The sequence below is a fragment of the Helicoverpa zea genome, chromosome 28 (genome assembly GCF_022581195.2).
Source record: "Helicoverpa zea isolate HzStark_Cry1AcR chromosome 28, ilHelZeax1.1, whole genome shotgun sequence".
In the NCBI taxonomy this organism is placed as follows: domain Eukaryota; kingdom Metazoa; phylum Arthropoda; class Insecta; order Lepidoptera; family Noctuidae; genus Helicoverpa; species Helicoverpa zea.
In genome coordinates this window covers 4,794,794-4,931,036 of record NC_061479.1, presented here as the reverse complement: position 1 = coordinate 4,931,036, position 136,243 = coordinate 4,794,794, and the positions used below count along the sequence as shown (strand labels likewise).

General features: G+C 36.5%; 3 protein-coding genes and 1 non-coding gene across 4 annotated transcripts; 2 read left to right on the top strand and 2 right to left on the bottom strand.

The window, feature by feature from the left end:
* Positions 1 to 4,769: 4,769 nt before the first annotated feature.
* Positions 4,770 to 14,573, top strand: LOC124643648 (trypsin-like). The gene is made up of 7 exons (XM_047182666.1): positions 4,770 to 4,908; positions 7,811 to 8,055; positions 10,798 to 10,905; positions 11,423 to 11,543; positions 12,239 to 12,391; positions 13,058 to 13,186; positions 13,748 to 14,573. Exons 1-7 carry the CDS (start codon positions 4,770 to 4,772, stop codon positions 13,957 to 13,959), a joined length of 1,107 nt encoding a protein of 368 aa, XP_047038622.1. The 3' UTR covers positions 13,960 to 14,573.
* Positions 14,574 to 41,891: 27,318 nt separating this feature from the next.
* Trnar-ucg lies at positions 41,892 to 41,964 on the bottom strand. Its single transcript has one exon. It is a non-coding gene; the product is annotated as a tRNA-Arg (tRNA).
* Positions 41,965 to 51,902: 9,938 nt separating this feature from the next.
* On the top strand, positions 51,903 to 122,844 carry LOC124643668 (scavenger receptor class B member 1-like). Its single transcript, XM_047182700.1, has 10 exons — positions 51,903 to 52,517; positions 103,325 to 103,416; positions 103,905 to 104,068; positions 105,328 to 105,472; positions 115,860 to 116,060; positions 116,833 to 117,060; positions 117,382 to 117,496; positions 119,304 to 119,454; positions 119,868 to 120,009; positions 120,379 to 122,844. Exons 1-10 carry the CDS (start codon positions 52,262 to 52,264, stop codon positions 120,964 to 120,966), a joined length of 2,082 nt encoding a protein of 693 aa, XP_047038656.1. The 5' UTR covers positions 51,903 to 52,261; the 3' UTR covers positions 120,967 to 122,844.
* Positions 122,845 to 122,884: 40 nt separating this feature from the next.
* On the bottom strand, positions 122,885 to 135,080 carry LOC124643670 (putative fatty acyl-CoA reductase CG5065). The gene is made up of 13 exons (XM_047182702.1): positions 134,990 to 135,080; positions 134,449 to 134,579; positions 133,733 to 133,820; positions 132,453 to 132,525; positions 130,089 to 130,179; positions 129,287 to 129,432; positions 128,677 to 128,786; positions 128,034 to 128,117; positions 126,632 to 126,740; positions 125,447 to 125,624; positions 124,734 to 124,804; positions 123,928 to 124,185; positions 122,885 to 123,391 (listed from the first exon to the last, which is right to left on the bottom strand). Exons 1-13 carry the CDS (start codon positions 135,078 to 135,080, stop codon positions 123,283 to 123,285), a joined length of 1,539 nt encoding a protein of 512 aa, XP_047038658.1. The 3' UTR covers positions 122,885 to 123,282.
* Between the last annotated feature and the right edge of the window lie 1,163 nt (positions 135,081 to 136,243).

Below are 136,243 nucleotides of genomic sequence, written 5' to 3'. Positions count from 1 at the left end.
CTCTCACCGGTGCATACGGGAAGGTTCGAAAAGTTTACTTTAGCCCTGGTACACTGTGGGTTCCAGAAGGAACATGGTGGGTTCCAGTCAGTAAGAGTCTGACACTCCCTCACACTGCACCCACAGCGTGACGGACTTGTGTTTTTTCTGGAACCTTGAATCCATGATTCAGGGCCACAGCAACTTTTTGTTAAAATCTCGCAGCTCCAGAATTTGGCCTTTAAGACGTTGGAAGTTTTAGACGAAGTAACTATTAAGGTAATCTGTGGTATTAGGCTTAGATCAACCACTTACCTTTTTTATCGACGTCAAAAATCATCAAATGACCCCTCCCGCTGTGGGTTAGCAGCAGTGAGGAAGTGTCAGACTCTTACTGACTAAAAACCGTCGTGTTCCGTCGTAGGCCTTTTATGTACCAGGGCCGTTGTAACTCTTTCGAACAATCCCGCAGCCCCCCTGCAGGCCTTGGCCCTGCTGGGCCCCGCTGGAGTATGAATCACTTACCTTAACTTGACTATAAATAGGCCGATAAGATAATGATTAACATCATTAATCGTCAAACCGTTATAAATAAGTCATGTAAGGTCCACTATTAATATAACAATGGACCGGTATTGACATACTGACATTTAGAAGATGACTCTGTGACCGTAATTTAACATAACTGTCAATATTATGCTAATAGTGAGACAGTTTTCATGCAGTCGGTTAGTCTAAAGGCTATGGATTGGATTGTGTTATGGGTGCTAAGAAAACTGATAAACTACGTAGGTATATACTAACATCGACCCAAAGGCGATCTTATAAAGGTCGCCGGAAGAGGCTGGATGCAGGTCGCCTCCAACAGGTATCTGTGGAGATCTAAGGGGGATGCCTATGTTCAGCAGTGGACGTCCTATGGCTGAGATGATGATGATGATGGTATACTAACATCTTATTTTCAAAATTAATCATGTACCTAAACAGCAATATGCGTTGGTTTGTTTACCCTAAAAGAATCTACTGAATCTATCATAAAAAATAGTCTGAAAACCATTCTAACCGATTTATTGTGTTTGGGTCACTGTCGAAGAGTTCAGATAGGCAGTCGCTCTATGTAACTTACTTGCATCTGTGTAAACTGAAAGCCAACTCCAAGATTAGTTGGAAAAAGTTGCACACCAAAGTCTGAGTTGTGCTACATTTAAAATTATTATTTTATTTGAATATCTGTAAGTGTGTGTGTATAAACCCATTACATTTGATTACACGTAAGTACGTGACGGCCTTATTTTTTATGTCTCATAAGTTACTAAGACCAAATTATTAGGAAATCGACTTTGATCATCGTTTTTCCTTGTGAGTAGGGTTTAAGGTTTCTAAAACTAGGCTAGGTCGACAATAATCTAGGTTCTGCCCTGATATTGTTTCTATGAATGAAATACCTCGTCCTACTTGTTACAATGTCATCTAATTAGTTGGTAATTATAAATATTACGGTGATAAAACTTCAGATCGTAGATAAGTAACCAATAATATAATCGAAATACGTCTAGAACCTGCGCGCACTGCGGAATTAAACTATGGGCGTTCAATCATCGGCACGAATCTTGAGCGCTGACCTTCACCTGCGCAGAAGTGATTTATTAGCAAAGAACCAATCCCGAGTGACGGCTATGACGCGATGCGCTGCGGGCCAATCACCGCTTTATCCCGCCCCGCGTCTCACTTCATACCACAAAAGGGACCCAATAAATCACTTCTGCGCAGGTGTAGGTCAGCGCTCAAGATTCGTGCCGATGATTATAATATGTAATCGTGAATCCAAGCAAAATCCTCTTAAAAAAGCAAGTTCAATATTGTTTATGTTATTGAATTCAGGTTGATAAACCAGCAGTTTTCAAACCTCAAAATGACAAAGATGTTCTCCAAAACTCCCATTTTTACGCCCGTGGGAGATTTACTTAAAATCTCCCATCCTTGTCCTTGGTCCTTGTATAAATGACCATAAGTATTATTATTGTCATACGGACGTCCTCCTTGTTTCAGAAGCCACAAATTTAGGCAAAGGAATTAGACCCTAACAGACAGACACGTGTTGCTGGGGAGTTTGTTGCGCCATTTCTTCTTCCCAGCAAAAACACATAGGAAGTGGTGAAGGGCGGGCGTTTTGGGGGCTGTCTTTTGTTTTTGACGTTCAAAAAGTGCAGCCTAATAATCAGCCTAATTTGAATAAACGTTTTTGAGTTTAAGTAACTGTTTTGTGCAAAGGAACAGAACACCATGCCTAGTCAGAATCTATAGGTAACGTCTGACTCAAATTAAGATGGGAACTTTGGGAAACAACTAATAGTATTAATAAACTATTGTCTTCACTTCATGTTTAAACAAATGGCCTTAACAATATATTATGGGTCAAAGTTACGTTCGCAGATAATATGCAAATGTTCAATAAACTGTTTAACTGGGTCAAATATATACAGGTATGTAATCTGGTTACAACTAGATTCTGTGTACTGAAATCTATTAATTTATTTAACTAGAAAATAGTGTGTATAAAGTAAGAACTGCCTCGTTGGTCTAGCTGTCGCAAGTGCGGCTGCTGAGCACGAGGTCTCGGGTTCGATTCCCGAGTCGGGCCGAAATCGCTTTGTGGGTTTTAGAAGACTTTCACATAGCAGCCCGGAGCCTGGAAGGTGGTGATTGATACACCCGTGCATCGGAGAGCACGTAAATGTCGGTCCTGCGCCTGATCTCTTTCCGGTCGTGTCGGATTGCCGTCCCATCGGGCTATGAGAGTTAAGGAATAGTGAGTGCACCTGTGTCTGCGCAAATGCTCGTGCACTATAATATGTCCTGCGCAGTTGGCTAATCTCCTTACATGAGAACAGCCGCCGTAGCCGATAATCGGCTAGGAGAACATCATCATCATAAAGTAAGAGTGTATGTTTGTAACTCATGAAAATAAGTGTTTTTTTTTGACACTATAGCCCAAGTTCTTCTTCTTCCTCTTGCCCTGTTCCCAATTTTATTTAGGGTCGGCGCAATATGTCATCCTCTTCCATTTTCCCCTGTCACTCGTCATACTGACACTCCCTTCCTATTCATGTCATCTTTCAGGCAATCAAGCCAAGTTTTCTTAGGTCTTCCTCTTCCTCTCCATCCATCTACATTCATACTTAGCACACACTTTGTTACATGCGTAGGTATCGTCCCTCCTCATTACATGCCCATACCATGACAATCTCCTACTCTCTCTATAGCCAAAATAAATAGCTTTTTAAAGAAAAACGTACGTCAGGTTTTGCCTTTGCGTGGCTGATATTTGAAGCTTACATTAAATCTTTACGATTTAAAACATATGTGAACATTCAGTCTAGCCTTTTCCCAACAAAGCTATAGTCGGTTTCCAGTTTACCAAGTTGTGGTTGAAGACCACTGTTTTATTTGAACATTTCAACTCATTTATGTATGAATAGCACATTGATTTTCACGGATTGACTGCCTGTTTGACATCCCCTAAACCTAACTGGGTTAAGTCATCATACTCATCATCATCTCAGCCATAGGACGTCCACTGCTGAACATAGGCCTCCCCCTACCTAACTGAGTTAAGTATGGACACTATATTGTTTTCACGGTGTGACGGCCTATCTGACGTCCCCAACCCAGTAACTTATAGTAAACACTAGCTTTTGCCCGCGACTTCGTTCGCGTGGAATAGTGACTTCCGGCAGATTTTTGGTTTTACCCACATAGTTCCCGATCTCGCGGGATTTTTGAGAAGTTCCCGCTCCCGCAGGATGAATTAAAACAATAACATGAACCGAACACGTGTAATGACACCATTGCGCGATTAACGCCATCTATCTACGGAGCATAGGAACAGCTCGACATTTGACCAATAGATGGCACTGTATGTCCGTAATAAATTTTATTTTTTATTTTTATTTTTTGTAATAAAAACTATCCTATGTCCTTTCTCAAGTTTCAAACTATGTCTGTACCAAATTTCACACAAATCGGTTCAGTAGTTTAGGCGTGAAGAAAAGACAGACAGACAGACAGAAAGACAGACAGACAGACAGACAGAGTTACTTTCGCATTTATAATATTAGTTTGGATTTGGATTGCCATTCATAATTTATGAATGGAAACTACAAACTACATGTAAATATTTCACACACGAAATTACGGAACAATGTAGTTAGTTATCAGGAAAAATACTACTCAGTTAATTACTAGGTTTTGTGTTATCCTAAATAGTTAGTAGATAATGAAGATTTGTTAATCGATTTTGTGATTTTCCATGGCGTTACATGGGCATTTTTTGTGTGTTATTATGTGTTTCAAAATAATATTTGCCCGGTAACTGTGATGAGGTGGTCAGATAGGCAGTCGCTCCATTTGTAACACTGATATAGTTATCGGCAATAAATTACTTCTGCGCAGGCGAAGGTCAGCGCTCAAGATTCGTGCCGATGATTATAATTAGGTGCATCCCATTAGGTTAGATCCCAACATCATAGGATATGGTATACAGATAAGTTTGAAAAGAACAATTTTATGTAATTTTTTTTATAAAATATCTATGTATGTAATATTTTAAAAGTATTTAAGCAATACCTACGTTGAAAAAATAGGTAACTCTCAACATTTTCTCTGACTAATATAAAAAGTACACCGCTTCACCTTTGCTGAGTCCGCAACACCTTAAGGACCTTACCTGCCCAAGCGCCGGGGAAGCTGGTGAGTCACTCTTGAAGGAGCTTACAGCCCTGGTCAACCTTATGCTCGCCGGCAAGGTGGACGAGGCCGTCATCGACGTCTTGTATGGAGCGAACCTCTGCGCCCTACGCAAGAGGGATGGTGGCATTCGTCCAATTGCCGTAGGGACTACTTACCGTCGCACGGTAGCCAAGATTTGCTGTAAATTTTGTAGTGAGGGTGTTTCGGAAAAATTTCAGCCCCTTCAGCTGGGTTACGGCTCAAGAGGGGGCTGCGAGGCTGCCGTGCACGCGTTATCGACCTATTTAAATTGTGGCAAAGGAGAGGTCATTATGAAGGTTGACATAAAGAATGCCTTTAATTCAGTCAATAGGGACACCTTGCTGGCAGAAACGAAAAAAGAGTTACCCCAAATTTACAGTTTTATTTGGCAATGCTACAGACATCCATCTAAATTACTATATCAGGACAACCTTCTGGAATCTTCTGTTGGCTGTCAGCAGGGTGACCCACTCGGGCCTGTGATTTTCAGTTTAGCCATAAACCCTATAATTCGGCAGCTAAATTCGGAATTTAACGTTTGGTATCTTGATGACGGAACCTTGGGGGGCAAAGTAGATACAGTACTTGGTGATTTTTCTTTTCTCCAAAACAAATTTCAAGAAATAGGTCTAAATTTAAATTACTCCAAATGCGAACTTTTTGTACCGGACAATACTGACAGACAAGACACACTTTCAAAATTCAATGCAATAGCCCCGGATATTAAATTAATTGATAAGGACTCTCTTTGTCTCCTTGGTTCCCCAATATATGAAAATTCATTTTCGAATTTTATTCAGGACAAAATACAAAATTTCAATCATATTTCGGAAAGGCTGCTCCAAATTAACATGCACTCAGCCATCACAATCATTAGATATTGTTGTTTTGGCCCAAAATTAACATACTATTTGCGCGCTTCCACTCTATGGAAGCACACAAACCTTTTGGAACAACTTGACAAAATTATTAGACACACATTAACATCAATTTTAAATGTGGCCTTGGACGACCGAGCCTGGATTCAGGCTACTCTTCCCGTTCGCATGGGAGGGCTTGGCGTCCGCAAAATTTCAAGTATTAGCCTACCGGCCTTTATATCCTCCGTCCATGGTACTGAGCAATTGACCAGGAAAATTCTTCCTATCACACTGGCCAATTGCGAGGTACCATGTCTGACTGAGGCTGTAGAGGCTTGGAAAATCACCTGCCCGAATACTGATCCACCCGTCAACCCGTCCTCCCAGAGACAGTGGGATGAGCCGCTCTGCAGAGTTATACGGAATAATCTGCTAAATACGTCAATTTCTTCTGCAGAGCGAGCGCGCCTTCTGGCTGTGGGCGAATGGGAGTCGGGTCTATGGCTTCTGGCACTTCCGTCGTCAAACATAGGCACATTGTTTGACGACACCACTTTCCGGCTTGCTGTTTGCTTGCGTTTGGGTGCTCCGTGCTGCTTGAAACCCTCGGGCCGTGGGGTCCAAGTGCTCATCTGCTTTTTAAAGATCTGGCAAAGCGACTTGCTGACACTTCAAGTGACCCAAAGGCTGGTTTTTATTTTGGTCAAAAATTAAGCATTGCCATCCAACGTGGCAATGCTGCCAGCCTCTTGGGTACACTCCCGGTGGGCAGCGATGAGGAGTTTTTTGATGCCATTTTTTAGTTGTATATATGTATAAATAAGGCTTTTTTTTACGTCATGTAAATATGTACATAAACTGAACCCAACAATAAAATAAAAGTAGAGCTATGTTAATCTGATATACCCAGCTTTAATATTATTTCCAAGTTTAATCAACATCCATCAATTCATAAATATCCTTACAAACTTTATATTTTTACTTACTTTTACTTTTGCATTTATAATATCAGTAAGATTTGCCACACCTTGTAAAACACTGATACTCAGCTGCATCCGGTTAGACTGGAAGCCGATCCCAACATAGTTGGGAAAAAGCTCGGAGAATGATTATGATTTACTACAATAAAATGCCTTAAAATCCAAACAAAAGTCGCAGTAACTACTAGTGTTATTAATATTAACGGTAATACAGTTTTCAGCACGAACTGTAAGAATGTCATTACATACATTACTGAAGTACTGCACGACGACATTGAACGAACGAACACACATACGGGATTTGTTTTGAGAGATGTGTCTTGAGATAAATAATGTTAGAACCTTTTTAAGTTAAAAGGAGTATCTACTAATTGACCGGTATAATCCTAAATTATTTTGTGAATCCTCAAATACCTAAATCTGTTTACCTATATGAACATTTTTATTATTAACCATTTGGCTCTTTAATGATACCACTATAAGGCATGGTTTCTTCTCATACACATGGAAAAGGAATATAGGAATGAGCGTTAATTACCACGCTTGCAAAGGAAGATTTCAACATTCTTAAGAAGTTTCCTTCACAATGTTGTCTGTGGTGTCCATGATACACTTAGCATACTTTAAATTAGTTCTTTAAATACATATGTAATAATTATAACTTAAGAAAAGATACATTGGTACTTGCCTGAGCTGGAGTCGAACCCACACGCTCTTAATTTTAGCTATTACTTTTTCTACTCGAATGTATGTAAAGTCGAAGAACCTCTTTAAATGTGACCTAACATACAAACAAAAAAAACACAAGCCATTCAAAACAGCATGCACAAATTGCATGCATAAATCTATACACTGACCCATTAAACAATACACAAAAGACACAATGACTTAGCATCTTATACGTCCTTTCATTTAAATAAAAATACAAAAGATGCATCTTCGGATCGATCTAGTAACCCACTTTACCGTGTATGTCACTCACGGCATTGTAACCCGAGCCTTTGCCAATGCATATATTAAAAAAAATAAAAACGGACCAGTAATGTCTCATTTAGTTTTGGGCTTTCATCATGAGCACACGTCTCTGAATTTAATTTTCGATTTATTTATTTTAAAAAACTGTGACTTTATAAAAAAGTTTACGCTTTGAAAGTTACAGATATTATTAATATTTTTTTTAACAAAAGATGTTGTCATACATTTTTTCTTTCTATTTCTTAATAAGTGCTATTAATTGTGAATATTTTTTGAATAGAGTCAATCACTATGAGTATTACAAAAATAGGACAAGACCATCGAAGGCTTTTACTAGTTTCTCAACGAATTATTTCAGTCAGAATTCAGTGCAAACTTCAGGTAAAACTGAAAAAGTGCTTTGTGGTACAAGAACAGTGGATTTTAACCCGAGAAGAACTGGCAAGATTGTTGGAGGTACTGAAACGCCCTATGGAGCTTTTCCGTGGCAAGTAAGTATTTTATAATCTGCATTTTTTTCTGAAAAATTTCCCGGGATTATCTACCATACAGCCATTTTTAGGGTACCGTAGTCAAAGGGTAAAACGTGACCCTATTGTTTTCGCTCCTCTGTTCGTCCGTCCGTCCGTCAGTCATTAGGCTGTATCTCATGAACCGTGATAGTTAGAGAGCTGAAATTTTCACAGATTATGTATTTTTGTTGCCGCTATAACAAAAAATACTGAAAACTAGAATTAAATAAATATTTTGGGGGGCTCTTATACAACAAACGTGATTTTTTTGCTCATTTTCCGAATAATGGCACGGGACCCTCGTGCGCAATTCCAACACGCACGTGGCCAGTTTTTCAAAGTGTCATTTGTGAGTCACGGTGCCAAGGGTTTTATGAAAGAAAACCTTTGTCAAATTCTGCACATATCTGGAATAGGCGGCTACTGAAAAAAACTTCTTCAAAGCGTTTGTTTACCAACGTCAAATAAGACAAAATCTAAAACGCTCATTCTTTACCACCTTCTGTCTTTGCTGGAAAGAAAAACTGGGGGAACTTAGCAGCCACAAATTCTGACTTCGAGACTTTATATTTGTTTTGCTAGCTTTTGATAACTGTTTTCCGTTATCTATTATTCCTCCTTCTTTGTCTCGGTTTATATTGAGAAGATTTTCATTCACTTGTAACATAGACAGAAACATTAATTTGTCGAAGTTGATGACCAATTTTAAAGTTAAGCAAAAATGGAATGAAATCAAAGCCTATTTACACTGCGATACGAATAACGAGTAATTTATGGATATCACCATTTTATCTCCATTTTTCGTGAAAAAAAACCTACGTCACTTAGGTATCTTGATAATGGAGTCTTTGAAAGGGTTAGGGTGCGTCCCCATCTGGCGAATGCGCCGCGAATGCGCAGCACGCGAGCCGATCGCGAGCTGTCCGCGAGCTGCGCGCGTGCAGTCACTGCAATAGTTCGGTGCGCCTCTTTAGCGCAACTCACGCAAGGCTCGTATAGAGCGCGCGAGCGGCGCGCGATCTGCGCGCAATCAGTTCTCGCCCTTACAGTTCCGTATATTGGCTCAGTACTATCGAAGATGACAAACGTCGCGCGCCGCCTGCGCGCCGCTCGCGTGCGGCGCTTAGGTCGCGCGCGAGCTGCGCGCGGGCGGCGCAGAAGCAGCGCACGAACAAAAATGCACGCGCGCAGCTCGCGGACAGCTCGCGATCGGCTCGTGTGCTGCGCATTCGCGGCGCATTCGCCAGATATGGACGCACCCTTACAGTATTCATCGTTTTCTGTGTCTAAGAAGATCTTAGATACTGTCCTGTCTTTCGTGTTCCCGGCGTTCCCTTCAGAGAAAATAGATCGATAGTGCAACTACGTTTATCGTCAAGATTTAATTAGATGGTAAAATGTTAATAAATCTCCTTATACGAAGGGTTTCAGTAATATTTTATAAGACGTATTTGGTAACTTATGTAGCTTCCGCAATCAGTTTCATCCTCGTTCTGTGGGAACTCCTCTTCGCATGCGGATAAAAAATACCCAATACTCAATCCTTTATTTGCATTCCATATGTTATACAGGTGGTATTCTTATGAAGCCTAGACTAGCTTTTGTCTTGTAGTAAATAGTCTAGCCTTTGTCGATAAATGGGCTGTGTCGGTCGTTCTTAGGGCTGATTTTCAGTCTAGTTTTTGGTAAAATGGTTTTGGTATTGATATTGAAAGTTTTCAAGTCCAAGAAACAAATAAGCGAATATTTCAGTAGACATTCGCTCTATTTATCGCATCTCGTTGGTTTTCATAATATGGAAAAAGTTAGATGAACATTATCCTCCGAGCCTTTTCCCGATCATGTTGGGGTCGGCTTTCAGTCTAACCGGATTCAGCTGAGTACCAGTGCTTTACAAGAAGCGACTGCCTATCTGACCTCCTCAACCCAGTTACCCGGGCCACCCGATACCCCTTGGTTAGACTGGTGTCAGACTTTACCCACTAGGCCACCACGACTTAACAAAAAAAAAAAAAAAGTTAGATGATGAATAAAAGTAAATATTGAATCGTCAGACTGTAACAGAACATTAAATAATAATTAAGTATTCAGTAAAACCTACATTACGCTTTACAAAAACGAAAACAGTTCGAAAACAGATGCGAGATGACATATTACATAACCTAACCTCCATTTTCCCGCGCAAAGAGGCCGCAAATGTCACGATGACAGTTATTGTTACGTTCGGAAATGAATGGCGCGCAATTATGTCAACTTTCACTTTTCGTAATGAGGATTTCATGGTGGTTATTGAACGTTGCATTTGTCAATGGGTCTTTAATTTGTTTAGGCTTTTTAATATTGAATTAGGTGATGATCTTGCAAAATGATGTAGTTACTTTCACTGTTGAGAATTGAATGCGTTTTGTTATTCCAAATTATGATGAACTTAGATTTTATGGCCGTAGTTTTTAGGCACTTCTTTTTTTATGTAAACGAAACTTCCGGTGATGATTGAGATGGTTTTGAAAACACTCTAACACTAAGGCTTCTTCGATGATTAAATCTGCAGCCCACAAGATAAGAAGGATCATCAACCTAGCTATTTTGGGGTCGACTTCCAGTCTTACTGAATGCAGTTGAGAACCAGTGACTTTACGATAACGCACACAATGATGAAGAAGTAATTTTAACATTAGTAGTTAAACAATTTCTAATATTCTTATACCTATTTGTTTTCAGGTTGAAATCCAGATGCTAGATGTGGACAAGTTGACGTTCGAGCATCACTGTGGCGGCGCTGTCATCGCCGAGCGCCTCGTGCTCTCTGCTGCACATTGCTTTGACAAAGTATGTTGCCTTTTGTCTTAAATTAAATCTAAATAATTACTATTATGTTTGAGTAGGCATTTAACTAAAGGTTGACAATCTGGATAGGACTTGGTTCTTCCACAAGTAGATAAATATTACGCTGACGCTATGCTGACATCAGAGCGGCAAAAAAAAAGTTTTAATCTAATGATGATTGGACGAGCTAATCTCAGGAATTGCCAGTCCGTTTTGAAGAAATCTCAAACTTATCGAGTAAGAAGTCGCGAGTAAAATCACTTGAAACAGCTTGTGTATACTGATATGCCATATTCTTTGACACCTTTTTTTCTTAAAGATACTACACAAACTACTACACTACGTCCTAAGTACTATTAATGCGTACATAAACTAGACTGTGTCCCGAGGGAATTTTTCACACCCGGATAAAAAAATCTTAGAAGAAAGGTGCGCGGAGTAGTACCCGCAGGACAGTGTAAACCGCTGATGGAAGCTAATATCCTAAACTTTCTTAAAAACACACGCTTCTCAATTCCAGCAACCTCTAAACCTGGAGCATATACGTATTGTGGTGGGAGAGCATCGGCTGAAGATCCAAGACAAACACGAGCATCGGTTCCTGGCGGAGAAGGTGGTTAGACATCCTGACTTCAGGAAAGGTGAGCTTTGTTATCTATCCGGTATAATTTGCTATCCAATTTTCTGCTATTATAGTTAATAAACGCAAAAGATTGTCTGTATCCATGTTTGTTCCTCTTTCACGCAAAAACAGCTGGATGGAAATGGGTTTGATGTTTGGCAGTAGGTAGGTAATTCATTAATCATCATCATCATCATCATCATCATCAGCCTATAGCAGTCCACTGCTGGACATAGGCCTCTCCAAGTGCACGCCACTGAGATCGATTTTCGGCTGCTCGCATCCAGCTCCTGCCAGCCGTCTTGCGCAAGTCATCATTCCACCGTGCCTGAGGACGTCCTACACTACGTTTGCCGAAATTAATTAGTTATTATTATAATAATTATTTGTTAATTAATTAATTCATTAATAAATCAATGCAAATAACCAGAAATCTATTGCAATATTGTTTTAAGCAGTAGTTTATTTGTTAAGTGTTTAACTTGGGGGAGGTCCTTCCCGCACATGGATAAATTTTTTTTTTTTTTTATATACCACTTATGCTCTATTAAGTAGGTACTAAGTACTCAGGCAAAAGCTAGTGCTTACTTACTTACTAATATAAAGCTGAAGAGTCGGTTTCGTCTTTATTTGCTTAAATACGCTAATCTCAGTTTTAGGAAACTTGTTACTTTTGAAAAAGCTTGTCAAATAATTCCTCTCCTCCACTTACAGATGGTCCTCACAGCAACGACATAGCAATCATCCTCGTCTCCCGCTCAGGGTCGGGCGTGCAGTTCAACTCTCATGTCCGGCCTATATGCTTGCCTGATGATGGAGTGACGGCTGGGAAGTGGTGTGCTGTCAGTGGATGGGGGTATCAGGCTGGTGAGATTTTTTATAATATAATCATACATAACATAATTATTGATTTACCACCCCATTACTTTTTTGATTTACTTAATTTTTTCGGCTCTTTATTGCCAAAAGACGTTATCACACGACACCGCGCAAAACGCGTATTGCTGTGTCAACAAGCCAGGCAAAAGCAACGCTTAAAACCGAAAGGCGATGTTTGTGTGTAAGCGGATTTCATAGAGAGGCAATATGGGATTATTAGATTTCTACCACAGAGGTTCGCGTTGCCGTACGCGTGTGTGAATTATCTGAATAGCCTTTAATAAGTTGTAACAGAATTAGCAATCAAACCTTTTAAGAACAAATAATATTATTTCTTTATAATTAAAGATAGAAATATGCTTTAATTTCTATTGAATTTATGTTGTTTCTTGCGTTTTTCGGTTAACGTTTTTCCGTCCGTCTTGACACTGAAAGGGGAAAATATGGGGAACTTATCTACATAGATTATTCACTAGTTGTTCCCTCCGATCAAGTCCACTTCTCGAACTATTTTTAGGTTTTACCCGTGTAGATAATTTAATTTAAATCAGTTCAGTTCAGTGTTTTGACTTGAATGTGCGACAGACAGACTTGCCTTTGCACTTTTAATGTTAGTAGAGTTATATCTCAATATTATTTTTTTCCTATTTTCAGAGAACACAGAGAATTTTGCACCAACTTTAAGAGCGGCGGCTGTACCAGTTCTGGACCTCACAACGTGCAGGAAGAATCAGGTCCTCGGTGGAAGACAGCAGGCGATTTTAGACTCTATGATATGCGCAGGTAAGTCTAAAATACAGTACCCATTATATAACTTTATCACTTCGAAGTAGCTCCTAATAATAAAGCTCTTGCCAAATAACTGCCGTTCTAAAGTCATCCATTTGATGCCTTGTGTATGAGTTCATACATTTTAAATGTTGTACATTCACTAGCTGCCATCTCTCATCATCTTCAGAGCGGTAATGTTATATAACTAGAGCTGCGCAAGAAGCAGCTGGTAAAATTGTTTTAAAAACGCTCTTGGGTACCATGCTTGTAAATACCTAACTACTGTGGATTTCACATAGCAATTAACAAAAGTTGTGATAAGACAAATCGTTGCTATGAAATTATTGACAGGATTTATAAAAAGATCATCTGTATTTATCAACCTAGCCTTTTTACCCGAGTATTTATGTTTGGGATGGCTTCCAGTTTACCAGTGTATTACAAGAAGTGATTATCTGACCTCCGCAAGTCAGTTACGTGTGCAATCCTAAACCTATTTCCTTCGGTAAAGTTAGCTGTCAGATTTTTAGATGCCAAAAATATTTTATTGACTGTGTGTATTTTTGATTTCAGGTATCCTATCAGGCGGTGTAGACGCCTGCCGAGGAGATTCAGGAGGCCCCCTGGCCTGCATGACGGCAAACAGATGGCAGCTTCACGGGGTGGTCTCTTGGGGCTCCGGGTGTGCCAGGAGGGCTCGACCTGGGGTCTATACGAGGGTAGCCTCGTATGTAGACTGGATTAGAAGAACGGCGGCTAGCTTGGGTCATAAGATTGGGTATTAGGTGTCTTCTGAAGGATTATTATGGAAATTGGGTGAGAATTTGCCTGCAGCTGTCTCCAGGGTATTTTTTGATACTGTACTAAATTTCATGTCGACTGGTAAAAAACCTAGGTTTTCAATGAAAGATTAACATATACAAAAAAGCGGATTTTCAGATATTATTTGGATCGTAATCAATCTAGAAATGGCAAAAAAATGACTGATTTGTTTTCAGTTTTTATTGATAATTTATTTACGTTTGTATCACAATTTTATAATGGTGTTTTCTAATTTATTCAGTGTTGTTTTGATAACAAAAATATTTATTTTATTTAGGCTACATAACTGTTTGTGCCGTACAAATACACAGTAGATAAAAATAGTTGAACATATAATAAAATCAATTATAAAAATAAAAAATGTTATGTAGCGTAAGCCAGTTGAAAAAAAAAAGAATATATTGACTTCATTCATCAAAATCAGCTTAGTTCTGATTGAGGATCAAACATGGACCGCTAAAATCATCCACCACTTTATTTCTGTCACAGTTGGCTAAAACGTAAGACGTAAGACAATACACATTTTTAAATACATAGGTATGCCCTATTTAATTAGAGCCCAAACCATTGTTACTATAATAAGGCTAATTATATTCTATTATAGAAGATAATAGTTACCATAATTTAAGTTTAATGCCAAAGGTTAGTAACTATACCTATAATAATAATTAATTGTAATAGTTCGTAAGAAATAAGGTAACTGATTATTAAAGTTACGTACATTAAATTATTACGACAAAAAGTTGTTTTATTAATTCGTTTGTTAATTATGGAAATCATGAGTTCATTGCGTGGTGTGTCAAGCTGTTTTTGAGGTAAGTTTGTGGATGGGTGACTAATAGAGCCAATGTTAAAGATTATAAAATTTATATTACCGACTAGCTTCCGCCAGCGGCTTCGCCCGCGTGGTATGTTGATAAAAAGTAGCCTATGTGTTAATCCAGGGTATCACCTGTCTTCATACCAAATTTCAATCAAATCGGTCCAGCCGTTTTTGCGTGATTGAATAACAAACATACATCCATACATTCTCACAAACTTTCACATTTATAATATAAGTAGGATTGATCCGTTGTTTTGCCGTTAGAGACATAAAATGTCACAATCTTCATTAGCAAAACAATAGATCGGTTCTAGAAATCAACTGTAAGTAGACTAACCAAATATTCCTTCAGTGTGCGGCACTGTGACGCATACAAATATATCTTCTGGTGTACTCGGTCTAGCAAACAGTAACAAACTGTGTGCGAATATTTCTAAAATGTCCGCGTAATAGCAACTTTTTCGTCATTTTGAATCTCGCTGTTAAAGGGCCTCGTACAATTTTAATTACAGTTAAATCTAAAGGTACTTCTACACTTATATTCTAAAGTGGAAAAAAATAATATTTGTTGGTTTCTTTCCAATGGAATAACTTAAAGAAATTTCACTTTTGTAAGCTACACTCGTTCCGACTAAAGCTAGAGGTATAATTTTATCCTATATATATTACAGACAGTAGTTCCCACGGGACGCGGGTGAAACCGCAGGAAAATAGGTGATTTTATAAAAATAGTGTCCTATTTAATCTATTTGTAGACTATCTGACAAACGACATCTAGCCTCTTCTCTTCCGTTAGTATATGCTATATTCGAATGACACTGATAGATAAATGGGTATTTGACTAGGTCAAAAATAATTTCATTGTCATATTCATTTAGTAAGTAATCTTCTAAGTCGTGGTGGCCTAGTGGGTAAAGAGCCAACCTCTCGAGTATGAGTGTGGGTTAGGTTCCTGGTCAGGCAAGTACCAATACAACTTTTACCAAGTTTATATGTACTTTTTAAATCCTATTTTATCTTGGACTCCAATTACTGGGTTTTGGAGGCCACGTTAAACTGTAGGACCCGGCTTTCATTGAACATCCTTGGCAGTCGTTACGGGTAGTTAGAAGCCAGTAAGTCTGACACCAGTCTTACTTTGGGGTATTGGGTTGCCCGGGTAACTGGGCTGAGCAGGTCAGATAGGGCAGTCGCTCCTAGTAAAACACTGGTACACAGCTGCATCCGGTTAGACTGGAAGCCGACCCCAACATATGTAGTTGGGAAATGGCTCGGAGGATGATGATAAGTCATGCCACGACGACTTAGTGCGTTTAGTCAGTAAGGACACCTATTCGAGTTCAATTCGTTTGATCGCGTTCGTAGGAGTAAATTCATGCAAACCTACGTTGATCGCACAATTGCCTTCTATCAGGAGATTATTCTATGAAAATGAGACAGTTAAAACCATTCAAAAGACCCACCACAGTTGACCACAATATTGTATTATGTACGTTTTATCTTATCCTCGTTCGTTGCAATTCTTCCTGAACGGGTCACGTGTCAGTCGGCCATTTTAAACATTAATTACACACTTTATATAGATAAATAAATAGTTATTGAGAACGGAATTACACAACAGACAAAAATACGAATGCTGTTATTATCAATGTTTCCTCTTTTGATGGGTTAAATAGAGTAACCATAACTATATCAGCTGTAGCGGTTCCCCTCGATTATACTAGGGAATTGTTTCTCGCTCCTGGATAAAAAGTAGCCTATGAATGGTCTTCTTCCTCCCGCCCTTTTCCCAATTTTACTTGGGATCGGCGCAATATGTCATTCTCTACCATTTTTCACAGGCTTTCAGCTATATATACTTGGCGACTGTATATTCGGCTTTCAACATAATTCTCAGACAGCGACTATTTATCTGCTCTTTCTTGAGGTGTCCGATGACTAGCAAAACCAAATTTGGCCTATTTTATCAACACAAATATGATAAAGAGGAAACAGATGTTTGTTTGTACAATCAAGGCTCCGAAACTACTATATTTCACTGTTGGAAAGATACACTCTTCCCGAGTAACATAGGCTAGGTATTACTGTACTCTATCCACGGAAGCAAGAGCTAAAAGGTAAACAAAGAATGACACTTTTTCAAGATGGCGGTATAACCCGACCGATGACAAAACGTCACATTTTTGTGTAAAATGTTCGCAGTATCTGTGATTTTGTCATCGGTCGGGTTATACCGCCATCTTGAAAAAGTGTCATTCTTTGTTTACCTTTTAGCTCTTGCTTCCGTGGATAGAGTATTAGTATCCGCCAACGGCTTCGCCCGCGTCGAGTTCGGTTGTAGGTATCACGTTTCCAAGAGAACTCTTGAAAAGTCCGGGATAAAAACTATCCTATGTTCTTTCTTATGGTCAACTCTATCTCTGTTCCAAATTTTATTAACATCAGTTCAGTGGTTTAGACGTGAAAGCGTAACAGACAGATAGACAGACAGAGTTACGTTCGCATTTATAATATATATTAGTCTTAATATTCTATTGACGGTAAGTAAGTACGCATAAGTTAGATAACTTTACTCAATTAAGTCTAATCTAATTAAGTAATTAAAAGAATATTTCATTAATAACAACGATTAATTAGGTTCTACTAATATTTACATAATCGTCAACAATAAACATAATAATTGGTACTTAGTGGAATTTTGTGTACTTTTTTGTGATATGTTATAATCTATAAATATTTGACCTCCTACAATCTAAAGGTACTAATATTATAAAGCTAAAGAGTTTGTTTGTTTGTTTGCTTGAACGCGCTAATCTCAGGAACTACTGGTCCTGATTTGAAAAATTCTTGCAGTGTAGATAGCCTATTTATCGAGGAAGGCTATATTTAGGCTACTTTTTACTCAGGTTCGTGCAGAGGTTCCCACGGGACGCGGGTGAAACCGCTGGCAGAAGTTAGTGATAGATAATGTTGTACTTACAGCCATTCACTAGTTATTTCACTCAATTTTGCCTGCATTTTGAGGGAACTAATTCACGATAAAACCTCCAGAAACAAAATAGTACTCTTTTTAGTTTTTTTTTTTTAATCTTTTAACTGAAGGATTTTGTTGAAGAAAAAATGGTGTCATACTTGGCATTGTAGTATCAAACTACATACCTGCCTAGATAAAAAGCCAGCCTACCTCGATAAATGGGTTATCTGACAGTGAAATATTTTTTCAAATTCTTTCACTGTTGGATGATATACCTACTCTCCTCAGGTGACATTCGGCTATATTTTATCCGGGCACAGGCGGGGAAGTTAGTTACTTCGGGAAGCGGTGAAACTGCGTCCAAAATTAAGTCTATAATAATATAATAAGAAGGAAACTTTTTGTTGGTCTGTATCCCAAAGGCTCCAAATCGTTCAATCGTGCACTATCCCTGAGTAACATGGCTATATTTTATCCGAGTTCTGAACGGAGTTCTTTTCTAAACCAGGTGAAAACGCAGCTAAACAACTAAGGGCCTTACTACAAAAACTTTAAACCCTGTTTTACACTTGTCTAATAAAATTTTAGCTGCAAAATGAACCATATGTCAACGTCATAATTTGACATTTTTTTAGACAAGGCATAAACTGACGTTTAAAAGTTTTTGTGGTAAGACGGTAAAAGTCTACATTTTACCCAAGTTCTGTAACTCTTTCCTTCATATACCGAGTGAAACCGAGTTCACAGCTAGTATATAACAAAAACAGAACTCGTATACTTAAACGAAGACACACAATGTTCGCTCCCGATACTCAGTTACGTCAGTGCACCTATGACATTTGTAATCTCGCCTCACGTGTCAGTCGGACACTCACTGGGAATGTAAAACGTGCACCGTGAACTTTTGTAGAGACTGTTTGTTGTGAAGGTGTTGAGAAAACCGGTCAAGTGTGAGTTGGTTCGCTCACGGCTAAATAGTCGGCTGAGAATTGACCCGAGCGATGGAAAAATACACTATTTAGGGTTCCGTACCCAAAGGGTAAAACGGGACACTATTGTTTTCGCTCCTCTGTCCGTCCGTCCATCCGTCCGTCTGTCACCAGGCTGTATCTCATGAACCGTGATAGTTAGACAGCTGAAACTTTCACAGATGATGTATTATTGCTGCCCCTATAACAACAAATACTGAAAACTAGAACCCTTCTTGCGCGAGTCCGACTCGCACTTGGCCGGTTTTGTTAAAGAAAATCTTGATTGCAATCAAAGCTTTCAGTCAGTCTGATACCGGCTAAATACCTGATCTTTGTAATGTGCGTACTACCATTCCTCTTCATACTGATTTATGAACCCAAACAAACTATCGGCCGACTAAAAGTTTTTCAGGGTCGCTGAATCGGCTAAAAACGTCACGTTTGTTGTACGGAAAAAAAATGCTAAAATGCTTTAATTTTAGCTGTCTTCTAGTTTTCAATATTTGTTGTTATAGTGGCAATAATACATCATATGTGAACAGGTCCAACTATGATGGTTTTTGAGTTACAGCCTTGTGACAAATTTACAGCGAAGTAACAGGGTATTGTTTCAGAAGGCATATCATTTGAACAGTTTGGCAGTTATTACTGGTAGTTAGAAGACAAAATGTCTGACAAAAAGTCTTACGAAGAGATATCGGATCGCCCGCGGCATTGTTTTGAGGAGGTCAGATAGCCAGTCGCTCCATGTAAAACACTGGTACTCAGCTGCATCCAGTTAGACTGGAAGCCGACCCCAACATAGTTGAGAAAAGGCTAGGCAGATGATGATACTACATGTTATTCTTAAAAAAGATAAAAGAACATAATGTTGTTTTTCTTTTATCTTTATTTACTTCAAAGAACATGTGTAAATCCTCGTGCTTTAAGCAAAGATAACTAATAATGTTTCTTTTTTATAAGCACATAAATAATTATTTTAATTGGTGTGATTGCTTGAACTAATTATTGATAAGAGCTATTTGTTCCTTGTAAAAAACCTATTTATAAAAGTGGTAATTATTCTAGTTATTTATAGGTGATTGATGTGTCTTCGCCTCAGTAAGTGAATTTCATCGGTTCAGTTAGGTACCGTAAGGAAGGTAGGACAGACACCTTGTAGGTCAAGCGACGTATGGTAGGCGTGATCAGTTACTAGAACTAACGAGACGTTATGGTTCCTTGTCAAATCAAAACCAATCAAATCAAAATTCATAAAATTGGATTACTTCTGAAATACTACGACATTACAATGCCAAAAAAAGCAGTGCATATTAGCTATTTCCCGTCTACTGTAATTCCAATCGATTATATACGTATTTTATGTCCTCCTCCTGAAGTATGGAACAAATGCAAAACAACACCTTGTATGTACCTATAGTTCGGCCATTCAGAGAATGCGTTCCTGACACGTCGCGATTGAACTGACGACGTAATAACATTCATTGATTATTGATATAATAATGTTGTTTTAATGCTCCTCAATTGTTAAAACGGTAAACAACCAGCAAAAATATTTTTATCGTAACTGCAACGCCATTGCAAAGTTACGTCGTCAGTTCAATCGCGACGTGTCAGGAACGCATTCTCTGAATGGCCGAACTATAGTAAATTAGCAATCTATTACACAAATAATTAAAGAGCAATCAATTAAAATACATAATATATGTTTGCTTATACCTAACTTAAACTTACTAATTTATATTTATTATTGTTTGCGTCAGCAGTTTTATTTACACACTGTAAGTAGGTCTTCCGTGTGGTCAAAAGACAAACTTTGCAGAAAATTACAAACACTTTTTTCTGCATTTTAACTAGGTTAGGATGTAAATACTTTGTTTGTTCGTTCTCTATGGGTTCCGAATCTTCAGAACTGATTAAAAAATATATTTACTGTTGGAAAGCTACACTCTTCTTGAGTAACATAGGCTATATCATATTTAAGTCAACATTGAATCTAGTCCTGTATAATATTTTATCCCTATTATTTCTATTCTACTTCTAATACTAGATATATTTACAAACAATCAAGAATAAAAATAAAAAAGAGGACTAGAAAATAACAAAACAAAACCATTATTTCTATTATATTTCATCCCACTACGGGCAATAGTTCCCACGGGCCACGAGTGAAACCGCGGGAAAACAGCTAGTCATCAATTTTTTTAACTAGGTTGCTGTGCCCTAATAAAATCCATAATTGTATTGAAGCTTTAAGCCTTGTATTATCATCATCATCATCATCATCAGCCTATCGCAGTCCACTGCTGGACATAGGCCTCTCCAAGTGCACGCCACTGAGATCGATTTTCGGCTGCTCGCATCCAGCTCCTGCCAGCCGTCTTGCGCTAGTCATCACTCCGCCGTGCCTGAGGACGTCCTACACTACGTCTGCCGAGGCGTGGTCTCCACTCTAGAACTCGTTTACCCCAACGGTTACCGGTTCTTGTATACCATCTGTATGTACACTTTATGGAATGCAAATAATAATCATGTGCTGAATGTAAATAATAATATGAATGTGTTACAAACTCCAAAACGAACAAACAAACAAAATAGAACAACAAACATATATTATTATTTATTTAACATGCTTACATATATGCGTTGCACCCAACTTTGATACAGATATGAATTTAATAGTCCGCCCGCCGTTCCCTCGATATATCGTCTCATAATTATTCCAGAGACTCTGATAATAATTATTGTACGAAAATAATTACTGTAGAGACGTTTATTATTCTAGAGTTAATTTCGCATTATTATTGGTTAAGTGGTGATTATTGTGGACAATGACTGTTGTTAGTGGTGATCTGGAATTTAATTGTTTTTGTGAAGAGTATGTATTTTTTTTTGTTTTCTTCTTTAGTAGATATGTAGTCGCCGGCTTTTACAAGAAGTTTGTTTGTAGTTGTAGTAACAATATGGTTCATTTGGTTTAATTGTTCGCAAATTGCGCTTATGAAATAATTAAGTATATTTTTCGCAAAACCCCTAAGCTTCAGATATATTTTTCAAATTACAAACATTTACTTATAAAAAGCAATACCTTTTTTTTTAACGGCGTCAAAAATCATCAAATGACCCCTCCCGCTGTGGGTTAGCAGCGGTGAGGGAGTGTCAGACTCTTACTGACTAAAAACCGTCGTGTTCCGTCATAGGCCTTTTATGTACCAGGGCCGCGGTATCTCTTTCGAACAACCCGCAGCCCCGGCAGGCCTTGGCCCTGCTGGGCCCCGCTGGGGTTGCTGACATCTCTTTGAGGAGTGCGGGAACAACGCGCGCCGTCGACACGGGTCTGTCGTCTAAGCAGACAGAGAGACGATGAGCCACCCGAACTCACCGCCCACAGACCCACGCCTACGGTGGCCGGGAGTCATCACGCAACACCCGGCGCCCATGGTGTCTACCTGGTCCAGCGCGGCGGCCGGGATGAGAGGTGCGAACTCTCTGGCGTTCCGCCTCCTCCTTCTCGAGCATGACCGCTTCGCAGAAGGAGGCGACGGCATCCCATTCCCTCTCGCCCCGGACCATGGCCTGAACCAGGGCCGGACGCGAGAGGTCGCCGCCGCCCAAAGCCTCGACGAGGACCCGGCGGTGCCCTTCCCACGCGGGGCACACCTGGACTGTGTGGTCCACCGTGTCCTCGGGAAAAAAGCAATACCTGGGCCTCACCTGGGTCAGCCTAGGTGATGGAGTAGGTATAAAAATAGGTTCAATTATTCGGAAATATGCACTTAAAATTAGTATTTTTTTACCAAAACGTGCAAGCATCGGATTAAGTTACAAACATTTATAAAAAGCAATACCTTACGTGGGGGTCAGGCCTAGTGATGTTACCTATAGAAAAATAAATTACTAAATTTACTGAACTATACAGTAAATATAGATATTTATACTAGTAAATCCCCCTTGCTTTGCTAGGAAGCGTGTCGTCATTAAATTATTGTAAATAATTTGACTTGAATAAGTTCCAATGTTTTTGCTTAATTTAGCTTTATTTCTTTGGATTTTTTAAATTACTTACTAGGTAGGTGTTCTGAGTGGTTTTACCCGCATCCCGAGAGAACTATCTACTTCTCGTACCAGGATAACACAACATTGGTTTTCTATTTGTAAACAGATTAAGAAACAAACCCACATTATTTTATTAGCATAGAAAGAAGATATGTACCTACCCAAACTATTCTTACAAATCACACTATTCATTGATGAAAACCGCATGAACATCAGTTTAATAATATGGTAATTTAAAATGATGAAGATAATATTATTAATTGCTTTCTATAAATAATGAAAGACGTGAATGCATATTATCTACTCATATACCTTGTTAATGCATGTGTATTGTGAAAACTGATCTTTTGACCCTATTTTATCTACCACCAACTGCATCGGAGAGCACGTAAATGTCGGTCCTGCGCCTGATCTCTCCGGTCGTGTCGGATTGCCGTACCATCCCGCTATGAGAGTGAAGGAATAGTGAGTGCACCTGTGTCCAAGCAAATGCTTGTGCACTATAATATGTCCTGTGCAGCTAGCTGATCTCCTTATATGAGAACAGCCGCCGTAGCCGATAATCGGCTAGGAGGACACCATCATCATGTACCAACTACATAGATGTTTCATGCAGTTCCAGTGTACCGGGGGAACTACTGCCCGTTCCGGGATAAAATATAGCCTATGTTACTTGGGAAGAGTGTAGCTTTCCAACAGTCAAAGAAGTTTTCTCGAACAACAACAGTCAAATAAGTCAAAATCGGTTCAGTAGTTTCGAAGGTTTTAGGGTACAAACAGACAAATAAGGTTTCCTCTTTATTAAATGATTAACTTAATAAATTAATAAACATTCAAGGCTACAGTCAGGAATATTAGCTTTACTATCGGCCTATTTTTAAGATTTTTGAGAGGATTTAGGACCGATTTTTTAATCCCCAGAGAACTTTTATCTAAAGGATATGTTTGACGTATTGCCAGCTTATGTGTATAAAATATGCCAAACCGCCTTTATTCTTTACAATCAAGAAGTCCAGCTAATGACTGAGAAATTGACCCTAAAAAGTTATAGTTTTGTTCCATATTAAACTTTCATGTAGGTAAGTAAGTCAACATTAAAAAAATATTTAGTCATTAAGTTCAAAAAACATAAACTACTTTTGAAATGAGATAATAGTTAATTGCCCGATGTAAAGCGGGTCGTGTGCAATTTGTATTAAAAATGATATAGGTTTATCTTTTTAACCGTGTAAATGTTTATTTTTATTACCTATATTTAAGCTATCACTCGCTTCTCGTGAAATTAGGTACGGTAGACTGTACATCAGTGGTAACTGTCATGCACTTTAACTCAATTGTAATAAGTGCGATTTTCCTATAAAACTGTTACCACTGACCTGAAGTTGACCGTACGTGCTCCGCAAACCCATTAAAAGTATAGTAAAGTCTTCACACTCCCGGTCCAAAGTATAGCTTAAAGCTTTCTTCGATAAATGGGGTTACTATCATAGAAAGGATTATATGGATGCCAGCAGGTCAACTTACCCGAATCTGTAAAATTTTGCCAATCAAACATAAGCCTTCCACTATTTGTGATAAGGTTGAAAATCTGTAGAAGAAGTTTGACAGATTGAGGTAGGTTGATGCCAGTATGAATAGGTCCAGTTGTCCACCATCATCATCAGTAGTTCCCGATATTGGCGCGTTCAGTCAAACTCTTCTGCTACACTTTAGTAAGATTGGTTGTCAGACTTTTCCCTAGATTACTTGCACACTGCAAACTATACTAAACAGTCGGCCAACAGTTGAATATACGCCGGCGCCGGTTGATCATTTTTTTTTTAGGAAAAACTTGATTCCATTCAAAGTTTTCAGTCGTTCTGATACCGGCTAAATACCTGATCTTTGTACTGTGCACGCTACCATTCATCTTCATACTGATTTATGAGCCCAAACAAACTATCGGCCGACTAAAAGTTTACAGTTTGCCACGAGCATAACAATAAATCATATCTTATTATATACCTATTTAATTTAAAATAGATTACTTTAAAGTACGTCATAAAATATAATGTGGTAGGCAGAAGCAGAAAATAGCTTTCTTATTAGGTATACTATACCTACGTAGATAGAATGCATTATCTCATAGAAACATTGTCTGAGGTCAGAGTGTTGATATGACTATACATGCTATCATCTGTACTAATAATATTAAATTAAAAATGACTCTGTCTGTTTGTTTTAATGTTTGTTACATACCAAGATAATCTAGAGATATAGACCGTATGCAAATAATTATTCATATCGTTCCAATGGTTCCTGAGATTAGAAGAAAGAAGAAAGAAAAAAAGAAAATTAATTCACGCGTGTTACAAATGGACAAAAAAAACAAAATAAAAACAATAAATTTGACATAAAAAGACGAATTGCTATAAGAAACACAACATGAGAAGAAGGTACATTAAGGTTCATATTAGCGATTTTAAACCAATGTACAAAGAAGCTTTATAAATTAGTAGGTATAGGTAAACTAGCTGTTTCCCCCTGGTTTGGCCCGCTTCCCGTGGTAACCACTGCCCGTATCCAGATAATATACCCAATATAGCCTATGTTACTTGGGAAGAGTGTAGTTTCCAATAGTGAATGAATTTTTCGTTCAGTAGTTTCGCAGCCTTTACAAACAAACAGTAAAATGTTTCCTCTGTATTAAATTCCATCTCAATATTTTAACGTGAAACAATATGACAAACATACGTACCAACATCCTTAGAAATTCAAGCATTTATAATATTAGTAAGATTATTACTGGATAGTTAGGAATTTAATATACCTATTAATTAAACAATTTTCCTGCTTAGCTAATACCGTATATTCGATTCATCATTCATTTGCCGACCACCACTGATGCTAAAAATATTATAAAAAATTATATCATTCGCGGGTATTTCTACAAAATAACTATTTAAGTACAGTTTGGGTGAAGTTAGTGTGAAGAGAAACATGGTATTTTGGTTTGTTATAGTTAAATAAATAAATAATAGTTTAAACTAGTGTTAAAGATGGATTTTAAATAACTTTTTCTGTTATTGTGTAAATTATTAATGGAGATAGTTTGTGAATCCATTATTTGACACGTACCTAAGTAAATAATTTGCTTAGTTTTAATGATGTTCGGCGTGTGTTTATATTGAAAGAATTTGTTAGTATGAGTAATTATTGCGTGCTTTAGTAATAAGTATAAATGGGTCTGCCAGGTAAACATTTTGTAGAATATTATCTACCTAATAGCGTGTCTATAAACAGTATGTTATTCTTTTTGTTGCGCTTTCACTTCAAAACTATTGAACCGATTGAAATGTTTTTTTTAAACTGACAGCCCAGAGATCCTGAGAAAGGTCATAGGACATATCTACACTCTTTTTATTCTGGTATGGGAAGATGGTCCCTAGGGACGAAGGTGGAATAGCTTAGAACCCCTAAGTAGCATGTACCTCCCTAAGTAAAATATACATTTTGGGTACCTTTTATCCTGGTAATCCGGACTGAATTCTATTGTCTACGCAGTCAAAACCACAGTCAAAAACTAGTTCCTACCATTAAAATTTTAAGTATATACTTGGAGCATTATTTTAGATCCTGGTATTTTTGCCTAGTAACGAACAAAGGGTTATTTTTTGCAGTTTTTGAGTTGCAAAGAATTTTATAATCGGTTCTAATATCTATAATTTTTGAAAGTCTAGTCAGTTTTTGTTAGACTAAATTGGCAAGACAAAGAACCAGATTTTGAAAATAATAGGTTGCTCATGATATCGTCAGTCTACCGAATTTTAAGGTACTATAATTTCAAAAAGTTAAAATAAACTTATACCTATATATTTATACAACTTAAAACTAATAAATTGCATAGGTAAACAATTGCTCCTCGTCGCTGTCACTGGGTAATATACATATACTTACCCAAAAGGCTGGCATCAAAGGTACAATTAGCAACAAAAGTCTACTAACACATATCTTTGACAGATTGGTCTTAATTTGACAAGGAGCCCGAATATCTGGTTAGTTCTAGTAACTGATCACGCCTACCGTACGTTGCTTGACCTACAAGAAGGCGCCTGACCTACCTTCCTTATGGCATCTCCGCTATCTTTCCTTCCTCTGTGGTTCTATCTAATTAGAGATTTACAGCCTTACTTATAAACGTGAATTAAATAAAAGTAATACTTAAGGGCGGTTTAAAAAAATTCTTACTTATAAACGTTGCTTAAGCATGTCTTAACTAACATTTAATCACTACTTAAAGTCTTAAGTAGTGATTAGTTAAAATGTTGCTTAGAAGGTGATTAGAGATTTTATAAGTAAGGGGGTTCATGTCGGCGTGACTGCAGCAACATATTAGGTACCAGGGACAGTCAATTATGAAAGCAAAACAGATATTATCATCAAAGTTTTAGAAATAAACTTTTACGCAACATTTACAAGCGTGTTGTGAAAGAATTTAACTAATAACGTCTTTGGGACTGGTTTTTGAGCGTTTATTTTTGGATCTGAACCTAAATTTATGCCCAAAGTTGTAAAATTTTTCGAAGGCCAGGTTTTATTGCTAACAAGTACTAAAACGCTGTCCTTTAAGAGTGCACACTGCAAACTTTTAATCAGCCGATATTTTGTTTGGACTCATAAATCAGTATGAAGATGAATGGTAGTACGCACATTACAAAGATCAGTATCAGACCGACTGAAAACTTTGATTGGAATGAAGACTTGCATAAAAAAAATTGCCAACAATTGGGTCGGCCAACTGTTTAGTCTGCAATGTGCTGATACTCTTATTTCAACTTTTAAACACATCTTCTGCATAAAAGGTGAGGGACTCTGATGACCACAAAAGACATTAAAGCATAAAGCTTAGTAGGTAAATAACAGGGCTTCCTGCGGTTTTGTCAGTTTTATAGAAGAATATTTGAAGTGCCTCTGATCTACGGGAATCTTTCTATGCGTGCCTAATATTTTAAGCTGAGAAGAGTTTGTTTGAACGCGCTAACCTTGGGAACCGGTCCAATCATCCACCGAGCCTTTTTCCCAACTATGTTGGGGTCGGCTTCCAGTTTAAGCTAAGGAAAGTGGTCCAATGTGAAAAAAAAAATTCTGTGTTAGATGAGCCATTTATCGAGGAAGGCTTCTATTCATCCGGATATGTGAAGTTAGAAGCTAGTTTAAAATTTACAATCAATAAACGCCTTTAGAAACTGTCATATCAATGAATGGCTTGAAGGTGTTTAATGAAAACATTACGTAGGTAATGTTACAAATGAAAAAAAAGTAATTTGGTATATCTGTGTTACAATCACACTTAAAACGGCCGAAGCCATTGATATGAATTTGTCACAGGGATATGAACGTATTGTGATAGGTAGGTACGTTCCCTGTAGACAGATAGGATACATTTTGTCCGGGTGCAGGAAGTTGTTTTTAATATAATTCTAATTATTCTATTTTGTTTCAGGTATCTTACGCAGAGTGCAGAAAAAACAATAATATTTTTCATAAATAATAGTATGACATGAGTACTATTCAATTAATAATAATACCAAGTACCAAACTAGAGAGAACTTACTGATATAATATATTATTATATTGTATTCCATTTTAATTAAATATTATCTATTTTAATATAAATTCATTTTATGTTATACCGATATTCTTAGTGATTGTTAAAATATATTGCTATTATTTTAAAATAAGAAGAAAAAAGGCGAATCAAGATATTCAACATGTATACTTTCAATCGTGAGTATTATTTTTTTACTATTATTTTAATAATCATCTGAAGTTGGCTATTAGTGTCTACACAATAGTAACAAGTCAGATATAAACACTATAATATCAGATATGCGTTTTATTGCTTTGCACTAATAGCCAAGTTCAGAGTGACAAAGTTATTTGAAAAGTCATGAAAGTGTGTTCAAAAAAAAAAAAAAAGTTTTTCGCAAAATATTTTAGAATAAGTATACCTATATGTATATTTTCTTCAACTAAGTACCTAACTTCAGTCGAAAAAAAAAACTATAACTAATTTCATTATTTTAGTTTTAGTTCTTTCTATAATTTTGCAAATATTGTAATAGGCTTCTGTTGTTCACGTCCAATAACTTTGGTGTTTCGAACTGAAATACTAGTGATTTCACGAAGTTATAAGAAGCCAAATATCGATCTCAGTGGCGTGCACTTGGAGAGGCCTATGTCCAGCAGTGGACTGCGATAGGCTGATGATGATATAAGACAGATACCTACATGATGTCTCATACATAATAGTCCGGTCAATTCAGACATAAAAGTTGTGGTCAAATAAAAAAAAATCCCGGAAAGTCAATTTTTGGTGGAGAGCTCGGGTTTACCATTACGAAAAAAAAATAAAAGTCCCCATCGATCCCGTGTGCGTCAAAAGTTATTCGAGGTCATATATCAAAATTTTACGTTTTATGTTTTTTTTTCGAAATTATATTTTGACCGGACTAATAAGCTATGTGTTTTTGCTATATTTTGAAGGTTTTATAGTGGCTATAACCTACTTCAAAGTAGCAAACTTATTTGACAAGCGCTTTACATTATACATTTTATATAACGTGTCACAAAGGGCAATAAAAATACACTCGCAAAATGGAAAGTGAGTAGGTAAGTAAGTACCTTATAATAATGGTTTCCGCATAATATATAAGTGTTATTATTATCCTGACAGATTCTGCAGTCAAATCAAAATATTTAAATGCGTTATTTTATTAGCTCTGTTTTTTACAAATAGCCAAAGTATATTTTCTACGACTTTCAACTTCAAAATTCATTAAAATACAATAGCAAAATTAACCAATTTTCAAAAGATTTTTTCCTACCATCTTCTAGAAACTTTACATAGGTATGCATAGGAACTGCTTTGCATTATGCAATTCACATACTAATCTTTTATGCAGTTAAGAGCTATAAATTTTCAAAGGAAAACAACAATTTTTGTTCTAACTAACATGATAGTCAAATGCACCAAAAAACGGCCAATAAGTTTATGGCAGTAGTAATACTATGTTATTCTATAGAAAACATATATCAAAAGACCAAATTCGTTGTCGGTTAAAAGGAGGTATGTTATCTCTTACCTCGCCCATTAATTGCTTGGAAGTCCGGAATCTCCAATGACGCACGCACTGGGATGGCGAACGGCATGGAATATTTCGAACCAAAGGTTTCCAAAGTAATTTTTGTCTTAAAGGAACCTCTTTTGAAAAGAATGGTGTTTATGTTGGTTAAACGTCATAGGTATGCAAAAAACAGATTGGGTGAATCAGACTTGAGCACGCAATGTTCTGCATTATTACGTATCTGTAAAATGGCAAATAAAATCATGTTTGTTGTATGGGAGCTTCCTGATAAAAAATAAATAAAATAAAATAATGCATATTGACAAAAAGTAACTGATAATCAAATGAACATATCCTACCCATGCTGGTTTGAATCTATCCTAGTTTTTAGTATTTGTTGTTATAGCGGCAACAATACCTAATACTAACATCGTCTATGATTTAAACTGTCTATTAAGCTGACTTTTCACTATTTACATCCTGAGATATAATATTTATGATGAGATACAGTTTGACGAGATACTGGTAACAGATAGGCAGCGACTTTATCCCGGATCCCGTTTTTCCCTTTGGGTATGGAATCCTAAAAAGGATGAACCCTCATTTTTGTGTCACTTCAACGTGGACCCTATTTAACCAAAGTTCTTTAAACCAGTGATGACTTTGGAAATTGAACATGAAAATTCATAATAAACAGTTGTTTAAGATAGCTCTTCGCTAAAACTGTCGTTGGACATAGGCCTTATAGTCTCCTGTGGACCTACGGGGGTTCACCTGGATCACTTTGGGAACCACTGCCTTATAGGGTCAACGTTACTTTTGATTTACATTCCTGATAAAAAAAAACAACAGTTAATTTTGTAACGCAAAACTGGTTGTTATTTTAACTTCCGAAATGCATTTTTATGAAAGTAGACTTTTTTCGTTCCGGTTTGATTAATGGCTTTTCAATACAGTTTAGTTCAGCTTTTATGGATAGTACTTAATTATATACGAACCTTGCCAGTCATTACGGCTAGTCAGAAACCAGTAAGTCTGACACCAGTCTAACCAAGGGGTATTGGGTTGCCCGGGTAACTGGGTTGAGGGAGTCAGATAGGGCAGTCGCTCCTTGTAAAACACTGGTACTCAGCTGCATCCGGTTAGACTGGAAGCCGACCCCAACATAGTTGGGAAAAGGCTCGGGGGATGATTGTTAGGAAGCTACATTATTCCCGAGTAACATAAACTATATTTATTTCTCTGATCCATGGGTGCTTTAATTGGGTATATTCAATCTTTAAAAAAACCTCTAAAAGAAAAAAAAAAGAAAAATTTCCATCCAACCTCTTTTTAACAACGTCATCACAAATTATATGTCCAATTTTTATTGACCTCTGCAACTTTAGAAGTGTTTGAAGAATGGAGATTATTTTACACTGGTAGTTATAAGAAAGATATTTTTGCGAAAAGATTTCTATTTTTAAACCTTTGTGAATGCTCGAGTTATTTTTAGGATTCTGTTTATTTTGGCATTGAAGAAAGAATAAAAAGAAATATCAAGACCGAGTGGAACTCACGTTAAAAGGGACCCGTACACTAACATTGTAAAGCTGAAGAGTTAGTTTGAACGCGATAATCTTAGAAAGTACTGGATCTATTTGATAATCTTGCCGTGTACGTAACAGTGTGATCGATAAATGCATGAGTGAGCAATAACTATTTTGTGCGATCTCTCGATTTGCGTTCATGGAAGCCCTAGTTAGATGCTGCGGGTTGTTCGACGCTGCGGGTTGTTCGCGCGAGTTACCGCGGCCCTGGTACATAAAAGGCCTACGACGGAACACGACGGTTTTTAGTCAGTAAGAGTCTGACACTCCCTCACCGCTGCTAACCCACAGCGGGAGGGGTCATTTGATGATTTTTGACGTAGTTAAAAAAAAGAGTATTCTTTATAGAGTAAAACATTTCAAACGCACAATTTTATTAGGAACTGTTTTCTCGCGGTGTCTCTCTCATCCTGTGGGAACGAGTGCCCGTATCAAGATAAAATATTACGGGCCTTACTACAAAAACTTTAAACCCTGTTTTACACTTGTCTAATAAAATTTTGGCTGCAAAATGAACCATATGTCAACGTCATAATTTGACATTTTTTTAGACAAGGCATAAACTGACGTTTAAAAGTTTTTGTGGTAAGACGGTCTATGTCTATGATACTCGGGAAGAGTGTAGCTTTCCAACAGAGGAGATTAGAGAAATATATTTTTTGTTTTTAGTTTATTTTTCTAGTTTTACCTTTCACCCGAATTTATAGGAAAGTAAATAACAAAAATCACCAATAAACCAAAAAAAATAAAATAAATCACTAACTTTAATTAATACTTAAAAACAATACGGAACTACAAATTGTCGTATTTTACGTCAAGACATTAATGACGCACTCTTACGCAGCTGGTATAACTTGACCCTGTTTCAAACCGCATTGCAAAACTACAGGGCTCAATATAAATTGGTTTTCTTGTATGGGAAATATGAAACATAAAATGTATGTTTTAAGAATCGCTCTCATAACAGGTTAGGTGTTGTTTACAATATAAACAAGTTAATCTATACCTACTAATGTTTAAAGAGGAAATTTTTGTTTGTTTGTTTGTACACTAAACGCTCTGAAACTACTGAACCGATGTGAAGAATACGTTCACTATTAGAAAGCTACACTCTTTGTGCTGAACATGGGCTATGTTCTACCCGGGTGCGGGAAGAAGTTTTCCTGGGACGCGGGTGAAACCGCGCTAAAACAGCTAGTTTATACTAAGTATCTATTCTTCTAAAATATTTTTTTGTTTCTCCGAAACGGGCTCCGAAACTACTGTTCAGATTTGAAAAAATCTTTCACTGTTGGAAAGCTACAGTCTTCCCGAGTAACATAGGCTATATTTTATCCCCCTACGGGCAGTAGTTTCCACGGGAGGCGAGTGAAACCACGAGAAAACGGCTAGTAGGGTAAAATACCTAAGTGACACTAGTGACTCATAGAAAATCTAGGTATTTTACAGATATTATTTCTTGGATTGGAATAATACGGTGTTTGAGGGGCAATTATTTTCCATTCATAAAGTATTTAAGTAGATCTATTTATGTCGGGTTTTTCATAGATTTTTAATTGTTCGCGTTAAATATAATTGGTCACCTTCGGGATTAAACCGCAATGGTATATAGTGTGATGACTATATCATTGTAAGTAATTTAATTATCATATCTTTGACGGTATACCTTCCAAGTAAATCGTCAGCCTAGCCTTTTCCCAACTGATGATGATGATTTCTACCTAGCTGATTATCGGCGGCGACTGCTGCCATATGGAGATCAGTCAGCTGCGCAGGACATATTTTTGTGCTCAAGTATTTGCGTAGATACGGGTACAACATTTTCCAACTATGTTGGGGTCGGCTTCCAGTCTCACCGCATGCAGCTGAGTACCAGTGTTTTATAAGGAGCGGCTGTCTATCTGACCTCCTCAACCCAGTTACCCTGGCAACCCAATACCCCTTGGTTAGACTGGTTGTCACACTTCTGGCTTCTGACTACCCGTAGCGTCTACCAAAGATGTTCAAATGACAGCCGGGACCCACCAATTTATCGTGCCTTCCGAAACACGGAAGAACTCGTCATGATAAGATGGTCACTCATCCGCGGACCGACCATACCAAGCATTGCTTAACCTTATGATCGATTTATCCACGCAGAATTAGACTTATTTATATCTAGGAATATAAAAGTCTAAATAACATGCATTCAACACATTTACATGGAGAGGTAAAAGATAAAATTATAGTTATCTAGTCATTTTCCCGAGGTTACATCGCGTCGCGTGGGAACTCAAAATCATATCAAAAGTAATTTATTCTAATTAGGCTGCAAAACAGCACTTTTCAAACGTCAGAAAACAAAAGACAGCCACCAAAACGCCCACCCTTCACCACTTCCTATGTGTTTTCTCTACTACTTGTACCGGGATAAAATATAGCCTATGTTACTCGGGAAGAGTGTAGCTTCCAACAGTGAAAGAATTTTTCTAATCGGTTCCGTAGCTACGGGGCCTTTAGGTAGGGCTGCCATCCGTCCGGGTTTCCCCGGATTTGTTCTCGTTTCGAGACCGTCCGGGGACCGTCCGGGCGGGGTTTCAAAAAGTGTCCGGGGAAAACCCGGACACTTTCCATGTAAGGAAGCACCTCATTGAATTTAAGTATAAATTAATAGTAAATGGATTACAAATAAGGTATTATTTTGTTTAAAAAAATCGCACTCTTTCGTGAAAAAAATGCGATTTACGCCAAATGTCCGGGTTTTTTTAATATTTGTCCGGGTTTGACGAAATTCGAGATGGCAGCCCTACCTTTAGGGTATAAACAAACTTACAGTTCTTTTGTTAGTTTACTACAAAAGTATAGATAAATAACATGCATTGGACATTGACATAATGAAATAAAAGATAAAATTAACTTTACAGTTAATTACTTAACCGTATTACATAATGACGTGTAACTTCAACATACTTAACATACATAAGAATAATCTTTACTCAGTGCATAGTTTAACTATTACGAAGAGCACACTGCAAACTTTTAGTCGGCCGATAGAATGTTTGAGCTCATAAATCAGTATGAAGATGAATGGTAGTACGCACATTACAAAGATCAGGTATTTAGCCGGTATCACACTGACTGAAGACTTTGATTGGAATCAAGATTTTCTTTAAAAAAATCCGATGGCTGGGTCAAATGTTCGCAGACTGTTTAGTCTGCAGTTTGCGGGTTCTCTAAGTGCATAGTTTAACTATTACTTAATGGTAGTGTGGAGCATAGGTAGGCAATAAACTTTAAGTATGTCAAATATATATTATGTATGATGAAATATAATAAATAATTATTCTTTAGTCATTTACAAGTGTTCGCCGTAACCAGTTGTTTTATTTACATGACTCATCAGTATCAATAGACAATATATACCTATAAGACCGTAGAGACTCTTACATTTGGTGACCCCGACGTGATTTTTGGCACATATCATCAAAGAAATGAATTCAAGCGGAGCTTGTGGTAGCGGGACATCTATGTGCGGAGCGAAGGACAGTGGTAGCTCCGAAGTAGCTGCAGTGGGGGTACCCTCGAGAACCGGAGTTTTGGATCGATATGCCTAGAGTGTGGTTCGCGCAGTTTGAAACAGTGATGGCTCCCCAAAAACAAGGCGATGAAGCCAAGTACGGCCTTGTGCTTTCCAAACTTAGTACGGATGCGGTTAGACAGGTAACTGACATAATAATTTCACCTCCTGCCACCCGTAAATATGAAGCCCTTAAAGAAAGACTCCTAGCTGTATACGAAGAATCTGAAGAGAGGCAATTCCAAAAACTAGTTGGCGAAGTCGAATTAGGCGACCAAAAACCGTCGCAACTGCTGAGACGAATGAGGGACCTGGCACGAAAGAGTCAAGTGGCCGAAAAGACACTTCATAACCTGTGGATGTCAAGACTTCCTGACCATGTTCGGGCAGTGTTAATGGTCAGTCAAGATCAAAAGCTGGATAACCTTGCCGCCATAGCGGATAAAATTTTGGAAGGAAAATCAAGTGAAGTGTCAGAAATATCAAGTGGTCAAACACATCTCATGGCAGAGCTAATGCATCAGATGACTAAACTAACCATGGAAGTGGCTGCTCTGAAGTCTAGTAGTGGACATCGTAGTTACAGACGCAACCGAATCCCTACGCGTTCAAGATCCCGCTCAAGAACAAGGATTACCCCTGACAGTCCCAATTGGTTATGTAGGTATCATCTACGGTACAGGAACCGAGCTAGGAATTGTGAAAAGCCGTGCAATTGGAGAAACCCGTCGGAAAACTAAGTTCAGCGTTGACAGAGGCGGACGTCAGCGCTATTATACCGTCGAACCGCCTGTGCGTTACCGACCGAAATAGTGGGTATCGTTTTTTGGTTGATACTGGCGCTAATATATCAGCAATACCTAGAAGAGGAAAAAAATTAAAACAAGACGATTATTATAAAATATACGCCGCGAATGGAACACAAATAAAAACATATGGCGACAAAACGCTGACGTTGAATCTGAATTTGAGACGGCCGTATCGTTGGACTTTCATCGTTGCAGACATTACGCAACCCATACTGGGCGCAGATTTTTTAGAGAAACACAACATTTTGGTGGATATTCGAAATAAGCGGTTGATAGATGGTATGACTGGACTTCAGAGAAACGCACAGTTAATGAAGTCAAGCACACCAACACTTCGGACAGTAAATTTAACCGACGAATATGCAGATGTGTTGGCGGAGTACCCGAATATTTCCAGACCGTTCGACGCTCTGTCCCAACCAAAACACAACGTAGTGCATCAAGTTATCACCTCCGGACACCCCGTATATTCCAAGGCAAGACCTTTGCCGGCTGACAAATACCTACGAGTAAAAAAGGAAATAGAGCATATGGTAGAAATAGGCATATGCAGGCCCTCTAAGAGCCCATGGTCAAGCCCTTTGCACGTGACGACAAAGAAAACCGGCGAGTTACGGCTATGTGGGGATTATAGGAGATTGAACGCGATCACTGTACCAGATAGGTACCCGATTCCAAGGGTACTCGACTTCACATACATACTGCCAGGAACCAGTATATATTCAAAAATTGATTTAAAAAGGGCCTACAACCAGATACCGGTACAAGACATAGAAAAAACCGCAGTAATTACACCGTTCGGTCTATTCGAGTTTCCGAGAATGCCGTTCGGATTACGAAACGCGGGTCAAACCTTTGTTAGGTTCTTGAACACAGTACTAGCGGGTTTGGATTTCATTTTTGTATACATAGATGATATATTAGTGACGTCATCATCAACCAGCGAACACCGACGTCATTTACATGAAGTGTTTAGACGGTTGGATGAGCATGGCATTTCAGTAAATCAAGCAAAGTGCGTACTCGGCAAACCAAAAGTAGAATTTCTCGGATATCTGATCACGAAGGATGGTATCAAACCCCTTCCGGACAAGGTTGAAGCAATCCACAAATACCCACTTCCAAGGACCGTACAAGAATTACGAAGATTTTTGGGCATGATAAATTTCTACCGAAGTAGCATACCACAAGCAGCCAAACATCAAGCTTGTTTGAACAAATACCTCACTTCCTCGAAGAAAGCCGACAAAACTGAAATACAATGGACTCCAGAGGCAACAGAAGCATTCGATCGATGTAAAGCAAGTCTAAGCGACGCTGTTATATTTGGTAAAACAATGGTTAAGAATTTAATAGTTCATAATTAGTAAGGCAAATTGAGTGAGGTAAAACGCAAATTATACAGCACCTAGCTTGATAGTTTTCTCGAGGAAACTACAAAAAAAAAAAAACGAAAAAGTACTTTAGAGAACATGACGCAACACAAAAGTAAAATACTCCTCCTGTTTTGGAAGTCGGTTAACAAGAGGATGTTTATGTTCTTAATTAACTAAATAATTAGAGTCAATTAAATTAGTAATAACGTGATCAAATGCATATCCGTAATTATTGAGCTCAACATTCGAAGTAATCTAAATTGCTTATGTAGGTATATCAATCATCTGCCTAGCCCTTTCCCAAACTCGATCGGTATAGGTCCCTATTATGATTTATACAAGACACAGAAAGTGAGTTTTTATGTTAGTATCTACCTACCTATGCAATGTAGTTTCTCCAAAAATACGGTGAAAAGTTGGTAGGAAGCACGACACACCCATTTTTCGAGATTATGTCGATCTGTCATGCTTTCTTGTCAAAACTACTAAACTTATTTAGAGAAAGTCTAGCTAGAGCTTGATAAAGGATATACCTACGTTACATTTCATCTTAGTTTGCTAAGTAGTTCCCTCGGAACGCGGGTGGAACCACAGAAAACAGCTAGTATAAGTAGTTAGGATGTCCAAAGACTGAGGTTGCAGTAATGATTCTATAATTAATGGAAAATCCTAATCATATGATCGGCGTAAAGGTAGATTCATAATGACATTGAAAATTACTGCCTTGCTAGTTATTAACATAACAAACAGTCATTTGTTTCATTATGAGTGTAGCCTTTTCCCAACTATGTTGGGGTCGGCTTCCAGTCTAACCGGATGCAGCTGAGTACCAGTGCTTTACAAGGAGCGACTGCCTATCTGACCTCCTCCACCCAGTTAAACCGGCAACCTGATATCCCTTGGTACTTAAGAGACGTGGTTAGACTTTTTTGCTTTTTACTACCCGGGACGATTGCCAAATATGTTCAAATAACAAAACACACGATAATGACTATGACCAAAAGTATTTGTGTTCATTAAAAAATCGTTTCATTCTTATTCTCTGTATATATTCGTTTCATTCTTATTCTTTGTCTTATACAGATTTTGTGTACTTTATATTAATATAACCCCTTTTAGCGACCTTGAGAGAGAAGGAATAATGGGGGTTTCCAGTAAAAGTGTGACCGCGAGGGCGGTAATTTGATAATTGGGGAGATTTTTTAAAATCCATGTCAAAAATCGTTATTAGCCAATTTGTCATTATTATTAAAAGGCTAGGCAGATGATGATTGTGAACCAACCTTTGTGTTTAATTTCATATAATAAAGTTCGAGAAGGCGTTGGAAATTTACTTAAAACTCAGAAACCGTGACGATATGTAAGTACTAACACATGTAAGATATGATATCTTTATTTACATACTAGCTTCCACCCACGGTTTCACTCGTAGTACTTATCACAGATGGATAAAAAGTAGCCCTGTACATACCTATGATATTTTGATATAAGCTACACTAATTGATTTCTGACACTTACGCGAATATTAGACATTTAAAAATAAAACTATTTTTACAGATTTTCCAAGTCTGCCTGTGACCATGAATGCTGTAAAGGATCCGAAATCGGGATTAAATAATATTTAAAACACCTCGATAAAACCCGTAAAAACAGTTTTATTTAAAAATAAGCTACACTAACTTACGCTAGTGTTTTCATCCTTGCCTTGTAGTAAATACTACGCGCACCCGGATAAATCGTATTCTATAGTTTTCCTCAATAATTAAAAAGACTATTTTAGACTGAAATATTTTTGCTAATCGGTCCATCAATTTCTGAGATAAGTGAGTACAAACAAACAAACTCTTCAAGCTCTATAATATTAGTATAGATTTTCTATATTGTTATGGTCCAGTTAATTCACTAGAACGGCAGATCTTAGCCAATATGGTCTTGTAGGAGTGGAATATTTAGTTAGTACCTATTAAGTTACTGAGACCTGTGTTTCCCCTAGTTTTAACTACTGGAAATTAAACACAGAATGGTACTTGTAATCATCATCCTCCGAGCCTTTTTCACAACTAAGTATGTTGGGGTCGGCTTCCAGTCTAACCGGATTCAGCTGAGTACCAGTGCTTTACAAGAACAATACTTGTAATCAAACTACAATATAGTATAGTATCTTTATATATTTGGGGTATTTAGGTTTATCCTGGTTTTATTAGAACTTCAACGCAGAACAATGTTTGTAATCAAATTTTAATATAGAGGTACAGGATCTTTATATCGGGTGTGTCGTTCATAATCACATAAAATGAAATGCGTTAATATACTGGTTAATATATGTCCATTAACACAAAGAAAAAAGAAAAATACGTAAAAATAAAAAAATGAATATTTCAAACAAAGTAAATAGAATAAAAATGTGCGAAAATTAGAACACCATATATAAGTCAGTCATTACAAACAACTGAAATTCTCCCTTGAAAACTAACAGCTGTCAACTGATCAAAACATTCGATACTCCTAACTTTATCTCTGCTTGTAAATTATACACATGATGTTGTAAATTATAAAAACGAAAAATGACTCCTGTGGCTAAACCACTGAATGGATTAGGTTATTTTTTTTACAATTCGCCATAAAATATCATAAAGTATATGCGATAGAATTTAATGTGATTGTGAACGACACACCCGATATACCTATCTATATACAAGCTCATTTGAACATCTTTGGCAGTCGTTACGGGTAGTCAGAAGCCAGTAAGTCTGATAACCAGTCTTACCAAGGGGTATTGGGTTGCCCGGGTGACTGGGTTGCAGAGGTCAGATTGGGCAGTAGCTCCTTGTAAAGCACTGGTACTCAGATGGATCCAGTTAGACTGGAAGCCGACCCCAACATAGTTGGGAAAATGCTAGGCTGATGACTGTTAGGAAGGAAAGCTACAATATTCTTGCTTGACAAATGCTATATTTTATCCGGGTACAAGAAGAATTTCACCTCGGAATGCGGGTGAAACCGCGAGAAAATAACTTAGTTAGTTTGGTATACCTAATATAAACAAAAACAATCTAAATACAAAAATAGTTATAAAACAATAATAAATAAATTAAATTAAACAACAATTCTAATATAGTAAAAACCTCAAACAGCCTTCTGGATTTCCAACATATTGCTGACCTTCTCACACCTTGAAATATACCCATAAAAGAAAGAGAAAGACATATGTGAGTCATGCATGACATACATTGTATTTATTGGTTTTTCTTAGATTTTATAGTCATCCGAAGGATTGTTTAAAGGTTGCAAATCTATTTAGGTTAAAACAACTATTTAATCTGCGCTAATATTATAAAGCTAAAGAGTTTGTTTGTTGAATGCGCTAATCTCAGAAACTGATGAACAGATTTGATAAATCTTTTAGTATTAGATAACCCCTTTGTCTATCTATACAGTAATTTATTTAATAGTTATCTAAAAACTAGTTCCATTTTTTATACAAAAATGCCCTATGACATTTTTTATCTGGGTGCGTAGTTTCCACAGGATGCGGGTGAAACCTCCCTAGATAAATGAGTTAGGTATCTGATACTGCAAGAATGGTTCATATCAGTCCAGTAACCCGAGTCAAACAAACAAACTGTTTAGCTTTAGAGCATACTGAAAACCAAACAGTCGCCCGACAGTTGACCCGATGGAAGCGATTTTTTTTAAGGATTCATCAAAGATTTCAGTTGGTCTGAATCCGGCTGAATAAATTGATCTGGGTAATGTGTGTACGACCATTAATCTTCATACTGATTTATGAGCCTAAACACAGTATCGGCCGACTAAAAGTTTTTGGTGTGACGTCACTCTTATAGTATTTATAGTAGTTAAGTATAATAGATAACGATCAAAATGATACTTATAAAATGTATTTGCTAAACAAATTAGCTAGTTTTATGAGTCACAAATACTCGTGATGAATCTATGTTTGTTTAAATGATATGTCATTTTATATGTTCTAAGTGGTAAGTGGTAACTGTTATTGCTTTCCATAGGAAATAATGTTACCTTATTGCATCATTAGTTGTTTCTCACAGTTTTACCCGCGTCCCGAGAGAACCACTTCCCGCAATCGGGTAAAAAGTGGCCCATGTCTGTATGTCTTCTCTCAGGTTCTGGACTATCTGTATACCAAATATTTAAATTGCTTCAGTAGTTTAAGCGTGTCTTTGGCAGTCGTTACGAGAAGCCAGAAAGTCTGATAACCAGTCCTACCAAGGGGTATTAGGTTGCCCGTGTAATTGGTTTGAGGAGGTCAGATATGCAGTAGCTCTTTGTGGCGCCACAGTATAAGACTGTGGTGGCGCTCTGGTACTCAGCTGCATCCGACTAGACTGGAAGCCGAACCCAACATAGTTGGGAAAGCATTAGCATCTAAGCTTATGGAGTTAATAGACATATAATGATGTCTTTTCCTTCATAAATCAATACGTAGGTACCTGAAATTACTGAAATGATTTGGAAAATTCTTTCAGTTGGGAAAACAGCTACTTTGAAATAAAGTGATCACATGTTGCAAAAGTACATATATTAAAAAATCGACGAACAAAAAATTGCAATATGTAGGTAAACAAGCTGATGGTTTTATTGGAAAAATAAAACCATCGACCGTGACAGGACTTGAACCTGCAATCTTCGGATCCGAAGTCCGACGCCTTATCCATTAGGCCACACGGTCTGATACTTACAGTTTTCTAACATATAACCCCTAAAACATACCTACTTACTAACAAGCAACTAGTGTGATACTGATGTTTTATAAGAGCTCGCAAAGGCCTATCTTGTCTTGTATATAAAAACGAATCCCTATTTCCCGTGGTCACACTATCATGCATAAACGGCTGGATCGATTAAATTAAACTGACAATTAGATGGGAGGTAGCTTAGGACATCATCCTCCGACCCTTTTCCCAACTATGTTGGGGTCGGCTTCCTGACCTGCGAGAAGGACATAGAATGGTTATTGTCACTATTTGGCAACGTGAAGCATTTATCTCTGGACGCGGGTAAAACCGAGGACAGAAGCTAGTAAATACTAAAGCTATTGGAAAATAATATGAATTCAGATTTACAGCGCTTTCATATTAGCGAATATTCCTCTCGGTTTTTATGAGCGATGTCGTGAGAAAAGTTTTGAGCATTAATGTGGCTTGATAAAGTTGAAAAAGACGGCCAAAGAAACGATGGAAGGACTGTGTGAAAGTCGACATGGCTACTTATAAATAATTTTACTTGTGAGATGCAAATAGCAACTTAAAGGATTTCCAAATTGCTGCAATGTGCTGCAGCAACAGTAATCACAGATCTCTCTTACAGAGGTCAGAAACATCAGACCAAAGTCCGAAATTATTACATCATCCTCTTGATCTTTTATATTGTTACTATGCTGTAAAACAGAAGAAAAGTGCTAATTATAACACTTTAGCGTAAAAGTGTAAATAACTATAAAAATCTTTTGACACGTTGTTAATTTTATTTAAAGACATTCTAGAATCGCATGCCTATATTTAGAAAATCTCCTAATTTGACATTATTAACCTTTGATTTGCAAAAACGGATCTAGATAAGTTATTCGGTATGTGATGATGATGATGTCCTCCTAGCCGATTATCGGCTACGGCGGCTGTTCTCATGTAAGGAGATTAGCCAACTGCGCAGGACATAATTAATAGTGCTCATAGCCCGATGAGACGGCAATCCGACACGACCGGAGATATCAGGTGCAGGACCGACATTTGCGTGCTCTCCGATGCACGGGTTTATCAATCACCAACTTCCAGGCTCCGGGCTGCTTCATGAAAGTTTCTAAAACCCACAAAGCGATTTCGGCCCGACCCGGAAACGAACCCGATCATTGAGGCAGTTAATATGTATAAACCCATTGTCGTGTCAGCCGAAAGACGTCCTCTGCTGGACTACTGCCTTCCCCAAAGTTCGCTACTCCCCTCGATCTTCAGCAACCCGCATCCATTGCTTCCCTTGGCCAGATCGTCCGTACATATAGTCGATGGCTTGCCCATATATTTAAACCTTGGTTTGCAAAATGCGACCATATTGAAATTTTATTTTCAATGTGCAATCGCAAATGATAAATAAGATCAATTACATGTACTAAGAATTATATCGGGGAACAAAATAACTACTCTTCACACTAAATTTAATTCCTGGGTCGGCAACGCGGAGTCTGGAAGTTGGTGTTTGATATCCCGGTGCATCAGAGAGTAGGTACGTTAATGTCGGTCCTGCTTGTGATCTCTCTCCGGCGATGTCGGATTGCTGTCGCATAGCGCTAAGAGAGTGAAGGAGTAGGTAGTGAGTGCACCTATGTCCAAGCAAATACTTGTGCACAGAACTTGTGCAAGAACACCCACCCGCCGTGGCCAATCGGTCTGGACACTATTATTAATATTTTGTACAGACATTTTGACAGTTGCGCGCTCACTTTTAGTAAGTTTCGGAGCGGCAAATTTATATGACGAGGCCTTCTTTCGAACAATAAGCCACTATGGTAGTTATTTCTGTCCGTTAATGTGAATTTCGCGTGTATCTGTAAATGCCTTATAGCTTTAACTCCTTTATTTTATAGTCTTGTTATAAAAGATAAGGTTTTTGGCAACCATGGCCATGGTCAGAACTTCGCAAGTGTCTTTAATTGTATTCGTAATTATCCATAAAATGGTCATTTTGGGGGTTTTAGGGTCCTTTTACAAATATTAAAACGGGGGTCCTCTTTATTAAGACTTCACTGTACGTCTGTCATCGGCCTGTATCTTATGAATCGTGATAGTAAAACAGTTGAAATTTTCGCAGATAGTGTATTATTGTTGCTGCTACAACAACAAATACTGAAAACTAGAATCTCCCATACAGAGAGAAAGAGAGGCTCCCTTACAACAAACGGGTTTTTTGGCTGGTTTTTATAGATCTATGCATGGAACTCTTCGTGCGCGAGTCCGACTCGTGCTTGACCGGTTTTTGTATGTATTTTGAAGGTTAACCAGGTGATAACCGTTATCATGGTAAATGGTTACTGTCAATTCAATACCAAAACAAAATATTGTCATCCCCAAGACAAAGCAAGGTATAATATGACATTAATGAATATTTAACCGACTTCAAATAAGGAGCTTCTCAGTTGATGTGTATGTACGTGGGTATGTCATGAATGTGTGCGATTATCTCATGTTTGGCTGAACCGATTTTTAATGCGGTGAAAACCGCGTAGGTAGGTAGTATTTTTTATTTTTCTGTGTAGTGTTTTTGCATTAGGCTGTATTATTTAAGACGTAACTGATTGTATACCGTGGTTTTGTGGTAACTACTTCACGCAACTGGATAAGAGATGGAGAAAGATTTTTTTAAATAGTTCCAGAAGTTAATGTAATTACAAAACAAAAATCTCTTTATATTTCTAACATAGCCAAATTTTTTGTCATTTTTTTCAATTTATTGCAAGTTATTATTTAATAGTTTTATTATAGTACTAGCCGTTTTCCCGCGGTTTCACCCGCGTCCCGTGGTAACTACTGCCCGTACCGGGATAAAATATAGCCTATGCTACTCGTGGATAATGTAGCTTTCGAATGGTGAAAGAATTTTTAAAAACGGTCCAGTAGTTTTTGAGCCTATTCATTACAACCAAACAAACAAACAAAGTTTTCCTCTTTATAATATTAGTATAGATAGCTATTTTATAAGTTCTCTTAAACAGTTAAAAATTAAACGTTGAACATTGATCTTAATTTACTCAATAAGATAAAGGATTAGCAGACCAGTTAAAATTAATTTGTTTTGACCTGCTAACCGCAGAGTTTGAAAAAAACGATCAAGTTTAGTCGTACTTGCATAGAAAGGTTCCGTACTACAGTAAAATACCAACACAAAAAATAACAGTTGATACTATACAATAAATACTTGCTCGAAGCTACAACATCCGAAACTGCGCTCACCAACACGCATGCCCAGCGCGGTGAGAAGGTATGGACAAGTGTGTCTAACGCGGTTTACGGCTATGACGATTGTGGTAATTTATACGTTGGCAACGATTGTTTCATCTACCTAGCCTGTTCCCAACTACGTTGAGGTCGGTTTCCAGTCTAACCGGAATAGCTGAGTACCAGTGTGCCAGTGTATCTGGACAACCTGATACCCCTTAGTACGACTGGCTGTCAGACTTTCTGACTTCTGACTACCCGTAACGACTGGCCAAGATGTTCAAATGACAGCCGTGATCCACCAATTGATCGTGCCTTCCAAAACACGAAGAACATTGTCATAACAAGATATAAAGATCGTTCCTAACGGACGGAATGACAGCGCGGAGTGCAAATATACGCGAGACACGATTGATTTTCTATTGTTTAATAATTAGCGACATACAAGCAGGGGCCCGATTCTCCTAAGTTAATATTGTCAAAATCGAATAGAAATCGAATCGAATATGATCGCAATAGCAGTTTTAACCATATCGGGCATTCTGCTACTAATAAAAGACCAATCGTATTCGATTGACATTTGATTGGTGTGCGATTGGTCTGCTATTTTGGTGATTTTGGTCTATACGGTAGTTTGCTGTACAATCATTTTGCAATCGTAAATCATTTGCAGACAAAATGATTCATTATTGAATGACAGAAAAGGATAAAAATGTTTATTTCAAAGAAAAAATAGCGGAATGCCACATACGCTTCAATCGTAATCGAGACGGGATTGGACCTCTGTCGAATCGAGTCGAACGTGAATCGTATGATGCTTAAGTAAAATTAGGAGAATCGGGGCCCTGGTAAGCTAATGATCTATCGATCTGCACGGCTTTGATTTAGCCACGAGCTCTTTTAACATTGTTTACGGAACTCTAAAAAGAATGCCAACTGTAGGTATATCAATTTGATATTGAGGTATGTACCTGCCGGGGTTTTTACTATAAACCAGTTTAATTTCGTAACTGGACTCGGAAAGTAACCCGTTTTTTATAACAATTTATAATATCTATCGAAAAGATTTGTGAGAGAACTTTTACACTAGCAGTTTAAGCAATGTATTTTGAAAGTTCCCGGGCCGACTTTTGATGTTTATAAAAAAACTTTTTAACTTAAATAAAAGTTCCAAAAAAACTAAAAAGTTAAAAAAAGTTATTTTAGGTGCATCCCAACGATTTGAGAACCTCCTCCTTTATGGGAAATCGGTTGATAATCGCTAGAGAGATTTTTTTCCGATCGTAATGTTTCCTTTATTTTTTAGTTTTAATTCTTATTTATTTTTATTATATGGATCTTTTGTTATCTGAATAAAGAAAGATATTTTATTATAAGTAAAATCGAGCGGAAAAACCACGTGTGTGAAAGTGCTGTTAATCTGTTTTTTAGCAGAGTCAAAAAAATAAATATTTGCAACTTTTTATTTTTTGGATTATTTGAGCAAATACAATAGAAATTTTTCATCTAGGCTTTTCCCAATTGTGTTGGGTTCGCCTTCCAGTCCAATTGGATGAATCCGAGTTGCATTCACTGCAGTTTTACAAACGATAAGTACCTACATGATATTTTTTACAAACTTACTTAAAAGTTTTTTTATTTGTAAATATCTGTACATTGAATATGTAATGTAAATATACATATATATGTCAAATCTATGTCAATAAGATATTCTTAATTCTTCTTCTCTCGTTCTTCAAAATCTTCGTTGTGCAAAAAAAGTAAGTTTTCATGAATAAACAAAATACATAATCACTTACAACATTTTTTGTACATATTTTCTTTTAAATCAAACTAATTTCCTTACAAATGTACTTATCATACTAATTTTGAACTTGCTAAACTATTCCGACCTTGTTACTATACCAGCGGTTATCTAATATTACAAACTGACCAGTGACCCTAACATTTACAACTCTTACCTTGACCGTGACCAAAACTATAAACAATTTCGTGGCCATTCTGTGACCGATCCGACAAACTTTTATAAGACGATTTTTAACCCACACTGGCGTTGCCCATATGAAAACTATATACCAAAATCTTCCTGGAGAATTACGCTATATTTTGGTAAAAATTTCGAAAATCCGTTGAGTAGTTTTTGAGTATTTTCGTAATAAAGACAGAGGCAGTGAATTTGTTACTGTAATGTATGGCTCTACAAATGTATGTATGCTTAATAAGTAGGTATAATAAAATAAATAGGAAACGTTTTTTGTTTGTTTGTACCCTAAAGGATCCTAAACTTACTGAAACAATTTGAAAAAATATTTCACTGTTGGGGCGCTACACTCTTCCCGAGTAACATAGGCTATATTTTATCCCGGTACGGGCAGTAGTTCCCACGGGACGCGGGTGAAACCGCGGGGAAAGCTAGTTAGTAGCAATTAGGTGCAATGGTGACGTAATTTATGTAAATCACCTAATTAGAGTTAAGCGACATTAGCTAAGGTGACTCAAAGGATGGGTGACTAGTTTTTATGACCTATTTCCAAAACAGGTAGACAATGCTTCGTCATATTAATTGTTTATGTAGGTATGTTTGGCAATTTACTATAATTCTATTTTTTTTTTCAAAAGAGTAACCTGTGCTCAGCATTTGTCTTATTGCATGCATGATATCCACACTGGTTTTAGAAACTTTCACAAAGCAGCCTGTGGTCTGGGAGTTGGTGATTGATACACCCGTGCATCGGAGAGCACGTTAATGTCGGTCCTGCGCCTGATCTCTCGCCGCTGGTGTCGGATTGCCGTCCCATCGGGCTATGAGAGTGAAGGAATAGTGAGTGCACCTGTGTCTGCGCAAATGCTCGTGCACTATAATATGTCGTGCGCAGCTGGCTGATCTCCTTACATGAGAACAACCGCCGTGGTCGAAACCAGACTTGGATGCTATTATGCTCACTGCAGATTTTTTAGTTAGCTGACAGTTTCATTGAAAATTACGGAGATGTATGCATTTAATATAATGTCAGTATGTACTCAAAATTACTGAAATGGATAATATATACTATCTATACTATTATTATAAAGAGGAAAACTTTGTTTGTTTGTTTGGTTGTAATGGATAGACTCAAAAACTACTGTACCGATTTTAAATATTCTTTCACCATTAGAAAGCTAATTATCTGCGAGTAACATAGGCTATATTTTATCCCGGTGCGGGCAGTAGCTCCCACGGGACGCGGGTGAAACCGCGGGAACAGCTAGTACTCTCAATAAATACTTTAGGTAATGATGCCTAGCACTGTGACGTTTCGCTTTGTATTTTTTTTTTAATTTTGTAAAAATGTTATACGCCAATTACAACCAAAACATGTTTAGGTCTTGATATTATTTAAACACCTTATGTAACAAACCTGTTTTTAAACATATAACCATGTTTAAATAGAATAGATAATATTTTATCTTTTTTATCTGAAAAGTTAAACGTGTCTGAGTGGGTGTGTCCATCCGTCTATGATATCTCTAGGCCGGATGAACCGTATTCGATGTAATTTTCCTGTGAGTAACCGCGCCTTACTTAGCTTAGACCATAGGCCTATTGTTTCATAGTGCAGTCCTCTATAATTATCCTTTTTATCACTTCATTTTGATACGTAATCAAATATTGCGTCAGATTTTTTTTTGCATTAAACTGTAGGTCCCGGCTGTCATTGACCATCCTTGGCAGCCGTTACGAGTAGTCAGAAGACAGTAGGTAAGTCTGACACCAGTCTAACCAAGGGGTATCGGGTTGCCCGGGTAACTGGGTTGAGGAGGTCAGATAGGCAGTCGCTCCTTGTAAAGCGCTGGTACTCAGCTATATCCGGTTAGACTGGAAGCCGACCCCAACATAGTTGGGAAAAAGGCTCGGGAGACGAATGAATGATGAAAAGAATGTCCTAGCAATATGTAGCATAGAAGAGGTTTCACCCGCATCCCGCGGGAACTACTGCCCGTGCCGGGATAAAATATACCCTATGTTACTCGGAAAAAATGTAACTTTCCAACAGTGAAAATGACATCCGGGACCTATCAATTTAACGTTCCTTCTGAATGTAGAAATGAAACATTTTCGCACATCAAGTGTTGGTTAATTTTATGATCGATTCACCCTTTTTTTGACTTTTAAAGTCCAAATAAGTCAAAGTATATTTTTTTATTTAAAATAGGCTTATAAAAGCTCTTTCGAAACGTCAAATCAGTTGCACGGATCTAAAGAGTTGGAGAAGAACCGGCAAGAAACTCCATGGACACTCTTTTTAAAAGAAAATAAAATTACAATAGTTTACTATCTATTCCTGAGAAAGTTATACAATCCAAATTGTGCAAAAATGTATTAATAAATTATATAAAATGATTTTAGTTCAATCGTTAATACAGGAAAAATACAACACAATTAAAAAAACCGGCCAAGTGCGAGTCGGACTCGCGCACGAAGGGTTCCGTACCATTACTTATAAAACGGACAAAAAAATCACGTTTGTTGTATGGGTGCCCCCAAAATACTCATTGAATTCTAGTTTTCAGTATTTGTTGTTATAGCGGCAACAAAAATACATCATCTGTGAAAATTTCAGCGCTCTAACTCTCACGGTTCATGAGATACAGCCTGGTGACAGACGGACGGACGGATGGACGGACGGACAGAGGAGGGAAAACAATAGGGTCCCGTTTTACCCTTTGGGTACGGAACCCTAAAAATAAATAAAAATAATTATATTGGAAACTAAGTATAGGTACTAGGCAGTAAGTAGTAGCTCATTTGTTTTTCTAGAAAATTCGAAGAAACCGGAGATAAAATAGTGACCTTCGCATAACTACAATATTTACAAACCTTGAATTATGGGTTTTGAACAAACCTAAGCCCTTTCTCTTTAGTTAATATTGGAAAAATATTATCATTAATGACGACCTCGATGGCGCAATGGTCACCATGCCGGACCGCCGAACCTGAGGTCCCGGGTTCGATTCCCGGTTCGGTCGACATTTGTGTGATGAGCATGCTTGTTGGCCGTGGTCTGGGTGTTACAATATGTATTTATAACTATGTATATATGTAGCTATATGTAGTTTATCAGTTGTGTTAGCACCCGTAACACAAGTTAATTAATAACTTACCATGGGGCTAACCGACCGTGTGTGAAAAGGTGTCCAGACATTATTATTATTTATTTTATTAAGTTACCGGAATCGTCTACCTAAAAGGCTGTTTCAACTTCCGCATAGTATAATCATCATCATATAAAAATCAATAATTTTCTCGGAGACGAGACACTTACTTTTTAAAGTTTTGTATGAGTACTGTATAATAAAGTTTTATTTAAAAATATGATCATTTAAGGTGCAAGTGGCTCAGTTGATTATATTAAAAAATGTCTTACCTAATTTAATTGGAAGCCGACCCCAACATAGTTGGGAAAAGGCTCGGAAGATGATAGGTATAACCTAATTTAAACTCAATAAAATAAAATATAGTTTACACTTTTACAAAATATACATTAAATGTATAAACTATTACATTTATAGTGACTAAACTATAGTTATAGTAAATATTTAATTCTACAAGTCATTTGTAAATGAGTCACTGGTAATACTTGACCACGTTACGTAAAGGAAATGCAAACTACTAGCATGAGTGTGACATTGACTTTTGTGAAGCGACCGTTGACCGCTTTCTTCCTAGAGTGACATTTTATATTTTTTAAATGTTTTATTTTGCAGGAAAAAATCTAGATTTTCTGGGTTCGATTTAAAGCTATTTAAAAAGGTAAATAAAAAAAATGAAGTACGTACTCTGAAACCGATATTTATTTCAATTTTGTTGATTTTTTTTTAAGTTTATTTAAATAATTAAATACTATGTATCTGAGACCTAAATATTTTTTTTCAAATATATGTATGTAATTAACTATAATAAATAGATTATAATACAAGTTATTTGTAAATGAGTCACGGGTAATACTTGACCACGTTACGTAAAGGAAATGCAAACTGCCTGCGTGAGTGCGACATTGACTTTTGTGAAGCGACCGTTGACCGCTTTCTTCCTAGTGGGGCAATATTGTTTTTATTACTTTTTTGTAGTTTTTGTAGCTATTTAAATAGATAAAAAATAAGTGGCCTAGAGCCTTTTTGTTTTATCTTATTAAGTTATTTTGTTGATTTATGAAAACTTTTTAAAGAATTTAATATTAAGTAGCTGAAACTTTAATCTTTATTCTTATTGTATTTGGTCAGTGGGTTATCTTTTCAGTTATTCCTTATATTTTAATGTATTTTTGGGCAACAAAAAAAAATACTAAAACCTAATTTATATACATATGTCTCATTATTTAAAATCCGTATAAGAAGAAAATGTGTTAGAAAATATCCAAGTGTTACTTAGCTTTCCTTAACCAAGCATACCTATAATAACATACCTACAAGGCCGTTAACTTTATCTTAATGATTAAATAGAATGCAACATGCACTTTTTACCGCATACTGTCATCAATTAAATGTCCTCTGACCTCTAATCATTCGATTTGCACCAGAAGCATATTAAACAAAAGATTTAATATATAAAAAAAAACCGGTTTAAACGCGTCATAGCTACGCAGCGAGCTCGCGAAATTTTATATAAGGCTCTACAAGACTACCATACACTCAGATACAATACTGCAGCCGTCAGTGCACCGTGCATGCCAATCTTTATTTCTCAGCGCGCGCTATTCAAACGTACGAGAAAAAAAAAACAATTGACAAGTTCGATATTTGAATCAGTGCTTTTTAGCGGGAGAAATGTGACATTTACGTGTTTGAATTTGGAATTATGAAGAATAACTGATTTGTTCTCATAAAACAATTTTGATTTTAAATTAAATAGACTTGTTTGAATATTCTGTGACATTGAAAACGATCCGAACTATTATATTATTTACGGAATCAACTCAAGTGCTATTAAAAACGTATTATAAACCAATTAATTACTAGAAATATCAGTTTTGTACGAAGTGGTCGTGTTTTTTTTTAATAAAAATGAAGGATTTGGTGCAAATTTGGAACAATGTGGCGAATAGGAGGTATTCGTCGGTTAATACTAGTGAATTAAAAGATTTTCCTAACAATAGGCATAGGAGATCGGAGATAGATAATTTCGAAGCTAATTTCGCGGAGTGTGAAGCGTTAAATAATAAGTTTAACGATGATTTGGAGTTTAATGACAGGAAGAATGAGATTATTAATCGTTTGTTTGAGAGGAGAAGGCAGGGGCATATCGGGAGACAGCCAAAATGTGAGTATTTTCAACTTTTTTTTACCGTTTTTTTTTGGATTTTAGAAAAAATATATTTAGGAATAAAATTAACAAAGGATACCTATATAAATATAATTGAAATAGAATTATTAAACTTCATGTTTTTTTTTTTCAAAGATTATTTAATAAGGTAAAAATAATATTACGTCAATTCCATAAGACTTTTTTAAACAAAAAATAACGGAATATGTTCTAGTTGTAAAAATAATATTTTATACGCCATTTTTTTCGTCAATCTAATTTTAAAAATTATTTTTTATTACAAATCGATCGTGATCACTTGGCCTTCTAATTCCTATAAATAGTTTTAGCGAATATTTTTAAATTAATTTGTTTACTACATATTAATCAGTTGAGAATAATCGGATCGCCTGACTAAATACATAAAATATTTAAATTAAAATAACACAAGAAACGTTTCCACGAAAAAACCGGAAAAATAAAATGTTAAAACGACTTTATTATTTTTTTATAATAATACGGAAAAGGAATTACAAAGAAGTGTTTTAATATTTTTGTGTGTGATGGTACTAAGATTTAATTTTTAAAATGTAAAATATATACTTAAAAACATATTGGCGTATCTAAATGTCTAATAAATCTATACTAATATTATGGAAGAGGAAACATTATTTATTTATTTGTACCCTAAAGCTTCGAAACTACTGAAGCGATAAGAAAAATTCTTACACAATTGGAAAGGTAGACTATATTTGAGTAATATAGGCTATATTTTGTCCGGGCACCCGAAGTAATTCCATCAGGACGCGGTTGAAACCGCGGAAATCGGCTAGCGGAATGTAAAATACCATTGACTGGTACATTATTATATATTTTTTGTACTTTCAAAATTCCCATTAAATAAAAAAAAACTGGATTTTTTCTTCGCTAATCTACTCCGTTTAATACTGTCTATCATCAAAATTGTACCGTACATATCTAATTAAAAAACGCGAGATATTTTCTGAGAAAAAAATAATAATTTATGGCCGTATTTTCCCGCGAACACGTTTTGACTTTATTAATGTGCTAATTGTACTATTATAAACTATATTTAATCCGATGTAAAACCGTCTATGATGTGTTCAAATTAATTATAAATATACCTGTTTATTTTTTGGGTGAGAAATCATCAAATGACCTCTCCAGCTATGGGTGCAGTGTGAGAGAGTGTCAGACTCTTACTGACTAAAACCCACCATGTTCCTTCCGGAGCCCACAGTGTACCAGGGCCGCGGTAACTCGCCCAAACAATCCCGCAACCCTTTCTTCTACTTAAATTTATTGTCCTAGATAATAAAAGCTTTTGCAAAATAAGAGTCTAAAAATAATAATAACATCGAAAAATAATAGGTAATTGAAATTAAGTAACCCAAAACTGCAAGGACAGTAGAATTCATTATGCTTATAGGTACAATAAAAATCTATTATTTTGGATAATCCAAAATTTTGTACAAACCAATTTTTTATTATCTTGCTCTATAAAAAGGTAATAAACTGCAAATGTCTGGGCTTGTATGTACCTATTTATTGTCGAGATTTTTTTTGGTACTAAAATTTGAAACAACTGAACTGTGTTCTTATTTTTACTACAGCCTTTTTTTTAGATAAAGCAATAGTAACAAACTAATGAATTTATTGTTTATTTATAACAATGTTTATTGTCTACTAGCTTCCGCTCACGGCTTCGCCAGCGTAGAGTTCGGTTATATCGCGTTTCCAAGAGAATTCTTCAAAAGTCCGGGACAAAAACTATCCTATGTTCTTTCTCAAGGTCAACTCTGTCTCTGTACCAAATTTTATTCAAATCAGTTCAGTGGCTTAGGCATGAAAGCGTAACAGACAGACAGACAGACAGAGTTACTTTCGCATTTATAATATTAGTAGGGATACTTATACTCAGGATTAGTACCTACTTATTAGCACAAGGATAAAGAAAATATCTTCTAAGTATATCTTAGACACCATGGACTCTGTTTCGGATGGCACGTTAAACTGTAGGTCCCGGCTGTCATTGAACATCCTTGGCAGTCGTTGCGGGTAGTCAGAAGCCAGTAAGTCTGACACCAGTCTAACCAAGGGGTATTGGGTTGCCCGGGTAACTGGGTTGAGGAGGTCAGATAGGCAGTCGCTTCTTGTAAAGCACTGGTACTCAGCTGAATCCGGTTAGACTGGAAGCCGACCCCAACATGATTGGGAAAAGGCTCGGAGGATGATGATAAAGAAAATATCTTCCTCCTGTCCTTTTCCGAAGTTCGGTTATTAAACCATACTAAAAATTAAGAAAACGAGTTGAGAATACCTTAGTTTTACGAGAATTCAATCGTCCTTAGTTCAATGGCCGATCCAAGCAAGTTTCCGTGGGTTTTTCCATAGAATTCCCAGTACTCCCGAAATGAGTTCTTATACCCCGTTAATTGAATGAAACATGGTACACGGTATGTGGTTCAAAATAATTTGTTTTAGTAGACATGACCCATAACTTCATAATTATTAAAAGTGCCTAAAACAAAATGATCCTGAATTTGTACTTTGGTCGTGGAAAACTCTAAAATGATGGCACGGATTTTCATCCGGTTCTAACCAATATTATATAGAGATCAATGAGGATGGAGGACCTATAATCCACTATATGTATGTATTTACTTGTAAGGAAATTACATATTATCATCTGCATCCGGTTAGACTGGAAGCCGACCCCAACATAGTTGGGAAAAGGCTAGGCAGATGATATCACAACCAATTTCATAAATATCTACTTAGGCTAAAAGGATTATTATGCATGTCATTGATTAATCCAAACTTGATGATTCGTTTGAATAACAAATTAACTACCGATATCTACGTATTTTGACTGCCTGCCTCGTTGGTCTAGTTGTCGCAAGTGCGGCTGCTGAGCACGAGGTCTCGGGTTCGATTCCCGAGTCGGGCCGAAATCGCTTTGTGGGTTTTAGAAGACTTTCACAAAGCAGCCCGGAGCCTGGAAGTTGGTGATTGATACACCCGTGCATCGGAGAGCACGTAAATGTCGGTCCTGCGCCTGATCTCTCTCCGGTCGTGTCGGATTGCCGTCCCATCGGGCTATGAGAGTGAAGGAATAGGGAGTGCACCTGTGTCTGCGCAAATGCTTGTTCACTATAATATGTCCTGCGCAGTTGGCTAATCTCCTTACATGAGAACAGCCGCCGTAGCCGATAATCGGCTAGGAGGACATCATCATCATCATTTTGACACGAATTTCTAAATGATGTTTCTAGAAGATTGTCGGCCTTAAAAGGTTATTTTAACTGTCAGTTTCTTTTTGACTAGCTTCCACCCGCGGTTTCACCAGCGCCCCAGCTAGTAATTTTTGATAATTTAAAACATTTTTTAGCAGTTTGTAGGTAGATTTTTTTAATGTAGTACTTAACCTGTTTTTTTAATTACTTTTGTATTTAGATATGTGTAATAATTGATGTTAGAGTTTAAATGCCTATCATAGACATATATCGTTATGCTAGTTACCCGTTTTATCTAGTCTACGTTTCAATAATTTTTGGTTTTGATTGACTACTAATGCCTCATTAAAGCGGCGTAATTTTTTTAGCACTATATATTGTTAGATCCTTTTATTTTATACGGGCAACACTGCTGCCACCGTGATGACAACCCTTGAAAGATTTTGACAGACAGAGCGCGCGCTTGCTTCGTGGACTGATAAACTATGTTTTCTTACGATTGATATTAAATTGTGTTTTAAAAGTGAATACAAGAAGTTATTGTGATACGAATTGACGTTTTATTTCTGATGAAGGCTAGGAGATCATACCCTAGCTTATAATATAAAAAAAATATTTTGGATTTTGTATAATTAACTATATAACATGTCTCATTAAAGTTAAACCAGTTTTAAATTATTTAGCACTATTAGGTATCTACCTACGTATAAAAATAAAAAAATATATCTTCAACTCAAAAAAAGATCAGTAGCATTGACAACTTGTCCCTTTTTGAAAGTCGGTTAAAAATATATTTGGGCTAAGGTTGTTCTTTTAAGTTAGGTACTATATATAAGTATACAGTAGTAGTGTACTGTATATTAAACGGGAACCTTGAATTACAAAAAATAGTTCTTTTGAGAAATTAATTACATAAGAATTTCACCAAAAGTCTGTAGGTACTTTACCAAGAAGGGGTTTTTCATAGACGTTGAAAATGTTAAATGGGTGACTCTTTATCTTGATTTTCGATCAAAAGGTGCCTAAGCACCATAAATATTACATTTTGGTATAAGGGGAGGAGGATAATGATATTTTTTTTTTTTCAAAATATCGATGACTTAGAGTAGGTCCCTAAATCATATTTTTGAATGGTCCAAAATAGATACTTAACTTTAAACATATATGTGTGAGTGGGTATTGGTCGGCTTCCAGTCAAACCGGATGTAGCTGAGTACGAGTGCTTTACAAGGAGCAACTGCCCTATCTGACCCCCTCAACCCAGTTATCCGGGCAACCCAATACCCCTTGGTTAGACTGGTGTGTGACTGTGATATGAGCGATCTATCATATCAAAAAAATATGGCGTGATGTAAAATTGTTTTCACTGCATTAGCATTCTTGAAATAATAACAAAACGTATACAGTATGTTCATAATAAATACAGTCATCTCAACGCGTTTTGTACGTGACAAAATGTCTAACAGTTTTTGTTTTACACTTGCGGCCATTTAAACTGGGTCAGCTAATTAAATACACATGTGGAAGATTGTGCATTTTTCTGTCCCAATTTTTTTAACAGCTGGTATTCCCCAGGGCTGCGGGATTGTTCGCGCGAGTTACCGCGGCCCTTATGCATAAAGGGTTTAAGAAGGAACATGGTGGGTTTAGTCAGTAAGAGTCTGACACTCCCTCACGCTGCACCCACAGCGGGAGGGTGATTCATTTGATGATTTCTCAGAAAAATAGGCTGCTATGTCATAGTCACGATTACCTATACGTTATGTAGTGTGCTAACTAAGACATCTTATATGCATTTGACAGCTGTCAGTTTTCAAAGGAAAATACCGTTGTTTGTACTGACTGACAGCAACTGTCAAAGCTCCAAAAAACTGTATATATAAAGTCCGTATTGTGATTCCACAGATAATAATTCAAAGATGGCGTACTATTACATTTTAATAAGTATTTTATTACGTTACACAAGGAAATACAGTGTAATAGTAAATACGTTTTAAATAATAAAATGAAACATTTATTTATTATAATTATTTCTATTTTATATCCTATATTGCATAATAAAACAATTTTATATTATTATTCTGGTCGTAAAGTTATATATTTGTAATTGCGTTACATTATGATTACAACTGTCTAGTCTATAGCTACTTAAACTTATGTTATAAAAGGGGAAACATTTTTATATCGGGTGTGTCGTTCACAATCACATTAAATCCTATCGCATATACTTTATGATATTCTATGACGAATTGTAAAAAAAATAACCTAATCCATTCAGTGGTTTAACCACAGGAGTCATTTTTCGTTTTCATAATTTACAACATTATGTGTAAAGCAGAGATAAAGTTAGGAGTATCGAATGTTTTGATCAGTTGACAGCTGTCAGTTTTCAAGTGAGAATTTCAGTTGTTTGTAGTGACTGACTTTTATATGGTGTTCTAATTTTCGCACATTTTTATTGTATTTACTTTGTTTGAAAAATTCATTTTTTTTTTATTTTTACGTATTTTTCTTTTTTCTTTGTGTTAATCGTCATATTTTAACCAGTACATTAACGCATTTAATTTAATGTGATTGTGAACGACACACCCGATATATAGGTACCCTAAAGTCTCCGAAACTATTGAACGGATTAAAAAAAATATTTCACTGTTGTCAAGCTAGACTCTTCCCGAGTAACATAGGCTGTATTTATTTTATCCGGTTCCGGGATGAAGTTAGCAGGGAATGCGGGTAAAATAGTTAGTCTTTTATGAATACAATTGAGAGCAAAAAAAGAGACAATAGCGAAATAAATATTCAGTTTTATATTATTCTCAAAAGCCGTTATACTAGATTATTTAGTGCACGTGATTTAAAAATAAAGAGATTGCAAAAAAAATACTTTTTATTATAACCATATTAACAGTATGAATCTAAACATATACCTACTTGATTAGGCATTTTCACGTGGTTTTATCCGCGTCCCGTGGGAACTACTGCCCGTACCGGGATAAAATATAGCCCATGTTACTCGGGAAGAATTTTTTTTAAATCGTTCAGGAGTTCCGGAGGCTTGAAAACCAAGCAAAAAAGGTAGTCTTAAATATAATTTTGATAGCCTTAATTGACCTTCTTAACTCGGATCCTGTTAAGGTTAACATACCTACTAGAAAGATCGACTACCTTCAAGTATTTTTTTTTATAAATGTATTTTGTCCAATTTTAAGGCACGCGAGTTTAAAGTACGAGTTACCGGAAGATATGGGCAACGGCCTATAAAATGTTATGTAAACAAAAATAACTCTTTATATGAACCTTTATTATATATTTTTTTTTGTTTAAGGCAAAGGTTTAAGAATGAATATTTTTTATTTTTAGTTGTTATTTTTAAATTAAACTATAAAAAAAAAAAGATTTAAAAACCTTTTGACGTTTACATATTTTTTTAATGCCTAACATCGTAAAGGGTCATAGTTGCTTAACAAGACGAACTCAATTTACTTAATATCCAATTTTTTTTTAAAAATACATTATTTATAGAAATAAAAAACAGTTTCCGAATTGAGAACCTCCTCTTTTTTGAGAAACCGGTTAAAAACCTCGACCTAGAGGCTTGCCGTGTCCCCGCGGCTTACTCTACTTAAAAAAAAATAAAAAAAATCACGTCCGAGTCTCGACTCATTTTGTGATTTAAAACAAAAACCAGTTAATCAGAATAATTAACAAAACTTGATCGAATATCTAATTAATGAGCTTAATGACCACTTAAATCAACTAATTGGCAAATTCAAATTTTGGATTTCTTGAAAACGAGATTCGCCCGCGAACCATGGATTAAAAGTAGGCTAACCGAAAAAGGCCTATTTTTTCGGTTTCACCCGCGTCCCGTGGGAACTACTGCCCGTACCGGGATAAAATATAGCCTATGTTACTCGGGAAGAGTGTAGCTTTCCAACAGTGAAAGTATTTTTCAAGTAGGTTCCATAGATTCGGAGCCTTTAGGGTACAATCAAATAAAGAAATATTTCCTTGTTATTACCTATATTAGTAGGTATAGATGAGCTATCTGACGGTGAAATTGTCTTAATCTGACTACTTTCTTATGGCGAAATTCATCCACGCTTTGACCTGGTGTCTTTTTGTTGATATTTAGCAGTTGTTATAAAAGACATAAATTAGAAAGTCGAAAAACCGATCATGCAAAGCTATCGTGTTGCCAGGGTAACTGGGTTGAGGAGTTCAGATAGGCAGTCGCTCCTTGTAAAACATTGGTACTCAGTTAGTCAGTTTAATGTTTGTTTACTTGTAACTTTGAGGTGCTCGTGGCTCGTGGCTGAGTAACAGCCACGGGTTGATTGATCAAAGGTTAAGCTTAACGCGGTCCTTCCGGAGTGACTTATGTCATATGAGTCCCTCTGTGTTTCGGAAGGCACGTGAAATTCGGTCACGGCTGTCATTTGAACATCTTTCTTAGTCGTTATAGTCAGAAGTTTGACAACCAGTCTAACCAAGGGGTATTGGGTTGCCCAGGTAACTGGGTTGAGGAGGTTAGACACTGGAAGAGACAGTCGCTCTATATAAAACACTGGTACTCAGCTGCATCGGGTTAGACTGGAAGCTGACCCCAACATAGTTGGGAAGAGGCTAGGCAGATGATAGCTTAGTTGAAGTTTCAACTGTACTTTATATTTATATAATATTATGTATGAAATATGTATAATAAATACAAGAATTCTGACGTATGCATGTAATGTTACGGTCAGCAAAATACTCAACGTCATCGTAATCTTATAATTGTCGTGTCGCTTCTAAAGGGAAAGTTTCCATTGTCATTCGTCAATTTTAATGCATATTTTTTAAAAAATGCATTTTTTTTTGTTATGTATAAAATGTGTCAGTTTTTGTCTTTTTCTACAAGCTGTCTACATTTTTTTTTATTTTATATCTACTTACCAAAAATTACGGTATTCCAAAACCATTTTTCTAAATGTTTTTTTTTTTTTTTTAATAATAAATTCTATTGTTTTATTTTGGAAAGTAAAAGATTTTCACACAATATTAGCTGCTTCGTATGCTTTAAATTCTTTGGGTCACTAACCTTTTCAAAAAACTTAATTACACTAAACCAGTTTCAAATAGTTAAAAGCCGTTTTACCATTTGTTCCCCAAATGAAATATAAAAGAGATTATTAAGCGTAACAAACTCTTAGAAAACCATCCAAGTTTTTAGTACCTATTAAGTTTTTTTAGATCTTTGAATTTTTATTTTCTTCATATTAACTTAATTTATTCCTTAACTTACCATACCATACCAAATCAAAATGACTATCGTGTTATCCTATGTCCTACTTTGAGGTCTATAAGCTACCTTAAAAATATAGATAGATAGATATACCTACTTTATTAGGTATACCAATTTTACATTTTTGTTCTTAACCAAGTTAAAGTAGGTGACATAAAAAATCTCGTCTTTAATATTATTTTTAACGTACATCAGATAAATAATACAATGGAAACTTATAATGACCTTTGATAAACCACCGTGCAATGCGTCTTTGTCAGCAATCGTTGCTAGCATAATAACTTATGGGGCATTTTTCAAAATGCCTGTGTGTACACTAAAAAATACCTGTGTTACTCGGGAAGAGTGTAGCTTTCCAACAGTGAACGAATTTTTCTAATCGGTGCAATAGTTTCGGAGCCTTTAAGGTATAAACAAACAATAAAATGTTTCCTCTGTATTAAACAAGTATAGATTATTATCATTCAAACGGATACAGTATTATCCTTTAATTATAATTCAGGTCTGCGTCCCAATATCTTTTTCATATTGAACAATAAGGAAAAGTCAAAATCAAAATGATGTCACCACATTTTGGAAGTCATATTGAAAATATTTTGGGTCGATATTCTGTTATTTTTTTTTATGATTTTGAAAACGGTTAAAACGACAAATTAAGTCAGTTTTAATTACATATGTATTACATATGTGCTTCTTGTAAAGCACTGGTACTCAGTTGAATCCGGTTAGACTGGAAGCCAACCCCAACATGATTGGGAAAAAGGCTCGGAGGATGATGTATTATGGAAGTGAGCTGTTCGCACGTGCAGTGACTGCATAAAATCGGTCTATATATCTGAGGGCGACTGCACGTGCTGCTGCCGCTTCGATCCAAAACATACAAAGCAGTAGTCCAAAACAGGTATCAATGTAACTTTTCTAGGTTCTTATGTACTTTCTAAGTATATCTTGGACAATAATGACTCTGTTTCGGAGACTACTTTAAACTTCCCGGCTGTCTTTAACATCCTTGGCGGTTGGATACGGAAAGTCAGAAGCTAATAAGTCTGACATGAACTGACATCAGTCTTACCGAGGTGTACTGGGTTAAGGTCAGATAGGCAGTCGTTCCTTTCTGTCCTGCGTCCAGTTAGATTGGAAGCCGACCCCATCATAGTTGAGAAAAGTCTCGGGAGATGGACATACAAACCAGTAAGTAGTGCATCTGTGGCACGTGCGATCGACAGTTGCAGATTGATTCCAAAAAGTCGCTCTATGTATTTGAATGATCAACTTAAAGATATTTTTAAATAATAATTGGCTATTGTTCTAAATTCACCGTTACAATGTCATTAATTGACACAAAATATCTAGTCATACTATTATCTGTCATTCTAAATAATACTTATATTATCATATTATAATACGTAATGTGTAATAAAGTATGAGACGAGAACAAAATATATTAAGGTTTTTACCGAGCGTTATTCCCCATGTGAATTCGCGAGAAATAATTTAGGCAGGTAGCAATTTACATTTTATTAGACAATAGCTTTTCGCACGGTTTTGCCCGCGTGCAATTTTAGCTTTCTGATAAAAACAGAATTGGTTCTGTAGACCTAGAGGCCCTTTATAACCTCTACAACGAAACTCCTTTATAATATAAGTTTAGATAATTCTGTAAAGCCGTGGCGGATCACTAGCTTTTGCATAAAAATTATACAAAATTACAATAAATTGAGTTTTTGACACACAAACGTAGAGTCATACGTTTATTTTCGTATAGACAATGTAAGTTAAATATAGTGACTTTGATTGAATAGTGGATTAGTCATAGCAATACCGAGACATGTTGGAGTCTTTACCTACACAAAGGGAGTTCCAAAAATGGCATCTATTAGTAGTCCAACAATAAAACGGAACATCCGTTGTCTATTTTTAAAGTCGATTCAATTATTCACCTTTGATTATTTGAGTGTGAAAGTGGACTAGGTAAATGTGCTTTTTTTATAATAATGTTTAATCAACTGACATATAAAGTTTTTTTTTTCTATTATTGTTTTTTTTTACATGTCAATATTTAAATTACATGTTCAATAAATAGATACAGAGAATAAAAAAAACATTATCATCAATTTTAACAAAAACAACATAATTATCTTCCTAAAAATATTCCTAGTCAGATTGTCACCCTACCGATTTTTAACTACGTCCTACAGCATGCACATAATCTCTATGACGCTTACGCTTTCCGCGTGGAAATCGCATCGTAGGCTGGAAAATTTCCTTCAATACCTTGTATTAACTTTAATGTTTGTTTACTTGTAACTTTGAGGTGCTTGTGGCTCGTGGCTGAGTAACAGCCACGGGTTGATTGATCAAAGGTTAAGCTTAACGCGGTCCTTCCGGAGTGACTTATGTCATATGAGTCCCTCTGTGTTTCGGAAGGCACGTGAAATTCGGTCCCGGCTGTCATTTGAACATCTTTCTTAGTCGTTATAGTCAGAAGTTTGACAACCAGACTTGCCAAGGGGTATAGGGTTGCCCGGGTAACTGGGTTGAGGAGGTCAGATAGGCAGTCGCTCCTTGTAAAACACTGGTACACAGCTGCGTCCGGTTAGACTGAAAGCCGACCTCAACATAGTTGGGAAAAGGCTAGACAGATGATAGTGATATGTGGACACTAATGTCTGATTAAAGGTGAAGGAAAGCATCTCGAGGAAACTTGGACTATAAAGTCTGAAATAACCAATCCGCATTGAGCAAGCGTGGTGATTAATGCTCAATCCTTCTCCGTGTGAGAGGAGGCCGCAGCCCAGCAGTGGGACGATACAAAGGCTGATGATGATGACTAACTGTGTAAGATATGGAATGCTATTATAGAATTGAATATTAACAATGTTAGATAGTTTAGTTACATTGATATCCGTAACTACCAGACAGATCGCGTGCAGCTAACTACATTGTGAGATCTATGATAAATACCAGAGATGTGACGTTAATTGCTATAACAGAACTACATTTCCCATATATGTATCGAGACATTTACATACAAAGTAGGATTTATTTGCATGTACATTAATTCTACTAGTTGTTTTCTGCGGTTTTACCCGCGTTCCGAGGGCACGGCTTCCCGAATATAAGGTTTTAGTATCACCAGAGTTTCGTGGGAACTACCACGCGCATACGGATAAAAAGGAGCATTCAGCCTCCCCTAATAAATGCGCCATGTAACACTTATAGATGCTTTTTAATCGCTCCAGTAATTTCTGAACAAATTACTCAGCTTTAAGTATATTTAACCAACCGTTTTCCTGCGGTTTCACCCGCGGCCCGTGTGAACTACTGCCCGTATCGGGATAAAATATAGTCTATGTTACTCGGGAAGAGTGTAGCTTTCCAACAGTGAAAGAAATTTTCAAATCGGTTCAGTAGTTTCTGAGCTTTTAGGGTACAAACAAACATGCAAAAAAACAATTATCTGTATTAGTATAAGACGACTTTGTCTCCAATAAATAAATTCTTAATACTCTATTCTTAGTAACTCGACAGTTAAGTATTAATTAAAATGTTAGACTTACATATTTTTGTGGTTTCCACTTACATTGTAAAACTATGAGTCCTCTAAGTTATTCTATTTTATCTCCTTGTTAGTTGGAAAAATATACGTTTCTATAGAGAACTGAGTCATAAGGAAACTAGGTATTTCACCCGAGTCCCGTGTGTACTTCTCTCATCATCTTCCGAGCCTTTTCCCAACTATCTTGGGGTCGGCTTCCAGTCTAACCGGATGCAGCTGAGTACCAGTGTGCCACAAGGAGCGACTGCCTATCTGACCTCCTCAACACAGTTACCCGGGTAACCCAATTCCCCTTGGTTAGACTGGTGTCAGACTTACTGGCTTCTGACTACCCGTAACGATTGCCAAGGATGTTCAATGTCGTGTGTACTTCTCTACGTAACCGAATAAAAAGTAGCCTGTAGCCTTCGTTCATAAATAGGCTCTCTAACAATGAAGTTAATTTTCCAATTAGTCTAGTTATATCCTGAGACAGGCGCGTTTGGATAATCAAACTCTTTAGCTTTAAGTATAATATTAGCAGGTACAGTATAAGTACAACCCGTGCCGATAAAGAATGGGATTAGAAATCGCGACAGCTGTATTTACCTCTCGCTCATACACTATAACACATGAGCGAGAGTTGAATACAGCTGTCGCGATTTCTAATCCCATTCTTTATCGGCACGGGTTGTAAATGCTCATTAATTCTTTGGTCATATTTGCATTTTAAATAGTCTACTATGTCACTTAGGGATACCTAGTGTAGAATAGCTCGAGGATGGATAAATAAATAAATCCGTTCAGTAATTTTGGAGTTTATCCCGAATAGACAAACTCAGGAGAATAGTTTGATTTATAATTTACTACGATTATTTACTGGATATACGATTTAATGGATGCTATTATGAATATAAACCTTCCCCTTCAATCGCTCTATCTATTATAAAACCACATCAAAATCCGTTGCGTTGTTTTAAAAATTTAAGCTTAGGTACATGGGGCTATAGGGACAGAGAAAGCGACTTTGTTTTATTCTACATATCTATATGTTGTGATGAAGTATTCGGGGAACAAGCCACATCCCATCTATAAATTGACCTCGATTTCCTTAACCCCAGTTGTTGCTAAGGCAAGGCACGAATTTCCTTATAGATTTTTATAACCTGTGTAAACATTCAAAAACATGATTGATTTAGTTAATGGATTAAATATTTGAAAGTTAATTATAAGAGGTCTTAGCGCGAAGTCATTTATTAATAGATTTAATTTATTTAATTTACATAATGCATTTATGTACTTAAACGTCTGACTCAGTTTTTTATATAAAACCACATGACTTTACTTAATTAAAAATACGTACTTACATAAGTTAATTCTGCGCCTGATCTCTCTCCGGCGGTGTCGGATTGCCGTCCCATCGCGCTATGAGAGTGAAGGAATGCTGAGTGCACCTGTGTCTGCGCAAATGCTCGTGCACTATAATGTTCTGCGCAGTTCACGCTGTTCCCGAGATTCAGTGAATCTCGGGAACAGCCGCCGTGGACATCAAAAGATTTAGGTAACAGACTTGCATCCGTTAGATCCCGTGGAAACTATTTCATATTTTTCGTAATTTGGTAAGCCGACCCCGACTTAGTTGAGAAGCTAAGCAGATGATGATATGTAGTTGTTTTATACAAACAATTAGTACTTTAACAATCAGGAAAAACTGAAAACATTGTTGCACAAATAAACGTGTTCTTTTCTAAGGAAATCTATAATTATTAAAGTTAGGTTTTATGAAGTATTATTTTGCTGCTACGGAATATGTTGTTGATTGCTAAGCAATTTAAATTGATTTTTAAATCGCACGTGTATCATAAGTATTTTGTCTAAAAAGTAGCCTAAAATTGTGTCTAGTTTCATTTTAAAAACTTCGTTCCAAACACCGAAATAAATTAAGCTGTTTTTCCGTGAAAGAACAAAACTTCAGGTTGATACCTATATCATTAACTAGCCGTTTTCCCAAGGTTTCACCCTCCCGTGGGAACTAATAGTCTACGTTACTCGGGAAGTGTGTAGCTTTCCAATAGTGAAATAATTTTTCATACAAGTTCAGTAGTTTCGGAGCCTAATAAACAAAAAAAAGTTTCCTCTTTATTATATTGATTAGTAAAGTTATCATAAGTACCTACTTAAAATTAAAAACCTTTTCATACAGTCATTTATACATTTAAAAATACACCTTAACTGATTACATAATAGACTTAAAACATTACAACAAAAAATGTAATAAAAAAAAAATTGCTGACAAGCGTTTATCATATTTCCTTTTTATTCTTTATATTTAAATGTCTAAGTTCGTTATAAAGGCACTTAATCATTGTCTTACAATTTTGATTGGTTAGGTACTTATAAATTAATAAAATGTAGCAAAAAGTGTCTATGGTAAAAAAAAAACTATCAATTTGTAGATATATGACGCGCTTTAAGATGATATAATACATTTTTCTCGTAGTAAAAAATTGACACCCGGATTTATGGAAAATATTATTTATTATGTATCTATTTAATTGATACCGACTTAGTTTTTTTTTTATTGTTTTTCTATTTGTACTCTTAAGTGACAAAATAAAGAGGAAACATATATATGTATTTGTGTATATACCTACCCTAACCCCGAAGGCACCAGAACTTCTCAACCGATTTGAAAAATTATTCACTGTTGGGATGATATACTATCCCCGAGTATCATAGGCTATATTTTATTCGGATCCGAGAAGTAGTTTCCTCGGGACGTAGGTAGAATTTTTCAGTAGTTTTGGCGAAAAAACGGGACGCACATATGGAGTTCCTTTCACATTTAGAATATTAGTAAAAATTACAGAGTAAGAAAAACATTTTTTATGAAGTTTTTACTCTCCTACGAGATTTCATTATCCAAATCACTCGAAGTGCATATTTTATTCATATAACGAATAAGGCACGTAAATATCAAGTTTTTAATTTCCGAACGTGTGACATAGACTTACACGTGCAACTGATTCATCCTCTTTCGATTAATTTACCATAAATTACTATTTAATAATCTGTGTCTATTTTAAACGTCAAAAAGAGAAGCCATACTTGGATCTTGTATCTTGCTTGTCATTTTATTGTGCGCTAAATAAATTAAAGAATTTGAATATTTATACATTTCCTGGGTTTTTGATTGTAATTAACTGTATTTTTAAATAGTAATAAATTGGAGGAAGATTTATTTACTTTTATTGAATTATTAATGTACACACTATACATATATACAAACTTAAGCTACTTATCTTTATACAAAACTATATACAAAATGTATATAAACATAAAACATAATATAAAAGAGCATCGATCAGGCGTCGAAGTATTCCTCCGCATCACTGTCCTCCGGAAACGTGCCCAGAAGACTGGCTGCATTGCCACGTTGAATGGCAATGCTAATTCTTTGTCCAAAGAATAAGCCAGCCCTCTGGTCACGCGAAGCGTCGACAAGCTTTTTCGCGATGTCCTTGTAAAGTAACCGCGAACTCGGGCCCCACGGTCCGAGCGTTTCGACCCCAAACGGCTCAAAACTATAATTTCCAATAAGGTTATTATATTTGCGCCGCTTGGTGGTCTCTGCAGAAGCTGCAGCCGCCCCAGCACAGACTGCCGTGCTAGGAAGATGTGATGGCGCCAGGGTGTCGACGCATGTTGCGTCCCACACCAAGGGCCTACCCATCTTCCATGGCAACAACGTCATACCATCTGGCCTCTTTCCATCGTCACGTACCAGTCCATTAGGCTCTAAAACAGCTGGTACGCCGGCGGTGGAAAGAGCACGACGGATAATGTCGTTAATGCTGGCATGCCGTGCAATACGACCAGCACTTCTGCAGCACGACAGACCATGGTGCCCGAGGCTGTCGACAGCTTCACCGCAATGGCAGCGATGCGGAGCAACACAGGGAGCGCCTAATCGAAGGCATGTAGCTATCCGGAAGGTGTTATCATCCAGCATAGTGCCTATGCTGGTTGACGGAATAACCTGCAACCATAGTCCAGATTCCCATACTCCCACAGCCAGCAGGCGAGCACGCTCGGCAGCACCATTACACGTATTAAGAAGATCATTCCGTGTGATGCTGCAGAGCGGCCCATCCCACTGCCTCTGAGAGGAGGGGTCACTGGGCATAACCGTATTTGGGCAAGTCATTTTCCAAGCATTCAACGCATCGGCCAAACACGGCACCCCAAAGTCCACCAGTGAGGAAGATAGAATTTTCCTAGTGAGACTTGCGGTGCTGTGGACCGAGGAGAGGAATGCCGGTAAACTAAGACTGGAAATTTTGCGGACGCCGAGGCCTCCCAAGCGAATAGGCAGTGAGGCCTGTTGCCAGGCTCGGTCGTCCAGGGCCACATTTAATATTAGAGAAAGGGTGTTCCTGATAATTTTGTCAACTTTATCTAATAGGTTCGGATGTTTCCACAAATGAGAAGAGCGAAGGATATAAGTAAATTTTGGTCCGAAACAACAATATCGAATAAGGGTATATGTCGAATGTACATTAATTTTAAGTAACCTGTCCGAAATGTCATTGAAGTTTTGAATTTTTTCCTCTATAAAAGAGGAAAAAGAGTCGTCATAGATCGGAGACCCTAGTAGGCGAAGAGAGGCTTTCTCAATGATTTTTAATTGCGGAGCTATGGTATGAAATTTTGAAATAATCGTTTGCCTATGAATGTTGGTGTCAGGAATGAAAATTTCGCATTTCGAAAAGTTGAGTGTGAGACCGATTGATTTGAATTTTTCTTTTAATAGTGTAAGATCATTGAGAACAGTCTCTACATCGCCTCCTAGGGTGCCATCATCTAAATACCAGACGTTAAATTTTGAATTTAGCTGACGAATAATTGGATTTATAGCTAAACTAAAAATGACTGGCCCAAGAGGGTCACCCTGTTGACATCCAGCAGCAGATTCGAGAAGATGGTCTTTATATAATAATTTGGAAGGGTATCTATAACATTGCCAAAGGAATTTAAAAACTTTAGGAATTTCTTTTTTTGCTTCTGTCAACAGAATGTCCCTGTTTACGGAGTTGAAGGCATTCATGACGTCAACCTTTAAAATGACCTCCCCTTCATTACTATGGAGGAAAGTCGTTAATGCGTGTACCGCAGCCTCACAGCCCCCTTTAGAACCGAAACCTAACTGTAGGGGCTGGAACTTGCTGGCCAAAGATTCGCTGTAATAGGCACAGCTTATTTTGGCTACGATACGTCGGTAGGTGCTACCTACGGCAATGGGACGAATGCCGCCATCCTTCTTGCGTAGGGCGCATAAGTTAGCCCCATACAAGACATCGATGACGGCATCGTGCACATTGCCGGCGAGCATTAAATTTATAAGAGCTGTCAGCTCCCTCAAAAGCGACTCACCAGCCTCCCCGGCGCTTGCACTCGTTAAGTCTTTTAAATGTTGCGGCGTCAAGCCATCGAGGCCCCCGGCGGAGCCGCTCCTGAAGGAGTTGACAGCCGAGCGCAATTGGATAGCTGTAATGTACAATGGATCTGTATCATTGGGGTCGGGGAAGGAGAGGTCATTTGCTGCGGCCGGGTGTTTACTCTCCAGGGCTGTAAAAGTCTCTGGAGAGTATGGCGCGACCACATCGCTGCTAAAAAGTACCCTAGCAGCCCCACTTATGTCACCTTCCCCTAATTTGGATTCCACATGATGTAGAAGCCCTTTGTGGGGTAGACGTGCCGGTAATTTAGGGTCAAAAGAAGAAATAGTACTCATACAGTTTTCTTTAATTTGGGCTGTTAAAGTTTTTTTAGATGCCAAACTTTTTTGAACATGTAGAACCCTATAAGGGAAGGTTAATAACTGTTCCCAGGCACGTTCAGAGTTCTCTCGGGCAGCAAGGGATATGCATCGTGCTAAACTTTTTGCAACCGACGGTCTTGCGCCACGAGGAACTCTCTTCAGAATGGGCACTGAATGTTTTAATTTGGAAAGTTGTTGCCAAAGTGGGGTAAGTGTTGTAGCTGTCGATGTGGTAGGTACAGTTTGAGAGGCTGAGGGTACACCGCGGGCTTTATGTACTTTGCCATAGTGCACCCTCAAGCCTCGTTCACCTTTAAAAAAAACGTGCCTGTGAACAGTGGGGACATCTCACTGAGGTATCCAACGATGTGGTAGGTTGACTGTCTTCCGCATCACTACAGCCGTTTATGCTGTTCATATAAAAATATAGGTACTTACGAATATAAAATATTTACACTTATTTATTACTTAAAAATAAAACAACACAAAAAACTTCACAAAAAAAATCCACTAAAATCAAACTGACGTATGTCAGCGAACCAGACAGATCGGCGCAGTCGCGCAGGGCCGCGACAGGAGGCGCCGCTCGGCAGGGCATCGCGCTGCGTCGCGGCGCGCCGCATCTTGGCTGCAGCCCTCTGTGATTTTTATTTACAGCCAAAACTTTTTTATTTACGTGCAAAGATGGAGAGGCGTGTGGTCGCCAAAGCGGAGCGAAGTAGTCCAAAACGATTTACTTCAAAACCTTTTGATACTTAAATACGTAGGTATCATATTTGTGTATTTGAACGGTTAAATAATTAATTATTTAAATATATTTTGGGAGCACACCCTTGACAGTTGCCACAGATTTGTGTCATCGCACGTGCTTTTTTCGTAATAAATTAGTTTTTTAGCAAGCAGGTGTTGAATTTTTGAAAAAATTAGCCGTTAATTACTGATTCTCAAAACTGTTTTGAAAGGCCTTTTTGAAGGCGTGATAGAACACAGTAATTTTGTTTTTCCTTCTTCGGTTGTTTTACTAGGTATTGTTGTAGAATTATTATTCCAAATAAGCCCTAGTGTCAGAATTTTCTCAAATCTTGACGGCCTCTGACGTGGGTATGTAACAACGACTGCTACTGAGTAGCATTCGGGGACGCCGGCGACACGTGCCCTCCCAGACACGGGGGTGTAACACCGACAACTTCCAAACTCCGGCTACTTTGTGAAAGTTTCTTAGACCCACAGAGCTATTTCGGCCCGACCGATCGAGCCTAGGATTCCTTGGGTCATTAGTTATTTTGCAATCAATGCAGAAATTTCATAGATCACCATCTAAGTACCTACTGAAGATGAAAAAATACCATAAAAAACCTTGCAATACTCGTACACAATGTTTATAATTGTTTATCTTACGTAAGAAATAACTTGTTTACTTTACAAGGCAGAATATTCCGCTAAACCACTGCAGTGGAAATACACCACAATTATAATTTACTAGCCGTTTTACCGCGGTTTTGCCCGTGTCCCGTGGTAGCTACTGCTCGTAGCGAGATAAAATATAGCCTATGTTACTTGCAGACAATGTAGCTTTATAATTGTGAAAGAATTTTTAAAATCCGTCTGGCAGTTTTTGAGTTAATCCTTTACAAACAAACACTTTTCCTCTTTATAATATTACCATAGATATGTATGTAGTCGAATCATAGGTTAATGCAGGAAGATTGTATGGTAGACGCAAACTTGTTAAGTACCTACGTAGAGATTAATCTAATTATCCGTCACTTAGAATGACCGTGAGTTCAACTATAAACCAAGGTGGTTCAAGTCCATGGAGAACAAATGACTAGCGGAGATGTCATAACGGAAAATCTCCTAAGAAAGTAGCGCGACAACATGCGGGTGTTCGGGGGACGAGAAACGTTACTAGCTCCACCCTTACACGCCTTCTATGGATAGTTTTCAAAATAAAATAACTAATTAATCAAGACCAATCTTTGACAGATTAGTTTTGCTATATTAAAGAGTACGAGTATGTGGTGACGATCTCTCTCCAGTCGTGTCGGATTGTCGTCCCATCGCGCTATGACAGTGAAGGAATAGTGAGTGCACCTGTGTCCAAGCAAATGTGCGTGCACTATAATATGTTCTGCGCAGCTGGCTGATCTCCTTTGAAATATTTGATAGCAGTGACAGCTGTGTTTTCGACGCCTTTTTAACACAAAAAAATGGTACATACCACAAAAAAAATCATAATCCGTCTTATTTGTATTTGTCGATAAATAGGTGTTGATTCGTAGACATAGATTGTCCTAGGTTATGGTTCATAGAATGTTCTAGTCTTGTGATATGTTGACGTAACCGGAAAAAACTTCTAGGTATACAAAAAATATACAAATGATTTAAAAGCCAATAAAGGCAGTGGTCGGTCGGTTAAAGATTTTTTTAATTACGAAGCAGATTTTTTTTAAACATATTTCTTGTACAAACATGCTTTGGTAATTTGGTAATCAATCTTTTGATGAAAAAAGTCCAAAATACAGAATGTTGTGTTTATCTGCTATTTGACGTTTTCGTTTCCTCTTTACTATATTAGTATACACTGGAGTTTTAATTTAGGTATTAAACACATCTGTCTATTTCAATCACACTGTCTTGTTAGTAAAAATGGGCCTTAGACGTGTTAAACTTGCAAATCGATTCCGGACCGTTTCGAATCGAATTAGAGATCTCGTGCTTAGCAGTCGCTTTTATTAGGCCGACCTGTATGTAACTATGTAATTGGATCTAAAGTTACTAATTTAATTATCTTCTATGGATCGTAGCGGCATGAAAATTGGCAGTTGTATGTAGTTTTGATGACAGTCAATAATATGGTACTGTCGAACTGATCTGATGATGGAGCCGGAAGATATGAACTGGGACTTCATGATGGAACATCATATCATAGCAGTGTTTGAGCTTGTAAAAAATGTCTTGAACTTAACATTTTTACGTGTTTTCTATTGTTTTTAAACTATATTTTGTATCAAACAGATGGATGTAGGCTGCCCAGTGCCCAAGAATATAAATATTTATGTACCGGATCCTATAAAATGACGTCTTAAAAATAATTGCCAACAACCTACGTCATACGATGTTGTTAATCAAAAATTAGATTACAAAAAAGTTTGTTTGGGTATTCTTTATTTAAATTTATGGTATGACATTAGGATTTATTGTCTATGAATATATAAAGAGGTTGTTAGTATTATGTATTAGATCATATCGCGCCTATTTTTGCCGAAGGGTATGCAAAGTCGTGCCTAAAATGTATACGCCAAAAATTATGATCAGTTTGCCACATTGCATTGCGGGAAATAAAATAATTGTACCTATAAATTGATTTTTTTCGTATGAGTTAGGATTTAAGTTAGTGAAACTTTCACAAAAAATAGCCCAGAGTCTGGAAGTTGGTGATTGACACACCTGTACATTGGAGAGTACGTTTCAGTCCCATCGCGCTATGAGAGTGAAGGAATAGGGAGTACACCTGTGTCTGCGCAAATGCTTGTGCACTATAATATGTCCTGCGCAGCTGGCTGATCTCCTTGTAAGTAATGAGAAAAGAAGCAGACAATCAGTCTGGACGCCAGTATTATCTTAGTGGCAAAGTTATTTAGTTTAGAGGTGTTTATTCGTATTTTTGTGTTGATTGAGTTTATTCACATTGATATAATTCCGTATAAACTGGATCAATTGACGTATAGAATTGACAAACACGGTGGGCCGATATTTTTTACAAACTAAAACTTAAAATTATATTTAACTGTTTGTTAAGTTAACTAATTATTATTTTAATGGACTAATTAAAAGCACGTTGCTTCGCGAATTTATGCCTATTAATTAAAATACCGGTTATTTAATAGATTATCTTGGTAAACAGCCAGAGGGCTTGCGACAAAAATACGCACGTAACTAATATTTTTTTGTTTGAGGAATTTTGTTATTGTAACTCTAGTTGTGTATCATGTTTTAGGGCGATTACCTCATTATGTGATCAGTAATGTTACTATAAACAAAAAATTAGCTGTTTCCCGCGGTTCCACCTTCGAAGTAACGACTTCCCGCAGCCGCGTAAAAAGTTGCTTATGTCTTTTCTCAAGGACCTAGACTATCTGTGTACCAAATTTCAATTAAATTCAATATTTTATTGCACTCCATAAGTTTCATTTAAATCGGCCAATTAGTGTTGTCATAAAAACCATACAGACACGTTTAGGTATTATTTTAGCTACCTATCTAAGTAGTTTCAATTATTTTTGACATTAAGTAGTACATTTAATAAATTCAGTAAAAAATGTCTGTCTGTACTGCTTTTTGAAGAACCAGATTAATATTCGAAAAAAGAAAGAAGTTTATAATCTAGGTTTATAAAAACTACGTCGGATTTATAAACATAACACATATATTAAGCCTGTAATTACTGACTAAAAGATTTGAAAACAAAAATGTGGTCAAGACATAGGTCTTTGCATTCACTTTGGTTCCGTACAACATAAAAAATATGTTATTTAGAGATTTAATTAATTATTTTTTAAATATAGGTACGTTTATATATTTTTTTTTTATTAACGGCACAATATACACACTTACATACTAGATTATGTTAAAATTATATAAAAGAGTTTCTTATTTACATTACAACTAAATACTCACTATTAACATATTTAGGTTTATGATAATATGCTCTTTAAAATATAAAATAATAAACTATAAATATTCATGATTTTAACGAAAACGTTTTTTAAACGTGTTGAAAAAAGACGATTTTATTTATATTCCTACATAACTTCATTCATCGTATATGCCTTAGTTGGGCACATTTATTTGTGGGTCCCCGCTGTCATTTGAACATCTTTGGCAATTGTTACGAGTAGTTAGAAGCCAGAAAGACTCACAACCAGTGTTATTGAGGAGCCCGGGTAACTGGGTTGAGGAGATCAGTTAGACAGTCGCTGCTTGTAAAACACTGGTACTCAGCTGTATCTGACAAAACTGGAAGCCGACACCAATACAGTTGGGAACATTCTAGGCAGATAATTCCATAATACACCTCTTTATTGTCATAATGTACAGGCTTCTTCTTATAAACAAAAGACGGTTTCATATCGCGCTGTGGCGTTGTTCGCGCAAGTTACCGCGGTGCTGGTACATAAAGGGCTTAAGAAGGAACATGATGGGTTTTAGTCAGTAAGAGTCTAACACTCCCTCACGCTGCACCCACAGCGGGAGGGGTCATTTGATGATGTTCACCTAAAAAAAGGGTTTCTTAATATCACAGGGATCCCTAAAATTACAAAGGATCCCGCGATAGTTAAATTCGCAAATTATATAGAAGGTTACCACGTTTTAATTGTTGTATTATTAATATTTAGTTTTTTGGTTATATGAACCCGGATTTATTTCAAGCGTATCTAAGATGATCCATCTTAAAGATCTTAAAGAGAATCAAATTTTGCATTCTAACTATGACTTAGCAACATATTTTAGATACCTATGTAATATTTTGTTTACGTTATTTTTTTATGAGAATCCCACGTCCATGAGAAAGTTATTTAATATGCCTATGTTTTCGGCTGCTTGATAGCTCTCGATGTTTCAAATTCAAGCTAGAGGCCGTCAGCCAGTTTTGAATTTGAAAAACAATTGCCGATTTGCAAAAGTAACAATGCCTTGTTTGAGATCCTATGTACTTACCTATGTACTGTCCACTAAGTCAGAGGTTTTTTTTTATATTATGTCTGCCTGGTGGCAAACTGTTTGTTACTTAGCATTTTCTTTTCATAACTTAACAAATGGATTGCTATATTTTCAAAGTTTGTGTTTATATGTTTTATTTTTTCTTTTGTTTTTTTTTTTTTTGTTAGTAGTATTTACAACAAAAAATAAGACTATTTCTATACTTACAAACTTAAAATGATTACCTACAAACTAGAATCTTTTGTTTTTATTTCTTATTGAATTTTGTGTGTAGATCCGATTTAAATGTGTTAGAAATCGAATTAATTTAAAAACAAACACAGTGTAAAATATTTATAAATACATAGTCATAAAATAATTACATTCCTATATATAACTTTATATTGATGTTTATTTATAACCAAATCTCAAAGAAGATACATTACATGAAAAAATATTGACGTATTAGAAGATTCTAGCTAAACTAACCATGAAATTGATTTCAATATAATTGAACTAAAGTTAGTTTTTTGTTCAATTAAATAGAAAAAAAACTGTTGTTGTTATGGTAGATCATATATATTGAGATGTATTAATAGATACAAAGTGTTATAGAGTATATTTATATGAATCAGAAATGTATTTTTATACTCTAAATATTCCATTGTTTTTATGTGAAATAGTATAGGTACTTACCGTACTTATAGGGATAAAAAACCTTCAAATATATAAAGTATCGTTCATAGACTATGTTAGTAGTAGTAAGATTATAAGAACTTAAAATATTTGCATGATTAAATTAGAAGTCAATTATATTTTTTATTGTACCTATCGACCATATCATAGTGTACCTTATATTCTGGCAAATAAATAAATTTCATTTCATTTCGTAGTTATAAGTTTAATCAAAATTCGTTGAGCAGTTTTTAAGTAAAATAGAATCCAAATATTTTTCTTATATTCTAGTAGTGCAATGTATTGAAGATAATCACAGAAATCTAACTATGGATGTAGGTAACAGAATCTTCTGGTGTCTGTTTGCAATTAACCCAAAAATAAGGAACGGATTATAATGCGGTTTCCATCAACACAGATAAATTCGTGAAAAAGTTTTATGTAGAAATACATAAATAACACCTTGGCAGTCGTTACGGGTAGTCAGAAGCCCGTAAGTCTGACACCAGTCTAACCAAGGGATACTGGGTTGCCCAGGTAACTGGGTTGAGGTGGTCAGATAGCCAGTCGCTCCTTGTAAAACACTAGTACCCAGCCGCATCCGGTTAGACTGGAAGCCGACCCCAACATGGTTGGGAAAAAGGTTCGCAGGATGATGATGTAGAAATACCTACAAAAAATACCCGTGCAAAACCAGATTGTAACCTACTCTTTACTTAAAATGATATCAGTTGATCTAAGGTGAAGAAATAACAATTACTTTTCAGTACTTATCTCGTCTAATTATTACATTATATAACAAAGGTCTTAGGTCTTGTCATGGTAATAAAAATGAAGGTATTATTAAGTCATTTATAAACAATATTAGTCTACTTATTTATAGTATCATTGCTGGGCAAAGTTCTTTTCGTCATTAAAAATTACCTCGCTTTACAAATTATCTATCAAAGGCTACAATTAGATCTATAAAGAGGGTGGTTTCGAGATTGGGTTGTTCAAATAAACAGAGATGTAGGTACGTTTTATACTTAACAGTTATGTACACAGAATGAAATTATGTATGATGTCTTAAATGAAAACCATTTTCACCATTACAATAAATAATATGAGCAACGACAAATAATGCCATCAAATATCTATTATAAATGCGAAAGTTAGTCCGTCTGTTTGTACTGTTTCACACCAAAACTACTGAAGCAATTTACCTAAAAGTTACCTACTTAAACACTCTGTAGCCTAATAAAGGACATAAGGTTTACTCGATTGCGGGAAGTAGTTCCCCCCGGATGTGAATTTTAAATAAATAATTCAATTTCTCGTACTAAACTTCTTCAATATTTATAAAATCTATCTTTCCTCAAGAGAATTGTATCATCAAAGTCATTGGCCTTTATATAACCGTTATCACTATCATTTGATAATACCGCTCGCACTTGACCTTTTGATAATAAATGTTTAGTTTTATCATTATTAGCTTTCTTATGTATCTGTATTGTTATTAAAATAATATTATTTATAGTTTCCTTTCGACTAACTCTTGACCCTCCATCTTTAACCGACTTCAGAAAAGGAGGTTCTCAGTTTGACCTGTATGTACCTAAGTATGTAAACCTAAGCAAGTTTAGGCGCAGTTATCTCACGTTTGGCTGAAACGATTTTGATGCGATTTTAGCAATGAATGTTTTAGGTACTTACATATACCTACATATTATTGAAGTAGTTTTTTTTTGTTAACGTTTTTTTCGAAATATAATAATTCTGTATGGATTTTCATGCGATTTCTGGAATACATAGAGTGATAAATGAGACAAATTAATTTTCTTTCCTATACATATTTGTCAAAATAGTCGATTTAAAAAAAAATTGAATTCAGAAACTAAGATTTTTAGCATTATCAATCACTAACTATTAATGTTATTAATAAATACGTTTTATTTTAAAATGAATTACCCTTTACTTCTTAACAACGACATTTGTAGCTTATAAGAATCTAATTAATTTTAGAATAAATTAAAGTATTAAACATTATGGATGACAAAATAATTGAATGGATTATACCAAACAGATACTTTAAAGTTAAAAATAGAAAAAAAAACTGGTTTTATAGCGACAAAAACTCGCCGAGAAAATACAATGTTTTTTTAAATAATTTTGTAGGAAGTAAAAATTTATCCTACACTGTTTCCCCGCAGTTTCACCCGCGTCCCGTGCTTAATTCGTTTCGTACCGGGATAAAATACTTATAGCCTATGTTACTCGGAAAGAGTGTAGTTCCAACAGTGAAAGAATTATTTAAATCGGACCAGTTTCTGAGCAAACGAACAAAACTAAATATTATAGTTATGTTGGAAAAGTTCTAAAACTGATTATAAATTATTGTATCTGACTGTACCTGCCAACTATGTCGGTGTGGGCTTCCAGTCTAAAGGAATGCAGCTGAGTACTAGTAAGTCGTATGTACTTTCTAAGTATATCTTGGACACCAATGACCATGTTTCGGAGGGCACGATAAACTGTAGGTCTCGGCTGTCATTTGAACATCTTTGGCAGTCGTTACCGATCTCTTAGAATTGCAAATCAAACCAGTCTTGGATTATAACAAAATCTATTCCATTATATTAAGATAAGTTGTCTGAATTCTATTTTGTCCTGGTTTGGTTTCCACTTAGAGCACACTGCAAACTTTTAGTCGGCCGATAGTAAGGTTTGGGCTTTTTTTATGGGAAATCATCAAATGACCCCTTCCGCTGTGGGTGCAGCGTGAGGGAGTGTCAGACTCTTACTGACTAAAACCCACCATGTTCCTTCTTAAGCCCTTTATGGACCAAGGCCACGGCAACTCGCGCGAATAATCCCACAGCCCAAGTTTGTCTGGGCTCATAAATCAGTATGAATGAAGATGAATGGTAGTTTGTCCACACATTACAAAGATCAGGTTTTAGCTGGTATAAGACCGACTGAAGACTATGATTGGATTTAAGATTTTCTTTACATAAACATGTTTGCCAACTGTTGGTCAACTGTTGGCCGACTGTTGAGTCTGAAGTTTGTTCTAAGAATCTGTGTCTGGATTAATATCTAGGTTGAATTATCAGCGTGTTTTTTCGCTGCGCGGGTATTTCCAAATTAAATTCTGTTCCTACATTAATTTAATAATCACACATTGAATTTAATGACCTGCATTTAATATTTTAATCCTTAGTTTTATTTATTTATTTAAAAAAGTCGTGGTGGCCTAGTGGGCAAAGAACCAACCTCTCGAGTATGAGGGCGCGGGTTCGATCCCAGGTCAGGCAAGTACCAATGCAACTTTTCTAAGTTTGTATGTACTTTCTAAGTATATCTTAGACACCAATGACTGTGTCGGATGGCACGTTAAACTGTAGGTCCCGGCTGTCATTGAACATCCTTGGCAGTCGTTACGGGTAGTCAGAAGCCAGTAAGTCTGACACCTGTCTAACCAAGGGGTATCGGGTTGCCTGGGTAACTGGGTTGAGGAGGTCAGATAGGCAGTCGCTTCTTGTAAAGCACTGGTAGTCAGCTGAATCCGGTTAGACTGGAAGCCGACCCCAACATAGTTTGGGAAAAAGGCTCGGAGGATGATGAGTTTAATTTATTTATTTGTACCTATTAGTTTCTGATGTTTGTTTCAAACGTAGAATGAGACTCGGAAATCACCAGAGCGAAACCAGTATTTTCAGAGCTTTCAGGATGACAAACAATGTTTTTTACCTTTTTTGTTTTCATAGTAATAGTTTAAACATGTTATGTAAAATAATAAAGTTTCTACACATAAAAAAAATCTATAATATTTCTGTAGTTTGATATAGGTAGGCATATTACCACATTTTTTAAAGTGACCTTTTTACCTACGTTCATTTTTCAACGTAACAAAAATATTATTTTCATAGTTTTTCTACTGCGCCAAAAAAAACGAAATCCGGGTAGTTCACAAAAAATCTAATAGGATTGATTGACATGAATCTACGATAGCCATTAATCAAGATAATATCAATATTGTTTAAACGGTTTTCAAAAATGATTACAACAATTTGACTACTCAAATAATAACATGACTTACTTACTGTTTTTACTATTTTTTTTTTTTGTACCTGTCAACTAAGAACACATTAAAGATTAACCTAGTAAAAAATCTAAAGCAAAAAAGCATCAAAAAATTCGTACCCTAACTAAAATTAATTTTAAGATTTTTTATAATTTATCAACATCATCTGACTAGCCCTTTCCCAATCATGTTGGGGTCAGCTTCCAGTCTAACCGTATGCAACTGAGTACCAGTGCTTTACAAGGAGCGACTGCCTATCTGACCCCTCAACCCAGTTACCCGGACAACCCAATACCCCTTGGTTAGACTGGTGTCAGACTTACTGGTTTCTGACTACCCGTAACGACTGCCAAAGATGTTCAATGACAGCCGTGAATTATATATGACTATAGTTTTTATTGTTTTTTTTTTTTTTTTTGTAGCGGTCACTAAGATTCGCTTTAAGATAACACGGTTTTTATAATTGTTATTGTCACTTATGTTGTAAGGGAAGTAATTAGCAAGATTAATTATTTCGGGTTTTTCTCTGTGAAAATTTTCATAAAATAATTTCAGTCGTGGTAGCCTAGTAGTTAAAGCCGTCTGTTCTCATATAATGAGATCAGCCAGCTGCGCAGGACATATTATAGTGCACAAGCATTTGCTTGGACTGCGGTGCACTCACTATTCCTTCACTTTCATAGCGTGACAATCCGACACCACTGGAGAGAGATCACAAGCAGGACCGACATTCTTCTCTGTATGAGAAGAGGCCGCATCTCCTGCAGTTTATCTGGGTGTGAGAAGGTTCTCTGGGGATGTTCAAACAATGTAAAACAGCTAAAAGCTAATTAATAATTTATAAACGGTGTCATCAAAAGCCGTTTCTTTAAACCAATTTTATTAAAAAGCAGAAACAAACTCGCAATATTTAGATAGTATATCAAAAGCTCATGACCCCTTGCAGACATAGAAAAAACACAGCAGTTCAATGACCTTTGAAAGAAAAAATATAACATTTGATAGACAGTACGGTTACTCAGTATTATTATATTTGACCGCAAGAGATTTAACAAAGGATTTATTAAGTTACGAATGATCAATAGCTTAGATTTGCTTATTGAATTTATCTATACTAATATTTATAAAGATGAAGTTTGTCTGTTTGCTTTATAAGCGATTATTTCATGAATTATTGGAGTGATTCTAAAAATTGTTATAGTGTTAGTTAGCCCATTTATCGAAGGGTGCTCGAAGTACCTATGTAGTTCCCACAGGGTGTGGGTGAAATAACTGTCGAAAGCTAGTTTTTATTTGTATAGAAGCATCTTTCAGTATTAAATAAAATTATTTTTATTTCATGTCTTATGAGTTACCTACATTTTACCTTAGAAAAAAAAAAACTTTTTAATATAAGTCTGTCCGTCAGAATTATTTCTTAAACGACTTGAAAAAAATTCATTTTTAACTGTCAGATACCTGCATAAATAGAAAGACTTACTTATTTTGTATATTTTTTTCTAAAAACCTTAGGCAACATTAAAACCTATATCCTTCTAAATTCGCATCAAGCTTCTAGAATTGCAGGTCTGCTTAATCCGAGAATATTTGATAAACAATAACAAATTAATATGTTTTTGCACGATTGACGTGATATTTATAATCATAGATGATTGGAAATTTCGTGCCGAATCATTCTAGGTCATAATATTACTAATTGATAAGGTCGAAGTCTGGTCTATCTAGGAAATTACATATCTCGTTATAATTTATTGATAACTGCATTTTTGTAGCGAGCGTAAAAACCTAGAGGTAGTTATACCTAGACAGATATTTACTATTGATGCTTTATTTTTTTTATTGATTCATTTGTTGTAGAAACTTTTCGTTTTCTTTTTGATATCTACAAAAACTTCAACATTTGTTTCTGTGAAATCGTGTAATGTGCTGTCTAACACTGCTTTTTTTTCAAATCAGTCAACTAGTACTTTAGATTAGCGGGTTCAAACAAACTCTTTTACTAATACTTCAATCTATACTAATAAACTTTTTTTTTAATTTCTGTAATTTTTATGACTTATAAACTTATAATCTGCTTGTATGTCACTAATTATAAATCAATAGAAAATCAATTGGATATCTCGTATATCTGCGCTCCGATACAGAAAGGGTTAAGGGGGAAACCTTTATAAGTATATATTATTTATAGTTGACAAATTAGAATAGCTACAGTTAGGAAATCATTGCAAAGATTATTTTATAAGTCCATAATCAGGAAAACTAACCCTTAAGACGATTTCTAAATTATTGTTCAATGACTTTATCAAGTTTCATTGACATAAAAATTCATTGACAGATTGTGACACATACATAGTCTAAAATGGTTGCCCTAATTTACTGTTAATCTATTGTACACTATATATTTACAAATAAATATTTGTTTTATAAACATTAATGGCCGCGACCCCAATCCTGTGTGTTGTTTTGATTGATACAAAAGCACGTTTCAGAGTTACCATATTAAATTAGCGACCATTCAAAATCAAAATTCATTAATTCGAACTTTGCTGCAAGACAGCACTTTTTGAACGTCAAGAATTTACATAAGACAAGACATCCCCCAAAACGCCCACCCTTCACCACTTCCTATGTGTTTTTGCTGGGAAGAAGAAGTGGCGCAACAAACTCCCTAGCAACACATGTCTGTCTGTAGGTTAGAAGAACCTTAAACATTGTTTGATATATAAAATATACAATCGTATACAATTTTTATTCATCATCATCATCATAAGGCTTTTTTATCGTCCCACTGCTGGGCACAGGCCTCTTCTCACACAGAGAAGGATTGAGCGTTTATAATGGGGTCTCCCCATTATAAACGCTCAATCCTTCTCTGTCATTACCTTTCTCATTTATTGTTTTAAATAAATCTTCATTGCATTTTGCCACCAATAGTTAAAGTTATGTGTTTTATCACTCAAATTATATATTTTTTTAAAGTCAAATCATTTATTTCATTTAGGCCTTTACAGGCACCTTTGAACGTCAAAAATTATAAATAGCTTTGATTCTAGTTGCCCATTCCAAAAGTAGCTACCTATGGAGGAGAACGAGCAACACTCCATGGTTACTCTTTTTAAAACATAATGTATTAGTTCCTTATAATTTCAATTTTTTAATAAGTAACTTTGCAAATTTTGCCATTTTTATAGGTAGATACGGGTCTATATAGTATAGATGACGAAATTCCTATATTCGTAAAATATAATAATGTATATCTAGTTGGTAGTATATAAAAGTGACACACAAATTAAAATATATTTGATTACCTTTCAAACGGACTCATTTGCAACATTTTTCAAACTGGATAAATCGCGTTTTTTTTTTTGCCATACATAGTTTTATTATTCGTAATATTTTTTGCTAGTCTACCACATATCTATAGTGATTTATTATAGTAATTTTAGTTTATGATATCATCATATATGTACCTAGCTAGTTAAAAGTCAAATATTGGAATTCATGATCTTCACCCGATGAATCTTCAGAAATATATCTACAACTTTTTTTGATGGGAAACCATCAAATGACGGCTCCCGCTGTGGGTGCAGCGTGAGGGAGTGTCAGACTCTTACTGACTAAAACCCATCATGTTCCTTCTTAAGCCCTTTATGTACCAGGGCCGCGGTAATTCACGCAAACAATCCTGCAGCCCCAGTACTAGACTACTTCAAAAATCTTTCTTCTTCTATTTTTCATTTGCTTAAGCGCTCTTATCTCTGAAACGAAACTAGGAGTTACCAGTCCAATTTGAAAAATCTTTTGGCATTAATAACACATTTATCGAGAAAGGCTCTAAAGTCAACTTTTTATTCGGGTGCGGCAGTCACTCCTTGTGAAGCATTGATACTCAGCTGAATCCGGTTAGGCTGTAAGCCGACCCCAACATAGTCGGGAAAAGGTAAAGTACATGCAAGCAGTTGCCACTTAACGGGGTTTCACCGCTGCTGGCGGAAGCTAGTATTCAAAATAAAAATAAAATACGTATTGTACAATTATTAATCATGTATGTAATTTTGTACCCAACCTTTGGGGGGGTATTTGCAGCAAATTACATGCAAATCTCTTAAGCTGTTTAATTGAAATTCCGGGGCCGTGTTAATCTGTTTTTCTTCCTTATCATAATAGAGTCTATACCTATCTAGACGTAAATATCGGTCCTGCGCCTGATCTCTCTCCGGTGGTGTCGGATTGCCGTCCCATCGGGCTATGAGAGTGAAGGAATAGTGAGTGCACCTGTGTCTGCGCGAATGCTTGTGCACTGTAATATGTCCTGCGCAGCTGGTTGATTTCCTTATACGAGAACAGGCAATAATTGGCTAGGAGAACATCATCACCAGTTATACATCCTACTTATATTATAAACGTGAAAGTTTGTGAGAATGTATGGATGTATGTTTGTTATTCAATCACGCAAAAACAGCTGGACCGATTTGATTGAAATTTGGTATGGAGATAGGTGATACCCTGGATTAACACATAGGCTACTTTTTATCAATACACCACGCGGGCTAAGCCGCTGGCGGAAGCTAGTTTTATATATAACTTAACTTTTCTATACCTATCTAGCAATATGACATTCGATTTTTTGGGGTCTGCTTTCAGTCTAACTGGATGCAGCTGAGTACCAGTGCTTTACAAGGAGCAACTGCCTATCTCACCTCCCCAACCCAGTTACCCTGCCAATCCGACACTCCTTGGTAAGACCGATTATCAGACTTACTAGCTCTGACTACCCGTAACGACTACCAAAGATGTTCAAATGACAGCTCAGTGGCACACTGATACTCAGCTGTATCCAGTTAGACTAGAAGCCGACCCCAACATAGTTGGGAAAAAGCTAGGCAGATGATGAGTCTACTATATTTTAGAGATGTTTAGTCTATCTCCTAGGCCGGTATTCAGGTCATCCTTGAAAATGATCTGTCTAATTAATTGCATAATTTATAATAATTATTTGTTTGTTTATAAATGTAAATAAAGTTTATCGAACCAATTGAGAACTGTCCCCATTTCGACATAATATCAATGAAGTATTGGTGTAACTATTTTATCAATGTTTGTCTATACTAAATACAATAATAGTCGATACATATAAATGAAGAGAAAACATCATTTTATTCGTCTGTTTTATTGTACTCAAAATCTTTCAAACAGTGAAAGATGTTTTAAATCGATTCAGTCGTTTCGTAGCCTTTAGCCCTAAAAAAAAATCAATAAATTGTCTTCTTTTTATTATATAAGTGTAGATCAGTGTAGACATGTACCTTTAAAATGTTACTTAGTTATTTCAATTTTATAGTGTTTAATCAAAAGTGCATTCTAATACAAATTTTTCATGTAAAGAAGATGAGTTTACTATTAATATAATTATTGTAAAAAAATATTATTACACAACGATGACACGTGAAAAAAATGCGCCATTTTAATACCTTATCATTCACGTTTTTTGTCACGAGCAATTAAAAACTGATAATAAGATTTAAACGTGATTTTTTCTCTAAAACAATATATTGTTCCGCGTACAAAACCATATCTCACGATTGCCTTGACATTTAATTAATAATCAATAATAATAAAAATATGATTATTTTTGTGAAAAAAAAATATTAGTCCAAGTGCGAGTTGGATTTGTTACAAAAGGTTCCGTACAGTCGTATATTGACACTATACCCACGTTTACATACGACAAAAATTTGACTCTCTTTATTTCAGCACAAAAGAATCCTATGATATATAAATAGACAGACGTTTGTCACAGATAAATATAATGGCCACAAAGTCCTATTAACACAATTTTAACAATTACAACTACCAAATATTCTAATGTTATATATATATTTTTTTCTTTATTTAACGTTAAAAAACAAATGTGTACAATATTAAGTTAAGAAAGCATTGAAAAACCACTCGGGTTTAAGATAATGCGTACTGACATACACACATCAATATCTAATTTAAAGATAACAATACATAGGTATTCTATTGCTAACAGAACTGAAGTAAATTAATAATTACTAACTTATAAACTTATAACGCCGACTTTTAATAAAATATTTTGACATTGTAATTGAAATGTCTGCAAACAAAATATTGTTTTATAAGTGCGTGTAAAAATTAAAAAATATATATATTTATTTATTTTAATATTTCTTTATTACATTTTGAAGAAGGCTTACAGACTAGCAGAAAAAGAAAATATTACAGCTATATATTATTATATATAACTGTAATATTATCAAATAGCTAATTACAAGCCTCCACACATAATAAAATAAATTATAAAATACAAAATGAGCCCAAGATTTTTGACAAGCTTTTGGTATAATAAATATTTTAAAGGAACCCCAAAAAAAATAGTCAACGGTCTAATTAGCTAAACATGGACATTAATCATTAAACGTTTGTAACAATAAATTATTAAAAATAATTATTGGTTTTAAAATATAATTAATATTATATCACTTTTTGCGTTAACCATATATTATGTAAACGTTTTATTTACGCATTTTTTTTTCTAATTAGTGATTTATTATCTTGACCTTTGGGTAAAAAAATTACAAGCAAATATTTATGGTTAACCGATTTTTCCTTAAACGAGGTTTTTTAATTCGCAGAATTGTGGAATGATAGACGATTTTTTTTAATATTTAAAATGCCTAAATCGACCTGTATATTTATCCTATTAATTCAGATACATTAAAACTTTATTTAATTATTCATCATTGATCTTATGATAGGGAAATATTAAAACTAAGTATCAAAATATTCATCCGCATCGCTGTCAGATTCAGATACATGAATTTTTTTAAAAGCTGTTCGTCCCATTTGGATTCCTGTGCCGGGCCAGATAAAAAGTTTCGTATGTCATTGCTCAGACTCTAAATATTTTCCCTATTTCAGTTTTTTTATACCTAATGAAAATCTAGCTAATTTAAGTTTGAAATTACGTACCTATTACAAGCTGCATTAGTAAAGTATAATATGCAATTTTCTGCATCTTACAGTGAAATTGACGCGAGATTGCAATGGTCTAGATGCAACAAATTGCATAGAAAGCCTGCAATTTACATCGATTTCAATCAAATTGAGTGAAAACTTTAATTAAATACTTTGAACAGTATATCTATGAGTCATGCTAGTCTTGCTCTAAGTGTATCTTAGACACCAATGACCGTGTTTCGGAGGGCACAATAAACTGTAGGCCCTGGCTGTCATTGAACATTTTTGGCAGTCGTTACGGGTAGACAGAAGCCAGTAAAGCTTTGGTTTCCTAGTAAAGCGGTGCCGTCATATAGCGGCCGTAATACAGCGGTGAAAGACGTCACCAGAACGTTGTCTATGTAAACAAAATGGGGCGGTTTCCTAGAGAGCGGTAACTGACACCGTAACTTCAAAAAGCGTCGCCGCCATTTGCATGACGGCCGTCTTGACGGTGTCAGATAGTTTGGTGAACGTTTTATTGAAAGCGGTGAAGCTTTTTTAATACGTATTTGTGTTTTTTTTTTCGGAACAACGTCAAAAATTTGTTACAACTCTTAGAGCAGCGAGGACGACGAAATTTTAATAGATTTCGTTCGTAACCACGAAGCAATATATAATATAAAAATAAAGATTATAGAAAAAGTCAACTAAAACAGAATTGGTGTCGTGAAATTTGAGAAATATTAAATAAAACAGGTTAGTAAGTATGATACAACTAACAAAAAGTTTATGACGGTGTGTTAAAACGGCCGTGGAACTTTCCGCATGTCATCACCGTAAAGACGACCGTCTATTTGCGTCCGTAATATGACGGCCGCTATATGACGGCACCGCTTTCCTAGGAAACCCAAGCTTTAGTCTGACAACTAATCTTGCCAAGATGTATATGGTTGCCAAGGTAACTGGGTTGAAAAGGTCAGATAGGCAGTAGCTCCATGTAAAACACTGGTACTCAGCTGCGTCCGGTTAGACTGGAAGCCGACCCCAACATAGTTGGGAAATTTCTAGGCAAATAATGTGCCTACATTTGATAATCTAGATCCTAACTTTTTTTATCGTTTCACTGCTGGGCACAGGCGTCCTTTTGCACAAAGAATAAACAGAAATTTTAGCTTAGGTAAACACATAATTATCAAAAATCCTTTTTAAGTCTATTCTAATACCTTGAAAAACAAATAAAATCACCGATTGGCAATGAGAAATTGGAGTTTATCTTAGTAAGTGGAATTAATTAATGTATTCCAGCCGTTTTATAATTTGAAATTACCAAAAGTCTGGTGCAACACCCACGCTTAGGCCATCGGGAAAAAACAGATGTTATTATAATTTTAAATCGTGTTGTAGTAAGGTCTTGTCCTGATTTTGTTTGTGTTCCGTAAGTAATATATAACGTCGGGACACCTTTTCACACACGGTCGGTTAGCCCCATGGTAAGTTATTAATTAACTTGTGTTATGGGTGCTAACACAACTGATAGACTACATATAGCTACATATATACATATTTATAAATACATATTGTAACACCCAGACCACGGCCAACAAGCATGCTCATCACACAAATGTCGACCGAACCGGGAATCGAACCCGGGACCTCAGGTCCGGCAGTCCGGCATGGTGACCATTGCGCCATCGAGGTCGTCAAGTAACATTAAAACATCCCTGAATATTTTTTTTAATACAAAAATCTGAATTGAGTACCTTTCTGGGCAGTCGTTTGAAAAGAAATTCCTCTGCCGCGTCTGTCTGTGAAGCGACATACTCGAAAACTACTACGTGGAATGTCATGCCGTTTTCATCATTTGACGAAGTAGTATTTTCATAGTAGCCATTTTCCTGAAGGTTCACCCGCATCCCACGGGAACCGGGCGTCCGTTCCGGGATAAAATACAAGTTATGTTGCTGTAGAGTGTAGTACCAACAGTGAAAGATTTTTTTTTTATAGGTTACGTGGTTTCAGTGCCTTTAGGATACAAACAAACAAACTTACTTTCCTTATCAATCACAAAATTGCATAACAGTCACGATTAAGACTTATATACAGAGTGTGTCGTTCATAATCACATTAAATCCTATCACATATACTTTATGATATTCTATGGCGAATTGTAAAAAAAATACCTAATCCATTCAGTGGTTTGGCCACAGGAGTCATTTTTCGTTTTTATAATTTACAACATCATGTGTAAAGCAGAGATAAAGTTGGGAGTATCGAATGTTTTGCTCAGTTGACAGCTGTCAGTTTTCAAGGGAGAATTTCAGTTGTTTGTAATGACTGACTTTTATATGGTGTTCTAATTTTCGCACATTTTTATTCTATTTACTTTGTTTGAAAAATTCATTTATTTATTTTTACGTATATTTCTTTTTTATTTCTGTTAATCGACATATATTAACAAGTATATTAACGCATTTCATTTAATGTGATTATGAACGACACACCCGATATAATCTGTGAAGGCTATCGAGTTATTTTTAAGTCCAATCGTCTTTAGTATCTAATGACAAGCAAACCTTGGGTATTTTGGCAAACGCCTTCGTGAAATTTTATAATGTCGGAAGCAAATCACTTATGGGTTATAAAGGTTATATAATATAAAGTATGGTCAATAAAATATGATATAGTCGTGGTGGCCTAGTGGGTGAAGAACCAACCTCTCGAGTATGTTGGTGTGGGTTTGATTCCAGGTCAGGCAAGTACCAATGCAACTTTTCTAAGTTTGTATGTACTTTCTAAGTATATCTTGGACACCAATGGCTGATAAAAAGGTGAAGGAAAACATCTTGAGGAAACCTGGACTGTATAGTCTGAAATCAGCAACCCGCATTGAGCGTGCGTAGTGATTAATGCTCAATCCTTCTCGGTGTGGAGGCCGCAGCCCAGCAGTGGGACGATAAAAAGGCTGTAACATGGTCAAATCTAAATTACTATTAGAGGTTAAGGTACCTTTAAGTACGTATCAGGTTATGACCTGCCAAATACTAACGTGGCATTTTCAATGTTAAAAAATAATTTTGACATTGAGATTAGCATGTTCAAGCAAACAAATTATCAAACTCATCAGCCGTTCAATAGTAATTATTACTAGCCATTTTCCCATGACTCCACTCGCGTTCCGTGGACACTACTACCTACCCCTACCGGGCAAGTATAAAATACAGCCTATGTTACTTGGAAAGACTAGCTTTCCAACAGTGAAATAATTTATCAAATCGGTTTTGTATTTCGGAGCCTTCCCGGCCCGGCTGTCATTGAACATTGGCAGTCGTTACGGGTAGTCAGAAGTCAGTAAGTCTGATACCAGTCTAACCAAGGGGTATTGGGTTGCCCGGGTAACTAGGTTGAGGAGGTCAAACAGGCCGTCACTCTTTATAAACTTTGTAAGACTGAAAGCCGACCCCAACATAGTTGGAAAGAAGCTCGGGAGATGATGATTCTGGTTTGACCCCTTACACCTTATAAATAGTAACTACATCATCATATAATTCAAATGATAAACACAAGGTTTTCTTTGCTAATTACCACTCAGAATTTAATACCGTTTAACCGACATTTCCGGAGTCAAACCTTGGATGGGTGACCAGTTTTTCAATGCGAAATTTTCTAATGATTGCTCATTTGGTACCCCGCCCAAGTATTTGATTTTTTTACGACTTTTAATCGTTATTTCTGCAGTCAGGCTTTGTATGGGTGACCGTTTTTTGAAGGCGTTTTAATAAGACCTATATTATTGTGATAACATTAATAAAAATAGGAGGATTTTTGACAAAAAAAAACGAATGTTCACCTACTAAGTAGTTTTTGGAAAAACCGCGCCATTTTTCTAGGTCATTATTTTTCAAATTGGCCCATTTTTTATGTGATCTTAAATATGTTAATTTTGTACATTTGTAAATGACCGTTCGCAATTTTTTTTTACTCATTTTCTACAACTTAAGAATAAAATACAAAAAACCGGAGACTTGTTCTGGTTTTGAATTCTTTGATTAATCATTATGATTATGCAATAATTTATTTATTTATGAGTAAGTATACATGTTTTACTAGTTTTTTCTCAGAATGATTTAGTCATCGATCAAGTTTAACTTTAAAAATATAAATCAATATACTTTGGATCCGTGTTCAAAGTCTAAAATATCTGAATCAAAGTGCTTGATAAACCAAATTGGCTTTTAAGTCGTATAAATAAGGTGAAAATTCACATCTTATACCCTTGGTCTAATTTGAACATCTTTGGCAGTCGTTAAGAGTATGTCTGACAAACCAGTCTTACCAAGGGGTATTGGGTTGCCGGGGTAACTGGGTTGAGGAGGTCAGATAGGCAGTCGCTGCATGTAAAACACTGGTACTCAGCTGCATTCGGTTAGACTGGAAGCCGACCCCAACATAGTTGGGAAATGGCTAGGCAGATGATGATTTCCCTCGACAGCTGGTTTCCTTCGGTTTTACTGGCGTCCCGTGGGAACTACTGCCCCTGGATATAATCTAGCTTCCTAACAGTAATATACTTTAAGGGTACAAAACAAAAAATCTTCTTCATTATATTACTACACATTTATAGATGAATTGGTCAGTAGGTCATTATTATTATTTAAAATGCAAGCTTTAACAATTCTGACTTGACCGTAACCTTAAAAAATCGCTTAACCGTCAAATCCGTAGCGGACCCCAATCGGGGTCTGAACATCAATGTCACCGTAAGCTCGGTTTAGACCCCAATTGGGGTCTGCGAATCAGTCATACACTTTCCTAATTATTTACGCTCATATTTATTTTCTTTCCAATCAAACCACATTTGTGAGTACTAAATAAAATAACTAAATAAATGTAAATTATTATTACGCATTCAAACCTTTCATATTTAGCATCCCGTTAGAAATATACCTTTTTAAAATCCAATCGTAATTACCGGGAATTCTGATCGAACTCGCCATGTTTGTTTACATTTGTTGTTTTTTTAAATTTGAAGACGCATAGACAAGATGGCGACGGTGATAGAAGTTTTGCATCGAATGATCCGATTCGTTAAAATAAAGAATCGATTTAATAATTTTATATTATTTGATATTATAATATTACTAAATTGCACTTTTGTATACTTACCATAATCTGAAAATAAATTAGGAAAAGTAAAATGACTTAATTTATTTTGAAAAAAACGCTAGAAAATCAGTGGTAGAAAATACGTTGTAGCCGGAATAAAAAAAATCTTCGGTTTTTAGGGTTTCTGAAGACGGCAAATGAAGACTTATTCTTCGGGTGTTTTATGTGCAGGATTCCTGTAGATCTGCCAAACTTAATGGCGATTCGTTACTTCCAACTTTTTAACTGAGCGGCAAAGCTATTTGACGAGAGCCGTAGTTAGGTGTAGTTATCGCAAAATTTTATGACGATTTTATTGTTTGAAGGGCAAATAGTTCGCTGTTCATCGAAAGCTGGTCCAAGATGGAAAGATGGCCGCCGCCGACTTATTTTTAACCGTCTTCCCAAAAAGCGGAGGTTCTCAATTCGACCGTTTTTTTTTTGTATGTTTGTTACGCGATTACTCAGCCATTTATTTATCGATTTTGATGATTCTTTTTTTGTTTGATAGCGTGTACTTCCGAGGTGGTCCCATTATCATTAGGTCAGGATCTGATGATGGAACCTTGAGAAATCGAGGGCGACTTTCGAAAGGTGCAGAAATACATAGGTTGAAATCATATCACTCAGGTGTTTGCCTGTTAGCACTATTCAACAGTGAAGGTTTTGAGCTGAACTGATGATGGAGACCAGTGAAGTTCGAGGGAACTCGACAACTGAATATTTAAACTTTCTCGTGTTTGTGCTTATATTATTCGTATTTACGAGGCCTCTGCAACAGTGAAGGAGATGGAGACAAGAGAAGTTCGGTTGTCGAGATCCCTCGACCTTCTCTGGTCTCCATCATCAGGTCAGCTCCAAACCTTTACTGTTTCATAGTGTTATCAGACATACATCTGAGTGTCAAGTTATAACCTTATCTATGCTTACAATTTTCGAGAGTTGCCCTCGATTTCTCAAGGTTTCCATCATCAGATCCTGGACCTAATAACAAATATGGGGAATATACTCTTTCGACCAAAAACAAACATCCAAATTGAGAACCACCTCCTTTTTGGGATTCGGTTAAAAATATTTGGTGACTTTAAAATCAATCAATTATTATTATTGTTTCTCATCATCAAATAAGTACATTACTTTGGTAGTTACAAATTGCATTATATTTCAGAACACCAGGCTTACCCTCATCATCATCATCATCATCATCAGCCTATCGCAGTCCACTGCTGGACATAGGCCTCTCCAAGTGCACGCCACTGAGATCGATTGAAGTAGGCTAAATACCTCTAAGAGCAGGCTTACCCTCCGCCGAAACAAAAATCTTAGAATTGTTCAGAAATAATATAAGAATAAATTAAAATTCCGTAATAGGTAATAAAAATTCAATTAAAGTTAAAAATTATTACGAATGACGCAACACCAAAATAAATAATACATATAAAAATTTAATGCTAAAAACTTTCATAAAACTTAAATATCTTTTTTCTTAACAACAAAAACAAATTGAACCTATAATTTAAAATTAATAAATAAAATTGAAATAAGTTGCTATTAAAAAATATATATAAAATTGGTATTCGATTATTTATAATAAATATCCGATTTAGGTATCGAATGCACACCGCTGATTGAAAAAAAAAAAAAATACTCCATTCCAAACTCTACTTGTCTGTGACTTGACTGATCTTGTAAATTGTTCATTTTTATTGTGTATTTTATGTGCTGATTTTTTAGTTATTGAACATAAATAAGTGCACGAAATGTATTGCAACGGATTGAAAATGTTATAAATATGACGTTTGTGTTGTGTTTGAGAAAGTGATGCGATTACTTATTGGTAAGTTTTCACCAAATTTGAAATGCCTAACTTTTCGATAGACTTAAAAACACCGTAATTATTATCTTTTTCTGAATTAACTGACCCCATTTGACCTTTGCACGTTGTTTTCAAATAAGTGAGCTCTAAAGTTATAGTTAAAATACTTCTGATCAGGCATTACGGACTTAGAATTCATGTGTTGAAAGTTAGTACAAATTTTTGACTTCCATGTCGCGATTCAAAATATCCCGCCGAATCAACGGTAAAGTCATATGTCAAAATCTTGTCGAGCAGAGGGGTTAACTGTATACTAATTATTACTAGGAAGTTTGATCGATCGCACTTGCATAACCATAATTAAAAAAAAATACATGTTTATGATATCTGTCAATGTCAATGTCAAAAGTTGTGTTGACGGGAAATATGATTTGGCGCGTTTTTTGAGACTGGTTAAGTTCAAGGTAAAGGCACTAATAAAGGGTTACAGGATTGAGTTACCGCGGCCCTGGTACATAAAAGGCCTACGACGGAACACGACGGTTTTTAGTCAGTAAGGGTCTGACACTCCCTCACCGCTGCTAACCCACAGCGGGAGGGGTCATTCGATGATTTTTGCCATCGCTAAAAAAATGACAAAACTACCCTTTTAAGGAGCATCCCTAAAATAAGGTTTTTTAAAGTTATCTTTTATCCATAGTAGGAATGTTGATATTATTACTTTTTAATTCGTACATTCGTAATTGATTAAACGTTGTAAAGCACTGGTACTTAGCTACATCCGGTTAGACTGGAAGCCGCCCCAACATAGTTGGGAAAAAGGTTTGGAGGATGATGACATTCGTAATTGACTACAGATTGTATGACATAATTTATATTTTTATATATAAAATGTGTCCTCTATATTATATTAGTAGGTATAGACAGATGCATATTTAATTCAAGTCCAGCTAGAGATAAATTCTAATCTAAACCATTGTCTGCCAAACAGTCTCATCATTAATTAGTTAGTTAAGTTCAAAGACCAGATTAACCGGTTAAGTCACTAACTGGTTCTTTTTTTTAACGACGTCAAAACTCATCAAATGATCCCTGCCGCTGTGGGTTAGCAGCGGTGAGGGAGTGTCAGACTCTTACTGACTAAAAACCGTCGTGTTCCGTCGTAGGCCTTTTATGTACTAAGGCCGCGGTAACTCGCGCGAACAATCCCGCAGCCCCGGCAGATGGTCTTATGCATACTTAACTATTTAACCTGAAACTAAACCCATGGTTATTAAAGTGGTTCTTCTCAGTAACTAATCAGACACATACACGAAGTCTCGGATTTGATTCCCGGGTCTAAATCACTTTGTGGGTTAAAAAAACATTCACAAAGCAGCCCGGAGTCTAGAAGTTGGTGGTATACACCCGTACATCGGAGAGCATTTTAATGTGATCTCTCTCCGGTGGTGTCGGAATGTCGTCCCATCGGGCTATGAGAGTGAAGGAATAGTGAGTGCACCTGTGTCCAAGCAAATGTGCCTGCACTATAATATGTCCTGCGCAGCTGGCTGATCTCCTTAGAGAGAACAGCCGTAATGGCCAACAATGAGCCTGGACACCATTATTATTACGTCATATGTCTAGTAGGGATTTAAAATGTCATCTTTTCAAAGTACTTATACAATGACTTGGAATAAACTTGAACCCGGAAAATGACACTTACGCATCTGAAGTTCATAATTCTTTAAGTATTTTATCTTCCTTACGGCTTAAATTATTTCCTATATATTTAAAAGTAGGCCGGTAAGTCTTGAACTTGAAAATGACCGCTCATACAAATATGCGCTTTATTACCTATGTCATAAGAAACAATTTCCCTTGTATTGTTCAAGTTTATACTGTTAGAATTAAAAGCCAGTTGAAAATAGACTTTATTTTGTTCTACCGAAGGTTGGTTTTAGTTAGTCTTATTTAGATGAATTTGTTTACTATTATCATGCAAATTATTTATTTAAAAAAATAGATTATAACTGGTCCACTAATATAGTGCTAAAGACGTTATATTCGTTTTTTCTTATATATAGAAAGTCTGTCAACCAGTCGGAGGCGTCGTCCTAATTGGCAGCGATCGCGCGATGGCGCGATGCGTTTTTCATCTAAGACGTCGTCCTAATTGACAGCGATTGTACGATGACACGATGCGTTCTCGTCGTTCGATGAGTTCAAACATACAGATTTCATCAGAGTGTCCTATTTGAACCTCGCAAGTGAGATAGTGAGATCGTGAGATGAAAAACGCATCGCGCCATCGTGCGATCGCTGCCAATTAGGACGACGCCTTATCAAGGGGTATTATATTACCTAGTAACTGGGTTAAGGAGGTCAGATAGGCAGTCGCTCCATGTAAAACTCGTAATCAGCTATACATATATGGATTTTGGATAGCATAGTTGAAAACAGGTGAAGATCATAGACGTCTAAGACTAATTTCCGTCAACGGTTTCATCCAACTCTCGTGAAAAGTACCCCGTGTAACCGAATAAAAATTCTATAGTCTATAGTCTTCCTCGATAAATGGCCTATCTAACACTGTAAGAATCTTTCAAATCAGCCCAGTGGCTCCTGAGATTTGCGAGTTCAAACAAACTCGTCCGTTTATAATATGAGTATGGAAATAGAGCAACGTATAGATAATTTCCAATTGCAATTTATGCGAATTGCGTTATAATGTAATTCACTAGGTATTTGATTCCAAGAAATTGAAATAACTATCATGCATGACTTAGAATGGTATTTCCTCTCAATTATTTTCATTCAATTGAATACATTGCTTCATTTATCTGTACAAATATTTACTTATAATAGAGACCCATAATCCCTACTAATAGTATAAATGCGAAGGTAACTCTGTCTGTCTGTGTGCTACGCTTTCACGTCTAAACCACTGAACTGATTTAAATAAAATTTGGTATAGAGAAGTCGTGGTGGCCTAGTGGGTAAAGAACCAACCTTTCGAGTATGAGGGTGTGGGTTCGATTCCAGGGTCAGGCAAGTACCAATGCAACTTTTCTAAGTTTGTATGTACTTTCTAAGTATACTTAGACACCAATGACTGATAAAAAAAGGTGAAGGAAAACATCTTGAGGAAACCTGGACTATAGTCTGAAATCACCAACCCGCATTGAGCAAGCGTGGTGATTAATGCTCAATCCTTCTCCATGTGAGAGGAGGACGCAGCCCAGCAGTGGGACGATAAAAAGGCTGTAACAGTAACAGAGATAGTGTTGACCTTGGGAAAGAACATAGGATAGTTTTTATCCCGGACTTTTGAAGAATTCTCTTGGAAACGCGATATAACCGAACTCTTCGCGGGCGAAGCCGCGGGCGGAAGCTAGCATAAAATATAAGAGGACCCTAAAGGCTCGGAAACTATTTAACTGTTTTAAAAATTCTATCACCATTGGAAAGCTACACCTTTCCCGAGTAACATAGACTATAATTGGACGTATATAGTTATGCAGAAACGTTCCAACCCACAAGTCACCCGAAATCGAGTTATTGTGATTGAACAGCCTAAAATTTAGCATATGGTTATCTAAACTCAATATAATTCAACAATAAAACCTCTAGTACCTTTACTAGTTAGAATAAAAAAGAATACAACTGAAACGCGTAAATGCTTATATCTCAAATTCAAGTTTAATTTGAGATATAAGCATATATAAGGTTGGAACGTTTCTGCATAACTACGTCCAATTTACCCCGGTACGGGCAGTAGTTCTCACGGGTTACGGACGAAACCGAAGCTATAAAATCTGCCAAAGCAATGCAAATTCAATCGAAATTAGTTTCGCCGTTTCACCCTGAATGTTTTACAAATAAGCAGACTAACATTCGCATAATATGACAACGAGGATAAGTATAGATAAACAAACAAATTCAAGGTTTTATTTGTACGGATATAGATGTCTTAATACATTTTAATTGATACACTTAACTTCAATAAAAATAACTAACCTTAGATTTTCAAATTACGTAAATTTTTATTCGACCATCAACCATTTTGAGTATCAATACTTTTTGCAAGTCGTCATCTGCCTTTTCCCAACTATGTTGGAGTTGGCTTCTAGTCTAAACGCATACAGCTGAGTTCCAGTGTTTTACAAGGAGCGACTGCCTATCTGACCTCCACAACCCGGGCAACCCAAGACGACGAAAAGGAAAGAGAGAGAAAGGAAAGACTGGTTGTCAGACTTCCTGGCTCCTGACTACCCGTAACGACTGCCAAAGATGTTTAATGAAAGCCGGGACCTACAGAATCGTGCCATATGAAACACGGAAGAACCTGTTATGACAAGATGATCCCCCATCCACGGACCGACCGCGCTAAGCGTTGCTTAACCTTATAATCAATAGATCCATGCAGCTTTGACTTAGCTATGAGCTCTAACTATCTACTATTCCACATACCTCTAGCCATATCACTAGCCGTTTCCAGCGATTTCACGTGGTCACTGCCCGAACCGGGATAAAATATATCCTATGTTACTCGGGAAGAGTGTAGCGCCCCCAACAGTGAAAGAATTTTTCTAATCGGTTCAATAGTTTCGGAGCTTTTAACCAAGCAAAAAAAATATTATTCCTCTTCATTATAAATGTATGTCTCTTCTAGACCTCGAGACTACAGAGTCCCGGATTTATGGGAGGCGAACGTGGGGCCGAAGCGAACACGCTGAAGTCCTTTTTAGACAACTTTAATGAAATGGTGACACAAAACCGACGATTATCCCTGTATACACTATGGAAAAGTACCCAAGGACAATCCCCGGTTCTGTGCTAAACTATTGCTAACTATGGATGAAAATACTTGGGCTATTGTGATGGGATGCTAATGGACTAGGTTATTCCTCTTCATTATAGTATTAGTATAGAATTGTAGCTGATACCTACATACCGATAGTCTTTTGTTCTTGACAATGGAAAATTTCCAATGGTTCGAATCAATTTGTTATTAATGATATACTTACCTGAGTATAATTATAAATACGTATAGTAAAGGTCATTGACTTCTAAGTGGGTTTGTAATAGATGTTCTATAACTGCGGAGATGGTGCGATAAAAACTCATCTGTGTAGCAATTTTTCTTTATATTCTAAAAGTATTTTAAGGACGATCTTTTTTAAGGCTTTTCTTATAAATATAAGAAAAGTCACTATAACGCTAATCTGTACCAATACATTATAGAGGATTTTTTATCCTTTTTTTTACCCTAACAGCTCCAAAACTCAAGAAAAAAATTGTTTCACTGTTAGAAAGCTACACTCTTCCCGAATAACATAGGCCAGGGATGGCGAACCTTCATTGACTTACGTGCCAAATTAAATAAAAAAACACAATGATAATTATTGAGGCGTGCCTGTAGGCAAATAGTTAACATGAAAAGGTAAAAGATTATGAAGAAGGGACTTGTTTTTTACTCGCACATTATGGATTTTTTACATATGTAATTTCAATTGTAAAATAATGGCGTGCCCGAATTATTTAGCTTCGTGCCACCACGGGCACGCGTGCCATTGGTTCGCCATCCTTGACATAGGCTATACCTATTTTATCCCGGTACGGGCAGTAGTTCCCACGGGACGCGGGAGAAACCGCAAGAAAACGGCTAGTTTATTATAAAGGCCAAAGTGTGTGACCAACGTGACAATGACAAAACATTGTTTGACGAACTTGGCACTAATGTAGGTTATACAATAACATACAGGCTATTTTTATCCGGATGTCTGAAGTAGTTCCCACAATCAATACAAAAAGGTATTAGTAGTTACCTCAGAATTTGAATCATATAAACAACAAATAAGATATAAGTATGACGTCAATCAACATTTTTTACCAAACCATAGCCGATTGATTTCCATCTTTAAAAACGAGTCAGGAATTTATATAAACAATCCAATGAACACAATTACTATAAAGCAGTCTTTAAAGTTACTGTTACAGCCTATTTGTCCTACTGCTGGGCTGCGACCTCCTCTCACACGGAGAAGGATTGAGCATTAATCACCACGCTTGCTCAATGCGGGTTGCTGATTTCAGACTACATATATAGTCCAGGTTTCCTCAAGATGTTTTCCTTCACCTTTTATCAGCCATTGGTGTCTTAGATATACTTAGAAAGTACATAAACTTAGAAAAGTTGCATTGGTACTCGCCTGACCTGAAATCGAACACCTTCATACTCGAGAGGTTGGTTCTTTACCCACTAGACCACAACGAAAGTTAGCACACTGCAAACTTTTAGTCGGCCGATAGAATGTTTGAGCTCATAAATCAGTATGAAGATGAATGGTAGTACGCACATTACAAAGATCTGGTATTTAGTCGGTATCAGACCAACTAAAAACTCAAATTGGAATCGAGATTTTCTCTAAATAAAAAATGGAACTCCATTGGGTAAACTGTCGGCCAACTCTTTAGTTTGTAGGTAGTCTAAGTTGATCCGAATTTTATGCTGTCAAGTGTAATTCAGTCCTATTCAAATTGAATTTGGGTCAGTAATAAAGTCTTTATGATTCTCGCCTTAACAATAACTTACTTACCTCCCCACTCAGAGCCATGTAATGGTTACTTAAGCCATTCCTTAGTGAAGGATTTGTATGACATTCCTCACTAAGGAGTGACTTAAGTAATCATTTTCCCCCTTACATATAAAAATCTCTAATCACCTTCTAAGCAACATTTTAACTTAAGACTTTAAGTAGTGATTAAATGTTAGTTAAGACATGCTTAAGCAACGTTTATAAGTAAGAATTTTCTTAAACAGCCCTTAAGTATTAATTATTATTTAATACACGTTTATAAGTAAGGCTGTAAATGTCTGTGAGTGGGGAGGTTAATAACTTAGTTTACTGGCTATTTCTGTAATTTAAACCGCATGTAACTACATTAATTAACCAAACCAAACCTTATCAACAAAATAAAACCAAATGGTCACCAAGCCACGAACCTATCGCACCAAGCGTTGCTTAACGTTATGATGGAACGACCCATGTGGCTGTAACTTAGCCATATTATTTTCCCAATAATCAAAAAAATATTTTTTGCATCCAAAACAATATAAAATCGGTTAATTATTATCCTCATTTTATTACAAGATTGTGACAATAAAGATTTTTGATCGTAAAATCTACAAAACTTTTGACCCATAAAACGAAATGTTTAATCACCTTAAGGTAATTCTTATTCAAAGTTAAAGGTAAAGTCAAAAAACTGTAGGTCCCGGCTGTCATTGAACATCTTTGTCAACCAGTCTTACCTAGGGGTATTTCGTTGCCCGGGTAACTGGATTGAGGAAGTCAGATTGGTAGTCGCTCCTTGTAAAACACTGGTACTCAGCTGCATTCGGTTAGACTGGAAGCCGACCCCAACATAGTTGGGAAAAGGCAGATGAGTGCCAAATACTGGCTAATACTAGTGAATAGAATCTAAAAAATAATCGGGTCTTTATATAAAATACAGCCGGAATTACCTAATTATTTATGTTCAGAATATCTTCCTCCGAGCCTTTTTCCCAATCATGTTGGGGTCGGCTTCCAGTCTAACCGGATTCAGCTGAGTACCAGTGCTTTTACAAGAAGCGACTGCCCTATCTGACCTCCTCAACCCAGTACCCGGGCAACCCGATACCCTTGGTTAGACTGGTGTCAGACTTACTGGCTACTGACTACCCGTAACGACTGCAAGGATGTTCAATGACAGCGGGACCTACAGTTTAACGTGCCATCCGAAACACAGTCAATGGTGTCTAAGATATATTTATGTTCAGAATAATTCTGTAATAATTGGTAAAAACGTGACCAAATCTACTCGTTCTTGAAACTAGTATATCTAGGTAATAAAATATATGTTTGACGATTTTTAAAAAAGGCTAAGTATTTGTGACCATGAAGTAATCATTGTAATATAAATAACTAGCTTCTGCCAGCGGTTTCACCCGCATCCCGTGGGAACTACTTCCCGTACCGGGATAAAAAGTAGCCTATAGCCTTCCTCGATAAATGGGCTATCTAATACTGAAAGAAATTTTCAAATCGGACCAGTAGTTCCTGAGATTAGCGCGTTCAAACAAACAAACAAACTCTTCAGCTTTATAATGTTAGTATAGATTATTTTTTATTACCGAGTAAGTTGCAAGTTTAATCACCTAGCACGCCCTAGTATCAGAGTTTTCTCAAATCCGCCTGACGGCCTCTGACGTGGAGTTTTACTATAAAAACGACTGCTGGCAATATTGAATGTAAACCACTGCCTTCCTTTATAAATGAGCTATCTAACACTGAAAGAATTTTCCAATCTTGCCTAGAAGATAACACATTCATCAAACTCTTGAGCTTTAAAATTTGGTATATGCGAGATTGTTCGCGCGAGTTACCGCGGCGCTGGTACATAAAGGGCTTAAGAAGGAACATGGTGGGTTAAGAGTCTGACACTCCCTCACGCTGCACCCACAGCGGGAGGGGGTCATCTGATAGACAAATGTATGGCACAAATACTTAATGATGTTTTTTCTTTGTTTCAGGTCTTTTTATTCTGTTGATGCTGGGGTTCTTTGCTCTGGCAGCCGGTTGCTTTATACTGTTCTTGAAGCCTTACGACTTTTTCTTCAGTCAGGTTGGTTAAATTGTTTCTTTAGGACTGCCCATATTCGAAAAATAGTCGGTGACCGCTTTTTTGTAGGAGAAAAATAGAAAGAGCATACTGACAGCAATTAAATAGTGCAAAACACATGTCCAACAAAAAGTCAGAGGCAAAAAGTCGATCAGAATGTCTTACAAAAAGTCGGTCCGATTTATCTGTGAAACTATAAAATATTAAGAAAGTTACCAACAAATTCATAGTTGTAACATTTTCATATTTGTCATACACAAAGTTTTTTGAATTCTCTGAATATTTCAGTGGCACTGAGTTATTGAAATTCCTTTGGAGTTATTTTCTGAATATTGTATTTCGCCATACTTGAGTTGGTTTGCAAGTTTGCCTGTGTTATATGGAAAGAAAGGAATAATACTAAGAATTGTGTTCTGATTAGTTAGAAAGGAAAGCCTAAGTTAGTATTTATCTATGCATATGCTAATGTTTACTGTATATTATCTTTTCAGAAAGCAATGCTAACTGATGGTGGTGAGATTTTCGAAATGTGGCGGAAACCGGAAGTGGAGTTATATACCAAGGTCTACTTGTTCAACATTACGAATGCCGAAGAGTATATGTCTGGTATTGACAGCAAGATCAAGGTCAAAGAGGTTGGACCTTATGTTTATAGGTATGTTCTTTTTAATATATTTTTTTACATAAAAAAATAAATAAAGGGCGTCGAAGAATTGGTCCTCACTTACCCAGTTTGATAATAATATTTATGAATTAACATTTCTAAACACTGTTTTCCTCTAAAAGATCCGGTTAGACTGGAAGCCGACCGCCACATAGTTGGGAAAAGGCTCGGAGGATGATGTTCTGCTCTAAAAGATATTAAAAAATCTAAAGGTCGCAGTGGATTTATCTTTATCTAGTCTCTAGTCTTACTTTTCCAACTGATTAAAATTACATGCCCACCAATTTTAATCTCTCAAAGTTTTAGCTGTCTTTATTTATCTACATCCGCATCAAAATCTCTGTAGAAAGAAACTCATACAAAAAATAATAATTTTCAAATGTGTATATTAATATTATAAAAATGAATATAAACTTTACTGCACAGAAAAAAAAAACAAAATCCTATCAGTCAGGGAATAAACTTAATTTATGAGTAACATAATTTCTTGGTAACATTATACTTAAAACGCTTATTTTTTTATAAGATTTGAACCCAATTATACTTGTCTACTAATTAGAAGTATTTTTTATTATTATATAAGTTAAAACAATTATTTCTCACTGTTTTAATCGTTTGTTTTTCGTAGAACTTATTAAAACTGGGTAAAAACATCCACAATATTAATTCTGCTATTGTCTTGCGTAATTATTTTAATGTTACAGTTGGCACTTTACCTACTTTGTATTTTTTACATGCTATAGATACCTAAGTAGTACGGAATTTTCGCATTTAGGAAATACTTTTAAATGCAAACATACAAAAATTTGAATTTTTCCGCGGAGCGCGAAATAACTGCAGATGGGCAATCTCAAAACTCAGCACATAAGTACCTGCTAAGATTTGTATTAATTACTGTTGGTTCATCTTTCAATCAAGACAGAAAAATATAATGTACAATGTCGTGGTAAAATATCAATTTTTGAAAATGAAACTATGTTGCCATTTAATTAATGTATTTAAATATGAAAATTCCATATCTCTAGTAAAAACTTAAGACCAAGTTCACCGACTATACACACGTCTGTTTTCTTAAAACAACTATTTAGTATGAATTTTTATGCATTTTCAAACAGTTGATTTTAGAAAAACGGACGTTTATGTTGTTTTTGAAAACGGGCGTTATTTTTATTATTTTATATAGTCATATGACTGTTTTTTTTTTATTTCATGCTCAAACAGTGCCTTTATATTTTATGTCTATTTTTCAGAGAATTCCTAGAACACAAAGTGACGAAGTTCAACGACAATGCTACTCTGTCTGCGATTCCTCTGCATCCGCTCAACTGGGTCGAGGAGTTGTCGGAGGGAAACCAAGAGAATGATACTCTCTATTTGCCACATATTGCTATGCTGGTGAGTTTTCAAAAAGTTTTAGATTTTTTTTTAGGTAGACAAACGGTGAATATGCCTATTTTATTAATTATTTTTGACTGAAAATTGTGTCCGTCCATCTACTGCACACAAACTAAATGGCAAGAATTCAGTAAACTTATCCATGAAAAAAAAACGTTGGGGTAAACGAGTTCTAGAGTGGAGACCACGCCTCGGCAAACGTAGTGTAGGACGTCCTCAGGCAGCGGTGGAGTGATGACTTGCGCAAGACGCCTGGCAGGAGCTAGATGCGAGAAGCCGAAAATCGATCTCAGTGGCGTGCACTTGGAGAGGCCTATGTCCAGCAGTGGACTGCTATAGGCTGATGATGATGATGATGATGATCCATGAAAAAGCAGACATACAAACATAGGTACCCAAACACATAGGTACTAGAAAAAATATTGTACAAGAACAAAATCTGTTCAGCAATCCTAGTTACATATTCCTCTTATTAATCACGAGAATCCCAAATAAATTTTAATTGAGAGATCCAAAACACAGGAAACCGGTAGCCTTGTGTAGCCGGTAGCCGGTAGCCTTGTGTAGCCGGTAGCCTTGTGTAGCCGGTAGCCTTGTGTAGCCGGTAGCCTTGTGTAGCCGGTAGCCTTGTGTAGCCGGTAGCCGGTAGCCTTGTGTAGCCGGTAGCCTTGTGTAGCCGGTAGCCTTGTGTAGCCGGTAGCCTTGTGTAGCCGGTAGCCGGTAGCCTTGTGTAGCCGGTAGCCTTGTGTAGCCGGTAGCCTTGTGTAGCCGGTAGCCTTGTGTAGCCGGTAGCCTTGTGTAGCCGGTAGCCTTGTGTAGCCGGTAGCCTTGTGTAGCCGGTAGCCTTGTGTAGCCGGTAGCCTTGTGTAGCCGGTAGCCGGTAGCCTTGTGTAGCCGGTAGCCTTGTGTAGCCGGTAGCCTTGTGTAGCCGGTAGCCTTGTGTAGCCGGTAGCCTTGTGTAGCCGGTAGCCTTGTGTAGCCGGTAGCCTTGTGTAGCCGGTAGCCTTGTGTAGCCGGTAGCCTTGTGTAGCCGGTAGCCTTGTGTAGCCGGTAGCCTTGTGTAGCCGGTAGCCTTGTGTAGCCGGTAGCCTTGTGTAGCCGGTAGCCTTGTGTAGCCGGTAGCCGGTAACCTTGTGTAGCCGGTAGCCTTGTGTAGCCAGTACCCAAATTGTGTAGGTACATATTATACAGGGTTGCGTGGTAGTCACAATCCGAGTCGCTCGTTACTGGGTTGAGGAGAAAACATAGGCAGTTTCCATATAAAACTACATAGACTGCAAACCGACCACAAGATAGTTCGGAAAATGCTTGGCAAATGGTTAATGTAGGGATCGCGCACCCAAGTAAATATCACTAAACATACATCTAATATCAGTTCCAAGGTTCTAGAAACATCCTACACAAACGCACAAACTTAACCTTTACAATATACTTACTTACTACAGTCAAACAGATGAAGACAGAATATTTTAACTTACCTAAGCAATATGATATTCTCTGCATCCTAACACCCATTCACATTGCTTAACCAAAGGAAACACGGCACCTTTGGCCTAAGTTAAGCAATAAGCAATAACTTGGCACTCACACTTGGCTTACTTAGCTATCAAGTTGCAGGGTTAAGTCCATAGATGGTTGACGAAACTTAGTTACAAACAAATTCATTGTTGTATGTGAAATTGACAGTTGAATTCTTCCGTAAATCATCATGACTAGGTACATAATTACCTATACGAATGTTACAAATATACCAATTCAAAAAGGTGTTCACACATTTACAAAACAATAAAGATTAAAAACTATCCTAGTAAAAAAAACTAAAACTAAAAGCGTCAAAAAATTCGTCCCCATCGCTGTCGACTGGGAGCGTGTCCAAGAGGCTGGCAGCATTACCTCGTTGGATCGCCATGCTGATCGTTTGTCCGAGGTAATAGCCAGCCTTTTGGTTACGAGAAGCGACAACCAGTCCAATGAGCTATCTAACACAAACAATTTTCAAATCGGTGCAATCGTTCCTGAGATTGGCGCATTCAAGCAAAAAACTAATACCTCAACAGCTCTATAATATTAGTGTAGACTTTATATCCCGAGCTTTTCAACCAGATATCACTTTTATAGATTTACTAGCTTCGCCCGCGTAGAGTTCGGTTATATCGCGTTTCCAAGAGAATTCTTCAAAAGTCCGGGATAAAAACTATCCTATGTTCTTTCTCAAGGTCAACTCTATCTCTGTACCAAATTTTATTAAAATCTGTTTAGTGAATGTGACAGTCGTCACCTAGCCCTAATTATTATCAAATCATATTAATTTATTTTACAAGGCGCCACGATGACGGGCCTCTTAAGAACACATTAACTTTCTATTTTATGGATAGGGATATTTGACGGCTGACATGGAGTGCAATAAATACTTAACAAAATATTTTAAGTGTCTAAAAGTTTCTCACAGCAAAGCAATCAAACATCTGCTAAGCAGGACTTACAAGCCGTTGCCAACCGTTAAGGCAATTAGGACCTTGAGACAAAGGACTCAATATTGAATAGAAGTGCACATGTGCCAAATCCCAAACGGACCCCGACAGCGATGCTTAGAACAATTGAGAATATGTACAAAAAGACTAATAAATCTATCTTATAACAAATAGACGAATACGCGAAACAGGACCTTAAGAATAGGGTGGAGTCAGCGCTGAAGGTGGGACTTGCGAGGATGTAGGAAGGGATAGCAGGCCACAAGGGTTTTCAGGGAACTGAAGCAGGGACAGTTGGTCCTAGGTCGCGCAGTAGGCTAGTACTCTGACCGAAATTAGGAGACGCCTCATGGAGGCTAGAGCTAAGTTGTGAAGTAATAGTGAGTCATGAAAGCCAAGTGAATCTAAGAGTAAGTGATGGTGCATGACTGGGTGAGTGTTGCTGATAGTGCGGGTGAGTGTTTATGAACGTTACCTCAGGCTGAAATTATAACCCATTGTATCCATGATAACCTTCTCAATGCAGGTATAATACTTACCGACGCTTAGGCGTACTTCTACTATGATGTGATCGAGCTGATCGAATCAATTATATACCTTGCATTCTATGTTCCAATCTGCCCTCACACACTCAACAGCTTTAACATTAAATAATGGTACAATGTACTGGGCTTCGGCCAACACTCACAATTGTCATCTCGGATTTACCGAAGTATATGCCTCTATCACTCGTGTCTCGAATAAGTACAACAACGCCAACGAAACTATATCAAATTACGCCTAGGCGTATCATTATCTTTGACTTCTCGGACTGTATTGGGATTCTATAAAACTCGATCAACAACTCGCATTTCACTTCGATTCGTAATGTCATTTCATACTTTAGGGGAGGTAGGGGAGCGATGGGCACTTTTTCACATTTATTGCATAAAAAATCAGATTTTACAGATAATCAACTTTTATTGCCATTTCTTATGTTTGGCTAGATAAAATCAAAGAGCTATCCTAAAAATTACAATCAGTTTCAACATTACGAGATATTAAACGGTTTAAATAAAACCGTCGACACGTCAAAATTTTGTTTAGTCTGACATGCTTTAGTTGGTACTTACGTAGTGTTTAAAGTTACTTTTTGCTTTTTATAGGGTTTATCGTTTATAACATTTTGTCATAATAATTGCGTACTTTTTTGGGTCGGGGGTTTTTTTTAATTTATAATTTTATTTTATTTCATGGTTTTTTAAAGGAGCTCCTTAATGTTTCCTTCTTTTTATGATGGGTTCGCTAATGCGATCTCAGCCAAAGGAAGCTGTTTAACAATCCTCATGACAAACTGGCTCTGGGAGAATTGCACAGATTGAGAAACAATAAAGATGGACCTTTGTTGATCCAGGGTTATATATCATTCTAGGGTTTCATCCGCCACATCCCATTTCCAGAATTAGGTTCTCGTCAATTAGAAACATGAAGAAAACTAGTCAAGACAAATTAAACGAGCCCAAACTCGATGGGTTTACTAAAAGGCAGTTCAGGGTTACCTATCTTCGTGTCCTAACAGCAGACCAGCTCAGTGGTTCCAGAAGACATTAGTATTTCAAATTTTAGATCCCACATATGCTTGCAAGTAAACAGAGCGTGTAACATTCCTATCACACCTAACAAACGAGCTTATGACCTTGATATACAACACCCCGTCGTTTTTGCGTCGGGGGTTAAAAAGAATGGTTTGCGACGGGAAATTCCTAAAGATTTAATATAACGAGCAATACAAGAGGTATCAAAAGGTTAAAAAATAAAATTAACAGCTGATAAATATGGAGTCCCTAGATCAAGTTGGCAACGGTACCTGAAACAAGATTCTATAAAGGATTTTTAGCGCAGATTTATAACCTCACAAATTTTCACTGAAGAAGAAGAACAAAAATTTACAAATTATACATTACATGGTATGTCCAAGCCTCCCTACCATAGGGAGCATTGGACACTTTTGACTTAGTTTATAAAAAAAAAATCGGTAAAAAAACTTAAGTAAAACGGTTTTATCTTATGTGCACTGAAAACTAGAAAATAAAAAATAGTTACTTACCTGTCAACCTACGTAGGTGGTTAGTCCCGGTCATATTAGACTAAAATAAAAACGTGGGGCCCATAAACTATTGCTGTAGTACCTCTTCTAGAGGTATAATAGGTGTGGATTGCATCGACTTACTATAATCGTAACTGGAGATTTTGACAATCAATCATTAATAATAGAAAATACACATACCTTTCATTAGTTTTCTCTTTATAACGATCCGAAACCGCAACAAAATATTTAAGTACTTTTACGAGTGTTTGTTCTTGACAACTCACAGAAATGACAGATAGTCTATGGATGAACACCGTTACCAGTCGGTAACGTAAACTACCCAATAAAAAAAAAAACTATGATCAAATCAGAATAAAAGGACCCCCCCCCCTTTAATCTGATTTGATCATGTCTCCCAACTGCCCATCTCTCCCCTACCTCCCCTATAGATAGACAGATTTTGGCAGATCTGTCAAAATCTCGACTTTAATTTAGTTCAACTTGTCAACACGCTCGATAGTGAAGCGCTAGTGTAGTTTGACAATGTCAATCACGAAACTTTAAGGTAGAATTCCGTGGGTCGCGATTGTCGCAGCCGCGCGCGACAAAAGTCAACCTATGAAAATGTATGGCACCGCTGTCGAGGGCCGCGACAGTCGCGCGCGGACGACGAATTTCGTGAGCCGCTGGCGGCCGTACGCTTCTCAACATGGTCTAGCGCTTAATAACATCTATAGAATTTTAGTAAAACCAGAATTAAATTGTTGACAATGCCACGAGCAGCTTACGAAATTCGTCGGCCGCGCGCGACTGTCACGGGCCTCGGCAACGGTGCCATACATTTTCATAGGTTGACTATTGTCGCGTCCACGGAATTCTACCTTTAGATCGAAGTCGAAGTGAGAGTGATGTCGAAGTGAGTTATGATATTTTATAGAATCGACATGCTGATCGTCACGAGCATATGCCTTGCAGTTGTACTTGTTGAACGCGATGTGCACATCCAGTGATGGGGGGCTCACTATATCATACCAATACTATTAGGGACCATGACTCGACGGGAGTATGATGAAGACGACTCGTGCCGGCAAGCCGCGCCGCAGCGTCACGATATCCAGTCCTATAGACTGCTAGGGACCGTGACTCAAATATCACGGAGCAGACGTTATGCGAGCCGTAGGCCACGCCGTTGTTAGACAAGGACGGTCGCACGGAAGTGAAAGCAAGAAAGCCGCAGCGTCACGACTTGGGATGGCTAGGGAATCCTGGAAGGTTGACCTCGCGTGCTTCAGGAGCACATGCAAGACATTTTGTGAGTTACGGCTGTTTGATTAATAGATTCACAAGAGGCGATATTACAGTACCATACTTATTTTATATACTGTCTTATTGGAAATGTCCTTCCATTAAGAATGACTTATATTTCAACTGGATTATCAGAAACGGCGTTGTACTCATCTGTATAATACATAATGTAGGTCCTTTCCATTCCTTAATCCTCCATTATCACTATTTGCTTTACAAACATACCCTGTCACTACCCAGTGTTTGTACGCTGCTCTCTTTCATTGTCTTCCTTTCCAGTCCTATCCCCTAGCTTGTATAAGTCGGGATAGCACTGATACATTTCCACATACAATATCGGTGGAAGAGTGACCAGTAAGGAGACGAGCTCTACAGGGTTGCGCGGAACAGGAGGGGCGCAACCCCTTCCCCCTCAGGGAAGCCGATTGTAGTTATAATTTAGGAAAAACGAAAATTTTTACAGCCTAGGGTTGTCTTGGAACGGTTACAGTTTAGACGTGAAAGCGTAACAGACAGACAGAGTTACTTTCGCATTTATAATATTAGTAGGGATTCGCGTACAAAAGCCAATATTGTACCTATTAACAGTAGCCAAGCACCTAATTATGTATCAATTACTTTGCTGTAAGTGTTATTTATAAACTCACAATACATCACAGTACGATCTTTATTAATTTATTCAATGTCCAATTAACCTTTAACACTTATTTATTAGGATAATAAAGCCACTATTATATCAATAAATAATTGATTGTACCCACTATTACGCATTGATCCATTAAAGTGATGATCTATGTCGTCTTCACAAATAATATAAAGAGGTATAGTTGTTTTATCTTACGAAGTTAGTGAGCTTATACTCGTTAGTTTCTGTGTATAACTTAATAACTTCTCTGTCCCATGAGCCATATGTCATACACACCAATTGTTTAACAATTGTGTCTGCATCGTGGATCGTGGTTAACAAAAAAAACAGTAAAAAAACAAAAAAATACGTGCTGGTAACGTTTCTTAGCAAGTCATTGATTGTCATCAGAACAGAGCGTGTGCAAAATTTCATCCTAATCGAAGACAGGGAAGTAGTTTACATTCAGATTCCAAGATTTTCTTACTTACCTACATAGTTAGATACAAGTGAAGCTAATATAAGCGTGTTTATAAAAGTAGAAGGTTGCACCGAGTAAAGGGCTCACGTGCATATTGTCTTAATTGATGCAATATACAAGTATTTTTTAGTTTTCCTGGAAGAAAATATCCTTAAAGTTTGTGAAATGAGGAAGCGACGTTGTAGAGGGGCTAATCTCTGAACCTATTAAACCGATTGTGAAAGCTATTTAACCAATAGATAGTTAAATTACTTGGGAGTATAGGACGTAGTTTCCTCGGGACACGGGTCAACAAGGAATAAAATTGACATGTCTACACTCAGCTTTATGACTAGCGATTACCGGAAAATTAGCATCAAACTGCAGTAATATTTCCTAAACAGTTATATAACCTTTAGCTTCATGTAAATGTGAAGAAACCATTGAAAAATCTAGAAACTTAGGCTAGGCGCTGATTGCAACTTTTCGTCACCGTGACTTTTTGTCACTTAGTCAAGTGCAATGAAAACTATACTGAGTGCGCTCATTATGGTGACGTGACAATACGGTGACAAATAGTTGCAGCAGCAGGCAATGCCGGAGTGACGTGACTGTCACTCGCCCAATGGGAGTAATGGGATACAATGGGAGTCCGCTCACTGGTGACTTTTTGTCACTCAGCCGGCATACAAAAATGAACGCGATTTGTCACCCAAGAACAGATTCAGTGAGCGCATCGTGGGTGACAGCAGGTGACAGTGACAAAAAGTCACGGTGCCTTAAAGTTGCAATCAGCGGCGGGCCTTACTAGCTTAGATTGCACATACTGCAAACTTTTAGTCGGCCGATAGCTTGTATGAGCTCATAAATCAGTATGAAGATAAATGATAGTCCACACAATACAAAGATCCGGTATCTAGCCGGTATCAGACCGACTGAAAACCTAGATTGGAGTCAAGATTTTCGTTAAAAAAGTTTGCCAACCATCGAGTCAACTATTTATTTATTTATTTATTGCAAAAATGTATACAGTTACAGAAATACATCCTTATCCTAGGTATACATTACCCTGTTAGGGCGCAGCAAATTAACTTAAAACTATCTCAACACAACATATATATACTGTTTAATTCTTCTTACATCTAAAAGGACAATAATTATAGTTATTTATTTACATTACAATTGTGACTTAATAATTAAATACATACATAAATATGTATATATAACTATCGGCCGACTATTTATTCTTAATGTGCTCTTATAAGATTGATGAATTTAGTGCTAGCGCACAAACGTTGCAATTTCGCGGACATTTCAGAAATGTTCGCACGCAATGTGTTACTGTTTGCTACAGCAAGTACACCAGAAGATACATTTGTGTGAGTCACAGTGCCATACACCGGCAAAATAATAAAAAGTAAGCCTCGGAATCAAACTTAGTTAAATGATATATGAATATTCATTTTCATCGTTTTTTCAAAAGCTGCTACCAGAAATATTTTGAAGGTTCTTCTATTATTTTATTGCTTTAAATTAATTTGATCCGTTTACATAATATGTGTATTTAAAATCTAGCTCGGTTTAGAGGTCTAATAAAATAGTTTCCGGTACTTATATCCCAAGGTCATTTTGGTCCAATCCTAATCTAAAAACACACAGCAATTTTTTAAATAAGTAGTACAATCCGTGTTTGAACTGTCTCTGTCATTAGAACATCTTTGGCAGTCGTTACGGGTAGTTAGAAGCCCGAAAGTCTGACATCCAGTCTTACTAAGGGGTACCGTGTTGCTCGGGTAACTGGGTTGAGGAGGTCAGTCAGGCAGTCTCTCTTTGTAAAACACTGGTACTTAGCTGCATCTGGTTACATTAGAGGACCAACATATCTCTTTGGGAAAAGGCAAAGCAGATGAGTTTGATGAACTTGAAATGGGAATTCAATATAGAACTTATGTTCGTTTTCACCAACAAACTCTCAACGTTTGCCTAACTAAGCGTCACTCAGAATAAGGGCTCTTCCAATAATTAACGTTATAAGGGACACTTAAATTTAGTTGTGTTCTCAGATTGCGGGTAAAACCAGGTAAATCTACTAGTCTCTCATCAAAATAAGGTACTTCAAGGTGTATATTTAAGAATGCAGTAACGTGCATACCTGCACTTGGTCTATTGCTCAATTATGAGGATGGGTTCGTTGCAACATTTAACTGCACTATGTATTTACGAAATGCGAGCCTTAACTTAGAAGTTGTGGTCATGCTTACTAGATCTTTCTGTTAAAGAATTTAAAGGTCGACTTCACAAGACTTGATAAAGTCGCCGTTATATGTATAGGCCTAGACTTGAATTTTTACTCAAAGAAAATACTTTAATATTGGTACAGTGATTTATTATGAGTTAGCTGTTTCCTGTGAGTTTTCCTACGCCCTGGAAATCTACTAGTCATACCCGTGTAAAAAATATATGAGGAAATGAGTATCAAAGCCGCTTTATCAGATTTTAGTCCGAAAATTAGATAGGTAGCTTTCGGAAGCCCAAAATATATCAGCATATCCCGAGCCTTTCCCAACTATGTTGGAGTCGGCTTCCAGTTTAACCCAAAAATATGTTACCACAAAGTTACCATATTTACAAAGCGTACCTCCTAAAATGCTACATGTTATTTGTCAAATATACAATGTGTCAAGTACATCCCGATACCTCACTTATTGCACTTCACCGCAAACTTAAATATGTGCATAAATATTGAGACGAAAGTGTTTACAAAGGTTTAGCAAATACTTGAACGCAGGTACTTTTAACTGTTTACAATTTACCCAATTTTAAGTAGGTAGCTCAACTCAAATATTATGAGGAGCAATCGATCCAACAAAAAGTTTTTTTTTAAGAAAATACTTCAAAAAGTTTTTTCAAGTGGTGTTGTTCTTGTCGTTGTCTAAGTTTGTATGTACTTTCTAAGTATATCTTGGACACCACTGGCTGATAAAAAGGTGAAGGAAAACATCTTGAGTAAACCTGGACTATAAAGTCTGAAATCAGCAACCCGCATTGAGCAAGCGTGGTGATTAACGGTCGATCCTTCTCTGTGTGAGAGGAGGCCGCAGCCCAGCAGTAGGACGATAAAAAGGCTGTTACAGTGGTTGATATCAAAATCAAACTACTGAATATGGAAACCAGTTTTGTGATAAATACCTTACCAAAAAGTTAGAAAAACTAAAATCGTATTTTGAAGTCAAATATTTATATTTTTCATAGCAAAACCCACATAAAAAGTGCTGAAATATAATCCTGAAAAGAAAAAATATATATACCTATGTTTACAGGCGTCGGAAGGAAGTTTTGCGCACTGTCTCAATAAATCCTAGAAAACCTATAATCTGGAAATTGGTTATTTTGACCATGAAATCTCTCATCATAGTTAAAAAACTCCATACTAATAACTATTTTTCCATCTTCCACAGAGTATTGCCAACGTGGTCTCCCAAAAGGACTACTTCACCAGATTCGGGCTGAACAACTTGATCACTTTGACTAAAACCAGACCTTTAGCTAAGATGACAGCCAAGGAGTTCATGATGGGTCATAAATCTGAGCTGATGACTCTGGGTAACACCTTCCTGCCGGGATGGATCTACTTCGATAAACTTGGCCTTATTGATAGGGTGAGTTTGCTTTGTGTTTTAGAAGAATTTATTGGTTTTGGTTTTATCGTCTGTCCTATTTAACATATTTTGATTAAAGTTTCTTTTTTTATTTAATTTAGCAGTCACTGTCAGTTGATTAGGGAATTTATTATACTATGACATCAGTTGGTACCTCAATAAAATTACTATCTTTTTTGTGATATAGTTTTCCCAATATCTACCAATACCCTTTAACGTATAGGTATTGGTGGCCCGCAGTTTAAAAAACGCTGATATTTAGCGAAACTTGCTGTCACAAAATCTTTACGATGAAGAAATAGCAACCATACATGATCTTCTTTAGAGAGAACAGTCGTTGTGACCGACAATTGGCCTGGACATCATTTATTACTATTACTAGCTTCTGCCGCGGTTTTACCCTCGTCTCACGAAAACTACTGCACACACGGCTAAGAATTAGTTCACGATAAGTGGGCTATCTAACACTGAAACAATATTCAAATTGGTCCATTTATTAAGATTTCAAAGTCCAACCAAACAAACTTAAGCTTTATTATATTTGTATAGACCTGCTGTTTCCCGAGGTTTCACCCGCATCTAGTAGAAACACTTCCCGTACCTGGACAAAATAGCCTATGTTACTCGGGGAGTCTAGCTTTCCAACAATGAACGATTTTTTCAAATTGATTCAGTAGTGTCGGAGCCTTTAGGGTACAAACAGGAAAATGTATAATTTTTATTATATTAGTATAGGCTATAGCCTAGATAACAATTAAATATTTCATTACAGATGTACGATTTCGACGGTGACTACGAGACAGTATTCACCGGTACCGACGACGTGAAAGTCTCTGGTCTCATAGACACTTACAGAGGGTCTACTGATCTACCGCAATGGAATGGCAAGCATTGTTCTAATGTCCAGTATGCGTCTGATGGTACTAAGTTCAAGGGTGGTGTGGAGAAGAATGAAACTATACTGTTTTATAGGAAGAGTCTGTGTAGGGCGGCGCCTTTGGTGAGTATTTTTTCTTGGTTGCTTTGGAATTTTTCTTCTCTTCATCTTGACTGATTTGTAATAATGAACATAAAAATATTTCGTGTACCTATTTAATTTATATCTACACTAGCCATTCCCTGCTGTTCCACTCTAGTTTCCAGGGAACTACTGCCCGCATCCGGATAAAATCCGGTCCTTTTTCAAGCTTTCAACTATCTGTGTACCAAATCTCATCATTTAAATCGGCTGAGTAGTTTCGGAACCTTCAAAAATGTTCATCTTTATTATATTGGTTTAGCAGTTTCGATAACTTATACAATTGATATATTTTACTTACAGATTCCTATCGACGAAGGAGTGAAAAGTGGCTTGAAAGGCTACAAATATACTTTCCCGGAAAACATGCTGGACAACGGAAAATATATCAAAGAGAACGAATGCTTCTGCCGAAATGGTTAGTATTATCATCTCAAACTCAAAATCATTTATTCGCAAACTGTCGTCAAAACTTACAAAAGGCAGCCCCCAAAACGCCCACTCTTCACCACTTCCTATATGTTTTTGTTAGGAAGAATATCTTTATCCCTTTAGGGAAATTATAATAAAGATATCGAGCTTGCCACGGTCAGTACATGGATGGGTGACCGTGACGGCAAGACCCCTGTGCATCACAGAGCGAGACAAAATTTCATAAAAATCTTTGAAGTCGTAGTTTTATGTAGAATTCGGTAATGAAAATAAGTACAGAACAATTGTGTCATTATAATAGGAGAAATGCCACAATAATTGTATCACTTATAAAAGAAAAAATCAATTAACTACCAATAAATTACTATAGATACAAAAAATGACACGTGCAATCTCAATTGTATTGTATTGTGTTTAGAAAAAATACAATAAAGAAAAATGTCTGAATTGGAAAATAAACGCTAAAATATTTCTCACATTATTATTTCCAATAAAAAAATATTTATTGGCTTAATAACTGTAAAGCAGTACCATTTTAAAATATAATTGATTTCATATTAATTTTCAATTGCTTGAGTAAAATTGTTCTTAATTGTACCGTGAGAAATTTGTATGGGTTGCTAACTGATTATGCGTTTATACGTAGATCTTTCTTGTAATAAATATAATTTTATGAGCAACTTTCACGAATGTTTTGTTACACGCGACGCAAATCAATTATGTTATTATTTTGAACTATTTTATCTAGAATCGATAGTTGTCTATACTATCTATCCGTACTAATATAATTTGACTGCCTCGTTGGTCTAGTGGTCGCAAGCGCGGCTGCGGTGCTCGAGGTCTCGGGTTCGATTCCCGGGTCGGGTCGAAATCGCTTTGTGGGTTTTCTTAAACTTTCACAAGGTAGCCCGTAGTCTGGAAGTTGGTGATTGATTCACCCGTGCATCGGAGAGCACGTAAATGTCGGTCCTGCGCCTGATCTCTTTCCGGTCGTGTCGAATTGCCGTCCCATCGGGTTATGAGAGTGAAGGAGGAATAGGGAGTGCACCTGTGTCTGCGCAAATGCACGTGCACTATAATATGTCCTGCGCAGCTGGCTGATCTCCTTAAATGAGAACAGCCGCCGTGGCTGAAATCGGCCGTGGACGCCATACCATACCATACTAATATAATATAGAGGAAACAATATTTCGTTTTCTAAAATAATAAAAGGGAAACAGTTTCTCGTATATTTGCACCCTAAAGGCTCCGGAACTACGGACATGATTAAAAAGATACCGTTTCTGTTGGCAATCAAGACTATTCCCAAACAACATACGCTATGGGCACATATTTTGTCCGGGTACGAAAAGATGTTCAACGGGACTCTAATGAAACCACCGGGAAACAGCCAGCTTCTCAAATTTATAGTATAGCTTTCCAGTTAATTAATTTTTGAAATCAGTCGAGTAGTTTCGGGACCTTAAGGGTGCAAATATACGAGAAACTATTTCCCTTTTATTATTTTAGAAAACGAAATATTGTTTCCAGTACAGATAGATAGTATAGACAACTATCGATTCTAGATACAAACAGAAAACATTTTTCCTCTTTTTAATACTTATTGAAATGAGAATTTCCATTAATTCACCAACATAAATAAAATCACCCTCTTAACAATATGAAATTAAATTCTAATCCCACTTATTTATCCAAATAAATATATATACCTGTACAACAGATACTCATCCACATTTACCCACACAACATTTTCCTAAATCATCACCAAAAACACAATTTTCCTTCTCCCACAGGTAAATGCCTACCCGACGGTCTGATAGACGTGACTGACTGCTACTATGGGTTCCCCATCGCTCTGTCTTACCCTCATTTCTGGAAGGGTGATGATGTACTGTTCAGCAAGGTCGAAGGTCTTACCCCTAGCAAGGAGAAGCATGAGACTGCGTAAGTATTTTTTTGTTTAACCATCTTTTATTTTTAGAAATCGTTGCGCTGGCAGTGTTTTTTATTATAGTATTTTTTTTATAATATAATATTCCAATATTTTTTGAAAAAGTACCAGATTAAGGTTGGGTATGGTTTCGTGTTTAATACTATGGTTTTATTTTTACATTTTAAAAAATATCTTAAAAGACAGTGGAAAAAATTATATCAAAATGTCACAAGAAATTCTTCAATTCTTCTTTCATTTCTGTCATCCTTACTGAAAACTGTATCGCTTTTTAACTCTCGTCGAGGACTCTTGACTTCTATTAAAATTTCTGCAGCTAAAAAATCTTGCAGTGTCTGTAACTGTATTAGATTCTTGACTTTTAAATTTTGTAAACGCTTCCTTAACCTAAAATTTTTCTTTCCAGCTTCTGGATCGAGCCGCAATCAGGTCTCCCTCTAGACGTGAGCTCGAAGTTCCAGATCAACATGGCTCTCGGAGACATCTCGTCCATCACGAACGCTGAACACTTCTCCGATATGTATCTACCTTTGTTGTGGTTTGATATTGTGAGTATGAGTATATTGTTGTGTTACTTTAGTATTTACTTTTATTTAAACCTTAGTTGAACACAAACATAGTTCTCTTATGTTACCAAATAGCTTATTTCCTACAATTCTAGTGTTTTGTCTTTACATCTTGACTGGATTGCAGTCACTAGTTGACAATTACAGAGCGTTAAAGTTTTTCTTAACAACATCCATAAAAAAGTTTCGAAAAATCAGGATAATTCGCTTTGGAGCAACGATTGAGAAAAAGCTGAAATCTCTGCTTATTCGGACCGATTCAAGGTTTTATTTTTATATCAAACATGAAACAATCCAATGAAACAAACTCAGCACCTTTGAATAACACAATCAATTTCTTTTTGTCCACAGAGAATGCACGCCCTCCCAACATCTCTGAAAAACCGTTTCAACTTATACCTCAACATTCTACCCGTCGTCGAACAAGGAGCTATGTATCTTCTCTTCATCACAGGAGCCATTTTCATCCTCTTAACCGTTTACATCCTTACCTTCAAGGTAATGTTCAGGAAACCCAAAACTTTCGACGCCTGGAAGGAGAAAGAGTCAATTTATGCAGCTTGTGAAATCCCTCTTAGCGACACCGACACTGATAATGATATCAAACAGTCAGTCCTCAAAATTCATAGCGAAAAACTCAAAGATCTAAGTTCTAAATTAAGTGATAGAATGTATGATACTGTAGGCAGTGTTAAGGATAAAGTTGTTGAAGAATTGAATCATGTTAAAAATGTTTTTGAAAGACGAGGTTCTAAAGTGGCTGAGGCACATGATAGTTTCAAAACTGATAATGAATATGCAGTTATTAAACAGAGTGACAGCGAAGATGATTATAAGTACTTAGAGATTTTAGACGATGGGTCGGATTTGGTGCCTCAAAAGTATGAAACTGAAAGGTCTGAGAAATTAAAGGAATTAGATTCTGATGATAGGAGATAGAGAGATGGTGAAGTTATGCTTGAAGTTATTGAATCCAAGTAGTTGGAGCTACTTGGAGGTCTTCGCACTAAATAAGATAGGGTGCGACGATCATATCTTGCCATGACCACGACTGATAATTTTTAGCCGCATTTCGAAGCAATTTTTTTTACCAATTTTCTTAACAACTTATAATTTTTTAACAGATTTTTTTCCATTTTTTTTTTTGTTATTGGTAATTCTGTTTTTTTTTTTGTGTTTTTCCTATTAATGAATTATGAAGTTTTAAAAGGGTAGGGTCGAGTGAAAGCTCTTATATTCCCAATATTCCTAGATTTAATATTGGGATAGGATTAAATAAGTTGTTGATTTATAATGTACGAAAAATACTTTCGTAGGTGAAACTTCCCCATTATTTAAGGTTTTTCATTTTGCCAATTAAATGAAAAGTATTTTATTTAACAAAATGAAAATGTGTTGTTACCGTTTTAATTGAAAAAGAAAACTTTGAATTCTTGTATGCTTTTATTATTATGGTGAATTATTGCCTTATTATTCGTACTTTATGTGAAACAAATCCTCTCGATATAAAGCCTACTTATCCATCTCTTTTGCCTTTCAAGCCAAAATGCATATTGTTGTGATATAGGGTGAAAGTCGTAAAAAACTTAGTTTTTTTTTGCTTTTATAATTCCATCTTTATTTTTTCTGTTTACCTAAAAGTCTCAATTTTTCAAAAATATTTATTTATGCCAGTGAAATTGATATTTCAAATTATAAGATCTTATAAAGATGAAAAATTGTTGAACATTCCATATTTATTAAAATAAATAATTATTGTCATTCTTTCTATTCGTGATTCGGTATAAAATTGTATCAATTTAAAGAACTACAACAAATATAAAACTGCAAAATACTATTTTAAGGAGGCTTTTTCATATTTTAATTTAGCAGCCATTTTCTTTGAAACAGTACCTACAGTATATTAATGCATTTGTTCTAATTTTATCGGTCTCAAATTGACAAAAAATATTTTTTCTCAGTTTGAAGACTTAAAGTTTCAATTCCTGTAAAAATAAGCGTTGTTATTATATCTTTATCTCTTGCTCAAATACATTCCTGTTTTAAATAATAGAAACCATATCTACCTTTGTATAAAAGAAAGCTAGTGTAATGTAGAAAATAAGATTTTGGTGTGTACCTGTTTCATATTTTTTTACTATTTTAACAAATAAAACAAACTGCACTCAAAAATGGGTTCCTGAAATAGTTTATTTTTGTTCAGGTGTCAATAAAAATACATACATATTTGGATTGCAAAAAAAAATAAGTTACACTCAAAAAAGTTTTAGACTTTTTTTAAAATTGTGGAACAGGATAAAAGCCTAGGCCAGCTTCAGAATAAAAAGGCCTTTCAAGTTAAATTTTAAGTTAAGCTAAGTTTAAAAAAATAGACCGAAATAAGGTCATGTATTTGGTAAGAAATAGGTACAAGTTAGTTTTAATTCTTGGCCTAAACATTACCAACTCAAGTTGTGATATTTTTAATGTAATATAATTATTGTATTTATATAATAATTAATCGAATTTATTGTTATATTATTAAGTTAATATTTGCTGAATTATTATTGGAAATAATAATACTTTCGATCATTACCAAAACATAATATTTTTTCTAAGTACATTGGAAATAAAAATAAAAAAATAGCAAACGAATTTCTAATTATTATTTAGCAAATAAATAACTTATAAATAATTTTGAATTGTAATAGTAATAATGATTTATCTTCAAAATAATTTTATTATAAGCAGTATGTATCTCTCTACGTTCGGTACTTGGTCTACTGTTTTGTAAATAATTATGAATTATTGAAAATAAAGAAAAAAACTTTTTTATAATTTTGTTTTTTATTTTTTTATTACTTAGAACTTACTGAGATGTTATACAATGTATATATTAGAAACACATATTTTGCTTGACACACATTATCTTATACATAATTACAAATTATTAGGTATAATGCTATTACGACTATGTTCGTTAAACTGCTGAAAAAAATCGATCAAAATTCGTTAAGTCTATGTTTTCTTCAAATAACTTTCCGCTATGAGAGTGAAAGAATAGTGAGTGCACTTGTGTCTGCGCAAATGCTCGTGCACTATAATATGTCCTGCGCAGCTGACTGATCTCCTTATATGAGAACAGCCACCGTGAACGACAATCGATCTGAACCCCAATCTTATTAGTATTGGTTCGAAATTTTGACAACTCTGAAGTTACTAGTTGCGAATTTCAGAGCGGTAAAGTTATTTCACAGAACTAAATAAGTATATAAACTAGAACATGTTGCTATGCAAATTAAAGACTTTGACAATTTTACTGCAAACCCACCAGATGAGAACTGTATAGAATGCTATCTGGAAGATTCGGTCTACCACCATCATCCTGAAATTAAAGAAAAGTTTTCATTAACTTTTATCACAGAACTGGTTAAATCATTACAAAACCGTGGACAAACTACATATTTGTATTTAGTATGTGTTTTTGTGCGTAGTGGTTCGAGTCCACAGCTAGCATGTGTTCGAGCACGGCGGTTGCAGTTTCGCGGACATTTCAGAAATGTTCGCACGCAATGTGTTACTGTTTGCTAGAGCGAGTACACCAGAAGATACATTTGTGTGAGTCACAGGGTTGCACACTGGTGGAATCTTGCCATAAGATTGTTTATTCTTGATGAGCCAAACGCACAAATTACAAGACATTCTTTTCAGATTCAGAACATTGTTTAAGAATTCTGCCCCGTAACATTCTTGATTAGCCAGCAAAGGGCATTGGAATGCACAAGTAACTGGGTTGAGGAGGCCAGACAGATCGGCAGTCGCTCCACGTATACTCAGCTGGATCCAGTGCGACTAGAAGCCCCCAATACAGTTGGGAAAAGGCTACCCTAAAAAATGCTAAAAGAATCAATTAAAACATACCTTTGACAATGCAGCCTAGCTTTCGGAATATCCTCATCTTTTTCCTTAAGCAAGAACCGTCTGCCCCCCAAACAGCATTGCTTGAAGTACTCCACAACATTAGTGCTTTCCAACTCATAATAGAATTGTTCTATATCTTCCAGTTTTATCACTGAGCGCAGTTTTGTAAAGTTCGTGTTCGTAAACGTCCATTGTTGCGTAGTGTAGTATCTTAGAGCTAGGTTCGCTATGTAAATGCGGCGTTGGATTTTTACTAGCCTGGGGAAGAAAAGAAATAGGTACATTTAATTGACAAGAACATGACGTAAGCGAAAGTTTGTATGTATGGATGTTTGTTCCTTTTTCCATGCAAAAAGTAGGTAACTACTGGATCTTGATGAAACTTGGCGGACATTCAGTCATTGGTGTCTAAGATCCACTTAGGAAGTACATATAACTAAGAAAAGTGTATGTGTAGCAAATAAATGGTTTAAATGGTAAAAGTTACACTGGTACTTCCCTGACCTGGGACCACAATCAATTTTAAGAGATACGTGCTTTTAACCAGGTTGTGAGATTGTTCACGCGAGTTACCGCGGCGCTGGTACATAAAGGGCCCCAGAAGGAGCATGCTGGGTTTTAGTCAGTAAGAGTCTGACACTCCCTCACGCTGCACCCACAGCGGTATGATATCATTTGATGATTACCAATAAAAAAGGTGCTTTAGCCACTTCACACATAGAAATACAGCGTTTGACAAGAACACATTAATCTATCAGAGCTATACTTAAATGAACTTATAATAAAAATAATAAAAGTTTACTTACATAGGTTTCTTTCCAAACAACCATAGCAATGTATCAATCAACATAGCTGGCAGTAAATGCTGAAGTAAAACCTGAAATAAGAAAACAAGTACTTTAGATTATATGGAGTCAGAAACTACGGGTAAACGGTACCTTACTGAATATCAAATACTTCCATAAGCTGAGTATCATAAATGCCAAAGTAATACTGTCTGTCTGACGCGCTCTCTCGTGAGAACTACTGAACACATTTAAATGAAAGGTATGTACACACATAGTCTAGAGCCTGTTTTTTATCCATATGCGAGCAGTTGCGAGCAGTTGTTCCCTTGGGACTTGATGGCTTGACCTATTAATTAATGGTAGGGGCAATATTCTAATTCAGGTTTTGTGAAAAATGAAATCCATATTTAAAAAAGTAGTTTAATTGATACTGTTCATTCAAAATTATGTTCTGACAAAATTTTCAGCTTTTGCGCATTTAGAGGGTGCGCACACTACAAATTTTTAGTCGGCCGACTGTCGGTATGTTGGCAGGAAAACCTTTTTTTTTAGAAAATCGTGAATTTGATCAAAGTTTTTAGTCGGTCTGATACCAAACAAATACCTGATTATTGTTACATACAGATTTATGAGCCCAAATCAACTATCGGCCGACTTTAAGTTTTTGGTGTGCGCGCGCTCTTAACGTTACAAAATATAGGTACTTACTTAGAAAAACTTTTACTACCAACCTTAACATAATGGTACTTCTCACTAGCAGTAATGGTACCTCCCATGTACCATACCATGTTGTCCAAAGGTACATCTTTGGCTACCTGTTTGGACATAGCTATTAAGTCTCCCATGAGGATCGGGTGGAGATTTCCTGAACAGCAGTTGTAGATTTCTATGTCATCTGTTGGATCCATGCTGTGGAGACAAAGATTAGAATAATAGAAAAAGGGAAATTATAAGTGTAGCCACAAAATTATTTATTGGACACATGATTAAACTTCTAATTTTATAACTAAGCAACGGGGAAATGGCATAGCCTCTAATAAACGAATTCGTCTTCTTTACAACGCCAAAATATTCTACAGAAAGCTTCAAGTAAAGGTCATCAATTATTGTGACTTGTCCTTCTTATTTATACGTTATCATCTAATTTACTAACTCGGCCTCGTCTTTAGCATATTGTCATGTATAACCTTCAATTAAAAAAAAATTAAAAAAATAAAATAAAAATCTTTTATATTTAGACGCCAAGGCCCATAAAATGTTAGTAACAAAAAAAACAACTTAACTTAACTTAAAAAACATTGATTTTGAAAATCATGATTGAACAATTTAGAAGGCAACATACATTTTTGGAGGCGAATAATGAGATTAAAAAGCCTGTTTAATTAGCACCCATAGAAAAAGGGGAAACATTTAGTTTTTTTTGTTTATACCTTACTGTGATAAAATCCGTAAAAGTAGTTTTCTATAAATGTCTAATATTAGCGTAAGTGACAGAAATTAACAATACCCTGAAGGCCCCGAAACTACTGAGCCGATTCGAAAATTCTTTCATTGTTGAAAAGCTACATTCTTCCCGAGTAACATAGGCCCATTTCATCTGAGTACGGAGTAGTTGCCACGGGATGCGGGTGAAACCACGAAAAAGCAGCTAGTGTAATAGTTTGTTTGTTTGAACGCGCTAATCTCAGGAACAACTGGGGTGATTTGAAAAAATTATCTCCGGGAAAAACTTTTTAACCGGGTGCGTGATGTAGGTTCCACGAGAATCGGGTGACCTGTCGCAAGTAAGTAGCCTAAGACAAGCTTTTTCAAAGTATGTGCCTGAAATAAATATCTTCCTCCAAATAGTGGAAAAATATGGTTGTACACAGTATATCGACAGTATTACTAAATTAAATAGTTAATATTTTACATACGTTTTAGTTCCTCTTATCCAAGCGCCAACTATAATATTTTTGACGCAAACATCCACAGGCATAAAATCAGATTTAATGTCTGCTTTTGTATGAATTGTCCTCATAATACCTGAAATTAAGCAAAAAAGCGAAAAACTATGTTAAAATGGTTACTTTCAAATCCAAAAAGATTCTCTCCGGCGGGGAATCGAACCCCGGTCTCCCGCGTGACAGGCGGGGATACTGACCACTATACTACCGAAGACTTGTTTGTAGTATTTGAAATACTTATTCAGTTGGCACAATAATACTCGTAATCTATTTAACACTATTTAAGATATTTCACAAATTATTTATTATTCTCCTATAATGTTTAAAAATAATGTAATCAAATTAATCATGTAACTCGAATAAAGTTTTAACAAACCAAAATTACATTATACTTAAAACAGCGCCATCTAGAGTGTTGTTTAAGCGACTCAACAATGTATGAGTCATGTTCTTGAACCTCTATATAATTTCATCTTGGTACATGCTTTTCAATCAATGTGTATATATTTTTTTTTTTTGTAGTTTTGTGTGCAAAATATAAGTAATTTTCTACTATCACGAATAATGTCACTAAGCAGTGTTATTGTTGTAGCTTAAAACAACGCCATCTATATTTTGAGTTTGCAAACTGCAAGTAACACATTCGGGTACATTGGTTTTTCTTGTAGCATAAGTTCAAAAAATATTGATATAATATACGTAATGCTTAATTAATATCATAATTCACAAAAAAAAAAAACAGAATAACAACAAAAATGTGACACAAATACTAAAAACAGGCACCGCTTTTGACAGTAAGGCGATTATCACACTGCCCCGCATGATGCAGCGTAGTGCGTGGATGCGTTTTTTTCCGTTGTATGGAAATATCTCCGTTTGTATGGAAAACACGCATAGTCCAACACACTGAAAATGCATCCACGCGCGTTCATGCGGATCACGCACATACATGCGGAGAAACACGCACCCCCGCGCGTAGGTGCGGGGCGAGACGCAAGGTATGGCACACTGAATCCCGCAATGCCGCGCGTGATTTTGAATGGGCGTGACGTGTATATTTGAAAATGGAACTCGCTGTGCGTGAATTTACAAAACGCACCTACGCGCGTGAGTGCGTGAAAAACCCGCACGATGATGCAGATCTGCACTCCCGCAGGAACGCGCGTAGGTGCGTCGACACGCAAGATGCAGCGTGATGCGGGGCAGTGTGAAGATCACCTAAGACAATAGACGTGTCGGCGCCATCTACCGGCAAATAGAATATCTAGAATCATTGTATTTTAAATAGTAAATCATATTTTACTTTGCATTTACATTACAAAATTACTAATATCAGTTACTTAAGATGGCGAAGTTATTCTTGAATTCTTACCTTTCCCACAAGCGACGAATATTCCTACAGGACCATTGAAACTCTCAATCCAGCCAGGTATAGGTTCATCAATACTTGATATAACTGTAAATGTTATTTATACCATTTTTCAATCGACATCAAAAGTCATAAAATATACCAGAAATTGAGTTATTTGGTCAAATAATGGAAAATCGTATTTAAAAAGATACTACAACTAGCGCCGCGCGTGTAAATTTAGAACTAATCTTTTCTTCTTGCGTTTTACAAAACTAGGTTGAGGAGGTCAGAAAGGCAGTCACCCGATCTTTCACCGCGGTTACTGACAAACTCTCTAATAGACTATTAGGAATTTATCTACATAAACTTTGGTTTTACAGGTCTCAGATAGCAATATCGAGAAGAAATTATAAGCAGCCTTTAACTGGCCGATAGCTTAAACTAACGGATAACTAATGGACATTTTATTGGTGAATAAGGAGAAACATTTTTGTCAGTTTGTTTGTACCCTGAAGGCTCGGAAACTACTGAGTCGATTTGTATTTTTGTTTCACTTTTGGAAAGGTAACTAGGCTATATTTTATCCGGGCACGGGCAGTAGTTCCCACGGGACGCGGGTGAAACCGTGGGGTAACAGCTAGTATATAGGATAAGAATAGCTTACCTATTGAAGGTCTGACTATGATGATGGGTAGTTGCCCTTTATATTCATTCACAACATGTTCAGCCAGTTGTTTGGTAAATGTGTATGTGTTGGGCAACTCTCCTAGGAACCTGGAAAAATAGTCATAAATTACCTATGTATATCCAACTTTTAAAAGAAAGACAAGTTTTCTTCAAGGGCCTTCGAAAACTATGCTATCAACAAAAACCCGCCTAATGTAAATGGGACTAGTAGCGTTCGGTACCTCTACGTATCATTATTTATCTAAGTAAGAAACGTTCAAAAAACTCAGGTTTGGTGTTTTGGAGTTAAGATGAAAATATTATGTTATTCTCATTTTCAGTAAGTAAACTACAGTTTTGTTAACTGGCAACAGAAGTAGGTGCGTTGTTGTACAGTCTGGTGACTGATGGGCCGTGAAGTCTTAAGCCCAATTACACGGACTACATAAATATTAGTTTTTCTTTAAATATCTACTTACTTTGAACGTGCCTTAATAGGAAGTCCCGTTTAACTCTTTGATTACGAAACCCAAAAAACTTATTAATATTTTCAGCCCATCCATTTACAAACTACATAACCACAAATTACTACACTAGCTAAAACTTACTTAGGAGTTAAAATCTTCAAGGTATGTTCATCAGCCTTCTCACATATAGCCAGGGTCTCCCTCCAGTCAGCTAGAGGCGGGTATAACACCTCCTCAATAGGGTCTCTATTTGTGTTGGCGTATGATGTGGACACGTGCACTAGAGACTGAAAGAGAAATACAAATAAAGGGTTTTAATTTGTTTATTTATTTCAGATAACCATCCATAGACATCGTTTTAGTAATAACTTAACCTTCATTTATATCAGAAGTAGCGCGCATTCTGACTGTCATTGAACATCCTTGGCAGTCGTTACGGGCAGTCAGAAGCCAGTAAGTCTGACACCAGTCTAACCAAGGGGTATTGGGTTGCCCGGGTAAGTAGATTGAGGAGGTCAGATAGGCAGTCGCTCCTTGCAAAGCACTGGTACTGGTACTCAGCTGCTTGCGGTTAGACTGGAAGCCGATCCCAACTTGGTTGGGAAAAACGCTCGGCGGATGATGAGCATTATTGATGAGTAAGTTCTGGTAACGGTTTTACCTGCTTTTAGGGAGAACTACTTCCCGTATCCGGATAAAACAATGTTCAGCGCAGAGCTGCAATGTAGCTTCCTAATACCTAGTGAAAGAGTTACCTAGTGAAATCGATTCAGTAGTTTTTTTTTTTGTTAATTGGTTAGCATAAGTACCTTAATGAATCGTTTAGTCATATGGACGCTCAATCATTCTGTGTGAGAGGAGGCCTGTGTCTAGTAGAGGTCGATAAAAAGGCTGATGATGATGATGATGATAATGCGACGTGAACTATAAGTAACCTTCTTACACATAATTCCCGCATTTCTTTAGCCAACTCCATGACTTCAACTGTTCCCCGTAAATTGAGCTGCGTTGAATATTTTAATGTGTCATCAAACCTGAAAATTTCAATAAGTTAATTACATTTCATTAACATTCAAAAATAACAGGTCTATAGAATACTAAAATGTAGGTAGTATGCATTTAAAATAAGGGATATTATAAATTGCATATCAAATAAATAATCGCCTATCAATGAATACTCATCATTTATATTCTTATTTACATCAAATAACTTACTTCACTACAAATAAACTAAATGTTTAACAAAACTCAAACTGCAGATAATTCGAAATTATACATCAATATGACATTACTTTTTCCTTATAATGCAATACAGTTAAATTTATTCTTGTACAAAAATACTACATACAAGCATTAAATGCTGACTGCACAGCAAATTTTCCATATGTCGTAGCAAAATAACTATCCCAGTCGCATATTAACCAGTAAGCACAACAAAACCTGTTCATCATATTTGTATTAATTTTCAAGAAGCCATGCTCGGCAAATTTAATGATTATTATAACAAAAAAATCCTGTTACATTGCATTATTTCTAAAAGCAGAACAAATTAACTGAAATTTCATTCAGCGTACTGTGAAGATGGTAGAATTTTATTTGTATTCAATTTATTTTGCAAATTGCCATTTATAACCTTCAATTAAAAAACATTGTTTTAAAAATTGAAGCTAGTAACGAAAACGAATCGCTGCAAAACCGACTCCACGTAGTCTTGTTTGCCCTACCCCTAGAGTGCAATTCAAAACCGCGTAGGCGCGGAGGAGCGAGGCTGCCTGCGAGCTGAGGCGCAGGTAGGTTTAACGATCGCCGACGCGGTTGAGGCTGGCCGGCTCAGCCGGCCAGTAAGCCGAAACTGCGGTGGTGAGCGTGAAAACCATCTGCGACGATAAGCTCGCATGGGACCGCCGGAGCCACGAAGCGCCGGAGCCGTGACAGAAGCCATGCTTGCTGCATGTTGCATGCTTACTTCCATGTTGCATGCCTGCTTACATGCTGCATGCTTCTTACAGGAAAATAAAAATTCCAAAACTATGCCAAAAGATGATTCTGACTATAAACATTCTGAAATATGATAGTTCTGCCTTTAATGACTACTTATATTATGAAATGTATGCCAAAAGGAAGTACTGACAATGACTGAAAATGCACCTGCCCCATTTTTTTTAAGAACTATATGTGCAAGCATATCATCGGACTTGCGATCCGACTCAAGTACGTGGCGTCACCTGTAGAAGCTAAAAATGTGCCTATTGGGCAAAAAATGTAATAAATTACTGGCTTTAATAATTTAATAATTCAATAAATTACAATCTTGTATTTAATTTTATATTTTTTTGCTGATCTCATTATGTGGTAATTAATAAATAATAAGATGACTGTGACTAATAACATGCCGTTTTATTCAGAAAAACTGCTGTAAATAAAATAAAAATAGAAGCTATATTTAAAAGAAAAAGAGTTAACATGTATAATGTGCATTAAGATTATTAGCTGTGCATTGATGAAAAAGCTTTTGCTTTAGGAAAAATCGCTGTACGCTGCGAAAATAAATTGTAGTGTGTTTAGTGATATTTTGAGTTGAATATTTTGCTGTGCAATCAGTGATTTTGATGGGAATTCGGAATCTTATTGCATAGAAAAAGGATATTTTTTGATTTGCGTTTAAATACTACCCTTAAAATAAGAGTACTTAATCTATACTAATATTATAAAGCTGAAGAGTTTGTTTGTTTATTTGAGCGCGCTAACCTCAGGAACTACTGGTCCGATTTGAAAAATTCTTTCAGTATTAGATAGCCCATTTATCGAGGAAGGCTATAGGCTACTTTTTATCCGGGTTCGTGCCGAGGTTCCCACGGGATGCGGGTGAATGGCGTCCAAGGCGATTGTCGACCACGGCGGCTGTTCTCTTTAAAGAGATCAGCCAGCTACGCAGGACATATTTATTATAGTGCTCGAGCATTTGCTTGGACACAGGTGCACTCACTATTCCTTCACTCTCATAGCACGATGGGACGGCAATCCGACACCACAGGAGAAAGATCACAATCACGAAAAATTAAAATATTTTTTTCATCGACACAAAGTAAATGACATTATTTTATTGAAGGACGTGGGTGCAACCGCGGTATATAAAGATAAAAAGCCATTTACTCAAGGCACGCTGAAAATCAACACTTTTTGAAGGTGTTTTCAAAAAACAGCCCCCAAAACGCCCGAACTTCACCACTTCCTATGTGTTTTTGATGGGAAGATGAAGTGGTGGAACATACTCCCCAGCAACACAATAGGTAGTCGTATTTCTTACCTCACACTAGCAGCTACATGGAAAATGACGTTCACTCGATTGACAAGTAAAGCTCTGTCTTCTTGCGATAATCCTAGAAAACAAATGAAAACACCACTTTATTTAAGGTAAGGGAGAATTTTCCGTGGGCTTTCTCGGTCACGCAGACATTTGGCTCCGATTGCATCTCACGCACCCGATCGGAGCCGACTCCGGTCTGTGTGAAAAGAAAAATGCGCGCCGATGCTCTCAAAAGCCCGACAAGCGATATACTTAAGGCTACTTTTTACCGGTTGCGGGAAGTAGTGCCCTCTGGATGAACCGCGGGGTGATTACTACAAATACTTAACTTAGTGTACTAAATATATCAATACATACATAGTATAAAAACAAAGTCGCTTTTTCTGTCCCTATGACCCTTTGTACGCTTAAATCTTCAAAACTACGCAACCGATTTTCATGAGGTTTTTTTTAATAGATAGAGTGATTGAAAAGGAAGGTTTCTATGTATAATAACATCAATTAAATAATGGGGTAATAGTATTATCCCGTGCGAAGCAAGGGCGGGTCGCTAGTATATAATAAGGGCATCTGAGGCGGATGACGGGGAGTAGCGACCCCGCGGGGCTATATATCCGAGTGCTCCAGGGAGAGTATACTGTCCCCCATCTCCGGCCTGCCGGAGTGAAGCATGATGGGGGATAGGTCTCCCGCCTCTTGGCTTGCCTTCATCGGCCGGTCAGAGTGGAGTCGCTAGAGCAGGGTTAACAGCCCACTCGGAGGGTAGGTGCCTCGTGGTAAGTGGCGAGTGGGCCGGTGATGCTGGACCCACAGGGAGCGCGTGATCTGCGTTTAAAGTCCGCCGAGGTATCCTCACCCTTCAGCCGCTCATGTACCTGTTGCCCCCTTGTTGCGATTTAGCGACTGATTCCCGGGGGCCCAGTAAGTGAGTTGGCGAGTCTCCACCTGCCATTTTTACGTGTATTTATTACATTGTTATCGGCAGGTGCCATAGTTCCCGTAGTTTCCCCATTCCTAGTCCACTAGCATCCCATCACAATAGCCCAAGTAGTTTTCATCCATAGTTAGCAATAGTTTAGCACAGAACCGGGGATTGTCCTTGGGTACATTTCTATAGTGTATACAGGGATAATCGTCGGTTTTGTGTCACCATTTCATTAAAGTTGTCTCAAAAGGGCTTCAGCGTGTTGGCTTCGGCCCCACGTTCGCCTCCCAAAAATCCGGGACTCTATAGTCCCGAGGTCTGGTAGAGACATACAAAATAAATAATAACAACTTACCTAGTCCTGATTCCATAACATTTCCAGACACAACGAATACTTTGGACTCGAACATGCCAGGCCTTTCAGCTTTCAGTCTTTGAAAACACTGAAAACAAATAATTACAGTTAGTTGTAAGTTATATAGTCTAAAAACCCTTGGTGCCACGGACAGACGTAGCAGTTAAAATAAATAAATAGCAATCCTTTTTTGTGTCGTAGAGAAAAGCAGTTTCATTCGCTTCACACTACTGAATTTTCACACATTCCGACAAGACAGATGCTCTACAACATTAACGATTTCCTAAATTATGAATATTTGATTAAAATTTGTTAGCGTAAATAGTAAGTTATGAGTTTATTATAGAATTTACGTTTGAAAATTTAATGTAAGTCCTATTAATTTTTTTTTATTTTAGTATTCATTAAGTTTTTTTTCTATTTAGCATTCTTTTTTTTCATTTTAGTTTTGTCGTTTTTATTTTTATTTTTTTAGAGTTTTATTTGATATTGTTTTTATTTAGAATGTTAATGTAAAAATGTTTAATATTATAAGTTTTAAGATAATTAAGTTAAATTAAATAAGGCGAAATGTATTGAGACAATATAAATTAACACGTCACCATTTCTGTAACATACATTTTCTGCAAATAAATTATTTCTATTTCTAAGAGACTGACTTTTTTTTTAACTAAACTAAACAATAACTAAAAACTTATATTTTAGAATAGACTTACCGGTGCAGCATATAATTCAGCGAGTCTGTCTTCAGATTTGACGCCTTTCTTGTTCCGTAGTAGCAAATAAATTCTATCTAATTCAGTACATGAATACAACAATTTCTCTATCAGGACTTTTCCTATGAAACCTGAAAAAAAAAACAATCATTATTAATATTATAAATGCGAATGTTCTGTCTGTCTGAGAAAAATACTTTTCCGAGGTTTTTTCAAAATCCATCCAGATTTAGCGTGAAAGTGTAACAAACATATGTACCAACATGCAAGTAAATCTTTAAAACTTTTGCATTCACTTACCTATAATATTTTAGTAATATTGGAATTAAAATTCAAACAAAACCATCTCTTCTCTCCGGTGGTGTCGGATCGCCGTCTCATCGCGCTATGAGAGTGAAGGAATAGTGAGTGCACCTGTGTCTGCGCAAATGCTCGTGCACTATAATATGTCCTGCGCAGCTGGCTGATCTCCTTACATGAGAACAGCCGCCGTGGCTGGAATTGGTCTTGGACGACAGCATTATTAGAAAGAAATTCTTACCTGAACCACCAGTAACGAAAATGGTCTTTCCTTTGTAAAACTCTGGAATCGTTGGCACATCAGACAAATCTCGTTCTTCGAGGAAACCCATGGTTTTGTCAAAAATGTCCACTTGATTTTATGTAACTGGATCTGAAAGTTATTTTTTTATACAGGAATGATTTTTTTTATACAGGAATGAATTTTTTTGTACAGGAATGAATTTTTTTATACAGGAATGAATTTTAAGCAGTGCGCAAAAAAAAAACTGGTGGTCCAGAATCGTTAACAGAACATATCTGCATCACTAGTAAAAAAATTTTTTCGTTCTTTTGTCCGCCCTAAAATCAGCGAAATATGGATACCAACTATTCTTACGCGCGCCGAGCGGAGCTCCGTCAGTAAACCTTGCCTTGTTTCGCGTTGCCGCCGTGCATATTATGACGACTGTGACCGTACAATCGGTTACAAAATAAACAACTTTCGATATCAATAACTTTTCTTTTTTGTACTAAAACACGACAAAATAGAAATATACGTATCTATAAAACTTATTTAACTATAAGTTGACAAAGTTTGCGCACTGGATAAAATTCATTCCTGTATGAGCGGTTTTTTGCCAATTACCTACACTTTTGGCTTTTTCAGTTGAAGATTTTAAATATCCAATTTACTGGAAGTCTTCTATCGTACATTTTTTTGTTGCATTAACTACCTACTACATATAAAAATTAAACAAAAAAACTTACTTGAAAATAAAAAAAAAACAACAACAGAGAAAAATAATCACTTTCTAAAATCAAAACAAACAATCAACTCGAACAAAAACAATATTCCAAATTCAAAACAAAGAATTCTTAATTCAAAATTCAAAACAACATGCACTGATCGACTTTCCCGATCAAGTGAAAACCGACTTTTAGTTTTTGTAACAAAATGGCTGTTTGTAAAACACTTGAGGAGTGTTTTATAGTTTGCATTGTAAATACGTAAAGAGGGCAGAATATAGTCATTAAAACGCATGCAGGTCGAATGATGAATAACTGTTGGTTAAGGCGAAGGTGTATTTAGAAACTAGGTACACTGTTTGTGCCTACAATTTTCGAGTTCGTGTAAGTTCATGTAAACAGTGGTACTCAGCTTCTTCCGTTTAGACTTAAAGCCGACTCTAACATAGTTGGGAAAAGGTAAGGAAAAAAAATGATCTTCCTCCTCCTCATTATAAGTTTTTAAACTCAGTTTTACCGTACGGACATGTTACCACCAATGAAGGTT

Coding starts and splice junctions, on each gene's coding strand:
- LOC124643648 (XM_047182666.1), top strand. CDS start 4,770: ATGCTCGCCGGCAAGGTGGACGAGGCCGTCATCGACGTCTTGTATGGA. Junction 11,544..12,238: donor ACATCCTGACTTCAGGAAAG/GTGAGCTTTGTT, acceptor CTCCACTTACAG/ATGGTCCTCACAGCAACGAC. Junction 13,187..13,747: donor AGACTCTATGATATGCGCAG/GTAAGTCTAAAA, acceptor TTTTGATTTCAG/GTATCCTATCAGGCGGTGTA.
- LOC124643668 (XM_047182700.1), top strand. CDS start 52,262: ATGAAGGATTTGGTGCAAATTTGGAACAATGTGGCGAATAGGAGGTAT. Junction 104,069..105,327: donor GTTGGACCTTATGTTTATAG/GTATGTTCTTTT, acceptor TCTATTTTTCAG/AGAATTCCTAGAACACAAAG. Junction 105,473..115,859: donor TGCCACATATTGCTATGCTG/GTGAGTTTTCAA, acceptor CATCTTCCACAG/AGTATTGCCAACGTGGTCTC.
- LOC124643670 (XM_047182702.1), bottom strand. CDS start 135,080: ATGGGTTTCCTCGAAGAACGAGATTTGTCTGATGTGCCAACGATTCCA. Junction 130,180..132,452: donor CATGTAGCTGCTAGTGTGAG/GTAAGAAATACG, acceptor TGAAATTTTCAG/GTTTGATGACACATTAAAAT. Junction 128,787..129,286: donor TTGAAGATTTTAACTCCTAA/GTAAGTTTTAGC, acceptor CTATTTTTCCAG/GTTCCTAGGAGAGTTGCCCA.